The following is a 140,976-nucleotide window of genomic DNA, read 5'->3' as shown; positions in this document are numbered from 1 at the left end:
AAAATCCGATGATGTGTGCGAAAATTTGAAAATATATTATAAAATATTCTTATGGGGTGAGATAAGTACAAAATAGAAAAAAATGTTGCAGCCGTGACATAACCAAAACATTAAAATTTATTCAATAACGTTATTTTGTATGGATACCTTTTCAATTGGAATGCTGCACCAGTTTCTTGAAAAATGAAAACAGTTAAAAAATATTTTTTCGCGGTTATGAGATGCTCAAAACTTGTGAGTAGGTATGAACAAGTAGGTATAAAGGGGGGGTTTATGGGTTTAAAACCCCACACCCCTCATCAGCCTCAGTAAATTTATTAGTTTCAAATTCTTGGATGATTTCATTATTTTGTTCACAAAATGATTTAGAGTTTTTTTTAAATATATCTTCATAACACGTTTTAATTAGACATATAATCTTTTTAAGCCGCTTGAAACTGCTTACCACCCACCGGGGACCTCTGCAATAGTTTAAAGCTGTCAGTGTCTGAAACGCCCAAATGTAGGCAATTTTTATCGCGGTTAAATATCGGCTCCCAAGAAACATATAACCTCTATTATACTAAAATAAAGTAGCTTTCAGCGTCTGTCTGTTTGTGTGCTTATTTCTTCTAAACTACGCAACGCATATTTCTCTACTTTCTATAACTATAAACTATAATATAGAACCTCTACTAAAAGCCCATAAAATGGTAATACGTGTCATTAACCAGCGACCGACAAGATACCCCTCCACTCGACTCCTCATAGAGTATAAGGTCTTAAACATACGACTACTCCACCTAAAATTTTCGCTAATACATTTCCTGTTCAAATATAAAAACAAAACTCTCTTACAACACAACTACACCACCAGAACAATAACCAACGGTCACTGCAAAGTAAATTCACTACATACCACGTCAGCTCAAAGACAATTTTTCTTCCTAGCTCCTAAAATCAGCTCCTAACCTTATCCCTGAAAACCTAAAAACCGTGAGTCAACCCCATTCCTTTAAAAAACAAATTACGAAATCGAAAACGATCCTTACACACGGAATACATTACAACTACAATACCCATTAATTCTACACTCTACCAATTTAATCACCTTTCAGACAAAACATAATATATCCTTATTCCCTAACTTAGCGGTATGGTATGTACATAATTAATTAGTGTGATCTATTTACTAATAATTTCTCAAATTTTTCATCTTCTTATAATTCTCTAACTTCCATCCTCTTCTTGCAACCCAAAATAGCTATACATCATTTTTCTTATTTATATTATAGTAATGTATAGATTCTGTTCAAACTGTAAAATTCACCCGCCATAACACAGGGTCATCCCTAGCATGGAGGGTGAAATATCACAAAAAACCACATGTACCAATAAAAATAAAAATAAAAAATCTTTTATATATTTGGGGAACTGGTTAGAAGGCACGAAATGAAAGATGATGTGAAGATCACAGTGTTTTATTTGAGTCAGGTTGCCGTATGTGAGATGACTTGAGGACTGATGATGAAAACTCCGGATGCAGGCGGTGAAGTGCTGGTCAAGCGCGGGTCAGTGAGTGGACGCCGCTGCTGGTGACCAGACTCGTTGACTGTCAGGAACTGGTGAAGAGCGTGGGTCTTCCGGGTGCTCCAGTGCTGAACAGGGTAGCCGAAAGGTGCGGTGGACCTGGTCGGCGGTTGTACGGGAGATGGTATATACCGGCGAGGATGCCGGGTGAGTGGATGTAGCGCTGGTCAGATGTGCTGGCACCAGGGCGCTACGATCCGGTGTAGCGCTAGCCAGGGACGATGGCCGGGGCCAGGGCGCTGTGTTGATTATCTCGATGAAGTCCATGATTGAAAAGCCGGGTGTTATCGCCCCGCGCACGGCGGAGGGGCGCGGGTTGTCACTCGCGAAGTCTTGCTAATTGTTAAACGACTGATGGCAGACTGACTGTCGAGTTGATATCTAATGGATTTTTTTTTTCCGAGGTGCAAAGTCTCTTGTTAGGAGCTTTTTTTCTCGTTGTCTGAAGTGCGCAGGTACCTGGAGGGAGGGTTTTGTGCCCTATGTGCGGGCTGCCTTTAGGCGACTGAGTGATGTGAGATTGTTTTTTTTATTTTAATTTTAAGGCGGGTTACTATTTTTTTTTGTACAATACTAGTTGTTTTGTATTTTGGTATGTATGATTTATTTATTTATTTTTAAAAATATATTGTTTTAAGCCCGCACATTAGGGGGGGAGTAGAATGGAGATGGGGTATGGGTATTTGGAGAGGGTGTCGCTTGGGTTGGGTTTACCCAGGCTAGAGATGCTGGGGTTGGGGTTTGATGCTAGGTTGCTGAAGAAAGTTTTGGCCAGATCGACTATGTGTTTCCTAAGTGGGGGGATTTTCGTGCCTGAATTTATTATCGAGTTTCTGACAAACCATGGACTTTTGGTGTATCGTCTGAGCGTTGCATTTTGGAATTGTTCCAGACGTTTGGTGTTCCCCGTGGCCCAGATGGGGGAGGTGATGATAGGTCTGATTTTAGCGCGGTAGATGGTGAGTTTATTGTAAAGAGAGGTTTTTGAGTTTGCATGAAGGAGGGGGTAGAGGGCACTAGAGGTTTTCCTGGCCTTGTTAAGCGTTTCTGAAATGTGGGCGGTCCAGGAAAGTTTTTTGTCAAGGGTCACTCCAAGATATTTGGCGGTGTTGTGCCATGGTATGACTTGGCCGTGAAGAGTTACAACCCTCCAAGGGGTGCACCGGTTCTTTCTATGGGAGAAAAAAACCGCTACACTTTTGGAGGGGTTCACATCGATGCGCCACTTGTCATACCAGTCTTGGAGTTTGTTGATGTCTTGTTGGAGTCGGTAAGTTATCATCCTGGGAGAGCCGTATTTCGCCAGAAGGGCCGTGTCGTCGGCATAAATGGCTTTTTTGGAGTGGGGGGTTGAATTTTCTGGAAGGGGAATATCGTGTGTGTAGATATTGAAGAGGGTGGGGGACAGCAGGGATCCTTGGGGGACGCCTGCTGTCATGAAGCGAGTGGTGGAGAGGGCGCTGCCGTACTTCACTTGGAAGGTGCGGCGATGTAGGAAAGATTTTAGGGTCCCGAGTTGCTGGGGATAGGTCCCTGTGTCGTGGAGTTTGAAAAGTAGGCCGTTGAGCCATACTTTGTCGAAAGCTTTGGCTATGTCCAGGAATATGGTGCCAGTTGACCGCTGGGAGTTGAAGCCGCTGAGAATGAGTTCGGTGACTTTTAGGAGTTGATGAAGGGTGGAATGTTCAGCTCTGAAGCCGTGTTGCTCGTCGGGAAGTATAGAGACTTCGTGTATATGCTTGAGGAGCCTGGTGAGGAGGATTTGTTCGAAGATTTTTTCAATGTTGGAGAGGAGGCTGATTGGACGGTGGTTTTCGCACTGGAGCCGGTCTTTGCCGGGTTTGGCTAGAACGATGACGTGGGCGTGCTTCCAGCTTTTGGGGAAGTGGCGCAGTCGAAGGGCGGTGTTGAAGAGGTTTACTAGGGCCAGAATTGTTTTGCGCGGGAGAGCTTTTAGTGCGAAATTTGTGATGCCGTCGGGACCTGGAGCTTTTTTGTTCTTCCGACTATTTATAGTTCGGCGAACTTCTGCGGGTGTGGTGAAATGAATGTTGGTGGAGGGGAGGGTGTTGAAGATTGAGTTTACTTTGCGGTTGACGTTAGTAATGTGTATGGGGTCGGCGCGTTTGAGGCTGGGGCTAAATTGTTTTTCTAGGCTGTCTGCGAACGCCTCAGCTTTGTCCGGGTCATCGAAGACGAGCCCGGATGAGGTTTGGATGGGGTGGTTTGGTGTGGGGGTGGTTTGAAGGGCTTTTGCAAGTTTCCATAAGGAGCCATCTTGTAGGTTGATGCTTTGTAGCTTGTCGTTCCAGGTTGAATTGGAGTGGTCTGTTAGTGCTTTTTTAATTTGGGCTTGAAGGCGGTTGATGACCGTTTTGATTCTGGGGTTTTGATATTTGTGCCATTGGCAACGAAGGGAGTTTTTTGTTTGGATGAGTGATTTTATTGGAGAGGGGAGAGAATCTTGGAGTGGGGGGGGGGCTTTTCATGAGGTGAGATTTTGAAGCTTCGGATATTGCTGAAGAGATGGTTTCGGTGAGTTCGTCAACCGCGAGGTCCAGGTCCGCGGTGTTTTGGATGGATGAATTTATTTGGGTTTTTTCGCCGACTCTGTGCGAAAAGTATGTCCAATCAGTTTTGGTTTTCATTGTAGGTGGTGGCGTGGGGGCGAAGCGTTGGAGGGTTAACAACACGGGGTTGTGGTCAGAGCTGAGGTCGGTGATGGATTCAATACAGTAATTCCAGGATAATTTTTAGAATAGAGCTATGTCGAGTACGTCGGGGGTGTAGCCTAGGTCGGAGAAATGGGTGGGGTCCACGGGGGCAACGGCTATGGTGTCTGGATGGGTATCGAGAAATTTGTGTAAAAAGAGGCCGTTAGGGTTGGTGACTCTACTATTCCAGGCGGGGTGCTTTGCGTTAAAGTCTCCCGCTAGGATAGTAGGTGCGTCACCGCCAAGAAGTAGCTCGAGATCCGACTCCCGTAGCCGCTGCTGGGGGGGTTGTATATCGAGCTAAGTCTCAGCGGGCCGGAGTGTTTCGTGTATATGGTTATGGTGGTGCATTCGAGAGTTGTTAATGTGGGTGTGGGGTTGTGTAAGTGTGCGAGTTTAGTTCTCACGTAGATGGCGGTGCCGCCTCCGCGAGAGTGTGTGCGGGTCATTCCGGTACATCGTGTAGTTTGCGATTTTGCGAGGTGAGTTTCGTTGATTAATAAAATGTCCAATTTGTGAGTGTTGGTGAACAGACGGAGCTCTAGGAGTTTGTTTCCGATACCGTTTGAATTCCAGAATGCAATGCGTAGCGCGGAGGGCAGGGTAGTCGAGCTAGCCATTTTAGTTGGAAAAAAGACCAAAGATTTGGGGGACTGCTGCTAGAAGGATGGTGTTGTAGTCGGACGGTGAGCCCGCCGACATGAACTTTGGGAGGAGATCGAAGAAGAGTGCTCCGATCTGGGAGAAATTTATTTTGGCGATAAAATTGAAAAAACTGAAGGGGGGGGGGGCTGTAGAGAGGGGGCGGTAGAGAGGGGGCGGTATAGAGGGGGGCGGTAGGGGGGCGATAAGGGGGTCGGTGGTAGTGAGGGGGCGGTATGGGGGGCGTTAATGTTGAGGGGGGCGATAAGGGTTGGGGGGGCGCTCGGGTTTGAGGCCCTGGCGTAGAAGATGGTTGGGTCAGATGGGCGGGAGGAGAAGGTGGTTTGGGAGGGTACCTGCGCACGTGAGTTTGTTCGGAGGGCGGATGGTGCTGGTCGCTTTGGGCAGAGAGAGTAGTTGGCGGTGTGGGGTCCGGAGCAGTTGGCGCATTTGCCGGGGCCGTCTTCCCTCTGCTTCAGGCATTCAGTGGTGAAGTGAGGCCCCGCGCATTTGACGCAGCGGGGGGGGAGGTGGCAGCCCTTCGAGGAGTGTCCGAAGAACTGGCATCGGTGGCATTGGGAGGGGGCAGATTTCTGATCGAGGAATTCCACCTTTATGATAAGGTGGAATATGGAGGTAAGTTGGAAGATCTGCCTCCCTGTTTCTCCGTGGGTGAGCTGGACGAGCACCATTGGTACGTCGGTGCGGTCGGGTCCAGCTCGCATTCTTGTTACTGAAATCACCGGGAGGTGTTGGTTTTCCAGCTCCACTCTGATTTCTTCGGTGGTGATTGATGTAGGGATGCCACGGAGAACTGCCTTTGTCGTTTTGTCTTCGGACAACTCGAAAGTGTGGAAGGGGGTCAGCTGCTCATCAAGCATCTTTGTAGCAAGACGGAAACTGGAAGAGTTGGAGGTGGTGAGTGCGATGCCGTGGGGGATGACCTTTGCGTGGGTGATGTTTACCCCCGCCGCCATCAGTTTTGTACGGAGGGCGTTCCAGTTTGTTGCAGATTTGATTATAATTATAATATAAGATCTTTCTAAACATTGCTACAAAATGTACATAACTACCATCGAGAATAATGTTTTTAAATCCAAAAATCATCATAATCATAAAAAAAATAAACAATGAAAACACGGATTACCCACCAATAATGCAAATGAATGGAATCAGTGCAAACAATACACAAGATATTGTAAACCTTTTTTCAGATTTCTTCAAAAACGTATACGATGACGAAACCCCCGATGATAAAATACCCGAATACAAATTTAGTAATACTACACACTTAACAAATTGCCATATCACACAAAAATCTTGCGAACAGAAATTACTTTCCTTAGACACTGAAAAATCTGCTGGCCCAGACAACATTCCACCAATATTCCTTAAAAAATGCTCCAATGCATTATCTAAACCGCTTACAGTACTATTCAACCGCCTCTTGTTCCTTGGATATTTTCCAAGCCGCTGGAAATCGAGCTTCATTACACCTATCCTCAAAAAAGGAGACGACACTGACATAACCAATTATCGCCCCATTTGTATACAGTCAGTACTTTCTAAGCTTTTTGAATCAATGGTCCTTGATGAAATCTATCCCAAATTAATAAAACTAATCGACCAAAAACAACACGGTTTTATCAAAGGTAGATCAACCGCAACTAACGTAACAATATTTCAAAACTTTATATTAGAATCTTTTGCAAAAAATAAACAAGTCGACTGCATATATACAGACTTTTCAAAAGCATTCGACAAAGTATCCCATAAACTACTAACCCGAAAACTATTTGCCCTAGGAGTAAGAGACAACATGCTAAAATGGTTCACTAGCTATTTAACTAATCGTAAACTATTTGTTAAAATAAAATCTTTGCTATCGAAAGCTTTCTGTGCGACCAGTGGCCTACCGCAAGGTAGTCACCTTGGTCCCGTTTTGTTTCTCATTTTCATTAACGATATAACAAATTGCTTCGACGATATCGAGGTATTGCTCTTTGCTGATGACATCAAGCTATACAAAAAAATAACTGATGTAAATCATTGCCAAATACTACAATCAAATATTGATAAGTTTAAAGATTGGTGCGTACAAAATAATCTGTTTTTAAATGTAGACAAATGCAAAACCCTGACTTTCTGCAGAAATAAAAATCCTGTTTTATTTGAATATTCCATTAACAATACAGCTTTAGAAAGAGTCACGGAAATGAGAGATCTCGGAATTATTTTGGATGAAAAACTAAGTTTCGCCAATCATATCCACCAAATTGTAAACAAAGGCATGAAAACACTAGGCTTCGTATTAAGAACAACTAAAAACTTTAACTCCATACAAGCCATTAAACTGTTATACATATTTCTAGTTAGAAGCATAATTGAATACAACTCAGTAGTTTGGTCTCCCTCTTACAAAATTCACATTAATAACATTGAGCGAATACAAAAAAAATTTCTGCGTTTTATAAATTTTAAATTAAATATCCCACTAGAAGACTTACAATATCATTTCTTATTAAACACTCTAAAAATACACACACTGGAAGACAGGCGTAAAATAAACGATTTAACTTTTTTATTCAAGATTCTAAACTCTAAATTCGACTGTTGCGAACTTCTGCAACTCATAAACTTACGAATACCTACAATAACAACACGACAAAATACACTATTCTACTGCAACACACATAAGCGAAATTACATTGCGAACTCCCCAATACAACGGTTTCACACTATGGGAAACCAATACTTAGGTGATGTCGATATATTTAACATTAACTTTGCGAATTTTGTGGATTATGTAAAAGACCTATTTCAATACTATTCCTAAATGGAAGTTATATTTTTGTAAACCAGTCAAATCGCTGTATTTTTTAATTTATGTTCTTGATATTTTTAATTTTGTTTCTCGCATATACTTATGTAATTTTATTTTTATTATTTCTTTCTTTTCTTTCTTATGTTTCAATACTGTCATTAAATTTGTACCACCCACATGTAAAAGCCCTCTGGGCGTTAAATAAATAAATAAATAAATAAAATAAATAAATAATGGGCGGGATTTTCGCCATGCGGTGAGAGTGTGCGGTGGGGGGTGGTGAAGGGGCCAGCGGTAGCGGGTACGTCGGTGATGATGGTTTCAGTTGGGTCGGAGTCCGGGGTGGTCAGGATGGTGAAGCTGTTATGGGTTGGTATCGGTGAAGAGGGGCGGGGGGAGGAGGCGGGGGCCCTCCTTTTCTTCCGGGCAGGGGCACTCCATTCACCGTTCAGCGGGGGGAAATCTTCCGTGGGCTGGGGGGCGTGGATTTGTGCGGTGGTGGTCGGTTGGAGTATGGTGGTGAGGTTTAGCTGGATCTTGGAAGCAAGCTTGGTTTGCGGCGGGGCGGGGGCCTTTACGGGCGACATTATAGGAGACAGGAGCTGAGGAGTGTAGTTTGTAGTCGGGAGCCTGGGTGATGGTGTGGTGGTCGAAAGCGAGGTCGTGGCTGTGGTGGCTGGTGGGAGAGTGGTAATAAAAGCTTGAATGACTGCCAGAGGTGGGTTTTTGGTGAGGAGGTCATACAGTAGCGACTCTAAGTCGAGGTTTTGTGTCAGGTTCATGACTCCGACTGACTCGGCTGGCCTGAATTCCTTCCCGTTGTTGCTTATATCGACTGACTGGTTTTTTTTACACTGAAGTTCGACTGTGGCTCGTTAGTTCCTTCACGCTCGACTCTGACTGTCAGGACTGACTGATGATTCACTGGCGAGTTCCTTCACACTGACTCGACTGTCGAGTTCCTTCACGCTGTCGCTTTTATAAGGTGAAGAAGCTTCTCGAACATTTTGGTTGCTATGTAGACATTGACTAACTAAAATTTAAAAATAAAAGAACATCCAAGAAGCTTGTTTGGAAAAAGCCGAAACTTCTAGAATGCCGTTCGAATCAAGTAGTGACGTACCATTACATATACAGGGTGTATCGGCACGTACCCGACAAACTTTAACCAGCTATTCCTTAGCACATTTGGAGTAAAAAATGTTATGGGCACTTTGCTGTCCGGTAACATTTGTTTTTTCTGACGCCCAATATTAATCCAAATGAACATAGAAAAATTTATTAAAAAAAAAAAAAAAAAATGCCAAAAATTTTCAAATAATTTTCTGAGGTATTATCAAGCATTACATATTTTATATGTGTGGAAACAATAATGCGGATGTGAAAGGGTTAAGAGTAATCACAAACACAAAGTAATTCTACATACAAACACAAAATATTTAGTATTAGATGTGTTAGCAGATGGGTAATTTGACAGTATATTGTAACAATATTTGACCCATAACTAATCATTAATCATTATTCAAAAGAAGAAGCAAAATAGATTAAAAAAAAGACAGATTGTTTTGTATTTTTCTTTTTTTTTCTGTCTCAATTTGTAATATCGTTATTTTATTGATCAATGATATAATCTATTCCTAATACTGTAAAATATGAATGTATAAAAACTGGTTAAAACGAAAATAACTAATAAATAAAGTATAAAAATGATAACAACATGTACAAATTTTGGCGAAACTTAGTAAAAAAAAACTTGCCAGCTCAATTGTCTGGGAAAAAAAGGTTTTTATATTTATATGTATAATTCATAATTTCAACAGACATATTTAGTACAGTAACATCTTTGAAATCGCGCAGTAAGTTGATTCGTTGATTGTTAACATCTTTATTTTTAATAAATTTATATTATTATTTTCCTTAGCGACATCTAACGAAAATATTCCATAGGTATTTCCACGTAACGAACGTAGAATATAGATTGCAGTTTGCGGTACGTGGATCGACGCTGCAATATAGTTTAGGTATTTGACAGTCTTCTGGTATTGTTGGAACATGTCCAAGCCACCTAATTTAATATTTTTTTAACAATTATTATATGTACTTACTTCCTACAACATTATATATACTGTATTATCATTTTACCTAGGTACTTAGTAACAACATTTAAAAATTTAAAGTAAATCAAATCTTAGATAAATAAAAATGTTAAGGCGATGCCATACGTAGTAATGCAAAATCATATGTTTTTGGTTTGAAAATTTGGTCGCCTAGAAATGTTTCAGATGCTTTAATTAAATACTGCGAGTAGAATACATCTTGGCCTTTGAATTAATCGAGAATTGTTTAGATAAGTCTTTTATAAGCCCAGAAAAAAATAATGTATAAGGCCTATAAAAAAATCCTTTAAAGTTCAAAATCTCATACTTATGAACCCATTTTCGCTTATGATTTTATTGTATAATGTGGCAAATTAAGTTATTTATAAAATGATCGAAAAAAAATTAAATATTTATGCCTCAACATGCACAAAATAAAATAAAAGCCTTTTTGGCCATGTTTTTTTCTTGCATAAATCAAAACAAGCGGATGGTGTTAAGCGGGAATTTAAACCTTATCGCCATCTACGTAAGGTTTGTTATTGATAGCGGCTCAATTTAAAAGATTACACGACGTAGTGCATCGCCTTAATGTTCGTTTGTTCAAAATCTTAGGTCTCCGAAAGTGCTTCACCGATTGCTTTGAAATTTTGATTGAAATTTTGATAACAGCGCCATCTGTTGGACGTAAAAGCAACACGCATTATTGTTCCTCTATCTGCACAGACTGAGAAACAGCAAGCATTTTTGTATTTATTAATGTGACAGCTGTTTCGGCGTTCAAATCCAATATCAAACAATTGTAATGCCACACTAAGACGACGCATGATTTTATTTACCCTACCCTAATTTTATTTGCAAGATGTTTGTATTGATTTATTCATATTTTCGGTGAACCTGTTTTAACCAAAAATACTAATAAATCACTTCAAACATCATACAAATAAAAATAGAGTATTAGAAGTAAAAAAAATGTAAACAAGTCGTCTCAATGTGGCATAACCACAATTTGATAATGGCATTGAACGCCAACAGTTGCTGAAATAATAAAGACTAGAATACTACCAGTCCCAGTGAGAGGTCGTATGTGACGTCATCGTTCTAGTATCTTGTGTCTTTTTCGTTCACATACAAGACGTATGAGAAGGAAGAGGGTGAACGTCGATGTCGTCGTAAGAGCTCTCGCTGGTATTTTTTGATTTAGCAGGGGTTCCCGGATTCATCGGATGAGGTGTGTTCAGGATGCGCCTGCCCACCAACTGCGTGGCGTGCCAGATCGGGAGAGGGTGGCTTGAGGAGACCCTTCGACCTCTCCAACTGGTCTCTCGCCCCATCGGCTTGTGCCGCAGCGGGAGGGATATATTCATATCGTCGCTCTAGTTCGTTTTTTTGTTCAACAGACCATTTTTGGCGAAATTGAGTTAAGGCGATGCACTACGTCGTGTGATATTTTAAATTGAGCCGCTATCAATAACAACCCTTACGTAGATAGCGATAAGGTTTAAATTCCCACATAACACTATCCGCCTGTTTTCATTTATGCAAGAAAAAAACATGGCCAAAAAGTGCCTTTTATTTTATTTTTTGGATGTTCAGGCATAAATATTTAATTTTTCCGATCATTTTATAAATAACTTAATTTGCCACATTATACAATAAAATCATAACCGAAAATGGGTTCGTAAGTAGGAGATTTTGAACTTTAAAGCAGTTTTCATAGGCCTATACATTATTTTTTTCTGGGCTTATAAAAAGACTTATATAAAAAATACTCGATTATTTCAAAGGCCAAGATGTATTCTTCTAGCAGTATTTAATTAAACCATCTGAAATATTTCAAGGCGACCAAATTTTCAAACCAAAAACACATGATTTTGCATTACTACGTATGGCATCGCCTTAAGTATGCAGTTGTTCTTCGAAAGCATTTATTTATACGATTCAAGTGAAAAAAAGCCCTTTTTCTCCCGATTTACGTTTTGGTCTGTTGGACATAAACGAACTAAAGCGACGATATGTCTATCACTCTTGGATACACTGAGCACTAGATTCCTACCCAGCCCTCAAACCTTTCACCTTTTCAGAACTTTTTCTCCTTCCTTTCCTTAAAAATGCCCTCCACACACGATTAACGGAAATAATTTTTCTCAGGGCCTCCTGTGTGGAGTTAATTTTTTTTATAATTTAAAAACTTACATACGTACTTTATACCTAGTACCTACCTCTCTCTTGAAATAATTTAATTGTTCCCCTTTTCAGGAAAAAACAGTAGATGTTAGCATAACATAAAAATATTTATGTTTATATAGTTAATAAACCACAAAGCTTACTAGTTTATGTATACTTTTTTATATTTGTGTACACTCAGTTTTAATACTCATGGCTCAACCGTGGTTTACCGTATCCACTGTATTGTGCGTATATCGCTATTACATCCGATATTAATAGGTACCCCAGAGAGAAAAAATGGTAGAGAAAGAGAAGCAGAAATCGCCCACATATGACGGGCTGACGAACGACGCATTGAAGAAAATTCCATGCTTCGTATGGGGGAGTGCAGCCAAGAATTAGTAAAACTGGAAAAAATGTACAAAGCTGGAGCTTGCAGAGGAGGAACTTTGTTTGGTACTGCATAATAAGGAAGTTGAGTGAAAAATATTTTGACTTATAAAAAATATGTTCATGTAGATCAAAAAATATCGATTCTAAATATATAAATATATTTCTATATTATTATTCTTAGAATTAGTTAAACGTTCTTGAAAAAGCATTCAATAGCAATAGACTGTATACGCTCCACGATTGGTCGAAAGAATTCTGACGTCACATGTGTCGTGACTTGTACGTACAACGGATCACCTATGGTGCATCTCTTTCTATTACATGAGAGATGGTCGGTTTAGATGAGAGAGGTTTATAGGCCAAAGGTTTATTTGGGTTTGTCAAATATATGTACGTATTTGTTGTTATTATTATATGAAATGGATTTCTAAAGATACATATTCGTATAGTGCTTTATAATAATATGTTGTTTATTGCATAACTTAGAAGTTTTTATTATTATACATGTCACATAGCATGTGATACACTTCAGGCCGCCGGCCGCCCAGAAAAGTCTCACAGTGAACTGGGCTGTAAACCGTTATTTTGCTTTTGGTCTTTACTTTTCTGCGCGGTGGTCCTGAATTCGCGCGGGGAACGTCAACAAGTAGCGACGGCAATACCGTAGAAGTACCGTACCGGACGGGAAAAGCAAATATTCTAACTTAAAATATTAATTTAACTATGAAATCTTAATCAATTTTCTTTTTTTTTTAATAACATCAATTCTAATAGACGGTTAACATTGGTAAAAAAATTACTGGAATTCCTTGTTGAAGAATTAAAAAATTTTCCATACAAAATGCTTAAGCGACGTGGTTTTCACAGTTCGAAAGACGTCACACCACACCCCGCCTCTTACCGCTCGGATTCCGCTCGTTTTGGCGGGCTTAATAAAATTTAAACTTTGAGAATTAATTTAATTATGAAAACAAACTTTAAAAAAAAAAAAATACCAGTATTGAAGTTTGAATGCGAACATTGATAAAAAAAATAAAAAAAAATGGACTCAACTTCCTTATTTGAAATGCATTGGCATGAAAATTTCGGCCGTAGTCATCACACGACCTGTTATTGATACCACATTGAAGAACAGATTTTCATGATAAGATGCACATTTAAACACTTTAGATAACCCCTTTTAATAATAATAATAATGATTTATTGTCTTTTTTTCTTAGTAACATTTAGAGATAATGATATCCTAACTGGGATCTCCCGTGCTGAGGATGTCATTAACATATTATAATTTAATTATAAGAAATTAATATTACAACAAAGTAACGTATGACTTTAATTATAAACATATATCATGTAGTATAATTTTATATTTTTTTAATAATTTTAAAATAAGTTTATATATATTTATATATTTATTTATTTCTATATAATATTTACAGTGTTCACATAATTATTTATATTTGTACATGATATATTTCAAACTTATAACTATAATATGTTGTGTGTAAGGTAAGTTTGAGAAGGTGAAACTGTATGTGATTAATATTGTATGTTTCGTGAACACCTCACTAGGATAACCTGTGCTGAGGTGTTTACGTGGTTATGTATAGGTGTGACAAGTATTTATGTGTTGTAAGATAGTGTTTTTTGTATAGTTCAGTTTAGTAGATTCGGTTTTAGTCTCTGTTTGATATCAGTATATTTTCTATTTCAGATCTCCCTATATTAAGTACCCAGCTTTTTATTTGAGATTTAAATGTTATAATGTTGAGGTTTTTGAGTGAGAGTGGTATTTTACTGTAGAGTTTAATACTATGATATAAGAAGCTTTTTTGCCCAAAAGTTGTATTAGTAGTTATTTGTTGGATAAGTTTTTGACCATGAGATCTAGTGTTTCTATTGTACGTGTTTGTTGTTATTTAATATCTTCCCAATGTTAAGAACGTTAAAGTAAGAAATCTCGTACTATAAACGAATGATTAATCAGTCGTAAAATAAAAATTTTGTAAGAAAAAATATAAAATTATATTTGTTTTACCTACTTCCCTGATGAAGGCACAGCTGTACGACTAGTTGGCTTAACTCAAATAAAGTGGTACACAAAACTGCATCTCAATGAATAGAGAATTGAATGCAGTCAATTCAGTAGTCGCTATATAAAAGTTGTTAAATGATGCAAGGTCAAAAGATTGCATAATATAGAAAGCGTGAAATTTAGATTCTTGAGGTATGTTTGTAAAACATAATTTACAAGATTAGGAAAGGGACACATATATGTGTAATAAGTGTATAATATTATAATAGATCCGGCTTATATTAACCAAAATGAAGGAAAAAAGCAACTTAGAGGATATAGGATATGTTGTGAATTCTTCAAACCAAATCAAAACCGAAATACCTACATTTCCTTGTCGGTGCGTACTCCAGATAATAAATAAATTATGTAGACACTTTGTTTAATTATTATCACTAAAAACATTTGTTTTAAACAAATGTCACTACACCTTAAATTAATACCTCACATACATTAAATACCTCTGTTTTTTTTTTTTTACATACATTTGTTAACAAGTGGGTTAACATATTAACATGTTGGGTTATGTAATATAATGTATATTTCTTGAGTTAGCTGGAAGAAATAGGATATAACCTATAAGCTATACCCTTTGTACTCTGTATGTTTGTTCAATAAATATTTTTTACCTTACAATAATATATAATACCTTACACACATTAAATACCTCTGTTTTTTTTTATTTACATACATTTGTTAACATGTGGGTTAACATGTTAACATGTTGGGTTATGTAATATAATGTGTATTTCTTGAGTTATCTGGAAGAAATAGGATGTAACCTATAAGCTATACCCTTTGTACTCTGTATTTTTGTGCAATAAATATTCTTTTGAATTTTGAATTTTTAAGTTTTTTTTTTAATTTGACTCACTGTGACGCGTAACGAATTACGGTGTATTACCGTGATCACAGTTCACGGACTTCCCACAAAAGTTGATAATATTTACGTACCTATTTATTTATTGTGGTATCTAGGACTTCCGTTACATACAACGTTAAGTTCGTCAAGAATCAACAGGTATTATTGTTTTTACCTATTGTTTATTTTATGAAACTCCCTTTGCCAATGTCGAACTGTGGTATAGCCACTGAAAACAAAAACAGTAATTGGAAATCTATTTCTATCATAGACACTTACCCATTTAATAGAACATTTGTCTCTGACTCGACCACTATTTGACTTAGAAAGGTGAAATTTACAAATAAATATTTATAACTTAGCAGACTGGACGGGTCAACACAAAAATTATAAATTTAATAATCCGTTTGTGTTTTTAAATTACGTATCTCTGTTAACTGGAATGTGGTAGCCATATATAGCCATCTTCTTTTATAATTTGAAAATCTGGTCCTAAAAATTAAAATATATACATATATTTTCGGTTAAATGTAGGTGAAAATTAATCTTCTATCAACAAATGTCATCACACATAATAATTATCATTATTTTAAACGGAGGTTTTTTTTTTGTAGGTGCAATGGCAGTATTTAAAAAAAATGGTCATGTGGGACTTACCGCGTAAATATGTTAATAAATAAAAGTTAATAAATATATATTAATAAATAAAATAATGTTTTAAAAATTAAATAATAAATGCGGTATAAAAAATAGGCAATACGTATGTAATTATTGATACTGCTATGCATAATATATGTAAAATATGTGCACTACTATATAATATATGTACTATTTTTTGTGCACTACTATATTATGTATATATGTACTATATGTGTATTACTATATAATATATGTTTATTATATGCGTACTACTACGTAAAATATGTACTATTATATGCGTACTACTATACATATAATGTGAACTACTGTACTATTCATATTTTTCACTCTTATGATATTTAATGTTAATTTGGCGAATTTTGTGGATCACATAAAATATGTATTCCAACACTACTCTTAAACCTTCTGTTGTATTTCTGTAAATCTATTTGATAACACTGTATTTTTATTTTTTAAATATTGTCATTTTATTTCTATACTTTCTCCTTAGTTTTAATAATTTTCTGTCATCTTAAAGCTGTATTACCTACATTTAATAGCCCTCTGGGCGTTAAATTAATAAAGAAATTTTGTAATATTGCCTTTTTTCTAACTTTGTTTGCGTAATGTATTTTGTTTCCTCATGTTTTGTATCTAGTTTACACGATGACACTAGTTGCACGAAACCAGTGTTACCAAAATTTCGGGTGGAAGGCTAAACTAATTAGATTTCGATAAACTAATGCACGAACGATGAAACTATACGTATAAATATGTATATATTTTTATATTGAAACCGCACAAGAGTTCCAATGCTCCCAAGTGTCTGGAGCCAGTGGAAATATGGCATCCCCAATTGGGTTATGTTGTCAGGCTGAGAATAGTGGGAAACGAAAGGAGGTGGGGAAAAGGAAGGTGGGCATGTATCTGGTTATTCAGATCTGGTCACCAAACACGGCCAAAACCATTTCAAGCAACTTTTCAATTCTGAATGGTAGTCTTGCACCAGGGCGATACCGAGAGTATCTTCCTCTCTGCCGTAAGTATACTATACAGGGTGTATCGGCACTAACCCGACAAACTTTAACCAGCTATTCCTCAGCACATTTGGAGTACAAAATGTTATGGGCACTTTGCTGTCCGGTAGCATTTTTTTTCAATTAAAAACAAAAAAATTAAAAATTTCCACTCTACATCACTGTCATTGGCTTTGCTTTTCGTGTTCAACAGCTGTTATAAGCAAGTATGTCGAAAAACGTCTTCGCTCTTTCGCACACACTAAATAATAATAGTTAAAAATGAGACGAATGGTGCCGTGCCATTTCGTTGTGATTGTAAAAGTGCGCCAATATAGGTACACACACAGACATAGGAATGAATAGACGAGAAGATAATGGCGAGGGGTAAAATCAACTGTTGAAGAACGAAGGGAGTGAAGCTGACTGTGATTCGTCAATAAATCAATCTGACAGTAAATAGGCATCTCGCATTATAATATCACCATTTACTTCTTAAAAGTAAAATCTGCTTTTGAATGAATAGACATTTTTACATGGGAGCGCAAATTACTCGCCACGTTATGAACAAATTTGCGAAGTCCAAATTCGGCAAAAAAATTCGGTTCTATTTTCAGAGTCGAATATTTCGTTTAAGTATTTAGTTAAGACACTTTTATAAATGTTCATAATTTACTTCCCAGCAACCAACCAGCTTTGTGTTTCGCGTCCAGACGTTTCTCGATGTGATAGTAACAACTGATTCATATTATACGATGTGAATATGCTTAAAATAAAGTAAAATAATGCTTATATATGGAATGTAATACGACAATTGGGTTTATTCTCTTTTTCACATCTATTTTTACAAGTTTTCATAGTACAAGTCAACATTTTGCCGTGTTATTTCGTAAAATGAACCGATGATGCCTCGACCATAGTTCGCACAAGAATGATAACGTCACGTTTTCAAATTTCACTTGAGGCCATACGCGAGCACAGCCGGCTCCAATGGAACCGGTATGGGGAGTGGGGATAATACGCTTTTAATCACTAAAGCATCGATGACACGGGGCTAGTTTACAAGCTACAAGCCAGCGAGTTCGCTAGCAGCTTGTAAACTAGCCCCGTGTCATCGGCTTTTTTACAATCTGCTAGTTGACTATCCGATTGTAAAAAAGCAGCGAGTAAAATAGAAAGACGGGCTAATTTACTCGCCATTCGCTGGCGTGTTGGCTTATAAGCTAGTTAACTAGCCGTGTGTCATCATCGCTGCTAGTAACTAGTTGCGAGTATCTTTGCGTTTTGGCAGTCATCTATCTTTTATTTTCTAGATTCTTATATTCCATGAAGTGGTGATCATTTAAATTTACTGAATTTAAAGTTAATGTTCTTTATACAAATAGAACGGCGTCATTTGCGCCTCACAATTTTTACCTCATATGGGTTTATTCAAATATTACCTGGCTTTTATAGACTTAGAAGCCTTGTATTTTCTCGGTAGGGAAAAAATTTGTTACCAAAAAACCCTACTAAAATTGCATGAATTATCCAGCATCAACATCGCCAGCGACCAACGGCGGCCATATACTACATACGTGTCTGTTTGTGTTGTGTTGGGATCGGGGGGGAAATTCGGCTGCGTTCTTTTGTGGGAATCCTTCCGAATTTGCCTGATGGAGTAAGGGAAACCGCAGAAAACCTTACCCAGGAAGGAGCGGCCGATAGTCAACTTGAAACATATGCGGCCTTCAGTAACATCGGTATAATTATATGATGTCCTGCATTTTGTGGTGTGTGTGTGTGTCTGTTTTTTTGTTAATATATACTTATGAGAAGATAGAGAATATATCACGCGTGTTCCACATCATTTTTCAACTTAAAAAAATAAAAGATAGAACGCAAACAACACGTCACGCAAAATAACACGTGATTCCAACTCGCTAGCTAGTTCGCTACTGAGCGAGTGGAAAGTTTTGTGTGTCATCGACACTCGCTAACTCGCTTACTCGCTAGCTTGTAGACTCGTCGACTTCTTCTTCTTCTTCGATGGCGCTACAGCCCATATCGAGCTTTGGCCTCCTGCAACAGTCGCCTCCAACTCCTCCTGTCCTCAGCGGCTGACTTCCAGTTTGTCACCTGGAGAAACTGTGCTGCATCCCCTCTTACCTCATCTTCCCACCTCAGTCTGGGTCTTCCCACTTTTCTCTTTCCACCTGGGTGACCAGTCAGAATTCTTTTTGGGACGCGTGTATCCGGCATTCTCTGTACATGCCCGGCCCATCTCAGCCTGAGGAGTCTCATGTGTGCAGAGATGCTAGGGGCCTTATATATATCGTACAATTCTATATTGTGCCGGATACGCCACTGTTCGCCCTCTTTCACGGGTCCACATATTCTTCTCAGCACCTTTCTTTCAAAAGTATCCAGCATTTCAGCCATCTTTACCGTCAGTGTCAGCGCCTCACATCCATATGCCAATACAGTTCTTACAATGGTCTTATATATGGTTATTTTAGTTTTTCTGTGGACACTACGTGACTTAAACACTGGCAGCAAAGAGAAGTATGTTTTGTTGGCTGCTGTGATTCTCCTTCTGATTTCTGCTGGATCCTCATTGTTCTCTGTCAGGCTGGAGCCCAGGTAGGTGAATTGATCGACCACTTCATATGAGTAGTTGTCTTTAAATAGTGCCCCAGGTAGGTGAATTGATCGACCACTTCATATGAGTAGTTGTCTTTAAATAGTGCCCCAGGTAGGTGAATTGATCGACCACTTCATATGAGTAGTTGTCTTTAAATAGTGCCCCAGGTAGGTGAATTGATCGACCACTTCATATGAGTAGTTGTCTTTAAATAGTGCCCCAGGTAGGTGAATTGATCGACCACTTCATATGAGTAGTTGTCTTTAAATAGTGCTAGCTCGTCGACTAGCAGCTCGTAAACTAGCTCCGTGTCATCGATGCTTTAGGGCAGGTCTACTAATATTCATATGTCTATGGGTACACACGTGCATTATTCAACGGAATTCGAATAAAATATTGCGAGATGGGTTTTCAAACTTTGACAAAGGATAAAACAGTGGTGACATGTGGTGAAAATATGAATAATATTTTTTTATTAAAAAAAAACGTTACCGGACAGCAAAGTGCACATAAGATTTTTTACTCCAAATATGCTAAGGAATAGCTGGTTAAAGTTTGTCGGGTACGTGCCGATACACCCTGTATATTATTTTGAATGAGTAAATTGTGTTCAAAATACTGTTCAAAATGTGACTGCATGCCCATTTCCTAATAAAATATTAGTCATTCAGAATATATCTGAACACGTGTTCACGTAGGTGTCCATGTCCTAATAAATATCCTCTACGAAAAGCGAAAAAATTATATTTTTTAAGAACACGTGTTCCGACTTCCTCATAACAAATTCATGCTTTACTGAGAGTTTGTTATGAAATCTGTCAATTCATTCATTCGTTAAAGGCCTGCAGTCCCGTTTTTAACAGGAAAACGAATAGTTTGACCAGATTATTAATAAATTAAAAATACATATTTTATATCAGTATTTTTTCCTAGAAACCGTATATGTAAGTAGGTGGGCACTATTATTTAATGAATTTTCCTTGTAATTATAGTGTTTTCATTAACCTTTTTGAGGAAAGGAGACTATTTTTCTACTGACTTAAGACTCTACGTGTAGGTAGGTACTTACTTACATTATTTATTGTATTTTAATTGTGTTTGTTTTTAGTTGATTGGGAGAAATTGCCACCTGTCAATACACGAAAAAGCCCAAATACACATGGATATATTTTTTTAAACTTGTGCGCTTCTTAGAACATGTCTCTTGTGACCTAGATAGGTTATATACAAATCGACTAATCCGAAAAGCAGACAAAACGAGTCGCCGCTCCGAGAACACTACGAGGAAATCGGAGAACACATGGAGAAAAATGATTATAGAAATCCTGTTAAAAACGTGAAAGCAATCCATTTCCTAATAAAATATTCAGAATATATCGGAACACGTGTTCATGCAGATGTCCTTTTCTTAAAAATTGACGAAATGTTACAACATTAGAATTTTTATGAACACTGTTCCGACATCCTAATAACGCATTCGTTTCTTACCGAAAGTTTGTTAGTAAAACCTGTCAATTCAATCGTTGAAGGCCAGCAGTCCCGTTTTTAACAGGAATATTTTACCAAATTTTTAATAAATTAGATATATTTTATACCAAAAAGTTATCACTCTCGCCCAGGCAGTCCAGTAGTGCAGCGCACCACTTCGTCATAATAATAATTGGATGACTTGTATATCGCCATTTTTGTGCAAAATCACCTCAAGGGCGCTGTACAAACTTATAATACATTTTGTACAGTGATCTATGTTATTACTTAACTATTTATGGAGATAATAAACAGTTCAATACTTACCTGGTAGGTCACTTGAGATTAACACAATTGACATTATCTAATTGTTTATTAGCGAAATTTAGATACAGGATTTAGGAGTAATTGGAAAATTGAATATAACTGGACTTTTTCTTAGGAATGTTATATATTTAATTTATGAAGAGTTTCCCTCCAAACAATACTCATAATAACAAGTGCTAAATTAACCTGTATTATATGCTATTTACTTCTTTGTTTTGTTATGTATGTCATATTAATCTCATAATGTATTCATTTTCTTTATATGGCACTCAGTGCGTTTAATACTCCTTTATAAATTAAAATATAAATAATAATAATACGCCTTGTAGTGGTTTTTAACAAGAATAGCGCTTTTTTTCTTTCTTTTTTTCAAAGAATATACATTTGTTTGTCTAAATCTGCAAAACCCTCAAACTGCGAAAATGAATTAACTAGCTCAACAACTCAATCCAAAAAAAATATTTTAATTTTATCGCAAGCTTTGGTGCTGTGAAATATCTATCTAAATTTTTTTAAAACGACAAGAAGTCAAATTATTTTTCTTTCCGTACTTTTCAATGAGAAAAAATATTTCAGAAAAGGATCGAAATATATCAAGAAAATAATAAATTGTTTTGTTTATTCAACTTTTTCTTTCTTTCAACCATATTTTTATGGGATAAATAGAAAATAACATGAAAATGATCATCATAAAACATACTTATTTAGGCTGTACGTGCTGTGCGTTAGTTAGTCCTGCGTGAAACCAGGTTCAATGAACTCAAATTTTTAATTTAAGAGGAAGCTACAAGCCAAAAATGTGCATATTCTTGGTATACCTTATATTGTAGGTAATAGGCATTAAATGGCTTGACAAACGGAGTCTAGAAACGTTCGATTTCAAGCTCAAAACTGGTTTATATTTATCTATTAAATAATTTTATAAGAAAGCAAAAAAGTTAATCAAGTAAAACTGTCACAGATAATCTTAGCCATAATACTGTATTTTTTTAAAGTTGTTTCGTTTATGAGTTCATACATTTCTATTGAAAAAATAGTTTACATTTATATTTTTTATTTGGTAATTTATTTTTTATTTGTATTTTACTCAAGCGAAACGATAGGAAAACCTTCAATTTATCTAAAGGGTTTATCTAAAGGGTATCAATTATCTAAAGGGTATTTGGTATTGATAATGTAAACCAATTCATTATAAAGATTAATCAAAATAGTGATTTGGCATTAAGCTTCGCCTTAAGAGTCATTTTCAAAATTGTAACTAATTATTTGAAGAATTCATACAAGACTTACCTATAATACAATGTAATATTTTTAATGGAAAATTATTTTAATTTGAAAGATTTTCAAAATTGGAACTGATTTGTCGATAATTCACACTATCCAGTGATTTTACACGGGTCTGCGCTAGTTACATTTTATCATTCAATATATCCAAAAGGAGGAAGCCGAGTAGCCGTAATAAAACTAGTTTGTCTATAAATAAACATTATAACAACCCACTTTATGATTCATTTATGTTCAGTAAAAAAATCTAGCCACGGGTTAATTCGGTTTATTTTTAATACTGGAACCTTCCTTCAAACTTCTCTGGTGTTATTAATAATAATAAATATTACAATTACTTATCTGGTAATGGAGGAATTCCCACTCTTAATTAATTGCGCTACAGGTTATAAAAAGCTTGGAGATTCAGGCAGGAATTCTCAGTATTGCTTTCAAAATAGCAATACTGAGATTTTACACAGAATTAATATCGAAATCGCTTACAGATCAACTTTATGATAAAATGTATGTCTTGATTGGCCGGCCAGGGGTGGCAAATGGAAAATGGAAATCTGAACACAGGTAACCTGCATTAAATATAGATGCTAATTGCTTTCTGCCCAAGGGTGCTTGTTTACGATAGTAACTACTGGCACATGATGTATGGAAAAAATCTTTTTTTAATAAAAGTTTGTCTCTGCGGACACATAGATACCAACGTTTAGGTTATTTATGTAGATATTAAGTGTTTTTTTACAAGTTGAAAACTTTAACCAATAGGGAGTGAAATAAAAGTACATAAAAATCAGCAATCTTAGCCTAAAAATCTAATGCAAGGTTTGGGTCTCCCGCACTTGGCCTAAAAATCTAGTGCATGGTTTGGTCCTCCCGCACTTGGCCTAAAAATCTAATGCAAGGTTTGGGTCTCCCGCACTTAGCTTAAAAATCTAATGCAAGGTTTGGTTCTCCCGCACTTGGCCTAAAAATCTAATGCGTGGTTTGAATCCCCCGCACTTGGCCTAAAAAATCTAATGCAAGTTTTGGATCCCCCTCACTTGGCCTAAAAAATCTAATGCTAGGTTTCGGTCGCCCGCACTTGGATTAAAATTGAGTAATTTTAACAATTCAATATTTTTGGAATAGCTATAACTCTGTATATCCATTATATATATAAATGAAACAAGATAACTTGTTTTGAACCACCATCCATTTATTTTTTAATAAACTCCGACCGGTTTCGGAAAAACCGTTCCTTCCTCCGGGAAAAATACATACTATTTTGCCCTAAGAAAAAGCAAAAGAAACGGTTGCTCCGAAACCGGTCGGCATTTATTAAAAACTAAATATATAGTGGTTCAAACACAGTTATCTTGTTTCATTTATTAACAAATTTAGCTTATTTTAATAAATTGAGGAGCGTTTTCGCACAGAGAAATATGTACCCCAAACGATTTTCTCATTCTTATTCTTTATGTAGGTGTCTCCGAAATGGCTATTTAGAATTTTAAAATATCAATATATTTATGTGTTTTAAGTGTAATAGAAAAGGATTATTTTTCACAGCGTGAATGAACTAGTTGAGTGTACACACAATAATGTAAAAGAGTCATTATTATCTTATTTTAATGTTTCTGAATAAGCCACCAGTTATGTAAAAAAAAATATATTTTTGATTCCCTAGCAAAATTTTTGCCTGGGTAATTACTACTTAAGCGTATCAACTTTATATTTATTTCTTCGGTCGATGTAGGTACTTTGATAGATTGAGCAAAAATCAATTTTTATTTTTACTAAAAACAATCATTTTACTGTAGAACTTTTTTTTTTAAAGAAAGACACACATTCCCGGGTTACGAATAACCTGACAATATTTGAAAATCTCCTACTACCACCACTGTAAGCTGAAAATGTTGCTTGTGTTGTGATGGAGGACTTAGCCAGCCGAGGAATTGAACACACTACGCCCGAGTGGGACCCAAGCGCGATGTCAACTCGGATACCGACCGGTCTAATAACTAAAATATATTGGTGTTTTGCTTAGTGAAAACTTTTTTAAGTAAAGGTGGTTCTTCACAAATGAATTGATCTTTCTTATTATTCTTCGTGTCTAACACATAAATTTGACCACGACAGAACGAAAAAAAAAGTTTATGTAGTATTTAATTTGTGAAAACGCTCCTCGATACTAGTCTAGTGTCAGTGGAGCTGGGAACCACAAATCTAATAGAATTTAACAACGGTTTTTTTTAAACAAACTATACTATTTTTTATTTTTGTAATGACAAAAAATATATGAAAAATATATATATTTAAGAAATTTATACTTTGGCCTCCCCTTGCGGGAGACTTAAATATTTTTCAATTGGGCCATGATTTGTGGTAAGTATATGTGAGTCCATAACTCCATAGAGACAACGTTTATCAACTTGAAATTTTGAATTTTCAAAAAAATATATATTTCGATACACCCTACTGGCCAAAGATGGAATATTTATTTGTTCATTTTATTTATTTACAAAAAATATTTATTTATTAATTTTATTTTAGTAATTTCTACATTTAAGTTTACAAACTACTAATTAATTTGTTACATATACATATACTATATTTTTTCTTGCTTGATGTGGCTCCTACACAACATCTTGAACTTTCCAATTGGGGTAGACTTTAGGTTTTCCGGCAGCGCGTTATAGTATTTCATCCCTTTATATAGTATACTATTCTGAGTATTCGCCTTGTCCTTTTTTGGTAGCCTAATTTCATTGCACGTCCTTCTTTTATGTTTGTGTATGTTCTTGTTGTTTACAATTTTAATGTTTGTATCGACTTAAATCGATTTGTGTCAGTGTCAAATCTGATGAACATGTATTTTCACTGTTATTTTGGAATAATGTTTCCTGGAATTTTCCTTTTAAAATCAGATCACGGTTCAGCCGCAGTGAATGAATTCACTTTTATATTGGTACATGGTTCTCAACAAATAATTTTCTCCATCTTAGGTTAAGTTCATAAGTTCATAAAAATAATATTTGTTATTTTTTAAGCTAATCTCTATACAGGGTGTATCGGCACGTACTCTACAAACTTTAACCAGCTATTCCTTAGTATATTTGGAGTAAAAAATCTTATGTGCACTTTGCTGTCCGGTAACGTTTTTTTTTAATAAAAAAATTACTATTCATATTTTCACCACATGTCACCACTGTATTATCCTTTGTCAAAGTTTGAAAACCCATCTGGCAATATTTTATTCGAATTCCGTTGAATAATGTACGTGTGTACCTATATTGGCGCACTTTTACAATAACAACGAAATGGCACGGCACCATTCGTCTCATTTTTAACTACTATTATTTAGTGTGTGCGAAAGAGCGAAGACGCTTTTCGACATACTTTGCTTATAACAGCTGTTGAACACGAAAAGCAATGCCAATGACAGTGATGTAGTGTGGAAATTTTTATTTTTTTTTGTTTTTAATTGAAAAAAAAATGCTACCGGACAGCAAAATGCCCATAACATTTTTTACTCCAAATGTGCTAAGGAATAGCTGGTTAAAGTTTGTCGGGTTAGTGCCGATACACCCTGTATAGTTGAAAAATAAATTATTTGAAATTCCCTTGATAACAAAAAAAAATAGCAAAGTATGCTACAAAAATTATAACTAACACAGCTGGTTGTGTTATTTAAAATGCCACAGGCATGAAAAAAAATCAAGTGTTTCTTTAAATACTACTTAACAGTCAACAGTCGCTTACGCATATTAATAGGTGACCGGATAAATCATTAAAAATGATAATTCATCACATCTTTAAAAAGTTATATAAAGTCATGGAATGTGATGAAACAAAAACTTTATTAACTGGGTTAAGTAGGTTAGGTTAGGTTAGGTTAAAAAAAAAAATTTTCATCGTTTCTAATGACTTTATATCACTTTTTAAAAATGTGTTGAATCGTCACTGTGTTGAGTTATCATGGAACCAAAATAAATAAATATTAGCCCGCTCCCTCTAAAATTTTTATTTGCGTATCTCCTTCCATCTTCCAAACCATCTTTTCAAACATTCTTCTTCTTTTTAAACGCTTATAACGGTTCATTAACAAGAAAGAGGAAGAGGTTCCAATATAGTTATCAAATCGAATATAGTTATGAGAATCGTACTCTTACCTCTGAGGCACCTCTGCAGAACCGTTTTATATTCTTTTCTCCTTATCAGCGCACTCCGACCTGTATTACCGATCCCTGCATTCATACACAATATGCTAATACGCCCATAATCAACATGATCGGCTTGTTGACAAGCGGTCAATTGGCGTTCAGGTTCACTATTCAGTATTAAGCCAAGCGTCGGTCAGTTGGCATCTCAGTCGGTCACTTTCTTTAGTGTAGTGAAACGCGACTAGTGCAGAAACACTGGTACATTACCATAATATAATTTATGAAAGTGGATGATAGTTCACCTAGTGATTAGTGAAATTATTCATTAGCTTACTTATTGAGCAATCAATCTAATTATTAAATAGTTTTAAAGTGGTTCTAATTTGAAAGGTATCTAACTAATAACACGCCAAATTTTCCGCAACTTAATAAATATAATAATATCTAGCACTGGATATAAAATTTTAAATTGAAAATTGCAAAATGTTCATAATTTTAATGTAAAGAAAATATTTTTGATTTGTTCTTGGTGGTGTATAAAACTTACTTATGAAACTGCTACTATTTACAGTGATTAAAGTTATCAATTTTTTTTTAAATTACTCAATTCTTTTTAAACCACCAAGAATATACCAAAAACATTTTGCAAAATTTTTCAAAGCATAGACACACATAACAACAAAATATGTTGACAAATTTGAAACAATTGCAATTCGCATGTTCTTGATAGTTACAATGACAAGTGAATTTCAATAATGATCTTGATTCTTCTTCTTGAGAGGTAGTCAACATTATCTATCTTGTTTTCTAAATCATTAAGAGCAAGCCAAAAACACTTTTTTACATTAACATAAATAAATTTTGGCACTTAATGTGGTTTTACTCTCAGTGTGCTATATTTAGATAGTAATATTATGTATCCAGATCAAGTTTAATGTCATTCTTTCTGCTTGTCCATTCTGCTATGGGTATGTAACTACTATTGAACGTATCTGTGATCTTTGCAGAAATCTTCACATATGTTACATCTTCTAAATGCGTATATTTTCTGAACATTTCTCGTCAATGTATTAGCATTGAAATGTTCCTCTGTTGAGGAAAACTCTTAACCGAATTGCGAAATGAAGGAAATATCTCGCACGTTCGCGAATAAAACACTAACTGTTAATTTGTTGTGTCAACTTATAATAATGGCAGTCAGCGTGTGTAAGTTAGCTAGGGTGTTCCTGTTTTAATATTATTTGACCGAATTTAAAATGGTCCAAACCAAGGATAGCTAGCTTGTCACATTCCTTCCGTGGTCAAGGGGTAAGCTCGGGGGGTCCAATTCCCGGAGTGCGCTAATAAATTTTAATTCTTGTTATGTTCAATTTGTTAATTTAAAATTATTCGTAGTATATTTTTCGCACGTTCCACGCTTCCCCACTTGATCTTACCCATCTCCCACCCCTCCTCACTACCTTCATCTTCACAGCGTACCTACCCCAATTGGGGTTACCGTAGGCTCACTGGCTCCAGACGGTTAGGAACAGTTGACTCTGGACGTGCGTATTCACATTTAAAATTATACATAGTATATTTGCGGCACGTTCTACACTTCATCTTACCAATCTCCTACCCCTCTTCATTACCTTCAGCCTCACAGCATACTCCAATTGGAGATGCCATAGTCTCACAGGCTCCAGACGATTAGGAACAGTTGAGACTGTGCGTTCGTATTCACATTTAAAATTATACATAGTATATTTGCGGCACGTTCTACACTTCATCTTACCAATCTCCTACCTCTCTTCATTACCTTCAGCCTCACAGCATACTCCAATTGGAGATGCCATAGTCTCACAGGCTCCAGACGATTAGGAACAGTTGAGACTGTGCATTCGTATTCACATTTAAAATTATACATAGTATATTTGCGGCACGTTCTACACTTCATCTTACCAATCTCCTACCCCTCTTCATTACCTTCAGCCTCACAGCATACTCCAATTGGAGATGCCATAGTCTCACAGGCTCCAGACGATTAGGAACAGTTGAGACTGTGCGTTCGTATTCACATTTAAAATTATACATAGTATATTTGCGGCACGTTCTACACTTCATCTTACCAATCTCCTACCCCTCTTCATTACCTTCAGCCTCACAGCATACTCCAATTGGAGATGCCATAGTCTCACAGGCTCCAGACGATTAGGAACAGTTGAGACTGTGCGTTCGTATTCACATTTAAAATTATACATAGTATATTTGCGGCACGTTTCACACTTCCTTACTTCATCTTACACATATTCTTCCCCTCCTCACTACCTTCAGCCTCACAGCATACCCCAATTCACTAGCTCCAGACGGTTAGGAACATTTGAGACTGTGCGCGTATTAACATTTAAAAAAGCTTATGCATCAAAATCATATCGGCTGCAAATTGGTGAAAAGTTTTAGAGGAGTTGAGATAAAAGAATGTCGGCTTGTCAACCAAAATTAACAAAATTATGTTTTATTTTCAAAATAAATTAGTGAATCACAAACCGTTCGAAGTGTGTTGTGGGGGCGTGTTTATTCAAATATTTCATCGATGCTTCGAATGCTTTAAAAATAACATATTCCGCTATTTCTTAGCTTAAATTCGTTTGCTCATACGCCTATAGGTACTTGTATCCATGTTTAGGTGCATCTGTATATCTGTCATGTTGTGTTTAAATTCTGTAAAATGTGTTTATGTCAATTTTCACGAATCTTGGCTCCAATTATTACTGACCACGGACATGCAGGCACGCGATAATTGGGTATTTAAATATTGATAAAAAAAACCATCTCAGAGCGTGCCATGAGGAAATGATAATAATATAATTTACTTTAACGATGTGTTCTGCTAATAAATTCTGCTACACGCGGAGTAGAGTTGATGGTGACTTCACTGGATGTCACTTCTTCCACCTAATGACTCTAGTTTTGCAGTATTGGAACAATTTGGCATCGTCCACAAATTCTGCGGTCTTTCGCCATTCGCCCCAGCTTTCAGTCCTTCCCGTTACCCGTCCTGCTCCAATCCTCTCCAAATCTATCCATCACTTCACCGATCTGTCTCTCCATCGCTTTTAGTTTTACGGTGTCTCAATAGAAAAGGGGAATTAATTTCAGAAAAACTGTCAGTCAATAGATATCATTTATCTGTGGTTCCTGTATGTTTTCTTGGTAATATGGAGCATTTTACATGACCACAACATTCATTTCCACTCTTAATCAGAAACACGTTTATTTTCATATTTTTGAAGGTCGACCAGCACTTGTCAACATCAGGTTGGTGTGCTATTTCGAGGTCTTGTAGTGGATTCTAGTCCAATAACACGCCATATCTCCAATATATGTATGAAAATAAAATATTTTTCAAACAGTTTTGTCTCATCAGCTGCGATATGTGTGGTATTTTCACCACATCTGACAACAAACCTTTGGACTTAATACTTTAGCTCATTATCTTACTTAGTAAATACAGTGTTTAAAATAGGTAAGCCATGATTCTACGGATGAACCAGTATTGGCAGGTGAATTGTTGTTTGCAAGCCTTTGATGAATAGGCTATAGCATCTAGCATTCTGCAACTACAGTAAACAATCTTTGAAGATGTTTTGTTGTTGTTTATAAATATTCCTGGATTTGGTGTTATTCACATAATGATTTAGGTATATAGCAGTATTTTATGTCAAAAATCTGTACGTGCCTTCACAATCAAGTTCATTAAAAAAACTTTCATTATAATGCTCACTTAGAAAATATATTTCGTAAAACTATTTTATCCGATTTTCTAATTTGTCTTACATCATATTTTTTTGCACAGCTAGTTAGTAAGTCTAATACTTAAATACATATGTATTCTAGCAAAGAGAAATGCTTGAATACAAAAATATTTTTCCATTGAATAAGATTTCTAACAAATAATGAAAATTTTCACCTGAAAGGTACCTTAAAATGCTTTCGAAAAATCTATTTTTTTTTACTTATATAGAATGACATCCCGCAGTTAGAGTGATATTTTGGAATATATATCAAAATATATTGTTATAACAACCGAGCCCCGAATAGTTTAAGTTCATAAGATAAGGAAAATTTTCTAACCAGAGCCCTAATAAAGCATAGAAAAAAACAACGTGCTCTTTTAAAATTGCAACTCTCACACAATTCCGTTACGTTGGATACCGGTTTTCGTTTAGAAATTTCCATTAAATATTTGAAAAAACCACCAATTTGCAAATTGTACAAAAATATATTTATATTATGAACTCTCAATAAAATTGCTAGCAGAATTTCGAATATTAATTCCCATATTGACCTTTTGAGACACTAACGAAATTTTAATAATTTTCGCATCTATGTATAACTTTCCAAAATTTCTCTCTGTGCGTGACACACACAGCTACTTCCCCACCTTCCTCTTTCCCATCTCCTTCCCCTCCCCGCTACCTTCAGCCTCACAACATACCCAAATTGTGGATGCCATAGTCTCACTGGCTTCATACGGTTGGGAGAAGTTGGGAATCTTGTACAGTTTCACATAAAAAAATTTAAACCTGTATTATACTAAAATAACATGTGGTTATGTTTATCGATGAGTTCTAAGAAAATATGTCCATTAAAAGCATTTTAAATTATTTCCTAGAATCTCCAAGACATCGCTGGTGTAAAAATATCTGTGTTTGTATAAATTACAAATCCACAAGATGTCGAAGATCTGCATGATACTGATGATGGTTCTGCCCTTGGTGGCAGCAGTTGGGAATGGCCCAAGGAAAGCCCAAAGAGCCAGGATAAACAATATGAGGAATCCAGACCCTGATTCCGTGATCTTCCCCGACCACCAGATGAAGTCAATGGAAGCAGAAAATCAGGTAAGACCATTGTACTGATTTGAATTGTGCAAGACAAGCAAGACACGTGCGGGAAATTTCTAAAAATGGTGCTGCAAAATGTTGACTAACTAACTAACCAACTCACTAACCATCAGGCCGTTTCCCCGCAGGGGTAGGCAGAGAGGACGGACCGCCTAACAACTCGGTCTTGGCACACACTCCTTCCCTCATTCACACTCATACATACTCTTCTATTATTCTGACTCTTGACATGGCCCGACTCGAGTATCTGATTAACTTGGTCGCGCCATATCTTCCTCGGGCGTCCCCGACTTCTGCTACCATTCACATTTGCAACATATATTCTCCTTACACTCCTTTCTTCCGTCATTCGCTTTACATGCCCAAACCATCTAAGCGTCCCTTTCTTGATCTTACTCATTACGCTTACATCAGCCTTGCACTTTTTGCCGATCTCCACATTTCTCGCATGATCCATACGTGGTTTTAGCACACATACGACTCATAAAAGTTTTGTAAAACTTGTATAAAGTTGAAGCTAATAATACTATAAGACAGAATTCTTAAAATACGTCATACCTTAATACCTGGAAGGACTATAAAGCTATAAAATTTTAAGGTAAGTACCTTGATACCTACATACTTATGTAGTTATTAAGATAGGTATTGTATATTAAGATAGGTTAAACATTCAGGTTTTGGCATGTAATATTTTAATACTGCTCTTCCATATGTCTAGAGCAGGGGTTCCCAACCTTTTTGTACTCTAGAGCACATTCTAAAATATCGGTAGGGTGGCGGGCACCACCTATTTTTAATCGGCAAACTCGGGGCAGCAATCGCAATCAAAATGACAACAACGCGGTTCCAGGCGGGGAATGCCATTTGCACATCACTCCTTGTACACGATGAAAACCCGAAGTGAGCCGATGATCGCCGAACCCATCTGTCCGGTTCGAGCCCGTGACTCCTGTCAGTTTGGGTGTCGGGGCCATGCTTATTGCTTTCACTGACAGACAGAGCTGGCAGAGTCATGAGCCATGTGTTTTGGCGCCTTCGGCGTTCTTCGGCTCAGTTCGTGGCGTTCGTTCACTTCGGGTTTTCTGCGTGTACAAGGAGTGATGTGCAAATAGAACTCTCCGTTCCAGGCTAGTGTGAAGAGTGCAGTCTGGCTCGCCGCTAGACAGGTTGCGACAAGTACTGTCAGCAAAGGAACCACTCATACATACAATATCGCAAACATACGAACGTATTTAATAAACCTAGGTACTCAAAAAAATTAAAACTCTAACAAATAAATAAAAATTATTCACATTTTTAATTAATGTTTATGAAAAGATTATTTCACTGTCAAATAGTGGCGGGAACATACGAATCGTTCCGCGGGCACGGGGTTGGATCCACTGGTCTAGAGTATTCATCTATCTATATACATATATATAAATAAAAATGTAAATGTTCGTTTGTTCAGAGTCATAAATCCTCGAAATTTCTTCACCGATTGCTTTGAAATTTTGACACAACTTCGCATTCGAATAGGCGTGTGTTTTTATATACCTATTATATAGATGGGTAAAACCATGCTTTTTGAAAAACAGCGCCATCTCTTGGACAAACATGTTCTTTTTTAAAACGTCGCCATCTGATGGACGTAAAAGAAATACGCGGGATTGTTTCTTTATCTGCCTAGGCAGACCTAGCAACAGTAACGCGTGGCGGGGTACAGCTAGTTAATATGATAAGAGTAGGTATTCATAAAAATAATAATATATTCGGCCTTTGTGGTCGAGGGATACGGCTTTCGACTACGAATCAGGAGGACGATGGTTTTAATCCCTCCGTGCGCGAGTAAATTTTCATTAATTTATTTGTTTAAAATAATATACTAGGCATATTATAATATAGAGAGGAGGAAGCGGTTGATCCGCATGCCTTCATAACAAAGGCGAAACAAAACATAAGTGACTTACATACAATCATCGAAGAAAATAAACTTACCAAAGAAACCAAATCAAAAATGATGAAAGAAATAAATAACATCATGGAAATGATATCACACATGGCAATAGAATTAGCTAAATTACAAGAAAAGTGTGATATTCAAGAAAAAAACCAAGCACAAAAATACCCTTTTTCTAATCTGCAGTAAAAAACTTAATATCACAAACGCAAGAAAAACGATTTCCTATAATAATTAAAAGCTTAAAAGAAGAAGACACTGAAAAAATAAAAGAGAAAATACAAAAGATTAAAATATCGCAGTTGGGAATTCGAGTATGCGAAATTAAAAAAACAAAAAAAAACCTTATAATAACATGCCCAGAAAAAGAAGACGCAAAAAAATTAAAAGATAAGATAAATGAAGTCGACAAAACCATAATAGCGGAGGTACTTCTGAAAACGGATCCATGCGTAATATTCAAAGGTCTTGACAAAGACTATACCGAAAAAGAATTCTTAGAAGACATCATTGAACAAAACAACGACATCAAAATGATATGTGAAAAATACCAAGATAAAGAAATATTACAAGTTAAGGCCATCATTACAAACAAAAAAACTAACAGCAAAAACTTAATACTACAAACAAATCCCGAAATGAGACTACATCTTATTAATAATAAAAAAATTCATCTAGGATTCATGAGAATCTATGTAGAAGACTGCAATCCTCTTACCCAATGTTTCCACTGTCAAAGATTTGGACACACAGCACAAAAATGCTACAATAGAATGAATAAACCAACATGCAAGCACTGTTCAGAAGATCATCCCATCTCCGAGTGTAAATCCCTGGAACTGCCACCCAAATGCGCTAACTGCAACTCAGCTAACAAGAAGAAAGAAATAAACTCCTTGAACAGTAAAATGAATGAAGTAGACCACCGAACAAACAGCGAAACATGTAAGTTCCGATCTTACATGCTTAAATTAGCCAAAGAAAGAATTAACTACGACATTGAATAAAAATCTTTTAAATAATTTTGTAAAATACAACCGAAAATGCATTAAATGGATGATTTCTTAAGTAACGAATTAGATTTAAATATTAAAATTCAAGAATATGAATGTATATGTACCGATTCGTGTAACAAAATTATTTCTAAAAACATCAATGATATAATTATTATGCACATAAACATCCGTTCAATTCAAAAAAATTTAGATGAATTAATTCTAAAAATAAATAATTTAATTAAAAAACCGGACTTTATAGTGTTATCCGAAACATTTACGAACGCTGAGTCACCGCCTTATCACTTACCTGAGTACAACTATATTTCTACCAAAGTAGACATCAATAAAAATTCGGGAATAATAATATTTGCAAGCAATAAATTTAGTATTGTTAACATAATAGAACATCCAATACACTTAGTAAACTGCATCGAAGTACATTTCAAACTCGGCAAATCCATATACCATCTAATAGCTATCTATAGAACGCATGGCTCGAGTATTATTACATTTATTAATGACCTCAAATACATATTATTAAAATTAAAAAATAAACTTTGTTTTGTCGTAGGAGATTTTAACGTTAATATTAATGAAAAAATAGAAAATAATAACAAAAATGAATACATCAATTGTATGACTGAACAAAATTTTATATCTTGCATAAATAAAAATACTAGGGAAATAAAAGAACATACTCCATCTTGTTTAGACCACATTTGGACAAATGTAAACATTAAAGATCTTCACAAAATAAAATCAATTGTTTGGAAAACTAACATAACTGATCATCACTCATGCTTACTTCTGTATAATAATAATATTAAACATAAAAAACATAATTTAATAACCAAAAAATCAACAATAGATATGACTATTCTCTCTGAAAAATTAAAAAAGGAAGATTGGAATAATGTTTTAAACAGTGATGATACTGAAATTTGTTCGACTAACTTCGAAAATATTATGTCACAACACATTAAAAATTCGACAACTGAGATAACAACATACATAAAATCAAAATTAAGATGTTTAAAACCTTGGATTACCAAAGGACTTATTATATCTATCAGAAATAAAGAAAAACTTTACAAAATAACTTTAAAAAATCCCCGAGATGAAAAAGCATATATTTTCTATAAAAAATATAAAAATAAATTAACATCTTATATTAAAAAAAGTAAAGAAGAGTATTTTAAAAATAAAATATTATCTTCAGAAAATAACCATAAACAAATGTGGAAAACTGTTAATTTCGCCATAGAAAATACAAAAAAAACAGAAAACATTAAGTACATTGAACACGATAAAAAAATTATAGATGCCAATATACAGCCTAAACAATGTGCAAACATATTTAATTCCTTCTTTGCAAATGTTGGGAAAAATCTTGCGAAAAATATTCATAAGCCTTCAAACCAAGAAAACCATAAAAATAAAAATATACAGAAACGTAATATACTTTCAATGTTTGAAACAACAACAGAATGTGAAATCTCGAAAATAATAGAAAATATGAAAGGAGGTTCGTCCCCCGGTTTTGATTCTATTACGACACACATGTTAAAAACTATGAAACCTCACTTAATAAAACCTATCACTCATTTAATAAACTTAAGTTTAACAAATGGAATTTTTCCAATGAACTACAAAACCACAATAATCTCACCTATTTACAAATCTGGAGATCCACATCAAGCAACGAATTATCGCCCAATATGTCTAATTTCTAATATAGGAAAGATCTTTGAAAAAATAGTAAAAAAACAATTGGTAAATTTTCTAGATAATAATAAAATATTACACAAAAACCAGTTTGGCTTTATAAAATCACTCAGCACACAAGATGCTATTGCTAACGTAACTTCATACATTTACGAATCATTAGATAAAGGTAAAAAATGTGCGGGTATATTTATTGACCTTAGAAAGGCATTCGATAGCATATCCCATGAGATGTTATTAAAAAAATTGAATAATATTGGCATAAAAGGCAACGCAATTAAATGGATCACCGACTACTTAAAAAACCGTCCTCAAGTAGTAAAAATCAATCGTGTTAATAGTGATCAAGAGATTACAAGCTTTGGAATCCCCCAAGGTACAGTGCTTGGACCAATTCTATTTACTATATATGTAAACGATATTTTTTTTCAACCCTTACATGGTCAAATTACGTCATACGCCGATGATACAGTATTAATAATAAGTGATACGAATTGGGAAAATGTAGAATTAAAGGCCACAGAAGACATCAACACGCTCAAGAATTTTTTCGACACTAATTTACTGTCACTTAATAAAGAAAAGACATTTGTAATTCCATTTGCAATCCATACAAATGATACTCCTAAAAATTTTAACATTGTCATACATAATAATACTAAAATTCACAGCCAAAACTATTGCAAATCAAACTGTACAGTACTAAAAACAACAAATAAAATTAAATACCTAGGAGTAATTATTGATAAAAATCTGAAATGGAAGGAACAAATATGTCAAGTAGTAAACAAAATTAGAAAATTAATATATATATTTTTAAGAATTAGAAACTTTCTGTCGATAAAAAATCTATATTTAATTTACTATGCCTTAGTTCAATCCACTTTACAATACGCTATTATTAGTTGGGGATCCGCGTATAAATGTAACCTTCTTCCAATTGAAATTATACAAAGAACAATTATTAAAATTATATTAAAAAAATCCTTTGACTACCCAACAGAACGCCTGTTTGAAGAATTTCAAGTACCTACATTTAAAGACCTTTATATTAAAAACTCATTAATCCAAATTATAAAAGAAAAAGATAAATATCAATTTTTAAATGAAAACAGAACGCGACTTAGACATGTTTTTCTATGCCCAAAACTAAATACGTCTTTTGCACAACATCATTATACTTACCAGGGAAGAACTTTTTTCAATCGTCTACCAGAAGAAATCAGAAGCATTAATGATAAAACCCGAATACTGCTCTCTGTCAAGAGACATTTTAAAAATATTCTGAAAAAAAAACTACTGTCACTTAATTAATCTCACAAATATCCTTAGTTTTCCATAACTTCCTTTCTTTTTTAAATTTAATAAATTAATATATTATCCTTCACTACTATCAAAAAAAATACTACAGCAAACATACATTTATGTAAAAAGAATTATTTAAGTACCAACTAACAACAACATTTTTGTACACTCCCCTTCCATACACAAGCAAATGCTTTCAATGGAAGAGTAGTAAAAAAATACAAGATGTAAAATGAAACATAGCACCATGTAAACATATTATTAAAAATAAAAAATAATTACAAAAAAAAAAAAAAAAAAAAAATATTTGTGGCACGTTCCACAGCGGAAGATGCTCTCAGTGTCGCCCTGGTTAAAGACAAAAAAACTGAATTGAAACGTTGTTTGAAATGGCTTTAGCCGTATTTGTTGACCAGATCTCAATACCCCTTCCTGCTACCAGTGCTACCTTCAGCCTCACAACTTAACCCAATCACCAATTTTGGAAACCTATTATCTAGCATTATTTTAACATGTCCAACCCATCGCAGACTTTGGAACCTACAGCGTCTTAAGATGGTCTCATGCTCTAATAGATTTTCGAATTCATGGTTCATTTTAATTGTGTATGATTCTCTATTCATTTAGAGCAGATCCAAAGTTGTATTAGTGTTTTGCTTTCAAAGACTGCCAATCAATTGCACTATGTTTCTCTTGCATGGAAATTTACCATCATAACATGACCTTGTCAACAGCTACCTCTGGAGCTGGCTCGAAGGTTCAACGAGGATCTGGAGGATCTGGATACCTTCATGGAGAACTTTGTGGAAAACAAGGAACTCTTCCGCTCCGAAAACCGTGAAGACCTCATTTTACCGAGGGGTGAGTTAACCCGTAACCTTGCTATTTTATCTGCTTTCATGAATTTTATCTTTGAAACACTCTACAAACAATATACAAAACAACCGGAAAATATAACATTACAAAAACATTTCAAAGCTTATAAAAAAAAACTTACATATCTAATAAAAAACACAAAGGATGACTACTACAAACAAAAACTTGAATTATCTGGAAATGACAGTAAAAGGATTTGGTCCATCATAAATGAAATTGTCGATAAAAAACATTTAAAAAATAAAACAATCAACAGTGTAAACCATAATGATTCAAAAATCTGCTGTAAAGATAAACCTCTAGAAGCCGCAAATGTATTTAACAATTTTTTTGCTAATGTAGGAAAAAACCTCGCTAAAAAAATCCAACAAGGCCTTACCCCAAATGACCCAAATACTACAGTAAATAATGAGCATAAATTTGAATTATTTCAACCGACAACACCAGAAGAAATTGAACAAATTATTTCAGGTATGAAAGGAGGTTCTGCCCCTGGTTTTGATGGGGTCACAATACAAACACTGAAATGTATAAAATCACAAGTATCAAAACCATTAACTCATATAATCAATACAAGTTTTCAAAGCGGAGTTTTTCCATCCATGTACAAACAATCTGTAATTATACCAATATTTAAAACCGGCAATCCGGAAGAACCAACCAATTACCGCCCTATTTCTTTACTATCAAACATTGCAAAAATATTTGAAAAAATTGCCAAAAAAAGAATAACTCAGTTCATAAAGATTAATAATATAATTCACGAAAACCAGTTTGGATTCATGGAAAACAAAAGCACAAAAGACGCCATTGCTAAATTATCTAGTACCATACAAGACGCTTTAGACAAATCTTTAAAATGTGTTGGTATTTTTGTTGATCTCCAAAAAGCCTTCGACAGCATATCTCATGTCAAACTAATACAAAAATTAAAGATCGTGGGTTTTAATGACACAGCATTAAGTTGGCTAAAAAGTTATCTTCACCAAAGAACACAAGTAGTAAAAATTAATCACGCATCTAGTCTACCACTCACAAGTGATTTTGGGATACCACAAGGTACTGTTTTGGGTCCATTACTTTTCATCATGTACGTAAACGACATTTTTAAACAAAACCTCAGTGGAACAGTTATATCTTACGCAGATGATACAATTATCATAATTAAGGGTAATGACTGGAAAATTGTAAATGAAAATGCAAATAATGACATCCAAATCCTAAAAAACTGGTTCGATACAAACCTACTTACAATTAACGCAAAAAAACAGTTTATATACCATTCACAATAAATAAATTCAAAACTTACCCCAACATTCATATAATAATACACAACAAAAAATGTAACAAAGATGTTTGTAATAAATCATGTACCATACTAAACCAAACAACTGAAGTAAAGTACCTCGGTGTAATTGTAGACCAACATATGAAATGGAACAGACACATATGTGAACTTGTCAAGCGCATTAGAAAATGTATCTATATATTCATTAGATTAAGAAATGTTCTCAAGCTAAACAACCTGAAAAAAGTCTATTACGCACTAGTCCAATCATTACTTCAGTATGGAATCATTGGGTGGGGAGGTGCATATGAAAAAATTTTAAGCTCTGTAAAAGTGGTACAAAAACTAATTATAAAAGTAATTTTGAAAAAAAAACCAACATTCTCTTCAGCATCACTGTTCAAAATTTTCGAAGTACCAACAATTGAAGACCTCTATAAAAAAGATGCAATATTACAAATATATAAAGAAACTGTAATAAAAAAACTTAAATTTAACTCATCCTTAAGGCATAATTTTAACATCCAAATTCCTCTATTTTCAACACAACAAATGCACAATAATTACATTTACAAAGGCATAAGATATTTTAATAGTCTTCCCGAAGAAGTGAAAAAAATACCAGATTTTATTTTATTCAAAAAGAAGGTCAAATTTATCTTTAAAAAAATTAATATCACCTATCAAATGTTATAACTTCAATTCATGTTACGACCAAAATTAACGTCACAATCCTCTTTTAAGTTTATATTTATTGTATCGTATTTATGTTAATTAGTGATATAAACATGAAATAATTGTCAAATAACTCCTACGCCAAGCTCAAGAGCTAGCACTCTTCATTGGAGTAGAAATTCAATAACTTATGTTTTTCACTATTACCTATGATCATCTAATTTTATGTAAAATGTAACAATGTTATAAGTTAAACAATAAAAAATAAAAATAAATAAAATATGTACTTAATGAAAGTTAGGTATTAGATCTTACTCCCCAATGGGTAATCTATTACTTTATAGATAATATTCTTTACGTATTCAGAATGTGGAAATATATATGTATTCTAGTATTCATTATTGCACCGTTTCTTATTATTAAGTTTACGGGTCTCTTCAATAAAAACACTTTGAAATCTAAGTTATATTTTACGGTGAAACAATTACATGACGATTTTAAATATCTGTACTAAAAGGCCCATAGTAGTCGGAAGGACCCATCTTGCTCGCCGGTTAGTAATGGAAGAAGGAAGATTCAAACAAACATATCTGCTGTATTAAAAAAGATGACTTGATAGTTTCAAATAAACACAAAACGATTTTATCTTGTGAGCCTTGAGTAGAACTCTAACTTATAATCAACTGAAAAATGACATGATTTGGTTAAGTTCAAAACCTTAGAGCCGTATTTTTTAAAAATTACGTTATAATCGAGAAGTTTAACGCTTACTTTATACGTTTAAAATACATCACATAAACTAACAATCACTCGATGAACAATATATTCACTTCAAAAAACTGTTATAAATATTTAATGATGATCCAAGGACAGTGCCTTGTGGAATACCGGAATCCGATGTTTGTTGATCGCATAATTAAGTCAATTTTATTCAAAAATTGTGAGTGGTTAGTCAGATAAATTTTACCTTCTGCACAGTTTTTTTCTTTGTTGTTTGTTTTCAGAATACTTTCAATTAGTTTGTAACGTGTGATTGCATTTCTAAGATCCTTAAATATCACCGTGCATTTATTGCAAGACCTACAAATAATACCTACAGGAAAAATACACAGACTAATTTAATCGCTAAAACACGTAACTTATGGAACAATAAAACGTCACTAATTCACTTAATTATATGATAATTTGATTTACTTGGATATGTTAATCTTTGACTATTGTTTTTTTTAATAGATGGACTTTCATCAAGATTTGGAGGTGATCTAACCATAAAAAAATACGGTAAGTACCTCTACATTTTTCAAAATTAGTTTATAACAAACAATTAACTTAGCTTAGAGAAAACAACACTTTTATGAAATATCACAAGAACCATAGAATGAAGAAGAAAACTATTAGTGCCTTCTATACAAATTTGAATGGAAACAAATGTGTCGCTGACTTAGTACGTTTTGGTTGTAGACCATTTAGCACGCGATCTGCCTCTCTTACACTTCCATGAAATTTCATATCCAACATTTGAATTTCGTAATCATGGTGAAATACAGTTTTGTGTGGAATTATGGGTCTCGATTAGGCTTATATTTGGATAACGAAAAGGCACTTTTTTGTTTTTCTTTATTCTATGACAAGAACGAACCTGGATTCAATTCAAATATGATTTAAGATTTTCACGGCCAAAAGTATTTATGTTATTTGTTTTTGGAGTGTTATGCCGTGTTGCGCTAACTCCTTCTTTAGCCAACGTTTCGGACAGCATTGCAGTGTCCATTATCAGGGCAGATGTGTTATTTGAGGTTGTGGTGAAATGTGAGCTTAAGTATGAGGTTATGATATACATAAGCTCACATTTCACCACAACCTCAAATAACACATCTGCCTTGATGATGGACACTGCAATGCTGTCCGAAACGTTGGCTAAAGAAGGAGTTAGCGCAACACGGCATAACACTGGATTCAATTGTTTGTGATTTCATTTTGATTTTTATGCCGTTTCGGGAAACAAATTTGCTTTAAAAAAATATTTTTATTTGAGCTCTTTCATTTAATCTCATTTAAAACATACAATTATGCTAAACTGGTACATGGGGCGGTCATCTTGGAGGCTTCCCCCGCAATCAATTGAATGTAATTAATGACTCTATTCGATAAATAATATAATAAATGTTCGATGTAAAAGAAAAATATCTGAATAAAATCAAAAAGTTCCGTGCAAATTCGTGGAGTGTTGGTGTGATTTTATACATAATTTTGTTATTTCCTCACTCCGGCTCTGTGCTTTGACCAACACGTTTTTTGATGTTCATTGCTTTCATTTTACAGTGATTTACTTTGCTATCTTTTCAAAGGAATAAGGAATGGGAAGGCGAATCTATCTTTTTAAACTATTCAAATTAGTATTTTGAAATGTCGAAAGACGGGATTTCTATATATGGTTTGATTGAAAAATAATGTTTGTTTAGAGCACAGGTTCTCAAACTTATTTCGACCACCGCCCACTTAGAGATTTAAAAAAAAGCTAGTGCTTCCCATATTACATGCGCATCTTAAAAACAGTTATTGTAAATATAATTTTTAAACATGCCTTATTCCTTGGATAGGATAGATATATAGATTGGAAATGTATGTATGTGTATGAATGAATGTGTATATATTGATTAATAGGTATATACGGATGGTAACCGGATAAATCATCACAATGATAATTCATCACATCTTCAAAAAGTTATATAAAGTCATGGAAAGTGATGAAAACTTTATTAACTGGGTTATGTAGGTTAGGTTAGGTTAAGTTAGGTTAGGTTAAAAAAATCCATCGTTTCTAATGACTTTATATCACTTTTTAAAAGTGTGTTGAATTGTCACTGTGTTGAGTTATCATGGAACCATACGGATATATAAATATATGCGTACGTATGTATGTAAGCATATATATATATATATATATGTACCCGCCTCAGAACAGGAATCTTCTAGTGAGGCGGGTTACTTGCTTGTTTGTATATGATAATGTTATTTTAATAAACGCCCGGGTTGCTGGCAATTTAAAAAAAAAATAAGCACCGACAGGAACATGATAAACCTGCGACCGCTTTTTACCTCACGTGAGTAACCGAATTCATACTGAGCAAGTTAGAACAAGTAAGATAATCGTGTCAATTCATGCAGGGTTGTAACAATCGCGTTATTTAACAAGAACTTGATTGCCGCAAACGCGATACGAACTGAGGGTGGAAAGTCCGATACAGTTTTCCATACAAACTTTGAGGAAACAATGACGGGGGTAGAAAATATATAATTCCAGTATAAGTGTTTTACTTAATTTAAAAACTAACCAACACATAGTGGCCAGTAAAATACCCAGTTTTGTTATTAGGAAGCAAAACAAACTGTTATTATATAATTCAGCTAGATTCCGTCGGGATTTTTATAGGTAGAATTTGTCTGCCGTCTCTCCTCTAGATTTCCTTAACTCCCCTAATTTTATTTGAGCCTTCTACTGCCCCCTAAACGCCTCCAACGCCCATAAGGGGGCGTTATCGCGCACTTTGAGAAAGCCTGGTTTAGAATATTCTAGAGATTTATTTTTGGGGTGTTGCACTACTTCCTTCTCTAGCCAACGTTTCGGACAGCATTTCATGTCCATCATCATAGCAGAAGTATAATGCTGTAATGCTGCCTGAAACGTTGGCTAAAGAAGCAAGTGGCGCAACACGGCATAATACCCCAAAAAAATCACTATAATGCATTTGGCCGTGAAAATCTCAAATCATATCCCTTTGTTTAGAGTGGTTCAACCAAAAAGTAGATGATCTGTATCTATACACAGGACCGGTCCTGAGCCAAACGGTGCCTGGCGCGAGTAAAATTTGAACGCACCTTGTCAAAACCAGTAGACTCCTAGGCATTGTAATGGGACTGTGTAATAACACTATTGGTATAATTTATGATCTATAGTTCCCACAAGTACGTTTTTTTATTACCAACTTTGTATAGGTACCCAAGTGTAACCAAGATGCAAATGAGTATTTTTTTCGGTACAGATATTATTAATACGCTTATGACACAGGGGCGGTAAAGCAGTCACAGAAAGGGTCCGTGGTGATTGCCAAGCCCGCTGGCTGCGTGCCCGACCCCACCGTGGTGTCGCTGCAGACCTCGACCACTGACCCCGGCGCGACCCTCTTGCCCTCCTGCACGCGTGTACCCCGCTGCGGGGGTTGCTGCTACCACCACCTGCTCACCTGCCAACCCACGCAGATCAAGATGAAAACTCTGGGGGTATGCATGATCATCATTTTTACCCTCGTCACCATCACCACTGTCACTGTCGTTGTCTTCGTCGTTGTTACCGTCGTTGTCTTTTTTATTGTTATTCATTGAGTTAGTTTATATCACATTTTACGTGTGTAAACTAATACGTACTTGGTTACATTTAATTGTTTCCACAATAAAATTTCAAAAGACTGGCTAACCCAATCAAACCTAACTCGCTGCATTTAACCTCCGACTGCGATTGACAGACACCTTTTTGAGGATTTTTTCATCAATTACATGTTATCTTCTTCCTTCATTTATTTCCAACTACTTTACAAACTGATTGCAGATTACCAAACTCCTGTCCATCTCTGTATGTATTGATTTTATAGATTTTTTCAGGTTTACGAGATTTCCGGCCGGCAATACAAAAAATTCGTGAATGTTACTCTTGAAGAGCACATTCAATGCAAATGCGACTGCGCCAAGAAAGCAACCGTGAGTTTCTAACAGTATATTACATTGGTTATGATTTATGATTAACTTAACTTCATGTTTTCTCCAGTTGTCTCACTCATTTTATTTGGTCATATGTCTCACTTGACATTTTGAAGGTTCCTTTTCTTGGGACAAGGCCCCCTCAAGCGTGAAAACACAAAAGCCATAATTCCACAGGCGAGGCAAGGAAAAGAATCGTATACACGACCATGCGGCAAGAGACGTGATGCCGAAAGTGATTAAATGAAGGTGATGTTTGATAGCAATGTCGGAACTCGGAACTCGAATCAGCCAAACGTGGAGGCGCCGAATCGAGTACGCAGCAAAATGGATCTTGTGATTTGCCAACCCTAATCGAGGGGCGCCCAAAGTCAACTTTGCACCGCTCAAATTCACAAGCCGAATTCGTCACTCCCCCCCGTCAACTTGACGTAAGAATCCGTCGAATGGCCTGTTTTTGAGATTGTTACGATTGTTTCCAGGATTGCCGGGAGAACCAGGTCTACAACACGGCAGGCTGCACGTGCGAATGCCTGAACGCGCGCACCGACGAATTGGACTGCATCATGAACGGGCGTTACTGGAACCCCACCGAATGCCGCTGCGAGTGCGGCTCCGAGCCCAGCGAGTGCTCCACGGGAGCCTACTTTGATCTGGAGTCTTGCCGCTGTAAAAGGAGATGATAATCCTAACTCCTTACTGTATCGTTCCCCTGTTATGGTGTATGGTCCTGCCGCTGATAGATCTGTTATAACCTCACTTTCTGACTTATGATTTGATGTTTATGAAAATGGGGAAGAGATTACAACTGAATTATTATCGGAATGCCTTTAATAGACTGTTTCCTTATTTTGCATTGATAATGTATATATTATGTTATAGGAACTCGCATTGTATATTGAGTACCTATGCTAGATAGTGTAATTATTTTCCTACTCATAACATGTGAGTAATTACCTAGTGCCTTCAGTTCAAGCTATCATATCATGATGAAATACAAATCGCATAAGTCAGGTAGGTACCTATTGCAAATTGCAAACATAACCCTAAAAACGCCTGTTTTAAATGTCAATAATGGACTCTTGCATTTTGTTCATCTGCTCTGTCTCTTGGTACCCACCCAGTTCCATCTTTACCATATGGGCATGCGGGGCTTTCGTATTTTTGCTGTTTTCCTGTATGTTTTTGGCTTTCAAAAAGGGCCCCCAAACTTAGTGCAAGGCCCCCAAAATCGGTGCAGGACCGCCATTATAGATTTGCCACGCCGCCAACTTGCCAATATTGGCCAGGAAATAGCAATTTATATTCCTACCAGATGAATTCTTGATGTGCGTGCTATAAATACTTCTTAGATCAGTTCTAAAATACAATAATTAATAAATTCAATTTGCTACATAAACATACAATTTTCAAATGTGTAGGTGGGTTCTGGTGGGTTCTTATTACCTCTTGGCAATTTCTTTCAGTATTTTTTTTTATTATTATAACAAATATATTTTATTATCTTCAAGTAGCAAAGCGTGGGTCTAGAAAAGGTGGGGAATTAAGGCGCGTGAAAGCAGGAATAAAAAATGCCTATTTAATTTTGCCCTGTAAGAGGTTTTGAGGGTAAGTACTATCCCATATAATAGTAGAGGGTAACACCTTCCAAAAACGCGATGATGCCCTTAGGGGGAGTATTAACGATTTAGAGTGGTGGTTAAGGATTTCAAGGGTTCTCTCATCACTAGAGGGAAGAGGGAACTCATAATCATATGGATATTTGATTTGATATTTTTAAGGGTAAATCTACTGGCAATATTTACCTTCTGCAGAGGCACTTCATTATCTTCTATTATATTTATTATTCTACTGTAAGGTAAAATTGTAACCTATTGCTACTATCTATTTGTGTGTATTATGTAGGGATTACATAGGGTTAAGTTTGTATTTTTGGATCTGTATTATTTGTTTATGTTGTGAAATGAAATATGTTTTGACAATAAAGGTATCAGTCGATAATTTTCGATTAGATGACATAAAATGCGTTTGTTATTATTTAAATCTATAGTTCGTATGGCAGATTTTTTTCTTAAATCTTTGTAAGGACGGTCATAATGTACAAGACAGTGAGGAGACTGAGGACACAGTATATCTCTTTCTCAAGGGGTGAGTATTAAAAAGAGCATTTCTTACAAATTCAGGTCCTTTTTTAATATTATGAGACGTCCTCGCTTACCCACATAGAGCTTAAAACTGAAGATGTTGAGGGATTTTTACGGATTGTACTAATCTCCCCACGTTCCGGAATAGCGAAATTATTATTAATATTGATTTAGAGCACATAGTCCACGAATGTCCACTTCACCTTTCAACTGTAGAACTGATGTAATCTCCATAATGATCATCCCTTGTGTCATAAATAATATCCCATTTTAAATGGAACTCAAGATCTCCTAAATAAATCTTGATGTTCAATATATTTATGAACTTTCACTGAAATTAAAAAAAAAAACTATTAATGAGGTGTTTTTATTGGATTCTTTTTACATTTTGAAGTATCTACCCTCGCACCCCGTGATTCATATTTAAATTATTTGCGTTTTAATAAAATTTTAGTCGGACATATTATTCAAGTAAATACGACAAAATTCCAAATAGTAGGTGCTGCATTTCTATAATAACAAAATAACGTTACTTGTATTAAGAAAACAATAAAATATAAACAAATAATACCCGCATTCTCAAAAAGGGGAAAAGTTCCTACTTCGAAAATAAGCCCATCACAACACTACAGCTGATGCTGTCTAGTGCCACGGTCTGAAAAATTTCGCGCCACTTTTTCTCGGGCAATGACATCTGATCTGACGTTTGAAAAATGCCTATCGGAATTTCTAGCGGCCGGTGGGCCGTGACGTGATATAAACTTTTATTTCAATTAAACCACTATAACTTGAGCCCGCCGTAATTTTAACTAGGTTTATAATTCTGTCGATTGAGTGGTTGTACTCTATACATAGTTTTAAATGCATTTATTTTCCAATTTATACCTGAGTAACGAGGATAACAACTTGGTTCGTGGCGAACATCTGATCCGGGTCAACAACATTCTCCGTGGGTGAGTTTTCATTTTTTGTTTATAGTTATATTGTGGAAAGTATCATTTTATTGTCCTTTAATGCGTGTAGTTTGAAAAAAATGTTCCAAAAATATTTAATTCATCAATTTAAATTATAGGTGTAGTTTAGTGTAAGTAGTTAGATATCTATTTTTGTATTGCTCTTTGTTAGGTCAACTTTATGAATTGCACGAAAATGCATTTTTAATCATTTTTTAGGTTAATTAACTAGCTGACCATCACGCCGTGTCCCTAGAGGGGTAAGCAGAGAGGATAGACCGCCACACAACTTTCTTTCGTCACACGCTCCTTGCTTAATTCACATTCATACATCTCATATTTAAAAGTACCCTGCTGTTATTCTGACTCTTATCATGACCCGGCTCAAGTATTTGATTAACTTGATCGTGCCATGTCTTCCTCAGGCGTCACCGACTTCTACCATTCACTTCTGTCGAATTTATATTCTCCTTACACTCCTTTTTTCATTCATCCGCTCTACATACCCAAACCATATAAATGTCCCTTTCTTAATCTTATACATTACGCTTACATTAGCCTTGCATTCATTGCAAATCTTATTTCATGTGTTTCTCACACAATCATACAGAGTTTTTCCACATGTATGCCTCGGGGATTTCATTCTACAGCATCAGTATACTTTCACCTTTCGTCTGCCTGTTCCATTCACTTCTTTGGACATTGTTTTATTGGTGCCAACCACATTCAGTTCTCCATTAATGGAATTTCCTTCTTTTACTCTTTTTTAAATATCCATCAACCTTTCCATCTCTCCTAAACATATTTTCCTTGTAGGAAATATTATTCCTCCAGGATACTTCCCGAATTCACAAACCCATCCACTTGCCCCAAGCATTCTTCATTCATAGCTGTATTGTACACTGTTTCCAAGGAGACATTAAGACCGTGTTGTTTAGCAAAAATTCAAATGTAACATTGTCATCAAATGGCCATTCAGCGCCATTATGTTTTTTTTTACAAGGTTTTGAAAGGTCCCTGTTAAATGCCGATTCTAGGTGCGTTTCGGCTTTTTATCAAATTGTAATAAGCTGATAAGCTTAACAACGTGGTAGTTTTCCTCTTCTGCTGATCACGATTTGTTCAAAAGCTGAAACGGACTTAGGACGGGTTGTTTCGGAGAATCAACAATTCTTCCAAATTCAAAGTTAATTTTCAACTTCTGAGAAAGATTTTTCAAGTTCTGTTACTGTTTCAGTTCTGTCAAGCAACTAGCTTATAGTGATATAATAATAGAATTTGGATAGGACTTTCACAGAACCCGAATGAATGCTGAAATTTGATGAATTGTTAAAATTCCACGAAACAACCCGTCCTTAGAAACAGCAATTGAAGGGAACCTTTGGGGGTTGGTAAGGCGAGATACGTAAACAAAAGAGGTTGTAGGTATTGCAGTGTTAATTGAATGTCAGTGAAGTTGATGCGATGGACTCGAGGATGATGCTCAACGCATTTGGGGGACATTATCGGTGACAAAATTCCCAGGCCGATGGTCAACACTGTAGTGTCGGAGATAGACAGTGGTGGAGTGGTTGTGGCAATGAAGTTTGTGACTCGACAGCGTGTTGGTGGAGACCAGACTTATTGGTGACTATAGATGTTGTATAGTGACTAAGACCATGAGTCTTCCGGGTGCTACAGTGAGGAAAGAGCCGGCGGTGCGGTGGACCTAGTTGGCTGATGCGGAAGCGGGGCGCAGACGGTAGAAAGGCCAACCTTTGTCAGTTGCAGCTGGATGTTTTACTGAGTATTAACCTTTTGAACGCGTTAATTTGCTCCGTTTTATCTATACCCGTATGCGGTACATATTTTCAAATACCTATGCACGCAATTAAATGTCAAATTATAGCATTCTGGCATGATTTATTGGACTATATAGACAGAACAGATTATTCTCCACAATATGAAAACAAATCCTCGTGTGTCAACACTCTTAGATGTATATAAAAACAAAAACATAAAATTTCACACAAAGACGTACCGTATCTTTTGAATGTGGTCCCGCCATTCACTCGGCGTCATAAATAAACCACTCTCGGCGTGTTTGTACTTAGGGCACTGCGTTGATAGATACAAGTGGGACACCATGTTCACTTATCATTTTTAGTTATGAAAAGTTGTGAATGTCATGCTAGTACTAACGCCATCCGTTGACAAAAATGTAAACTAAAGGACTAAAAGGCGCAAAGAGGCGCACTTGATTATCGATCTTTTTTTATGAAATACAATTTTATTTTTGAGAAATTCTTGTAGATGTCAGCATCGTGATAGTTCTACGAATGTCCAAGTGAGCAAGAAATACATTTATGATGTAAGAGCGCTGGAATATCAGCCGTCAAAGTTTCCGTATCAACTGTTGATACAGCCGCGTGTGAGTATAGACTTTTTGCCGTAACAACAGTTGATACGGCCGCGTGCAAAGAGTTAAAGACTGATTTGGTACCTCAACATAGCCGCTTTATATAAGGTACACTTACATCTGGTAGAGTCTAGAATCTACCTGGCTTTGTAGGTCGGCGCATATTTCAAAGCTATATACGAACAGAAGATCTCATACATTCTATTAACTCAGGGATACGCCACAAACCTTTAAACTGCAAAAAAAACAAATTGGCTCTGAACGGCTATTTGATGACTTTATCACACGTGAATTTCTGCAAAACAACTGTGCCTAAATAAATATCAGTTAAGTGTCGGAAATATGTAGGTACACCTACTAGGAAAAATAATTTATCTAATTATGATGATTCATTAGTTTTTAAAGTATTTCACAATGACATGCATGAATATGTGGTTTCAGCAAGATGGCGATACACCTCACTTTGGGCGGCAAGTTCTAAAGTACCTGGATGAGAAAATCCAAGGATCGGACGTTTTGGACATATCGCAAACTCAGCAGGGTCACCAGATCATGTAAACTGAAAATCTTCAGTACGGTACGGTCCTGAAGTTGATACTTTAGGATTGCGTATTATCGATGCCTTCCACGAATTTAAACTTAAGAAGTTAATAAGATTCGATGAGATAAAGAATCCATCATCAGACAAACCCAACCGTGCTTAGAATGTTACTACTTAATGTGAGTACCTGTTCAAATATAGTATTTTTTTAAATACATCATAGCTTAGACCCGGCTACAATAATTTCTCTACCTAATATATCTAACCCTAAAGTAGCTGGTTTTTAGTTTTTCTTTTTTTCTTTTTTGTTTAGGCGCGATATATAATTTTAATATTTAAAAAATTTTATTCAAAAACTTTCACAGTGTGATCTTGTCATCATATTACTCACGGAAGAGTCAAAAAGGCGCTATTGTGTACTAATACATCGTCGAAATATTTTCCATTATTATCAATCATGTAGCAGTGCGTGGGGTAGTTTCCGGTCATTCGGCGTTAGAGCATTGGAGGTCAAATTGGACTAATCAGAGGTAAAAAAATGGAAACTATTTTTTCACTTCGTGTCTCATTTAAATGGGATAGTCTAAGTTCTCAGCAATTTTCTGTTAAAAATATAATATTATAGATATATTCTTTATTGAATTCTCCAAACAAACACATCCAATTTTGAAAATGAAACTCCAATTTCAAGCCAAATTTTCTACAGTTCATTGGCCACAGTTACAGACAGGCACAACCGAAGATAATATTTATAGTTTAATTTCGCTGTAAAATTCTCTTCTGCATTCGTAAAATAAATTTTAAACATGCTGTATACAAGCAATGTATCTTTGTTAATATTGTGTTCATGACAACTCTGGCTGCAATACCTATGCATTGCTTATTGGGAATGTTCTAGTTTAAAGCAACCACAAATGCTTATGTAAGACGGACTTCCTGCTTGTGGTTTTGACATTGAATTTGCCAGCATTCCTGTTGTTTCCCCGTACATTTCACATTTTTTTCTATTGACAGACAAGTGTGCTTGTCAACATAATGATGTCAGTAACGAAAACACCGAGCTTGTTTTCCGGTGCGCCATGACGTTAGTCGGAAACTAAACAGTATTCCCAAGGTTCTTGATTCTTTGAAAGAATTGACTAATTTATTTATTTTTTGACTGAAAATTTGTTTGTTACTTTCCTGTTCAAGATGGTGGCCTTATTGGATACTATATTTTTACTACGCCAGAGTTTGCATGATCATGGTTCCTACTACGAACTATCTAATCAGAATAATCAGTATTATGGTACCAACAAGCTGGAAGATAGTTTTAAAAAAGAATTTATTGTATATTTCCTTATTTTCCATATAAATAAAAATGTAAAAGTTTGTTTGTTCAAAATCTTGAATCTCGGAAAGTTCTTCACAGATTGCTTTGTAATTTTGACACAACTTTGTATTTGAATGCGCATGTGTTTTTTTATACTTATATTATATAGATGTCACCTGTGACAGGTAAAAATATCATATATTTTTTTAAACACCGCTATCTATTGGACGTAAAAGCAACTCGCGCTAATGTATCTCTATCTGCAGACAGACTGAGCCATGGCAACGCATGGTGGGGTACAGCTAGTTTAAAATTTAAAAAATATTTATGGTTTATAATTGTAGGTAGGTATTTAAGTATTGACTTACAAATCCTTTGATTTCAGGTTATATATATATATAAAATATGTTCCTGTAGAATTAATACACGTGTATATTAATTTTACAGGAACCCATAGACATATGAATATTAGTAGACCTGCCCTAAGTGATTAAAAGCGTATTATCCCCACTCCCCATACCGGTTCCATTGGAGCCGGCTGTGCTTGCGTATGGCCTCAAGTGAAATTTGAAAACGTGACGTCATCATTCTTGTGCGAACTATGGTCGAGGCATCATCGGTTCATTTTACGAAATAACACGGCAAAATGTTGACTTGTACTATGAAAACTTGTAAAAATAGATGTGAAAAAGAGAATAAACACAATTGTCGTATTACATTCCATATATAAGCATTATTTTACTTTATTTTAAGCATATTCACATCGTATAATATGAATCAGTTGTTACTATCACATCGAGAAACGTCTGGACGCGAAACACAAAGCTGGTTGGTTGCTGGGAAGTAAATTATGAACATTTATAAAAGTGTCTTAACTAAATACTTAAACGAAATATTCGACTCTGAAAATAGAACCGAATTTTTTTGCCGAATTTGGACTTCGCAAATTAGTTCATAACGTGGCGAGTAATTTGCGCTCCCATGTAAAAATGTCTATTCATTCAAAAGCAGATTTTACTTTTAAGAAGTAAATGGTGATATTATAATGCGAGATGCCTATTTACTGTCAGATTGATTTATTGACGAATCACAGTCAGCTTCACTCCCTTCGTTCTTCAACAGTTGATTTTACCCCTCGCCATTATCTTCTCGTCTATTAATTCCTATGTCTGTGCAGGAACCTCTTGTTGATAAGGATATATTGATATATGTTTGCAAAGATCCCACAAGCAACCAGGAAATGCAGCTCTCTATCTGAATACACTTCCGGCGGGAGGGGTAATTCTACCTTTTACGCCGCTCCTACTTGAATGGCTAGAAAGGCATTGCTGTCCGATAACTCTATATGAATATAACTAACTATTAATATGCACATGTTAAACCCTTTGTACCCCGTTGTCGCTGCCACGCGACATAGGAAACAAATAATTGTTTAAAAAATAAAAGTTTCCTTTTACAGCTATACACATGATTCTATTCAGTTGTATACAGTACCCACTTACGATTGGTTGTGCTTTTTGCTGTCTTTTTCATACCTAACAATAACTACGCATTCATTTTATTTGAATATTTTTTACTGGGCAATAAATATTCTCGCTCCATCAGAGACCAGGCTCATTGGAAAACTTCATATTTTAAGAAAAGGTCCCAATTTTTCTAATTTTCTAGAAATATTGTAATTTTTCCTAAAATTTTTACATTAGGTAGTTTGGAGTAGCTGGTATATACAGGGTGTATCGGCACGTACTCGACAAACTTTAACCAGCTATTCCTTAGCACATTTGGAGTAAAAAATGTTATGGGCACTTTGCTGTCCGGTAACATTTTTTTTTAATAAAAAATTTATTATTCATATTTTCACGTTGGCGCGCTTTTACAATCACAACGAAATGGCACGGCACCATTCGTCTCATTTTTAACTATTATTATTTAGTGTGTACGAAAGAGCGAGAACACTTTTTGACACACTTGCTAATAACAGCTGTTGAACACGAGATTCAATGCAAATGACAGTGACGGAGTGTGGATTTTTTTTATTTATTTTTTCTTTTTAATGGAAAAAAAATGTTACCGGACAGCAATGCGCCCATAACATTTTTTACTCCAAATGTGCTGAGGAATAACTGGTTAAAGTTTGTCGGGTACTTGCCGATACACCCTGTATATAAAAAATAATTTGGAGTACAAAGGGTTAAACAATGTGATACAAGTCTCCCATTTTTTAATCTTCTTGTATATTGTGTAGAAGAATATAAACCTGTAGAATGGGTACTAAATTCTTGCATTTATGGCACTGCAGATGTGTAAATCCTTCTTTTTTTGTAATGATTTGTGCGAAAGTGAAAACAAATTTTTTTGTAATGTAATGTGTACATTTTTTTCCAAAAAAAAAATTATAAATGTACCAAAAGTATTAATTTCAACTTCAGATTATGGAGTTGTATTACAAAGTAGGCTTTGATTTCAGACAGTATTATATAGTTGGGATGTGGTGACCACTATGTAAAAAAAAAGATCATTCATATTAATATACAGGGTGTCCCGGAGTAAAGTGCACTAACCTGGGGGGATTCATGATAGTACAAAAAAAAACTATTAAGGCGATGCCATACAAAATTGCAAAATCATGTGTTTTTGGTTTGAAAATTTGGTCGCCTAGAAATACTGCGAGTAGAATACATCTTGGCCTTTGAAATAATCGAGTATTTTTTAGATAAGTCTTTTTATAAGCCCAGAAAAAAAAAATGTAAAGGCCTATGAAAACTGCTTTAAAGTACAAAATCTCCTACTTACGAACCCATTTTTGGTTATGATTTTATTGTAAAATGTGGCAAATTAAGTTATTTATAAAATGATCGAAAAAAAATTAAATATTTATGCCTGAACATCCACAAAATAAAATAAAAGGCACTTTTTGGCCATGTTTTTTTCTTGCATAAATCAAAAGAGGCGGATGGTGTTAAGCGGGAATTTAAACCTTATCGCCATCTACGTAAGGGTTGTTATTGATAGCGGCTCAATTTAAAATATCACCTTAATAATTTTTTTTTAAATTCAAATGTTGTAAGGTAGTTTTCAGGTTAAAAAGTTGAATTGTTTGTATGGGATAATAAATATTATAGTGATTTGTTTATGGGGTATTATGTCATGTTGCACTACCTCCTTCTTGATTACACATCTGCCCTGATAATGGACACTGCAATGCTGTCCGAAACGTTGGCTAAAGAAGAAGGTAGAACAGCACGGCATAATACCCCAAAAACAAATCTCTATAATACTTTTGGCTGTGAAAATCTCAAATCATCCGGGGAAAATAAATATTCTTCTTTGGGAAACAAAAGTTATTTATCATTTTTACTTCTACCATCTTGTAGAATCACCTCCCGAAGTTAGAGCACTTTACCCCTGTGGACACCCTGTATGTATTATTTTCAAAGTTAAAGCGGTTTAACGAAAAATTTATTTTCTCAATTGGGCCCCTTTTTTTCGCCCGCTTGAAGTGTGTTAACACGAATATTGAATATCAAATGATACCGTTTGGATAAAAGTTTGGGAGGTGTGAAAATTATATTATGTATAAATAAATAAACTTGTTTATATTTTATAAAATAACAATTTTATTATTTAAAATTTTGTTGATTCTAAATTTGAGACAATTCTTTATTCAAGAAAATAATGTATTTATTCATATGTTTAAAATTATATGTTTTACAATGCAAGTACAATAATAAATTATTGTACGCCGTTATAACAAAAAAAAACTGAACTTAAAATACAATGAATTTTGATTGAATAAAATTAATACTTGTTTACTATGGATTCAACACTCGTAAAATGGTATATTAAATTATTTATTTATATTGTTTGAGCCTCCAAAAAATATTACAGTAGAACCCTGTTAATTTGAAATGTAATAGAATTTACAATAATGTGTTATTTTATATTTATTTTTAGTTTATTATGCTGGTCAGGAGATACAAGCAGAAATGGAGAAAGCTTTGGCGAATTAATAATTCCATTTATCAAGAGAAAATCGAAGGAACTATTGGTGAGTGACAATTTTATAACAACTTCAAATTGTAATATTTAAAAAATTAAGGCAATATTAGTGACTGTCAAACGAAAATTTTAAACAGCAAAATCATAAATAGATTCGGTCGCATCTAGGAATTGAACCCAAGACCTCAACCTTGCCGGTGCTTTGCTCTACTAATAAGCTAATTCGACCCTATCTCCTTCAGTCATGGGTTCTTTTTCAGATTTTCGTTTGAGAGTTGCTATTATTGTTTTCAGTGACAGTTTATCGATAATACTGAGAAAAATGGTTCTGTACTGTTAATAATATCTCCATCAGTCATGATTTCAATGCATCGTCGTGTTATAAATGCGAATACAAGACTTGAGGGCAAATATTTATAGTATGATGCACAAATTTGTGTGCAAAAAAGTGTCAAGTGAAAACTCAAAATTAAACGTTTACATAGGAATAAAAGCAACATAATTAGTATTTAACATTGATGCTAAATCAAATTTAAAGCTAGTACAAAAATCTAAGACTAAATTAATATGGAACGTATCTCTAGTTCACCCAGAGTTCAAAGTCTCATAGGATGGACCCTTTTGGCACTCTTTCTCGCATTTGATTAAAGAAAATAAAAACTATTTTGATGTCTTGTTCTGCGTATAGACACAAGAAAAACGCATGAGCCGATCCACGAATTATGGGAAAGGAATGAAGCAACTGCAAGCTGCCTTTTGCGCCATTTGCGGTGTTTCGCTCCTTTCCCGCAAGTCGTGATTCAGCTCGGCAGTTTGGCTCGCATGTTTATACGCACCCTTAGATAGAAAAGTAAAGAAGTAGTCTGCAATGGATGCGCATTAAAATTGACAAATCTTCGCTAAATCCTAAAATAAACAGGTTTACTAACATCATTAGATAAAAATACAAAAAATTATTTCAGTTTCTTCTGAAGGTTTCATAAATTGATATTGTCATGGCATCCTTATTCCACGGTGTTTCTTTGGATGAGTAAAATATGCCTAGTCATTTCTTGATAATTCTCACCCGTTTTGGGATTGCACCAAACTCATTGCATCAAAATCTGTGCATATTTCTAATTAAAAGGCGCATTGTTTACAGTCAAATTAGTGATTGTAAATAAAGAGGAAATAATTCCAAACAACTCCGTACTGCATCCATATTCATATACGTACATCATTCCATGCATACTCTCCTATTGTTCTGACGTGACATGACCCGACATAAATATTTGATTCACTTGATCGAACCATGTCTTCCTGGGGTCCCCAACTACTCTATTCACTTGTTTCATTTCCATCTGTTCTACTTGTCCAAACCATCTTAGTGTCCCTTTCTTTATATTGTTCACTACGCTACATCGATCATGCATTCTTTTCAGATCTCATAATTCGTAATTAATGTATTCATCACACATATTCCTCAGGGATCTCATTTATTTCAGTCTACTTTTATCCTTCATTATAAAAACACACTTTGTAGGTACACTTCTGAATTGAGCATTGTTTGTAATATCATAAACATGTAGTTAATTGGTTGACAAAACTATTCAAAGAAAATAAGTTGCCAAAATTATAAACTATGCTTCACATTAAATTTAAGACAAACAAACAATTAAATGAAACCGGGGCGTCTTCATTATAAATAAAACTGAATGCAAATATGTACAACATAAAGCAATTTAAATATAAAAGCTATGAAAAAATTCTGGTAATGTGAAACGAACATCAAATGCTGTGCGATTTTTATTAAACTAAAATAATTGAATCGTCGCTGTTCAGGCAAAAGTCACCAACCCAAGCACAAGTTTTGAGATATCTAAATAATCTAATATTAAAGAAATAATAATCTATATTGAATGCTTTTAATCTTGTTCTGTTTTTATGCGGGTAGATAAAAGGTACATTTTGATTTCATAACCTTAAATCCGTATTTTACAGTTTATGTAACATATTTTAGCATTCAATTTTGCAATATCTCAAAAATGTGTGTTGTCTTTTGGTGGCTTTTACCTGATCGGGTGACGAAATAATACTGTAGTAAAAATTATCTTATAAAATTGGCACTTTTGTTCAATGCATTCGAGGACCTCTCGTAAAACTTGTTCAACGACTTCTCATAAAATTTCAAATCGATTAATGACTTGTTCACATAAAACATATTCTGCCTCATCATTCCAAGCCAATTTCGTAATGGAAGACAACTGGAAACTTTTTTGTTGTTTGTTTTTGGGGTGTTATGCCGTGTTGCGCTAACTCCTTCTTTAGCCGACGTTTCGGACAGCGTTGCAGTGTCCATCATGAGGGCAGATCCGGTAGATCCGAAGATGTGTAATGGATCTACCGGATCTGCCCTGATGATGGACACTGCAACGCTGTCCGAAACGTCGGCTAAAGAAGGAGTTAGCGCAACACGGCATAACACCCCAAAAACAAACAACAAAAATGCTTTTGGCCGTGAGAATCTAAAAACTTACCTAACTGGAAACTTATTTTTTATAAAATGAAACAATTGCAATTATTGTTGACAAGCAACAAAATATTGTTTTCATGAGGGCCTCTATATTACAATTTGTCCAAATTTTATTATTTTGCATGATTTATATTTGTACTAAGCTGTCTGCTATTTTTATGATAAATATGTCCGTCATTGTTACACCTCCAGTTTTATATTTCATAAATATACAACAAGACATGGCCATATTCACCATAATATTTTTTAAACTTCGATGGATCTCCCATTTTGCAAAATGCCTTTTTTTAATTCTGATTTGATTTCTAATCGACATCCAAATTGACAGAGTTGCCCTAACATAAAATCTGGGTATCATCTCGTAGACGATGGAGGCAAACCTCGTGACCATATTTTCGGCACCAGTAGGGTTCGAGAGTGCTTTGAATAACCCACGACATCAGTCGTAAGTTGACCGTCAAAGAGCACACATTCTGCGCAGAAAAGTAAGGCAACGGTTCGCAGCGCAGTTTATAGTGGAACTTTACTGCGCAGGATCTGAAAGTTTGTTTTTATGCAAACCGCCTGCTAAAAATGAATGAAGTTAGTAAATTATAACACATTTGTAAAAATGTAACAAAATATTCAATTTTGGAAACAAACCTGAACTTTTGTTTAAGTTTTTTACGCGGCCAGCAATTTGCGTGCCATTGTAAAAAATTTGTAAGCAGATTTTATTTTCGAGGACTAAATTCATAGTGATTATTGAAATGCGAGTTGACTGTATACTGTCAGATTCATTTATTAACAAATCGCGGAAAGAGAGACAGTCACGCCTCCTCCCCTTTCCCTGATTGGCTGGTCGATCAATTTGAATGTCTATAGTTCTGATGCAAATAAAAAAGCAACTGATTTTGTATTGAAACCGTGCTGGGCCTGTTTAAATCTGATTTTACAAAGAAAAAAAAACACCTATTTTAATTATGGAATTTGTTAAAAACCTAAATTGCCTTCAGATTATCTAACCCCATATTTAACTCATTTTGGAAATTGACTTGAGTTTTTGACATTGTAGTATTTATTTCTATACAGCTCATGTTGAACAGCCATTTTTTATGTACATGTAAATCTAGTGGAACTATAAATTTCAGGTTTTCAAATCTGAAACTATCCTATTTTAATAATATAACATTATACATATTGTCAAATTAAAAATAAATGCTGTGTCAACTTTAAAAATACAACACATTTATTATTTCGAGGTATGCATTTGATTATCACATTTAAAACTCACTTTCTAATGTCTAAAAATTATAAAACTATAATATGTTGTTATAAATCTATTCATTTTAATATAAAAACTATGTACGTAATTAAGAGGTTCGAGAAAGTACATTTTTCAATTCTTTTTGTACAATAAATGCACTGACTGAGTAGTTGAGATATTCTTTGATTAATAAAAGAAATATACTTTCTTTTTAAATGTTTTTACATAAAACAACGTAATTTTAACACAAGTGCATATTTCCACCAGTACATCAAATGTACATGTGTTTCAAATTAGTAATAATTTGAAATCACCAACGATTCATAAAAATTTTATAATGATAACTTGAAGTAAAAAAAAAGTAATAACTGTGAGATTTGCGCACTTGCTGCACTACAAAAAGTTAAGGGTTCTGTTCGCTGACGGCGTCAAAGGCGGCCAGCAAATTCCTTCGGCACTTGTTATTATCACTGTAAACTATGGTCCAGATGATGTATTCACCGAAGTAGAGGGGGTCCTCAGTGTACGCCACCTGCAGCTTGCACTGGCGCTCCCATTTGAGGATGTTTGCTCCTCTCTTGTCTCTGCTCTTGGTAAATTCTATGATGCAGCGAGCTTCCACAAAGCTATGTGGCAATTGTGAGAAGAAATCGTCGTTCGATTCTTTGTTGCGTTTCCAACGAGGCTCGGAGCCGCTCGTAGACGGCAAACAATCACCTTGGCCTTCCTCTAAAACAGTGGTAGTTTCATCTGATTTCTCCACATTTCCGTTTGTTTTCAAAACTTGTTTCTTGCAGGTGAGCGTGCTGGCGTTTACCTCCATGGAGACTACTGAAGTAGGACTCGATTGAGAGACTCTGGACTTCTTGGCGCCGCAGCCGGTGTTAGTGGGGCTCTCGGGACTGGAGGAGATGGCGCGGGATCTCTTCACTGAGACGCCGGGGATGGAGCAGCGTTGCAGACGGGCGTTGAGGATGCCGGTCGGAGTTTCGCTGTTCAGTGGAGTGGCCAGAATCTCATGCTTTTCCTCTTCCACAACAGGGTTTCTGTAAAAGTACATTGGTAATTATGTACTTACTATTTTGATACCATTTTTAAGATTCATTTAAGGAAATAAAATGTGAATCTGAGAAACTAGAACTACATATTGTGCATAAATATGAAAATGGTTGGAATACAGTGCCCTCGGGGTGATTTTTCACAAAAATGGCAGTATAAAAGTTATGCCATTATTATGGGGAAAACGGTATACCACTTCTACCCTGTACTTCATCCCCAGGGACTGGGAATATGTGACCTTATCAATTAGTAGAATTGATTATTGAATTTTTCTCTACTGACTATGAACAGTAAACGTAAAATATCCTATTATAGAACTGTTTTGTGAAAAATCACCTCATGGCTGCTTTACTACATAGGGCGCTTTATTATTTACAATATATTGAAAACCTATAAAAAAAAATTAAAAAATTTATTGCAAGTAAATTATTTAACATTATAATGATAACAATATGCAGACTTATATATTTTTTTTCGTTATTATTCTACTACTCCATAAATTGAGCTCCAGGAGCTCGTGTTAATGGGAGGAGTATTTACCTTTAGAGTAAAATAATGTTCTAATGATTTTTTTTAAACAATAATCAAAAACTTATGAAATAAATTCAAACATTGTAATAACATAGGTACACAAATTAGAAAAATTATTTTTATAAAGACAATTAAAATAATATATCTTTTTACAGATTAAGTAAGCGTAAGAAAATTAAGGGTGCAATATATCATTATCCAACTTTAGGGACTTAAGTTTCGGTTACACTAATCTTATTTTTGGACAAAAATATATTGTAGAATCTCACACCTAAATACAAATAGTGGTGCTGAGCAGTGGTTGTTCTAAGCATGGGGATTAATTAGTTTTGAATCTATTGCTTATGCTATCTGACGGGTGAATTTTATGCATAAAATATTCTTTATAAATTTGATATAAGGCGATTCTCTTTTACAATTCTATAATAGATGGTACATTAAATTCCCGAAATATCTCTAAAGTAGGAAAGTTGTATGATTTCCTAAGGATGATTTTTATAATTATTCTTTGAATTGTAATTATGGGCTGTAAGGAAGCCTTAAGACGACATAAGACTTGAAAATAATATCAGTTATGGGCGTTTCTAGTGGGCGCGGCTATAGCCCAAAACATTTCGTTTACACCCCGCGTTGGTCAAAATTTCGCACAGTGTCACATGGTTTGATTTCACACGGACAAGTTTTATAATTATAAATTTAAAATGATAATAATAATTTTCATTATTGTTGGCATTAGTTAATGAATTGCATAATTTGCATGGTGTTTTGAAAATCGTGGTATCTACATACAGTATTATAATCATCTGCAGTATGTAAGGCATCTCAAATAATCATAAATCACAAATCCTTTTTTGGTTACTATTTTTTTTCTTGATAGAATAATCCCGAAGAGTTAAAAAACTCATTGTAGGACGGGAGGAACTTACAATACATAGGTGGGAGTTAAAAGGTACAATTTTATATTGGTATTTTGATATCAAAATTATAAGTTTCACGTACGAAACAGTACAAAAATAGAAAATTATAGAAATTTTATACCAGCTACTTTGTGTAATATCTTATACTGGTGCAGACCCTGCGAATTCTTGAAAAATCTGTTTGCATTTTAAACTAAAGCAATTTTATGTTAAAATCTTATATTAGGTATAGAAAGGTATTTATGGCATGTCTGAAATCTTTACATTCATTTTAAATTTTTCTGTGCCCGAAAATTGGCATGACTGAAAGCCAAATAAATATAATTTAAATGTAAAAAGAAAAAAAGGACATTATTTATAATTATTATATTTGAAATACTTTTTACATGAAAAAAAAGTTCTACTATATTATCATTTTTAGGCGCTCCAATTACAAAAAAACAATCACACATAACAGCAGAATTTTTGAATTTTGAATTGAAAAAAATATTTAACGTAATATTTAACTATTAAAATAAAGAAACTTAAGAATTTTAAAAAAATCTACAAAATAAACTGTTTTCATATTTTTTTTACTATGTCCAAATTTTTTCTGAAACTTAACCACCGTGCACTTTTTAAGTTCAAATTATGACGAAAATATAATCTTTTGTTTTTTATTGGTGAAACACACAAAAAACCTTTACTGACTTGTGGAAGAGGTCACATTATAAAAAACAGAAAATTTCACTAATAACTTTAAAAGTAATCGTTTGATTAAATAAAAAAATACGTAATAGAAATTACTGGACATACCGGCCGGGAGTCAGACGACCTTTCCGGCTTAAGCTCTGGCCGTTACTGAGGAATAACGCTGTAAGTGCCTGGGGACCTGCACACGAATACAGTTACGCGCGCCTCAGCGTGTTGGAGTAACGTACGGCGAGTTTACTTTATCGGGACAGAAGTTTGATGTTTCCGAGTGTTATATTTTAATTAATTCTTATGAATAAATTAATAAAATCACAATTTTTTTCTAGAGAGATTCCTCGGGAAGTTACTAATTCATCGTTTACAAAAATAAAATCTAGTGCTTCCCGCTCATCTTATAGTTGAAAAACGTTTTATAAAATTGGCAAACCGTTTTACATAAGATATTTAATGGTAAGGTCCTATTTTTATTAATCTTATATATAAATAACTTGCATCTCTGGGAATCCCTCGAGAAACATTTAAGATTTTAGTAATACGTACATCACAAATAATTAAAATGTGAGCGTCGGGGCAAATCCCCGTTATCAGGGTATTGTGTCACCTTAAAAGCCCCTCCCCACCCAATAATCCCATACTGCAATATGGACTGAATTAATGCATAATACACAATTTTGATAGTTTTCTTATTTAAAATGTTTCGTATATTATAGAAAACATAGATAAGTTTTCTTATTCTTTCCGCAGTGAGATTGATATGGTCTTTCCATTTAACATTTTTATCTATCAAGATTCCAAGATATTTTATATTAGATTTATGATTCAGTTTCGCGCAGTCCGTATTGCATGTACCGTCATTTACACAATTTTTAGAATGAATTTTTATGTTAATTAGGTTATTTGGCACATCTTTTTGTAGAGTGAAAGGAATACAATATGTTTTTTCTATGTTAAGTGATAATAAATTGCCATCAAACAAATTTTTTATAACCATCATGTCTTGATTGGCTGCATTGGTAATTAATACTCTAATTACTAATTGATTGTGTATCAATTTTAAAGCAACACTTAAAAATAATAATATGTAAATAAGTAACCTTTGTAAGACGATTTGTTCTTTCTCTCCCCTCACAGGAAAAGTGGAGCAGACCTCCACAGAAGTGAAGCGATGACTGGTGCAATGCATGTCATACTTCAGGAACCCGGAGATCTTCTTCTTCATCTTTATGGTACGCCCAAACCACTGGAGGATGGCATCATCGGCCAGGTAGAGACTGAGACTGCTGCGGTCAGAGTCAACCAGTGTGCGGAACCACTCGGCGAAAAGGCAAGCCTGGCGACGGGGGGTCACTCGCAGCACATTATTATTGATGGCATTCATGCGCGCCTCCTTGCTCTCTTTGCTCTCCTCGCACGACTTCTCCGCTGACCTGATGCCTTTTGGCGAGTGCGACGCCATCATCTGCAATGAATAAGCGGCTATGACAATGGGCTCTTAACTTGGACTTAATCGGGGCACGATTAATAGGCACACTTTGTTATCAGTTAGATAGTGATGAGAAACAACTATTTTAGTAACTGGAAATGGAAAAAAGGTATTTTAATACTTATTTCGTTAAAATTAAAAACGATTGTGCACTTGGTGGCCATTATTATTGATGTGAAACTTTTTAAGGATAGTTCTTTTCTTCTCTTATTTAACCGAAACCATAAACCTAAAAATATGATCCCATATCAGATTTAATTAAAAAAAAAACCTATTTTAATATTATTATGTCAAAACAAACATGGTATGAAGAAATGGCGTCAAATTATCCGTTTTTTTTATTTTTAAATAGCTATTAAAATGCATTTAATTGCCATATCCGGTTACCAAAATAGTTGTTTATCGTTGTTATCAGAGATGTGCAAAATGGGTACCCAAAACCATTTGAAATGGAAATGGGTAAAAACTTTTCCATTTGAAAATGCAAAATGGTTTTTAGAAAAGCATTTCAAATGCAAAATGCAAAATGGTTTTTAGAAAAGCATTTCAAATGCAAAATGCAAAATACCTATTTTCAAAATGCATTGAAAATGCAAAATGGTTTCTCAGGTCAAACAATAAAAATAATTATGGAATTTTTGAACAATTTTGTCATTTAATAATGGACATCAATGTAGAAAAAACATATTACATGATGGTAAATCCAAAAACACAACGACCACAGATTATGAAATCACAAAAAAATTGCGCAGGACTAATGTTGCCAACGTAAAAACATAGAAACTGCTATCTAAAATTTAATATTACAGCGTCATGGCCCCATGTTCAGTATTTGAATCAGTATTTTTTGTAATGGTATCACTCAATTGCCAGGGCTCCTACCAGGGAGCAACTTGACAAATGTAAATTATCTCTCATAGTGAGGTTGAGGACCGACTGATATTTGGGGCTTATGAAAAAAAGATGAGTGGAGAGAGTAGGAAGAATGTTGCAAAAAAGCATTTAAAATGCAAAATGGTTTTTAGAAAAGCATTTAAAATGCAAAATGGAAAATACCCATTTTGCATTTCCATTAAATGGATTTATTTCAAATAAAGCACATCTCTGGTTGTTATTTAACTGATACAAAGTGTTTTTAAAATAAAATGTGTCTTTTATCTGTTATAATTGTTGGTGGCACGGCGTGCAAAGGTGTGATGTGAAAATTCAACTTATTTACTCATATGTAATTTAATATAAGGTCAAATTTACATTTATAACCCGTACACCACTCAACAAATCGAGTAAGGTTTCCACACTATGCGGCTCAATTTTGGCATATAAAATTGATTGTGACTTTTTTTTACGTATTTCAACAGATCTGATGTCAATAATATGAAGAATATGCTATATTTAAGGCCAGGTTTCAATACCATTTGGTAACTTTGGTCGATTGCACCTATGTACCAGCCAGGGCCGGCCCTGAGCCAAACGGTGCATGGTGCTATTAAAAACCTCAAGGGCGTTGTATGTATTATCTTCACTCCTTGGTGGTTTTTTGGCAAGTCGGCGCTCGGAGCTGACTGCTTCAATTGCGCGTGCACAAGGCCGGCCCTGGCGACAGCTGCAGTTAAATGGTTAATATCAATGTTAATTTATGCTTGTTGAACTGTGTAAAGTAAATTTTACATAAAGTATTATTTACTCATTAAAACATCTTAAGATGCATTACGATTATGAGGTAATTGTAGTTACATAAAATTGTGCTTTACCATCAATGTTATAAATCATAAGTCTGATCTCCCATTAAATAGACATATTTTGTATTGTGTTTTTTTTAAAGCCGTTTCTCTAAAATAAATAAATTAGTATTTTCTTTTATTGCAAACAATGTGACAGGAATAAATATCTGATAGAATCTTAAGTAATTGTCTATGAACAGGCAGAATGGTATATGTATTCAATTTAATGTATTGTTGTATGTGTTTAAAGTATTTAGACAAACTGTATTTTTTTTTTAAAGCCAATTGTTTGCCCCATTTTTTCAAACAGTTGGCGGTTTAAAAAAAAAGTTTGTTATTAAAAAGGAAAAAAAAACGCATCTATCTATAGTTCAATTTTTATTTGTGAACTTTAAAAATCTGTTTTCATTTTATAAACAAAGATAATTATTAATTTAAACGCTGTGTCCTGTAATATTATTTATAACATGTTTTGGAAAGTAACCACAAAGAGCAATAAAAACAATCTTGATCCTAATTAAGCAGGTGACGTAATGTCATTAAAAACTGGGAAATCTACTTATGGTAGATTACATACATTTTTATCAATATGTAAACACATTATCTGGTAAGACAGTAAAATTTACAAAAACATGATTTTGCATAAAACAAATAAGTTATTACGAAAATAGAAATAGCTGGCAGACGGCGAAAATTTTCGAAAAATCAGCAGACTAAGGACGGGTTGTTTCGGAGAATTTGAACAATTCATCAAATTTCAACGTTCATTTCCGGGTTCTGTGAAAGTCCTATTCAAGTTCTGTTAATATATCATTATAGGCTATTTGCTTGACAGAACTGAAATAAAAACAGAACTTGAAAAAATCTTTCGCATAACTGGAAAATGAACGTAGAAATTAGATGAATTGTTCAAATTCTTCGAAACAACCCGTCCTAAGGATGGGTTTCAGAGAATTTGAAAAATTCATCAAATTTCAAAGTTGATTTTCAAGTTCTGTTATTATTTCAGTTTTGTGAAACAACTGGCCAATAATGACATAAGAACAGAACTTGAAAATCAACTTCGAAATTTGATGAATTTTTTAAATTTTCTGAAACAACCCATCCTAAGAATTAATTCTTCCAAAATGCAAAAGCCAAACGACCATTACTAATTCTACTAGACTAATTTCTACAGCGATATTTGTGTGAAATATTACCTCAGCTTTGGTGTTGCCAGATACAAATATATTATTTCACTAACTAGTAAACAACTGTTGGCGGAAATGGACAGAAATCCAGGGGCATTCGAGTAACTTTAGTTACAGGCAACAATTACATTATAAATAGTTACCAACTGTCGCTGAAACCAAAGTTGCTTGTGTGCAGAGGTCCTAGATAGACAAATATTATTCAGCCAAAAAAAAGGAATCTTCAATGATTGAGCTACGCTATGGTAGTTGGCGTCATACCAACACCCCTAATTACAGACAGTTGAATGCCATTTTTTGTTACTCACCTCAAGGGAAAAGCTAGGAAGTACTTACCATGGTCTTTCTCGTTAGGTTACCTAGTATAATTAAATTCCTGGCCTTGTTATAAGACGTAGTTCGAGCAAAGCTATGATAAACTTATGGAATTCTACTGCATGCTTTATATGCCAAAAAATTATAAACAGCACTTAGCTTTAACTTAATTTCTACTAGAAATAACTATTTATATTGTGGGAGATGGTAAAAGATGCATTTTCTCAAAGTTAAGTTTGAAGGTTAGGAAATACGCATAAATTATTAAAATTACCCAAACTAACACTTAAAAAAAACCTATTTTGTGCATGTTTACTTAACTTACTCCATTAAATATTCATGTTGAAATGAAAGTGTTGTTTTTTAAAGAGCCTTTCATGCAGCCGAATTCGACAAGTTTACCAAAGCTGCTATATCCAATGTGTTTATTTCTATTAGGATACTGCCATAACGTTTTACTAAAATATTTACCGATATTCGTTTGTTTCGGGTGACTTGGTAATTTTACAAATGAAAATCAAATTACTTGTTTTTTGTTTATTTCAAATGTTTGCACTTATAAAACTTCGTGTATTCTAATAAATTACAAACTCACCAATGATAATTGTTTCTTTATTGTAAAATCTGACGAACTTCTGAGGGATGCTTCTTTGTCATGGCAATTGAAATTTTCAGGTCAGCAATCATCTTGCGACTTTCATTTACGTATGTGGTCAATGTCATGTTGGATTGAAGGAGATCTTTGTGTAATTCCATCAATTTTCCACAGTTACTCGATAGCGTTACTAAAACAGAAAATCATTTCAGTAAAATTAACACTGGATATTATAAAAAACCAAAACGTATTAATCCCCATGACTACAAAACAAAAACATACAGATTCCTTGACCAGTGTCAGTTGCCAAATCTTCTCGTGTAACTTTCACTCGCGCGGATGCAAAACTCATTGTGGAATTAACAGAACAGTTATAAGAATTGGTCACTTTTTATTAATAATTAATTAATAAGTATCGATCACTTTCAACTTTTACCGGTCACTCAAAATCAAAATTACAAAAATATACGAATTTGACTTTTGCACAGATTTCATCTAATTCGGCGTCACCGCGTGGCGTCTATTTTTCCAGCAATTTAAGAGTTAAGTAATAGGCAGCGACGAAATTACACCCGGTACCTGATTATAATACTCGTATATTAAAACTTTTCAATATTACTTTTAGCTAAATTTTAGGTCATTAATTTATTTATTTACTATACTGTGTCATTAAGTACCGACTCGTTTCCATTATTTTAATTTTTGATAACTTCAGATGCGTTGAGCATCTCCCGAATATCGTCTATAAATAATAAACTTTTTTAACTCGTATGGAGGATTAATAATTATTTCCCTATTTTAGCCAGCCTAAATAAATATCAAAATCTGAGAGAAGAAATTGCTTTATGTATTTAATTAAATTGACAATATATTACAAAAAATATAATATGAAATTTGTAACATATCATTCCCAATGAGGAAAAAAAACTCATTCCAGGAAGGATGACACTATCAATTGGAGAATTTAAATTTCTTATTATTACAGAGGCATACAAAGTTGAAACAGAAGATACGGAAGTAGCATACAAAAGAAAAAAATGTTAGTTAATACGCAAGAAATTTAAAAGCAAATAGAGAGTATGATACAAATACTGTTAATACTAATATAAGTACAGGCCAAATATATTTTTTGTATAAAAAAACAGTAACATTAATATAAATGCACAGCATTCCCCGATCACACCAAATCATAAAAAAAATAGCGTACTATGAATCTGGGAGTCCTTCCAATAACCTATTTAAGGCGATGCACGACGTAGTAATTCAAAATCATGTGTTTTTGCTTTGAAAAATTAGTGTCCTAGAAATGTTTCAGATTCTTTAATTAAATACTGCGAGTAGAATACATCTTGGCCTTTGAAATAATCGAGTATTTTTTAGATAAGTCTTTTTATAAGCCCAGAAAAAAATAATGCATAAGGCCTATGAAAAGTGTTTAAAGTTCAAAATCTCCTACTTACGACCCATTTACGGTTATGGTTTTATTGTATAATATGGCAAATTAAGTTGTTTATAAAATGATCGAAAAACATTTAAATATTTGTGTCTGAACATCCACAAAATAAAATAAAAGACACTTTTTGGTCATGTTTTTTTCTTGCATAAATCAAAAAAGGTGGATTGTGTTAAGCGGGAATTTAAGCCTTATCACCATCTACGTAAGTTGTGTTATTGATAGCGGCTCGATTCAAACATTACACGACGTAGTGCTTCGCCTTAACAAACTAATTGTTTTTTTGTTTTTCTTATACTTAATTCATCATGGCTATGATTAATTAAGTTTCTTAAATGCTCTAAGTTTATAATTTTTTCATAATATTATGTGTTTTACGTACTTGAAAACACCAAATAATTTTATCTCCACAATAATTCCTATTATTTCTCTTCTCTTCCTTTAATATTTTATCCGAAATAAAAATATGAACTGTTAAATGGTGACGTATACATTCATTGTATTGTCAAAGTAGGTATAATTATTATGGTCGCTGACTATAATTATTATTGTTCGAGATGTCATAATAAAATAAATACTAAACATCCTTGCCTTGTACTTTATCGATAGCTGTCCGGGGAGTGGTAGCCGACAGCACCAATCTTCAACTTGCTCTCGGTTCACAAAAGGCGACTATTGGTCTACAGTTCGTCGACCAATCATTGGAAATCCAGCAGACGAGAAATACCCAATGTAAGTTCATCCTTTGATTTACCGAATTCATTATGTCAATGGCTCAAATGAGCGGGCAAATGAATCCGATTGAATTCGCTGACAAGTTTTTTCCTCGAACCTTAACTCTCCCGAACGCAAGAAGCCATCTTGATATGTGATGCGCATCTGACGTCGAGATGTTTCCATACTTCATTATTTTTATATGTATTATTTGCGATAACTATAATTACGTTTTACGCAAATTACATCAATAATAAACATACATTGTTGGTAAAACTAATTAGTAGCTTTAGGTGGTAATAGATTATGCGTACCTCAGCGCACTTATAATATTCAAGGCTTCAAGGAAAACAATTTAAATAAAACAAAAATAGAATCTTTTTTCCTTTTTTAAATTCGATTTTCTGTCTTTACATACTGCAGTTAGCAAATTTCGGTTTTGATACATTGCCCAGCTGTCATTTTGACATAAGACCAGAAAACATGATGCGTGTCAGCAAGTAACCTTAAATTAAAATTAAAAGTTTAGTAAAATTAATTGCAGTCGAATTTTTGTTATGAAAAGTAGGATTAGATCAACATAACGTTATAACCACTACCCATTGTATTTGTGAAAGGTTTAACTTTTTTTACCTTCCTTAGGCTGCCTTTACACTTGTAAGTTTTTTTCCTGTAAGTTGCTCACGTAAGCGACTTACGACAAATTTACCAATGTAAACGACACCATAAGTCACTTACCGTAATTTATACCAAGTTACAGAAGTTTTTTTTACGTAAGTTTTTGACAGGTCTAATCGCTCATGCGGGAATTTACGGCTCTCTCACAGCTTATCAAAACAGATTGATAAGTTGAGACGCTTACCGTAAGTTTTGACGTCACTGTCGGGATGGTAAAACAGAAATCTGCAACACTGACAGTAAGATGCGGTCTTTCCGCCGTTGCTCCTCGGGACTTGTTTACTTGTCGCCATGAACAGCTTTATGAAATAATACACTGCAATAATATATGGAGACTAACATAACATTATTTATCATTAACACAATGTCATGTTTAAAAAATGCCTGTGTAAATGTGTGATAATGATTCTAGTATTCGACTTCACGAACTGATGGATCAGCTATCAAATTCACAACAAATTAATATCTCCAATGAATGCATACAAAAATGCAATATAAGAATACATAGAAAACATTACCTGACGCCAAAAATCGAATAGTCACCATTAATTTTTCTAACTAACTAACTAACCATCACACCGTTTCCCACAGGGGTAGGCTGAGAGGACGGACCGCCAAACAACTCGGTCTTGGCACACACTTCTTGCCTCATTCACATTCATACATCGTCTAATACATACTCTTCTATTATTCTGACTCTTGACATGGCCCGACTCAAGTATCTGATTCACTTGGTCGTGCCATGTCTTCCTCGGGCGTCCCCGACTTCTGCTACCATTCACATTTGCATTGTATATTCTTCTTAAACTCCTTTCTTCGCTCATTCGCTCTACATGCCCAAACCATCTAAGCGTCCCTTTCTTGATCTTACTCATTACGCTTACATCAGCCTTGTACTCTTTGCGGATCTCCGCATTTCTTACACGATCGTACATGGTGTTACAAACATACGCCTCAGGAATCTCATTAATTTTTCAGCTGGTGAAATAGCATTCCGAAAACGAGTATCATTCTTTTTTAATTAGCGGTCCAATCATTTCCAATATGTATTATAAGTCAGTTGCTATAATTTGGATAAAATTAAAGAATTTTTATTGATCTTCAATTCTTAATTCTGCCGTTAAACGAACGAAAGCCCCATCAGTACTTCTTCTTTGAAGCCAACTCCTAATCCAACACTCTGCGGGCCCTTGCGTTTTTGTTTGACAAAATTGTGCATATTATCGCAGCGGCAATCCGTTGTGTGCGGAAATGGGTATTATATGGGGATCCATGATCTAACGGTAAATAAACAAATCCCTGTTATCAAATATTACTAACTGACAGCTGTCAAAGTCGGCGGCAACGTGTTGTTGTCAGGAAGCCATCTTACCAAAAATAGAATTACTGGTGTAGCGGTCTCTGTGAGAAGTTCGTAAATTAAACTTCCAAACAACTTTCGTGAGCATTATTTACGATAAGTTGGAAGCATATGTAAGCGCTCCTGTGAGTAACTTTTCAAAAATTTACGAAAGTCGTAAATTTTACTTACAAGTGTAAACCCAGCCTTATAATATATTGTAAACTTGTCTAATTCCGCTGCATGCTTTTAAAAAAAAACAATACTTTCAACTTAAATATCTAATGGAGACAACTATTTATGTTGGGGGTTTAAGCAAACATGCACAAAATAGTATATTTGGGTTAGGTTAGGGTTATTTTTTACAACGCTCTTACATGCAGAAGTGAGGGTCTTCTTGGTAACCCCTTCCTACGCCTTGTCAATCATGTTGAGGCAAGTAACGATGTGAAAGTGATCTTTTTTCTAAAACTCTCTGAGAGTGAGACTTGGCCCTTCATCACCTCAAAACAACGCTCAAAGAGTGTTTTAGTGGAGAGTTTCTTAAAGTTAGAAATAACCTGCTGGTCCCTAGGCTGGAGTAACGGAGTGATGTTGCGTCTATCATAGCATCTACTTTCTTAATTTTATCCTTGTTCCCTTAATCCCGGCTCACAAGTAAGTGACATGAAAATGGGACTTGCCCTTTCTGCGTCACTCTTTATCCGAAATGTCGTTCGTTAAGGGAGCATTTTTTCATCATCTGTTCTGCTTGTTAAGAGTGGTTCCAATGTATATACATATATATTTATATTAACTGCACACAGGAGGCCCTGATCGAAATAATTTATCTTTGGGAAATCTGGTATTTTTGAGGAAAGAATGAAGTTAATCTGTGTCTACAAGAGACCTATATTGTATGAGGGATAAAACACAGGCTGACAAATCATCCCACAGCTGAGCCCAAGTGAATGAATGCAAGTCATGGATGCGACCCGTTCTCATGTGACAATTATCAATGAATATGGATGAAGCAAGGAGGGTGTGTGTGGGGCAGTCTGCATAAAACTCGGGGGGTAATGGCGTTATGGTTAGTTAATTACATTACCCAGTATTCTCAAACCCGTGACCACCCATACAATTTGACATTTTAAACAAAAGTGTTAACATTTCGGTGGCTTAGGGATAATATATTGTATCTCCAATTTTGATAAAAATGAGTTAAGTATTGAACAACAATTAATAAAATAGACAAAATATTTCATCTCCTAAACCTACCTTCCGAAAGATATGAACTTTATATTTAAAATATATTATAAATCCTCCAAGCAGTGTTTTTATGAGCACAGATATTATGAATCTATTTTATCTTTATGCTAAACGAAAGTCCATTACAAAATATTGAATTACATCAGATACGGAACTAAAAACTTATTTTTATATCACAAAATGTAATTTTCGAAGGTTTGCAAACTTTCAATTTCAGCTTTCGCAATATTATGATTTATGGAGATACAATATTTTAACTCTAAGCCATCTTTTGCAAATGGTTGCTAACCCCTGAGATGTAGGCAGACCTCACAACTCTGTCATCGTCTCATACATTTCTTATTGAAAATAAAATTCGGTAATTAATATTACAATGAGTGTAAAAGCTTCAATAAGTTAATTCAAATTTTAAATAAACCTATTTTAAATTTCTTTTTAAGCGGTACGATGGAGCACACCAGCATGGGCAGTGACGGGCAGCAGCAGATTGTGCTGTCCCCACAGCAGCTGCAGATGCTGCAGATGAACCAGCCCACACACATGCTACAGGGCTCCAATGGCCAGCAGATTATGGTGCATGCCGTGCCTCAGTCGCAGCCCACCATCCAGGTTAATACCACTTGTCAAAGTTTCTTTTATACGGTACTCTCACAGCGCTACATCCTCTGGTGGAATTTGGTTGGGAACTCTTCAGTCCTTTCTGTCCTGCTCCAATCTTCTTCCACTCAGTCTATCATCTATCCACCTCTTCCTCGATCTTCCTCTGGTTCCACTTGTCTCTTTACTGTGATTGGCACTGAGTTTTTTTTTAATCTAAATAATCTTTTCTTTTTCTACACGCTCTCAGGTTGGAACACAGGCTATCCAGGTAGTTGTACTTATTTCTATTTTTATAGCAATAGTATACAAATTAATTGAAACATATTTATTTATTTATTAATGAACCATGACCAATTGCAACAAATTACATATTACATGAAGTTTGTACAAGGAGAAATGATACAATACAGGATAATTTAAAAAAATTACAACTACAACAAAAATACGGTACAAAAAACAAAGATAATGTCAAGTCAAGACAGGAACAAGGTTTTGATAGACTTCACGACAAAGGACAAATATACGACAAACTCCGTAGCATGGCGGACTGCGCATTTGTTTTTTTAATTGGGAGGTCGCTGCTACTATTCTCCATACACTACGAAACTTTGTGAATATAAATAATATGTTACATAAAAAGTTTTAAAATGAATAATTACTTATGTATTCAAATTGTGTTTGGTTCGTCTAAGCTTTATACAGATAGTAGAAAATTAAAGTTATTATAATTTGCAGATGCAGTCTCCCAACGGACAGACACTCCAGCAAATACAAGTCGTTCCTGTGTCAGCCTTGCAAGGTAATTATTATTATGGCAATGCACCGCGGCGTGGAATTTTCGGAATCAGATGAAATCACACAGTCCTTATGTAGATGATGGCGATTAGGTTTAAGGTACCACTTATACCAGCTGTCTGTTTTGATTTATGCAAAAAAAAACATAACCATAAAGCATATTTTATTTTATTTTGTGAGGTTTAGGCACAAATATCAAAATATTTTCTGATCATTTTCTAAAGAACTTGTAATTCATAAGTAGTAGATTTTGCACTTTGGCAGTTTTTATAGGCGTGATACATTTTTCTTTTCAGGGCTTATGAAAAAAATTCGTGATTATTTCAAAAGCCAAGTTATGTTCTACTTGCGGTATTTAATTAAAGCATATTATATAATATTTCTAAGTGATCAATTTTCAAACCAAAAACACATGATTTTGCATTACTTCATATTGCTTCACGATGACTACATTGTACTATTTTCCATGTTTTAACTTTTTGTTTTGACAGTAGTCCAGTGTATTTCATAAAATTCACCAAGCAATGTCTCCTGGTTCCACAAGTTATAGATGATATAATTTGTTGAATGTTTGTTGTGTTCCAGGCAGCGTGGGCACGGCGGGCAGTCCAACAGTGATGGCGGGCGGGCAACAAGCACAGCTGGTGCAGGGGGCAGATGGACAAACCTACCTCTACCAGCCAGTGCAGATGGACAGCCAGCACCTGACCGGGAATGCCTGTAAGCAAACAATCACTCAGTTCTTGGTCACCCTGAAACTGCGATGTTAGCATTTTAGATTCAGAAACACCTCGCATCGCAGAAAAGAAATAAGTCACCAAAATAATTCGTGTAGTAATGTAATATGTAATTTCTTTGTTGTAGATGTGAATATCAACGGATCCCTGGTGCAGGTGAGCGGGGCACAGACCACACAGCAGCCCATGATCAATGGGGGAAATATTGTTATGGTAATTCACTATTCTAACTTTTAACCACGTCTTTGGAAAGTTATACCAATAGGTTCAAGTTTGACAAGTTTTAAAAAAAAAATTCTCGAAAAAAATTACGATAATGTGGGTATTTTTATTTGAGTTGGTGACAGCCGTCTTACTAGACATTGGCGTTTTCTATGTCGTAATGATATTGTTGCCAGTTGAAACCGTTTAGGAATACGCTCGTATTCCGAATTATTACATTTTTAAAATTAATAATTATGAATGAAAATATAAAAATTTCATATTTATAGTAATTAGAAAATGAGAATGAGAAAAATTAACTTATCTTCCACACATTTTTAATAGTTTTCATAGTTAGTGAAAATACCCCATTCTTCCAGGAGACTGCATTGGGGTGATTTTATAATGATAATCACACTTGGCATATTTTTAAAGTGAAATACAATGATATACTTACCTCAATTCTTAAGATTCTTCTAGGGACCGGAAAAATAACTTATTATTCACTCAAGCGATAGCTACCCAAATTTGGGTAACTGTTAGGTAGGTCATTTTATGAATTAAAGTGATTTTATTACAAACTTCTCGCAATCAGCTAGTATGTTTAGTCGCTAGCTCGATTAAGCTTCTATCGAATACTAAAAGATGTCGCTAATGTTCCTGTCATTGAATATTCTAGATAATGTTTTGTGTACAAATATGGCTATCACTGTAGTACCCAAAGGGCGCTTTGCAAAGCTAGTCTGTTCGACGTATCAGACTTGGCCGGCCCGAGCGTGAAGCGTACTTCAGAATAACTAACAATTATTGTCCCTGTAGCAATTGACATTTGTTTGTTTTGTTACATCACAAACGAAGAAAAATTTTTGACATACTTTTTCTGTATAAGATCATGAAGTGCCTTATTGATTCACCTGCTCTATTAGATAAGATAGCATTTCGTTGCCGTGAAAGCAATACCAGATGGAATACCTTATTTTATACACAACATTTCAAATCGAAATATGCCCAAAACTCTTTAATCGGACATATCTACAAAACTTACAAAACATATCCTAAGAGATATTGATGTTTTTCACTGTACCCTTTAATTTTTCAAAATCGAATTACCTTATACAATGTACTTAACCTGTGGAACGCTGACGGGTCTCTGGAGAACATACGAGCATTGTAATATGATTCTTTTAGATGCGATGCGATGCGATTTTGACCTTAATGCCTCGAAACATGTATGAAAACAAATTAAGCATCATTTGGGCTAATAAAACGTTAGGTTCCACTTATATTTTTCTGTTTTATGTTCCGGCCTTCGACAAGATAAACCAAAATAATTCTTTTTTGTTGTTCGTCTATTCTTTTCATTCATTTATTACTAATAACTTTAAACATCTTTTTTTTCCAATCCTGTAACATAAAAAAGATTGTGAATGGAAATTAACTGATTTATTTTATATTCAACATCTTAAATGTTAAATTAATTCACATATACAACTGTATGTTTCCTAAATAAACTCTAATATATTTTTTTTAAATAACAGATGCTGAGTAATTCTGGGGGCACGACCAGCAACGTAGCAACAGCCGCCTCCACAGTTAACTGCGAGACTACGGATGAGGAGCCGCTACTGTACGTCAACGCGCGCCAGTACCGCCGCATACTGCGCCGGAGACAGGCACGCGCACGCCTCGTGGACCTCGGCAAAATTCCAAAGGAGAGACCTGTGAGTGGTGAAACTATCTGTTCTACTTGTAGACCTTTACCTTTGGATCCCGGCAAGCTCAATGAGATGCATTTACATTATATTGATTACTTTTATATAAAATTTTCTCATAGGTTTTTACATGACATTGGAGTAATTAACCGCTTAAGGACTACGCCTTACTATACTCGGGCGGCTAATGATTACTGAAGGGGTTAAATGAATAAGACTGGTGAATCTACATCACATTATTTAAAATTGATTATATAGTATGCATAAATGCGAAAATGTTTGACCTTTTATTTTCGAGTAAATCATGTCCGAAGTTGCATTTTTTCACTTAAATTAAAAATAATCAGTCACTACGGGGCGCCTATCAGCTAACAAATAATTACAAGCGATAATTAGTCAAGATACAAATTGAAAATATCTCCCGAGTAAAAATAAATGCCGCCAACGGAAATTGAACCCGTACCTTCTGATATCCGGTCAGGTGCTCTGAACCACTGCGCTATGCCGGCTTATTTCCAACCCGCCAAATAATTCAATATGTACTAGTACCTCAATCAACAATTACTGCTTATTATATTTTTTTCACCTGTAAACAACCAACTTTTTACAGGTGAAAAAAATATAAACTTAAATATATACACTTATTACCTTACGATTAATAATATATCATTCTCCTTACAGAAATACCTGCACGAATCCCGCCACCGGCACGCCATGAACCGAGTGCGTGGTGAAGGGGGACGCTTCCACTCTAACCCAGATGACAAATCTAAGTACGTGAACTTACAATACAGTAATGCCTTACGCTGTAAACACACGCCAATATTGCCGGTGTGATTTATTTATTTCCAAACCATCTTTGTAAGATGATGATTAGTATTTCCTCGCTTCTTTTTTATTTTGTTTATTTTTTTTCAAATAATATTTCATCTTTTCAGGGATAGAAAACCGGATAAATCAGAAGAGAAACGCATTGAGGTGAGATTCACTTATTAATACTGCACTCTTAACTCTTTTTAACCTTTTCAAAGTCACAAAACATGTGTACATATTTGTATAAACCACAATTGAGTTCTGATACCGACCCTGATATATGGCAGTGAGGCATGGAAGTGGCCGAGGAAAGATGAAAGTAGACTGAATGCTGTAGAAACTAAATCCCCGAGACCTGTGTACATATATGTACCTACAACCGTATTTTCAATTAGAAGATCTGAAAAAACTCTGTCACACCTACACATGGTGTCCGGAAACTAGTAGTACGAGTAGGAAACTGGTGAATCTGCATCACATTTAAAGTCAATTTTGCACTATAACTTTTTTTGAATTGAACTTTCGTTTTCGAGTAAATTGAGTCTGAAACTGGACATTTTCAGGTCGAAATTGAAAAAAAACAGTCGCTAGGAGGGAGAATGTGAACCCGTAAAGTTTTTTAACAGAGTAACAAAGAAATTAAATGCTCAGAATGGACTTTTTTTTGTCTGTGAAGTAAATTAAATAGATTTCCACTTGTACTATGAGTTACCGGAAACACTGTGTAGATAGGTTTTGAAATGCTGATCAGATGAACAGAGATAGGGGTTTCAATAGAATAAAATACAATGTGCAAGTGGATGGAACAAGAAGTCAGGAAGGCCCTAAGAAGTCTAGGTGTGATCACGAAATAACAAAGGAGTATGCATTTACTGCCTTTGAAAACATGGCATGTTGGTTAATATTAGGTTGATAATAACACTATACATAGTACTATTTGATTACAGGTTGCTGAGCACACACGAAACCTGATTCGCATCCAGCCTCTCCTGCCATAGGAATACCTGACTGTGGTCTACGACCCAGAAAGCGGAAGGGAAGATTGAAGACTTCTGGCTCCCAAGTCCAAATTATCAGCGCCGCAAATCTGTAGCGCGTAAGCAATAGTTACCCAGTGACAAGTGATCCGCCTTTACAGGAGAAACAAACTATTAATTAGTAAATGTAAACCTCACCAGATAAACGTTTTCTCCGGTTCAACTATCTACTTATGTATAAAGAGACACGGTTTTTAAATTGGATTGTCTAAATGGAAAAGTTGAATAAAGTGCGTCATTTTCTTAGTCGTAGGATCCCTTCATATTGAAGGATAACTTAAGGTTTTTTTTTGTTCAATGTTTCTGCCTTTCACCACCATGGGCCATTATTTTAATTTATGGAGAAAGGGAAGGAATTTATATATTAATTTTATTTAGCTCAAGGTTAAATTATGAAATTAATAATAGTGTTGAGGATCAATGTCGGTTTTTTGTTATTATTTTTTGTTTTCTGAGATATTTTGTGCAGTTTTATTTTATTTGGAAAGTAATTATAACTCTTGCGTTTTTGAGAGGATTTGTAAATGCAAGGGTTTTATTAACACATTTCTGGCAGGTATTTTTTGCGCTGGCGCTATGCTGTCTCCCGACGAAAATAAAGGTCCCGCGCGAATTTATTTAATTTGTTGTAAATATATATAACTATATCTTTGAAAATAATTAAAATATTTTAATAAAAATTTCTAAGTATAAACTAAACGAAAAAAGAATATTATTTGTAATGCTGAAATTAACCTTGTATTATGTTTATTACGGTCTGCCTATTGGTATTTGCCCGTACCTGCTTTCTTTAAATACTCCCGACATCTCTCGGTGGCTCGCACATAGGTGTTGTGTGGGGCGGAACAGAGATAGAGATTCGAATCGAGTTTCACGGTCATAAAAACCCTCATTCCAGAGTATTTGCATTACATATTACAATAACAAATAATATACTATCCTTTTTTTGAAATACCGATGTAAACGAAGGGCACGAAGATAAATATAAAAAGAAGACTTGCATTGCGATTCTTAATTATGTACATATAGTTTGGACCTTTACAAAGAGATTGGTATATAATATTCATATAAAAAACATTGAATAATTCGTCTTTTCTGCAATTGAAATGAGGCCGGCGCAAAAGGTAGAACTACACTTCCCGGCGTTAAGCATCAATCGACCGAACAGGTAGAACAAATCGACCGAACCTTTCCTGGCTGAAGTGTGTTAATATCGATAACCAATGTATGTTTGAGTTTTTATTCTTCTGATTTCTATAGAACTGAATTCATATTATTATTATTATTTTTATAATATCTTTTTTTTATATACTAATTTCAGGTTGTCCCTGATGAAAATTCATATCTGTCCACATATCTTATGAATTTTATAAATTTTGATTTCTCCTTTTCATTATAATAGCATTTGTATACTCCCGCCAACGTGGTTTGTGACAAGTGAAATCTGTTTTTTTTTCAAATGTACCTATACATTTAAAAATTTCATGTGTGGCTGGGCTATATGCGGATAATTCTATATTTGCCAAAGAAAATTGGCTATCGCCATTGATTTAATTAATTTTAATAGCATATTGCATAATTAGGATAATTATAAAGAGAAGCAAAGCCAACAGGATTCACTGAATATAAAGTTTAAAAATAATGAACTTAATAAATATGAAGTAAGTGTAGTGGTAACACCTTTCTACATAAATGTCTAGACACTGATAGTACTCCAAGCGGCAGATGCATGGACATCTTATTCACATTAATAAATTTGGCATTTTATATTTACATAATTTATATATTTTTTTAATTTCATATTATTTGGCTGTTGTTTTATAAAATATAAAAAATAAAGCATTTAAAAAAATTATGTGTGTACAGATTTAATGACCAACTTGGCTGCCAGTTTCTAGATATTTTTATAGGATAGTGTTGGTAGAGTGAAGTGTTTATAACAAGTAATACATAATATGCCTAAAATTGTACAACTAACTAAGTGAGTTTATTTTTCTACTATTCTGCACTATGGCAACTCGCTTTTAGCGTTAATATTGTTTTCTTATTTGCACTTTATTGATTTATGTATGAGCAAGCAGATAGCATGTGATAATATTGTAGGGAACGTGTCTCTCAGGTGTCTTGCCTTGGAAAGTGACTTGCCTCACCGAGGACTTGCCTCGGAAGGTGAATTCTTTTACCGGATGCCTTGCCTTGGATGGTGACTTGCCTCGCCTGGTGACTTGCCTCGCCTGGTGACTTGCCTCGCCGGGTGACTTACCTCGAAAGGTGACTTGGCTTCCAAGATGCCTTGTCTCGGAAGGTGACTTACGTCCTCAGATAAATTGCCTCTGTAGGTAGACAAGGGATTTGACGCTTACTGCCAAATCCTCCTAGATGAGACAAACTGCTATATTAAGTGGCAAAGACATTGGCACCGTGCTGTACAATTCTAGAATATGTATAGATTCAGAAACCACATTATAAAACATGCACCTTTATAATATGTTCAGTGGATTTTTTATGACCAGAAGTGCCGTCATAGTGTCATATTTTTGTATATACATAAAATAATGTAATATAATTATTTAACTCATTGATTTTTTCAAATAAATCGCATAAAAAGTTTTTATCTATGTTATCCTACTGTCCACCTCCTTCTCCTCATGTTGACCTCACAATGTCCAACGCTTTTGTCCAACAGGCAAAATTAGTAAGATACATAGCTCATTGTACCTCATAAAAAGGGGATGACTTACAATCTACTTTATTAATACCCTTTCGGAGTCTGCCTCAGTCCACAGTATGCTGAACCCACCCAAAAAGGATGCATACAGAAGTTAAAGTAAAATAAAATAATGTTTATAATTCTTGTGTTTTGTATGGGTTGTCAGCAGTAAAACAATAACAACTTACTGTGAAACCTTAACCTCTCAGGTGCCGACCTTTCCTTAACCGTATGTTCTAAAATGATTTCTCAGAATGTAACTAGCTATTCTGGGGAAACTAATTATGGTAGATTAATTACTATTTTTACAATATATAACACATTATCTGATAACGGTAAAATTTACAATAACAATTTTGCAATAAAACAAACAAGTTATTACAAAAATAGAATCAGATGGTGAAAATTTACTCTCAGCACACCAAGAGTTATGCCTGTGTCAGACCACGCTATACTCTCATGGCTTGGCATATTTCAGTATATAGTTCACCGACTGTTGAAATAGGCCAAGCCGTGAGAGTATAGTGCAAGTGTGTCAGCACCATAAAACATTGTTGATAGAGTAAGACTGACAAGTTGTCAGGAAGGTTGCCTTATTCGTAGGATAAAAAGAGTATTAAATAACTAACAAAATATATCTCGTGTTAGTAAAAAAAATCTACATAAACAGGGTGACGTAAGAAGGCACGACACTGAAAGAGGTCTGTTTCATATTTATTTCTACTGGCGCCCGTACATTGATAAATTTAGAATGGTGTAGCATATTTGAGTTTCCCCCATTCTTGCTAAATACGGGCGATGTGGATTTCATATCGACCCGTGAGGAAGCGGGCTTCAAGTACTACTTTAAGGAATGTGACAAAAAAATTATAAAATAGAGGAGGTAAGTTTCCCTGTGGTAACACTATCATTTTTAAAACATTTTTGACATTGAAAAAAGAAAATGTTCTGTCTGCGGTGCTTCTCAATACTGCTGCAAACAAAATGTTTTCAGGGCAAACGGACAGCTAAATTTATTTTGCTGTTATATCAATATTGCCATGCTAGGCCCCCAGGTAGATTATATAATTATTTTTTAATGAAAAACTAACCTATAAAAGATAACAAATAATTATAAGCAATAATTAGTCGCCCGAAATATCAATACAAATTGAAAATATCTCCCGGGAGATATTTTCAAAAACCTTGTCTTATAAACATTAGTTTATTATTAAAAAATAATAAGATTTGACATGTTAAAAATATTTCACCAACAAATGAAGATATAATATGTCTCGACGCCATCTAGTGAGAAATTTAGCACTAACAAAGTCTTTCCTACAAAAATAAAGTTGGTTGTTTACAGGTGGAAAAAATATAATAAGCAGTAATTGTTGATTGAGGTACTAGTACATTTTGAATTATTTGGCGGGTTGGAAATAAGCCGACATAGTTCAGTGGTTTCAGAGCACCTGACCGGACATCAGAAGGCACGCATTCAATTCCCGTTGGCGGCATTTATTTGTACTCTGGAGATATTTTCAATTTTTATTGATATTTCAGGCAACTAATTATTTAATATTAATCATTTGTTGATTATATTAATCTGAAGGTAAAAATCTGAGATTTGTTCAATAAATAATATTAGCATCTTGGAAATAATTTAATGTTTTTAAAATTATAATTAAAATATTGCCTACTTCTAGTGACGCCATATAGTGTTCGGATAGCCGATAAAGAGCTTTGCTTACAAATACAAAGATGGATACCGATATCGTAAAAACTAATAATATTATCTTGATAACTGTCCCGACACTGCCGCCATCTAGCGACAGAATTTGAAAATGTTTCGGTAGCACAGTTGGAGATAAAGACCCTGAGTTCGAATCTCGTGGCAACCTATTTTGTTTTCTATTTCATATTCTTTGAACATTACTGATGTTCTTACTGTTAATAAACTACTTACCTCACGTGAACTGCCGCTACAATCGATACGTTAAATTCAGAGATGTGCAAAATGGGTACCCAAAACCATTTGAAATGCAAAATGGAAATGGGTCAAAACTTTTCCATTTGAAAATGCAAAATGCAAAATGGTTTTTAGAAAAGCATTTAAAATGCAAAATGCAAAATACCTATTTTCAAAATGCATTGAAAATGCAAAATGGTTTCTCAGGTCAAACAATCAAATTAATTATAGAATTTTTAAACAATTTCGTCATTTAATAATGGACATCAATGTAGAACAAACATAATATTACATGATGGTAAATCCAAAAACACCACGACTACGGATTATGAAACCACAAAAAATTTGCGCGGGACTAATGTTACCAACGTAAAAACATAGAAACTGCCATCTAACATTTAATATTACAGCGTCATGGCCCCATGTTCAGTATTTGAATCAGTATTTTTTATAACAATTATTTTATAAGCAATAATTATTAGCCTGAAACACTCATCCACATTGAAAAATCTCCTGATAAAAGATACATGACGCCAACGGGACTTGAACCCGTGTCCTTTCGATTTCCGGTCGACAGCTCTGACCACTGAGCTATGGCGGCTTATCTCTTGTCCGCGAAATAATTCAATATATACTAGTGTTTCATTTAACAAATACTGCTTGTTACATTTTTTCACCTGAAACAACCAATTTTATTTATTGTTTTGGTGTTTAATTCGTAGAACTCCATTTATTTTTTTAAATAAATTTAAAATAAATCAAATTTAATAATGTTATAATAATTATTAAGTTCTGCAAGTATTTCTGTTATTTTTACAGTTTTTAATGTGACAGCTGTTTCGGCTTTTGAGGCCATTATCAAACTGTCACTATCAAACAGTTTGATAATGGCCTCAAAAGCCGAAACAGCTGTCACATTAAAAACTGTAAAAATAACAGAAATACTCGCAGAACTTAATAATTATTATAACATTATTAAATTGGATTTATTTTAAATTTAAAAAAAAAAAAAAAAAATGAAACAACCAACTTTATTTAGGTTTGGCTTTATTATAGTTGGCGTCATGTATCTTTTATCAGAAGATTTTGCAATGTGGATGAGTGTTTCAGGCTAATAATTATTGCTTATAAAATAATTGTTACCCTTTGTGCTATGCATAAAAAATCTTGTCTTAAACATTAGTTTACTAAAAAAATAATAATTAAGTAGTATTTTTTGTAATGGTATCACTCAATTGCCAGGGCTCCTACCAGGGAGCAACTTGACAAATGTAAATTATCTCTCATAGCGAGGTTGAGGACCGACTGATATTTGGGGCTTATGAAAAAAATATGAGTGGAGATAGTAGGAAGAATGTTGCAAAAAAGCATTTAAAATGGAAAATGCATTGAGAAAAGCATTTAAAATGCAAAATGCAAAATGGTTTTTAGAAAAGCATTTAAAATGCAAAATGGAAAATACCTATTTTGCTTTTTGCATTTCCATTTGAAATGGATTTATTTGAAATAAAGCACATCTCTGGTTAAATTGAATGGTATCTCCGTACCTAAGTCAAATACATGACCTATTGTAGATAAGGGGGCTACAAACGATATGGTTCAAATAAAAAGTTTGGAAAAAACCGGCATGCGCTATAATCACAGTGCAGGGTTGATGGGACAAACAGATTGATTATTAGGCGGAATTACTAGTAGGTACCTACCTACTTACCGCAAAATTGCGTTTCTTTGCCCCTCAAGTGGTAACATTAAGCAAATTGATTTTTTTACGTCCAACAGTCAGTGTTTTCAAAAAAAGTTTTAAGATTTTGAACAAACGAACATTGACATTTTTATTTATATAGATTTTTTATCATACGCAAATTTATATCTTTTAAATTAACTCCACACAAGAGGCCCTGAGGAAAATATTTTCCTTCAGGGCCTATGTCATCTTTGGGGATGTTGTGTGGGGGGTGTTTTTGAGGAGAGGCAGGAATAAACATGGGTTTTGCTGTAGCAGGGAGGAAACACAGAGGCCAACAAATCGTTCGACATTTGAGGGTCTCTTTAAGAAGAGGAAGTTATTTTAAAAGGGAATAAAAAGGTATGAGGGATCCATCCCTCCCGCTGCGAAAGATACTGCCTTTATCGTCCTGGTGGAGTCCAGAATCCAGAATCGAACCACAGTGGTAAGTAGGTACCTACTATAAGCATCGCCTTTGTGAAAGACCACAATAATGAATCGAAATGTTGCTTGAAATGGCTTTAGTCGTATTTGGTGACCATGTCTGAATACCCAGGTAGGTATTTCAGAAACGCCTCCTCTCCCTCCACACTCCCTTCAGTCTCACATCATACCCTTATTGGGAATGTCGTAGTCCCACTGACTCCAGAAGTTATTGTATGTAGTTTTTTCATACTTTTCGACTACCACACTAAGCTCATGCCCTTATTGCAGTAGTCGACATTTGTGTTTGTAATTATCTATAATGTAATTCATTTTAATTGTTAAATATACTGTTTTATTAAGGCGATACACTACGTAGTAATGCAAAATCATGTGTTTTTGATTTGAAAATTTGGTCGCCTAGAAATGTTTCAGATGCTTTAATTAAATACTGCGAGTAGAATACATCTTGGCCTTTGAAATAATCGAGTATTTTTTAGATAAGTCTTTTTATAAGCACAGAAAAAAATAATGTAAAGGCCTATGAAAACTGCTTTAAAGTTTAAAATCTCCTACTTACGAACCCATTTTCGGTTATGATTTTATTATATAATGTGGCAAATTAAGTTATTTATAAAATGATCGGAAAAAAATTAAATATTTATGCCTGAACATCCACAAAATAAAATAAAAGGCACTTTTTGGCCAGGTTTTTTTCTTGCGTATCAAAACAGGCGGATGGTGTTAAGCGGGAATTTGAACCTTATCGCCATCTACGTAAGGGGTGTTAATGATAGTGGCTCGATTTAAAATATTACACGACGTAGTGCATCTCCTTAAATACAATGTATTGGTATAACGAGGAGATCTATAATCTCGGTCAAGCAAACTGCAAATGTATAAACCAACCTTATTTTATATAAACTGTTGTTTTCCCTAAATCAAAATAAATAAATAAGTTTATTTGTTGGAAGATTTTTTTTTTAAATCGGAAATCTTGTGCGGTATTCACATAAAAAAACATTTATATTGGCCTATCTGGGGCGTAGGAGTCAAAGGCGTTATGTTAAAATAAATAGATCACACTTCTAGAGTTTTTTGTTCAGTGGTGATGAGAGTATGGAGTATGCTACCAGAAAGTCTAAATCCGTCCCTGCCAGTGGATTCACAATCTCATAGTTCATAGTCATGGATGCATTCACATTATCAATTTAAAAAGTAGATAGGTACTAATTAGGGGAATTGCTAAATAGCGAAATTCCTATCCTGATTGTCGTTCCGGCGGTTGGCGCAAAGGCAGGATTGGGTTATGTTAGGTTAGGTTGGGTTGGGTTATAAGGAGAATTGCCGCCATTTCCTGAGAGCACTCAACCACCATAAAGCACTCTTCATCACCTGCGACCTGCGCATGCCCGCAAGTTCCGGCCCGCCAGCGCGCAAGGGCGGCGAGTGGTTAACATCCAGAGATGTGCTTTATTTCAAATAAATCCATTTCAAATGGAAATGCAAAATGCAAAATGGGTATTTTCCATTTTGCATTTTAAATGTTTTTCTAAAAACCATTTTGAATTTTGCATTTTAAATGCTTTTCTCAATGCATTTTCCATTTTAAATGCTTTTTTGCAACATACTTCCTACTATCTCCACTCATCTTTTATTCATAAGCCCCAAATATCAGTCGGTCCTCAACCTCGCTATGAGAGATAATTTACATTTTTTGTCAAGTTGCTCCTTGGTAGGAGCCCTGGCAATTGAGTGATAACCATTACAAAAAATACTGAACATGGGGCCATGACGCTGTAATATTAAATGTTAGATAGCAGTTTCTATGTTTTTACGTTGGCAACATAAGTCCCGCGCAAATTTTTTGTGGTTTCATAATCTGTAGTCGTGGTGTTTTTGGATTTACCATCATGTTATATGTTTGTTCTACATTGATGTCCATTATTAAATGACAAAATTGTTTAAAAATTCTATAATTATTTTAATTGTTTGACCTGAGAAACCATTTTGCATTTTCAATGCATTTTGAAAATAGGTATTTTGCATTTTGCATTTTAAATGCTTTTCTAAAAACCATTTTGCATTTTCAAATGGAAAAATTTTGACCCATTTCCATTTTGCATTTCAAATGGTTTTGGGTACCCATTTTGCACATCTCTGTAACATCGTTTGAAAAATGTTACGATCAGCTGTCTTCAATGTAAGTCAAGTACGTCCCTTAATACCCTGTATATATGATGTAACCTATCATTACACTGTTTCGCAAATTGACCATTACACTTCTTTGTATTGCCACACCTTCCTTGATTCATTCTCATTAATGCATCGTCTAATACATCAAACTCATTTTCACAGATTTTGGAAACTGTTTTGTTTTATTTTTCTTCGTTTTCTGCAGTTTTCTGATTCTTTTTGAGGTTCGGCTCTTGTCCGTCCGTCGATATTTTTGAGTACTTCAGAAAGAAATTCAATGCGTCACTGAAAAAAATTTATAAATAACGATGTTATAGGTGTCTAACAACCTTACTAAAAAACGTTTTGTAAATATTATGCGGCGCGTAAGGTCAGTGAAACAGTGATTATCATGGCGTTTGTTTGGTTAAAACGGTCTTAAACGAGGCTCGAGGTCGGCTTTACCATTCTAACGTTGAACGGGTGTGTAAGAATTATTTTCTTTTTTTTCAGTATTAACATTATTCTTTTTTTTTAATATCCTTTGTTAATTTTTTTCTTTGAGTTTCTTACAATATTTTTATTTTTACTTTCATATGTACTATATGGAACGTATATAATTATGTTTTATGTATTATATGGAACTCGTGGGATTGAACTGTTCTTCCCGAGATCTGGAATAAACAGGACAAAAATTTACTCTTCCACAATATTATTATTGTTCACATCGACTTTACTGATTACAGTGATTGATGACTATACATCATTTTGTTTCAAATTAATTTCACTTTTCCGCCACCAGTAGATATGAACATACATAAATGAACATTGAGTGTATTGTTATTATAGTCATATTCATTTACGCGATAACTTTTCGTAGTTATTACTAGAATATTTAAATGGTAAGTAATTAAAAATTCTTTCACGAACCACCCTTGGAAATAACCGTCACACCCACACGGCGTGACAGCCGAATAATAATACAAACCCAGTTCCCATAGCTCACTCACTCCACCGCACTGCACTAAACAGTAAACACCGAGCTAGCAACACCCCTTGTTACAAGGCCAGCCACAAGCAGCGCCCCTAGCGGCAGATTCACAGGCTGCTGTTTCGTTTCAAATTACCTACAAATCTAACCCTAACCTAACCTAACCACCAAAATGTCCATATAATTTTCCATGTAGCACCGAAATGTGAGGGTCTGACTCACAAATTTGTCGTTGATTTTCTTTAACTATTATTTACCTACAACTCTATAACAAGTAAAATAACAGAACCGTCAGTAGTTGTGCTTGTTATAATTTTCGGAGCATACTCTGCAATTTTTTTATATCGAGGGAATTTCATATCATTACTTTTTCCACTCTGCATCTGAACGGAGATTATCTCCAGAAATAACGTATACTTATTTTTTAAGAGCTTGGTCAGGGGAAGTGTGTTATAATGTTGAAAATTGAAACTCTTGAATGTGTTAAATTTATTAAGTATCTTGGAATTATAATTGATAATAACCTGAAATGGAAATACCAAATAGAAAATTTAGCTAAAAGAGTGCGTTCACTGATTCACATATTCATTTCATTGCGGGAAATTTTAAAAACACACCACTTAAGAAATATATATTACGGACTATGTAATTCGATAATAACCTACGGCTGTATTGGATGGGGAGATTCAGGAATAACAATATTAAACCCGCTATTAAAAGCACAGAAATCTATCTTACGAGTTATTATGAAGAAACCTTTCAGATATCCGAGCGACGCTCTCTACAGGGAATTTAATGTACTCGATGTTCGACAGAGTTACATAAAGAAGACAATAATCTATGCTCATAAAAATAAACATAAAATGAAAACAATCGAACACCAACATCAAACCAGAAGCAAAGGCAGAAATGTCCTTTATATTCCAACAAGTACCACAGCGGCTTATCAAAAAATATTTTCATACCTGGGACCAAAATTATATAACAAAATTCCTTCGCAACTAAAACTGTGTGAAATGCCATCCTTTGGCCCAAAAATAACAAAATGGTTACTAGACTTAGGCAGGTTGGAGTCAGAAATACTGTTAAAAAATATTGTATGATAATTATGTGTTACAAGCGCCTGATTTATTTCTTAAGTCTTATAGTCTTATTTCGATGTTAAAAAATATTGTATGATAATTATGTGATACAAGCGCCTGATTTATTTCTTCTGTTTACAAATTTAAATTTTATTTAAATTTTATTTCTTTTATTTTAATTTTATTTCTATTATTTTCATTTTATTTTACGTTAAAAAATAAAATGTTAAAAAATATTGTATGATAATTATGTGATACAAGCGCCTGATTTATTTCTTCTGTTTACAAATTTAAATTTTTATTACAAATTAAAATTTTTATTTTTATTTTATTTTCTTTTATTTTAATTTTATTTCTATTATTTTCATATTATTTTACTGTTTATTTTATTATGTATTAAAATATAGTAATATAAAGGCTACATGTATCCTCGCTTTCACTCTTGTAATCTCTCAAAATAAATTGTATCGGTGATTTCACCATTAAGTATATTCACTGTCAATTTGACTGTCCTAGAACGGGAGACCTTCCTAGTTGGACAGACAAAATCTATGCTGTAATATTTTTGTAACAAACAAATAAATAAATAAAAAATTTAAAAAAATGTCTGTATAAATTCACTGAATGTGGGTACTGCATAAATCTGGTCGCATGGAGCCAAAGATAATAATGGAGCTATGATGGGGTACCTATTATTATGCACGCTTTCTGTTATCTAAATTTGATTTACAGGAATGAAAATTAACTATGTTGTATGTTGTATGCCTTTTTTGCTGTTTTTAGTACGCTCCAGAGTGGTTACTCTCAGCATCACCCTGGTGAAATACCACCATTCCCAGTACTTCTGAATATTCAGGTACCTACCAACGTTCCTTTTTCACATCTCTTTCCCCTCCCACTTCTTTCAGTCTCACAATATATACCAATTGGGGATGCCGTAGTCGGTATTCACGTTTTAAAAATCTAAAAAGGATAAGAAGTAAATTGGGATCGATCAAGATCGGCAGCCATCTTGTCAGCTGTTAGTGTGTGGCCTTTTTCTGCAGGCGGCATTGGTGGTACACTTCCTGCGTCGCTGGCCAACATGCGGGACAGGTGTGACGTGAAGCCAGCACAGCTTCTCATCACTGTTGAATGGATAATACGCTTCCTACTACCTCTACCCTACTGTCTAAAAGTCTAAACTACCCTCACTTTATCAATGGCCACCGAGATCTCGCAAAGAGCGCATTCGATTATTCAGTTTTGCAATAAGCCCGCATACTTCCGTTCTTCTTACTCCCTTTCAATGTAGAATTTTAACAAAGTGATTGTGTAAATTTGCAGGTACCCCAAGTGCCCACATTTTGTTGTTATATTATATTGTAAAATTATGATACCTAGTATCACTTTATTATTGTCCCCAGCTGTTTCTGAAGTGAGCCACAATATCTATCATGACTTGGTGCAATCCTGTCAAGGCTGTATTGGCTAGATTCTGTATTAATAATTTAACCCATCAGAACTCTGGCATATTTTTATTATTATTATTTAATTTAATTTTTAATTTATTAATTTCAACGCCCTGGTGGGCTTTTACATAACAAGTTTTTTACATAACAAGCTTTTGCATAACATAACATACAGAAACATTTTTAAATGGAAAAAGATAGACTATAAAAATAAAAATAAAAGTAAACATAATATGAAAGGTAGGTAGGTGAATAGATGAGTTAAGGTAGAGTTAATTCATTGCAATAAAAGAGAAATAAACTAGTAGGTATGTTAACAATTACAAAATTACATGTGAATTGCTAAATGTGATACATGTCAAAATTTATTTATTTGTTTGTTCTGAAGGTCAGAGTATTTTTTACCAAAAGCCAGTTTTTACCAAAAGGCACTAATTCTCTACGAATTTGGTCTTCACATATATATTTTTTTATAACTGTCTACTTCCTATTGAATACAACAATGTGATAATGATTTTTTTCCATAGTGCACTAATTCCTCGGACATTTTTTCGCAAAACTGTCTAATTCCTTCTTTTTGAAATGTTTGACTAACTACAACATGTCTCTAACGTACCTATTTTTGGGTTTTTAGAAACATGTTCATATTTTTCAGTTTAATTTTTTTTTAAATTTTTGTTTTACTTTCTTATTTATTTACCTTAAGTTATAAAAAAATGTTTTAGTTTTTTACAAACTGACTATTTCCGGAAAATAATCTGTTTTAAGAAAAAAAATTGTTTTCATCATAATTCTTTTTATATGAATGAACCTACCTAATTTTTACGAAAACTATGAACATGTGTAATTTCTTGTTAATTGTATGATTATTTAGGGAGATTTGAAATTCAAAGTTACCCCAATAGAAATTTGTGTTTCATGAACTGATTGTCTGAAGAATTCAGACAAGCAACAAAGTAACTACGTATAATATATCTATTATTTTTAACTGCAAATAATTTTTGTAATTTTCAGAATTGCAAATGATTTGTTCTAGAATTCAGTTTATCCCGTGATTTATGACGGATCTGCGCTAGTAAGCATCATGTAATACGCATAATAATATTATGTCTAACGGTTAATACCAAACAACGCAATTCCAGCTAGGTACAGTACTTACCTACCTACCTACCCCTATTTCATACTCTGTATATATGCAGGTACCTACTTATGTAATAGGTTTCGAATATTATTTTTTTAAGTAAGTACCCGCAGTAAAACCAACCGTTTATTGGTAAATCTTTGTTTGATATACATTTATTCGAATTAGTCCCGCGGAACCACAGATATTTAAATTGATAGACGAGCCTGTAAGAGAAAGGGGAACAAACTTTAAGTGGAAAACCAAAAGGCGGCGTGACTGTCCCACTTTCAGTGATTTGTCAATAAATGAATCTGACAAATCAAAAATACAGGCAACGCACATAGCAATATCAAAATTCAGTCCTCGAAAATACTTACTAATTAATAGTCTTTTTTACAATGGCGCGCAAATTGCTGGCTGCGTAAAAACATTACATATCCCAAGTCGGGTGTACAAAAATTCGGGCTTGTTTCCAAAATTTCATATTTGGTTACACTATTTAGTTAGGTACTTTTATGAATGTGCTATAATTTACCCACCTCACTCAATTTTACTCATAGTGAATTGTAATATTATGATATCATAGTTTAATTAAAGCATTCTCGAACCCCCTTGGTGCCCAAAATTTAGTCACGTGGTTTGCCTCCAGCTAGTCGAAATGTATACGTAATTAATAATAATATTATAATTCACTAAGAGTAGCAATCTCCTGTTTTAACTCAACCATTTTGGAATTTCATTTGCCTGTAAATTTGTTTGTTATGTTCCGTTACCGGTTCAAGATGGTGGCTATTTTAATCTGTCGTGCGCCGCATTACCCCGGTAGGCACGATCATAAAATCTAAAAATTTCTCTAAATATTAGTAGCTCTGCTGAAAAAAATACTTATGATAGACTATTCACATGTACGTTTTTTTTATTTAAAAAAATACACATTATATGGTAAGAGGGTACCATTTACAAAAAACAAGAAAGTTATTACGAAAATAGAATCAGCGTTAAAAAATTAGCGTTTGGCACACGACGGGTTAATTGTTCGGTAAAGTTTATTTATTTTATATTATTTATACAGTATATTGGTTACAGTAATGAAACAATTTACAGATATTAAATATTTCAAGGTACCAACTATATGTTTCCTTGCAATGTCTCATAATATGTGGTATGTATAATCAGTAATTACCGGTTGACTTGTGTAGTGTTTAGGTGTGTGTGTATGTGTAAATGTGTGTGTGTATGTATGTATGCGCATTAAATATTTTAAAATATTATTGACGTGACGCCACTTTTAAATTTGGGCAGTGAATCCGAAAAAATGTCGAAGTTAGAATTTAGACAAATATTATCTTCCAATGTGAAACCCTCGTTTATTAATTAAGTAGGTAGGGATATGTAAGTACCTACTTGCATATCTTGCCATTTAAAGCAACTTTTCAATTGGTCTTCTCGACTTATTATTGGATTGTTGGCGACTTGCGACTCTCACTGATCGTCACTGTGTTGTCAGGGCATCTCATATGTGGGCGATCTCTGCTTTTTTCCTCCGCCAAGTTACCAAGAATCGTACTCAATTACGTTGTTAACCATACTTTAGATAAACGCCACATAGTTTCCCATTCCCACCAAAGAAATCAAAAGACCAACAATTAAACTTCAATCTATCATTGAGCCATCCACTGAATAGACATTACCTAGAAGGGTGATTTAAAAAATACTGACATTGCCAATTTGCGAACGACTCCCAGAGAAGCCAATGAATTTGATTATTTAAAAAAAAAACGATATTTGAAAATTTTGGATAAATAATTCGTTTTCTGTTAAAAACGGGACTGCAGGCCTATAATTAATTAATTGACAGAGTTCCTAACAATGTATCAGTTAAAAATGAAAGTTTTATGAGGACGGCGGAACACATGTTCATAAAAATATAGAATATTGATATTTACATACTGATATTTATTAGAAAAAGAAAGTTTTCTCGATATTTTATTTTATTTTTATTTTATTTGGAAATTAACAGTTATAATTATTACAAGGTATGGTGTATTAAGTGTTAATTATTTAACCAATAATAGGTTTTCACTTAGGTATTTTAATTATTTAGTGAATATATATAATATTTATGTAAGAAATAAAGTCTATAGGGATGGGATGGCGGAAGGGAGGGGTATGGGATGGATCTAGTCTGTGTAATGTGTAGCATGTACGAATGTGTATTAATAAAAAATAATAATGATAATATAATTATTTATTGATTTTAGGTTTGAAATTGTGGGGTGCTGAGTTAAATAAGTCTAATTCACTGTATGAAGTATTAAAATTGTATGAAGCACGGTGAATAAAAGCATTTTGTTTTGAGTTCGTGTTACATTGAGGGATATTAAAGGAATATATCCTGAATGACTAATATTTTGTCAGGAAATTAGCATGCTATCACTTTTTAACAGGATTATTTTTCAACACGCTTCTATTGGTGTATCTCTTCAGTGGAGCCATCAGTCCGTGGTAAAGTCGTGCAGGTTTCGTACATTTGCTCGGGTTTAAGTTGTTAATTAAAATCACATTACCTACCAAAGCCAAGCTGAAACAACTCGAGGTTACAACCTACAACACCTGCGAACTGATCGATTATTAATCGATTGTCACACGTGGGCTATTATATCATTGGCATACGTTGTACCATTGTTTGTTTCCTGGTCGTGGGCAGTGGAACGTGTTCCGAGAGGTTGATAGTTGGTGAAAGAATATTGGGTAGGTACCAGCTAAACAAAACCCTCCGTATGTTATTCGTGAGAACTTGTAAACTAGTCTCCCATATTCATTACCAAATTCCATTTACCTACATTTTCTTTGAATTGAGTCATGTGTCAGATGTCATCGGTTCGAAAACCGTCATGCGCACATAATAATAATGGTACTTTATGTAACTTTTCTTTTTAAAATCATTAATTACCTTATTGAAGAACCTGCATTATTGCAATTTATTTAATTTCATATTTCTAATAGAGCAATAATACAACAATGGTGTCAATACCAACGTCCTTACATCACGAATACGCAGCTATGTAATCGATGTGAAGAAGTAACAAATATTTTTAATAGCACTGAAAAACTTACAATAACGCATTTCACATATTTTTTGACAACACTTACGTTCTTACTAAAACTTTATTATAAAATTTTTATTCAATTGATAAACGACCGCGTATGTGAAAACCTTACTAATGAAAAGATACATAAGATTTGCTTATCCATTCAAAGGGGGTTGTTTATCTGTTGTATAAACTTGAAATAATAATTTCTTATCGAATTTCGGATATAAAAAAATCATCTATTTGATTTTTGTATTTGAAATATACTTTCTTATTTAAAAAGTGCAATATTTGTATTTCAAACAAGAAAAATGAAAAAAACAGTATTGATCAAAACTTTGAAAAAATTCAATCTTTTTATTAAAGAATTTGCAAGAAAATTGTCACCTCACTTTTATCTCGTTCATACAATTAAAAAATATGAAAAAAGATTATTCCCAGAGGATAACCCAAAAATCAGACATTTTATCTCAAATAAACGTTTTTTTTAAATTTATGTTTACATACTTAAGCAGAAGGCATTTACGTTATTAAAATATATTACCTTCTTGCAAGTTTTATTAAATTCAGGCGGTAAAAGTCATATCTCTTTTCCGGTAACATGAAACTATGTTCACGGTGTGACATTATTAGTAAATTAAAAAAGACGAAATTTAGCACAAATAGTATTAAATATATTGAATTATACTAATATAATACTGAATCGGTCATTTCAATAGAAATCATTAACGAATTAAATCACACATTACAAAACACAAATCAGGGCTGTCATTTTCCCGTAAAAAATGCGGATAGCGCATCAAGCACATGCGAGAGTCTGCTAAAGGGCTTTGATGTCAGATATTAAGCAGCCAGTTGAAGATATTTTTAATTAGTAATAATTTGAATTAGAAATTGTACAGTCTTTGTACAATGTGTAACAAAAACACCGTTTGACGGTTGTGAAGTAATTTTTGTATTAGTAAGACTGTTAGGACGGTTTGTTTCGGAGAATATGAACAATTCATCAAATTTCAACGTCCATTTTCGGGTTCTGTGAAAGTCCTATTCAAGTTCTGTTATTATATCATTATAGGCTAGTTGCTTGACAAAACTGAAATAAAAACAGAACTTGAATAAATCTTTCACAGAACTTGTAAATGAACGTTGAAATTTGATGAATTGTTCAAATTCTCCGAAACAACCCGTCCTTAGTGGTTTACATTTTGTTTCCTATATTCTGATTGAAAATTTTAGTTATTTTGAATCATATTAATATGTTTACTTATTGACTTATGAAATTAATAGCTCGGATGTCGTCAGTTTGCTGGCTTCGTGTTAAAAAATCATTGCACTTTTGACCATAGTGTGCAACAAAATAAATGCCAATGATGACATCATGAAATTACGTCATTCAGTCATGTCTATTTTTACATGAACCCGGGAGACTGTTATAAGACAAACCTTATCAATTGAAATAAGAGTAGGTGTGTTTTATGTTGTACCAGTTGGGGGTGACTCATACCCATACCAGTAGTTATTTATAGCTAACGCAGCGAGAGTTGGGTGCAATGAAAAATTTTAGCAGCGGTGTACACATCCACCGATGAGCAAACAGCCCTTAGTCTTGTTTATGCCTACTTATTGTTACTAGCGGAAGAGGGACAGCAAGTGTATATAATGTGTGTTGTAAAAGAATACAGATAGGAGGCTTACAGGGTGTCCTATTCATATCGGATCCAGATCGCGATTGGAATAATCTCAGATTACATTATTTTAAATCTGCATCGTTATTGATTAAATTTATCTGTATTGGTTTTTCCCCTACAATTTGTTTATTTTACTTTTCGTCTCATTTATTGATTGGGCTACGCATACTACAACAAATTTAGGATGCAGACAATGGCTGATGCTGATAATATATTTATTTATTTATTTTATTTATTCATTTTTTGGGAAATCAACAGTTTATATTTTTACAGATTGTACATAAGTGAAATAGCCAAAATAAAACCAATTACGGATTTCCTCCTTGTGACTTTACGTAAGACAGCATTAGAAGAAATAATTAAATTTATGAGAAATGTGAAGTTATAATTATATAAAATAAAAGAATTGTATAAAATAATAGAACAAAATAATACAACAAAAATAAAGGGGGAAAAAAAAAACTAAAAGTTATAAAATAAAGGATTATCGATACATTGGTAACCATAAGAATACAAACAATATTGTGCATATAAATCATATCATAACCATAACCATAAGAAGACAATGTTGTGTATATAAATCATACCATAACAGGATTATAAATATATAAATACTAGAAACATAAACATCAGAAACATCAATTCAAGAAACATCAGTGAAATACTCTTTTAAGGTCATTTTATATTTAGTAAATTCGCAATTGAAGATGTCGATATTGAAAGTTAGTTGATGGAAATATTGTATGTTTTTAGTTTTTCTAGATCATTATAATTATTTATGCAATGGTGATTTGTGTTTTCATTAAGTCTTACATAAATTTTACAATTTTTGATCCAACAGAATTTGAATTTATTAATTTTGGTAAACTCTCTGACCTTTTTGTAGAGTAGGTACTTTGTTTTTATGAGTTAAATGTTCATTTATATAGATCCGTTGTTTTCCATTAAAGTTAATATCCTCTGCTGTTAGGCCCCTTCTTGTCCGGATTGCTGCTATGATTTCGTCTTTCTGATTCCTGCCCTTTAGTTTTACTATAATATTCCGCGGTCTTCCTTCGATCTTCTCCTTGGGGGTGACTCGGGTGGCGTATTCAATGTCGTCGCTTACTATATTTAATTCTGAATAGATCCTTTTGATAATCTCCGTCAGGTTCTCTTGTTTTTTTTCTGGTATCCCAATGATCTGCGTGCGTGTTGTTCGTTAGCATCCAATTGTTTTTGTAATTCTTTAAATTCACTATGTATTACGGCGTTTTGTTCCAGAGTTTTTTCAAGGTTGTTGTTTTTTTTCGTATCAATTTTTTTTTCTAGAGTTAATATTTTATTTTTTAATTCCTCGATTTCTTCTTTATACTCGTTTCTGATGATTTCCAGAAATTGTACCTTAAATTCTTCAAACTTTTTGTCAAGAAGTTGGAGGAGTTGGGTGTCCGTAGTATTTAGTGTTTTTGCAGTTGCTCGTGTAGTCATTTTGGCACGAAATATTAATTAGTATAACTTCACTTCACTATTAAAGCTATTAAAATATAGATATTTAGATTTTAGCTAGAATTTTTTATTTTATTTTGAGATATTTCAAGAGTGAAATAAAAACACGACAGCTGTCATTGAATGTTATTGTTGTATATAATATATGCATATATCTATAGATATATTTTTGTTTTTATTAACCTAATGAATCAACAATAAAAATAAATATAAATATAAAGCTGTGAGGGGGTAGTTATTCAGAGTGGTCTTAACAAAATGGCTCCAAAAAAGTGTATATAATGTGGCTATATATATATAGTAGTAAGTTTGTATGTTCACTGTGTTAATATCCTAACAGTGTTTATTACGCATTTGAATTCAGTCCTGCACAATCAGATAAACTATTTTAATAACCTTCAGTATTTTTGCAGAACTCTGAATTGTTAAATAATCATTAATTGTTTTTATTTTTATTAAAGTCTAAATGAAACAAGCTGTATTTAAGTTAAGTTATGCATATGTTTGAGTACGGTGATGAAGTCGGAGGTTGATAGACCTATAACAGTACTAGACCTATATGTAGCCTCGTCTGGTATGACAAATGTTTTCGAAAAAGATAAACCAAATCCTTCGGAAGGATTAGTTCCCTGTGGCTATTTCCAGTATGTTATAAAAACAAGAGTGGAAGATACTCTCAGTATCGCCCTGGCGAAAACTTTGCTTATAATGGCATTAGCTGTGCTTGGTGACAAAATTTGTGACAACATTCATCTGCACCATCTCCTTCATCTGCCAATTCCTTTTAGCCTCACGACATACCCGAATTGGGGATGTCGTTGTCTCATGGACAGTCGGGAGCAGTTGGGACTCTTGTGTTGTATTCACATTCACCAGAAATCAATCATCTATAATAAGTACCTGATTCACCATTTTGAAAAGAAGCGCCCAGTATAATTCTGGATGTCATACAAATAAATAATATTTACGAATTTTACACTCGTAGGCCAAGACAAGCCAATGAAATAGATTATCTGCTAAATTAAAAATATCAATTTTTTGAAAATGTTTGATCGATGTTACCTAGAAGTAAGGAAAAATTGAGCTTACTTCGGTTCACAACCGACTTCTATCAGTCGGTACTTTACAGTGTTTATCTTTCAGGCAGATGGTCAGCAAAAATACAAAAATAAAACATTAAAAGTGATTTCCCCCCAAAATGCCAAAAAAACTATACGAAATGCATAAAAACAAGATGGCCGACGCGTGACAGCTGATCCCGCCCATTGTTTGACTCTAATTAATTCTATTTTTTAATTGACCGCAGAAATGGGTTTCCAATAATATCAACATCATGATCACGGCCAATTACACAGTAATTTCGCTATAACGTCGGGTTACGATAGAATAGAATCAATACACAATACAGGATACGGCACGGAACGAAAAGTGGTCATTGTTATTATCGCTGGATTGTTTCCGTCGGATCAGAGTGTGACTCGTGACTTCACCTCAAGGGCAGAGGGTTAAATTTTATCTTTTTTCAAACTTTTCAACAAAGACAAACATACTCGGGTTACGGACAACCTGGCTATATTTTAAATGCTCCTACTTCCATCATCATAAGCTGAACAATTTTAGATATTATAATGTACGTATAAGTAACTATGTATAAAAATATTTCAATGTTTCATTTCATTCTTGGCAAGTTTAAATCTAAATTATTTATATTAAAATAAAATACTTTGTATACATCACTATTTAATCAAAATGATAGACATTATTTCGAAACCAATGGTTTTTAAATTATTTATCTAAATAATATGGAACTTCAGTAAAAAATATTATGGCTTAAAAACATCTCGTCATATATATCAACACACGCAGATTCTGAATATATAACTTATTATTATAGAATTACTTAAGATACTTAAACGCCCTGTGATTGGTCGGTGGGATCTGACAGTACTTAAATTCATGAAAATTATGAATCAACATGAAAAAAAAAATTGACTGGAATTCCTTATTGTGTTATTTGTATTATTACTAAGATACTAGCGCAGATTCGTGAAAAATCACGGAATATTTTAATTGTGAAGCTGAAAGTGTTTTTTAAAAATATATTTGCTATCAGAAATTTACCTTTCGAATGAACACCGTTAGTAAACTTGAAAAATAAATACGACATGTGTTAAAAAATTAAACAAAAGAAATAGGTACTCGTTTCAAATATGGAATTACATACATATTAATTAATTAAATTAAAACAATTAATTTTGGTGCCTACTTTATCGCTTGCCTGAATTGTTCCTACAATAATGTAAATTTTGAAAATGACACTTATATTCAAAGCAAAACCAAGTTGTAGAGTTCATTGAACCGGAGTTACAGACAGAGTCAAAATTCATTAATTCATTAATTCATTAATTAAATTAATTGAATTATTCGTATTCCTGTTAAAAACGGGACTGCGGGCCTTTAATGAATAAATCGACAAAGTTCCTAAAAATGTATCAGTTAAAAGCATTCATACAAATATTGATATTGACATTGACATACTGATATTGTCGCATTCCGTCATGATATTTATTAGGAAAAGAACACGTGTTCTCGATATATTCTGAATGACTAATCACTTCTTTAACAAGATAATTTTATTATGTGTAATCTCTTTTCATACTCCAAGCAGGTCGGTTACAAGACAGTACCTACCATATTATTGTAGCAATTCTATATCAACGTCCCAATATCACACTTCTATGCAGCGGATTCAACAGCTAGGAAACAAATACTACGATGTTGTTGATATATTTAATTTCAATATATAAACATACCCTATTGAAGTTTTTTTAATCAAGTAGTGGAATATTTTAATAAAGGTATTTAATTTGACTAACTTTTGAACTAAAATATTTTGGATTTTTTATGTTTTGTTCCTGCAGTTCAGTGATATTTTGACTTTATATTTATTTTTCTGCAATTGTTTTAAATGGTCGTTTCCTGCACTATTTTCGTGTATAATTTCGTAAATATTTTATTATATATAGATATGTATGCAAAAGCCTTAATAGGCGTGAAATAAATAAATAAATAATTTTTCTCCCTGTAGTATGTTTAATAATGTAGGTATTTTTATGTTGTCATACTATTACACCCCTGTTGACAAGTTGAAATAGCCGGCAGCAGTCTAATGCAATAATGAACTAAACACACGTTGCAAGTTGAAATTTAATTTAATAACTGTGTCTATAACACAAAACTCAACTGATTTTCAGTAATAATTGCTAATTACCTACGCACGTCCATAGAGTACACGAACCGTACAGGGGTGGAGTCACGCGTCACGCTCACACTCCACGCTCAAACTAATTTCCGGCTACACCCTGCACCTTTACTTATTTAGTCATAGTCATGCGTTTGTGCATGCTTATTATCATTCGGTAGATTTCTTGATTTAACTAAAAAAGGCGGTTAGGATCCTGGGCTACGAATCCAGAGTTCGCGAGTTCGAATATTTATTTTTTACATTAGATACATTTAAAGCAGACATAACAGTAATAATATAGCACAGTGAGAGCATATATTTAAAATGAGTAGGTACAAGTTTTGTGTTATTACGTTTTGTTAGGTCGAATTTAGTTCCTAGCTAGGCAGATTGCCTGTTCTAAGGAACCAAATGTTTGTGAAATGCCAGATGTAATTTAATTTTTACTCCATTTTTTAAAAATTAAGTACCTATACTAATATTAAGTTTTTACTAAATGTGACATTAATAGGTAGACATGTATAGTTTTAAGTGACATTATATATTAGTTTTTCAGTCTTATATTAAGTTTTTACTAAATGTGGCATTAATAGGTAAACATGTATAGTTTTAAGTGACATTATATAATAGTTTTTCAGTCTTATATTAAGTTTTTACTAAATGTGGCATTAATAGGTAAACATGTATAGTTTTAAGTGACATTATATAATAGTTTTTCAGTCTTATATTGAGTTTTTACTAAATGTGGCATTAATAGGTAAACATGTATAGTTTTAAGTGACATTATATAATAGTTTTTCAGTCTTATATTAAGTTTTTACTAAATGTGGCATTAATAGGTAAACATGTATAGTTTTAAGTGACATTATATAATAGTTTTTCAGTCTTATATTAAGTTTTTACTAAATGTGGCATTAATAGGTAAACATGTATAGTTTTAAGTGACATTATATAATAGTTTTTCAGTCTTATATTAAGTTTTTACTAAATGTGGCATTAATAGGTAAACATGGATAGTTTTAAGTGACATTATATAATAGTTTTTCAGTCTTATATTAAGTTTTTACTAAATGTGGCATTAATAGGTAAACATGTATAGTTTTAAGTGACATTATATAATAGTTTTTCAGTCTTATATTAAGTTTTTACTAAATGTGGCATTAATAGGTAAACATGTATAGTTTTAAGTGACATTATATAATAGTTTTTCAGTCTTATATTAAGTTTTTACTAAATGTGGCATTAATAGGTAAACATGTATAGTTTTAAGTGACATTATATAATAGTTTTTCAGTCTTATATTAAGTTTTTACTAAATGTGGCATTAATAGGTAAACATGTATAGTTTTAAGTGACATTATATAATAGTTTTTCAGTCTTATATTGAGTTTTTACTAAATGTGGCATTAATAGGTAAACATGTATAGTTTTAAGTGACATTATATAATAGTTTTTCAGTCTTATATTAAGTTTTTACTAAATGTGGCATTAATAGGTAAACATGTATAGTTTTAAGTGACATTATATAATAGTTTTTCAGTCTTATATTAAGTTTTTACTAAATGTGGCATTAATAGGTAAACATGTATAGTTTTAAGTGACATTATATAATAGTTTTTCAGTCTTATATTAAGTTTTTACTAAATGTGGCATTAATAGGTAAACATGTATAGTTTTAAGTGACATTATATAATAGTTTTTCAGTCTTATATTAAGTTTTTACTAAATGTGGCATTAATAGGTAAACATGTATAGTTTTAAGTGACATTATATAATAGTTTTTCAGTCTTATATTGAGTTTTTACTAAATGTGGCATTAATAGGTAAACATGTATAGTTTTAAGTGACATTATATAATAGTTTTTCAGTCTTATATTAAGTTTTTACTAAAAGTGACTTTAATAGTTAAACATGTATAGTTTTAAGTGACATTATATGATAGTTTTTCAGACTCCTCCCTACCTAAGCCAATCAACCATTTGGTTATTATTGAACCGATGTAGGACATTTTGCATTTTTTTATATTTAAATCTGGGGGGATTTTATTATAATATAATCTCGGTCCCAGATATGTATATGTCTTTTGATATTTTGCCGTATTGCTCCCTGGGACCACGAGATCTTTTCTGGTGTGACTTCTTGTACTATATTTATGATCATACATATATAATTTAATTTATTTGCATAGAATTTTTTCTAGAATGGTAGATACTCTAAGGGCCGGTTGTTTCAGAGAACTTTAGAAATTAATCAAATTTCAAAGTTTTTTAATTGAATACCACACAAGAGTCCCAACTGCTACCAACCGTCTGAAGCTAGTCATACTATGACATCCCCAATTGGAGTATGTCGTGAGGCTGAAGCTAGTGGGGAGGGAAGGAGATGTGGTAGAGAAAAGTTAGCAAGTACCTGGCTATTCAGATCTGGCTGCCAAACATGGTCAAAGCCATTTCAAGCAACGTTTCAATTCTGAATGATGGTCTAACAGCAGTATGATACAGTAGAGTTCTTTGTGAGCCGAGTCTCGAATTGTGAAAAGGGAAAAGAACGAAGGAACAGCAAATGATGCAAAACGCCGCATGCCGTTGCTTCGTTCCTTTCCCATAAATGTAGGCTCGGCTCGCAAATGTATACGCAGCATAAGGATAGACACATCTTTTCGGCCTTTATGCTCTGTACGTGTGATATCCACATAAAATAAATATTAAAACGTTTTTTGTTTCTGTTTATCACAATTTTTTTAATATTGTTTGGCATCGAGCGAATCGAAATAATACCTTTGCTAAATTACCTACGTTAACCTTGTCTTAATATTTAACAAAATCAACTTGAGTTTATTAGATCTCGAAACAAAACAATGTATAATACTCTTTAAAAATAACAATTTAAATTCTATATAGTACAATTATACCTAATGTCGTCACGTTTCACGAATAAAGAATAATAAGCGAGAGTTTTTGCAGTAAATTATTCGCTATTCTGGTTTCAGGTAGGTACCGGGTATTTACCTGCACGCGAGGTGCCCCGAAAGGGTGGGCAGTGACCAACCCGACATGAAGCAATAGTTTGTAGTTCGCGTATCAATCCTTATCTATAATAAATGTCTTATCTCTTTACTGCAACCGGGACTAAATAAATCTTTGTTGGTGTATTTATGTAGGCTGTTTTTAAAAACTCAAAATCATATGTCCGTGAATAGCCAGGAAATTTCCAGTTGAGGACTTAAGCTGAAAAACTGTGCCTACCAAAGATAATAGAATCTACCGTAAGAAAAACGTACCATTAAAAGATATTAAAAAACGACTCATATCTGATAAAAAAATTCTATGAATTTTTTAAGGAACTTGTACGTTCATTTATTCAGAGAAAAATTACTGACAAAAATATTGTTAATTTATTTAGAATCTCTTCAAATTATTGCAGGCCCTTGAATTAATAAAGTCTCACGATAAACTTTTAAGGAAATATTAATGTATTGTCACGATGTCGGAACACGTGTCCATAAAAATCCTAACATTTTCGCATTTCGTAATACTATATGTATATTATGAAGAGAAACGCAGGTGGATGAACACGTGTTCCCTTATTATTATGAATTTACTAAATGTTTATCAGGAAACGGCATGCAATCCCTTTTTTAACCGGATTACCAATAATTTGAAGAGATTTTTAATAAATTAGCAATACTCATTTTTCTCGTTGTCAAACGACTATTACCAAATAAGTACCTATCCAATACATAATACGTTCTTACCCGAACTTGAACACTAAATACAACCTACCTTTGGTCATAGAGCAATGCACGGCTCTCTCGGGGATGCCATTGCTCTATTGGCTGCGGGCAGTTGGTACTTTTGTGCAGTATTATCAAAAAACAAAGTTTTACATTAAATAATATCAGAAGTAACAATAAAGAAGTTCAGCAGCACATGGTGTTGTATGTAGGTAGGTGATACAGATGGAAACGAATAATTATATTACCTACGTAATACCCTTTGTACCTACGTGTTTTTTTTTAAATTACCAGTAGGTTTACCATAATGTGGGTAACTTAAGCATTGAACATTGGATAAATTCGGTAGGTATGTTTTTATCAGTTGGACAGGAAGAAATATCTCAAAAAATTGATTTCGTTAAAATATTTGTTTCCAAGTAAAACACTCATATATGGTTAGATTAGTTAGAAGAAGTTTAGTTAGAAGCACTCTTTCGTGCTTACCTATCTAACTATACTATCGTAAGAATCTGTGCATTCTGTAGGTCCCAAAGACTGCGGTGGACTGGACATGTTGAAGGAATGACAAATGACAGGATCCCAAAAATTATGACCAAATGGATTCCCCAGTGGTAGGGACTTAAAGGCAGACCGAAGAGAAGGTGAATAGACTCGTGGAAGAGAATGTTAATAGACTCGAGGAAGAGAAGGTGAATAGACTCGTGGAAGAGAAGGTGAATAGACTCGTGGAAGAGAAGGTGAATAGACTCGTGGAAGAGAAGGTAAATAGACTCGTTGAAGAGAAGGTGAATAGAATGGTGGAAGAGAATGTGAATAGACTCGTGGAAGAGAATGTGAATAGACTCGTTGAAGAGAAGGTGAATAGACTCGTGGAAGAGAATGTGAATAGACTCGTTGAAGAGAAGGTGAATAGACTCGTGGAAGAGAAGGTGATTAAACTCGTGAAAGAGAATGTGAATCGACACGTGGAAGAGAGTGTGAATAGACTCATGGAAGAGAAGGTGAATAGACTCGTGGAAGAGAAGGTGAATAGACTCGTGGAAGAGAAGGTGAATAGACTCGTTGAAGAGAAGGTGAATAGAATGGTGGAAAAGAATGTGAATAGACTCGTTGAAGAGAAGGTGAATAGAATGGTGGAAGAGAATGTGAATAGACTCGTGGAAGAGAAGGTGAATAGACTCGTGGAAGAGAATGTGAATAGACTCGTTGAAGAGAAGGTGAATAGACTCGTGGAAGAGAAGGTGATTAAACTCGTGAAAGAGAATGTGAATCGACACGTGGAAGAGAGTGTGAATTGACTCGTGGAAAAAAAGGTGGATAGACTCGTGGAAGAGAGTGTGAATAGACTCGTTGAAGAGAAGGTGAATAGAATGGTGGAAGAGAATTTGAATAGACTCGTGGAAGAGAATGTGAATAGACTCGTGGAAGAGAAGGTGAATAGACTCGTGGAAGAGAAGGTGAATAGACTCGTGGAAGAGAAGGTGAATAGACTCGTTGAAGAGAAGGTGAATAGAATGGTGGAAGATAATGTGAATAGACTCGTGGAAGAGAAGGTGAATAGACTCGTGGAAGAGAATGTGAATAGACTCGTTGAAGAGAAGGTGAATAGAATGGTGGAAGAGAATGTGAATAGACTCGTGGAAGAGAATGTGAATAGACTCGTGGAAGAGAAGGTGAATAGACTCGTGGAAGAGAAGGTGAATAGACTCGTGGAAGAGAAGGTGAATAGACTCGTGGAAGAGAATGTGAATAGACTCGTTGAAGAGAAGGTGAATATAATGGTGGAAGAGAATGCGAATAGACTCGTGGAAGAGAATGTGAATAGACTCGTGGAAGAGTAGGTGAATAGACTCGTGGAAGAGAAGGTGAATAGACTCGTTGAAGAGAAGGTGAATAGAATGGTGGAAGAGAATGTGAATAGACTCGTGGAAGAGAATGTGAATAGACTCGTTGAAGAGAAGGTGAATAGACTCGTGGAAGAGAAGGTGATTAGACTCGTGAAAGAGAATGTGAATCGACACGTGGAAGAGAGTGTGAATTGACTCGTGGAAGAAAAGGTGGATAGACTCGTGGAAGAGAAGGTGAATAGAATGGTGGAAGAGAATGTGAATAGACTCGTGGAAGAGAATGTGAATAGACTCGTTGAAGAGAAGGTGAATAGACTCGTGGAAGAGAAGGTGATTAGACTCGTGAAAGAGAATGTGAATAGACTCGTGGAAGAGAGTGTGAATAGACTCGTGGAAGATAAATGGAGCAGGACGGGAAGGACCGAATGGTGGGGGACCGTAGCAAATGAACAGCAGCACTTTTAACCTCACTTTTTCAACTTCACTCACTTCACCATGAGATATCCATAGCGACGATATTATGAAAAACGTGTAGGCTCTGTAAAGGAGAAACAAATACTAATGTTTAAAGTAATACTGGAAAAACAATCTACATAGATCAGCAACATTATTCAAAATTTTCCAAGTACCAAAAATTGAAGGCACTCGGAGTAAAATGAGTACTGCTGATTTATTAAAATCCTGTTAAGAATGTGACAGCGTACCATTTTCCAATAAACTATCAGTGCTTTCATAATATATCGGAACACGTGTTTACACAGCTGCGCTTATCGTGTTATTATGTAATGATGAAATGCGAAAATATTTGTATTTTTAAGAACACGTTTTCCGATGTCGCCAAAACACATTCGTGTTTTACTGATATTTTATAAGAATTCTATCAATTCATTACAGTGGGAATGCGAATAAAAAGATTTTCAATAAATTAGCAAAATTTTATATCAGTTTTGTGGACTGGTCAGTGGATGAGTTGGCATCGTGTTTGGGTCCCACCCAGGCTAACTCCATCACGATACAAGGAACATTTTCCGCTTACTGTGGTGGTAGTAGGAGATTTTCAAATATTGTCAGGTTATTCGTAACCTGGGAATGTTTGTCTTTTCTTTTTAATATTAACAGTAAAATATTTTTAACCCCTACACCAAACTCAAGATCTAGTTCTCTTCATTGACGTAGAAAAACTACAATATTTAGTTTTGTTATATTTACATTGTTATATCAATTTTGTAATAAAAATAAGACTTTTAAAGAGTTAATCATATTGCTTAAGACGATGCCATACGTAGTAATGCAAAATCATGTGTTTTTGGTTTGAAAATTTGGTCGCCTAGAAATGTTTCAGATGCTTTAATTAAATACTGCGAATAGAATACATCTTGGCCTTTGAAATAATCGAGTATTTTTTAGATAAGTTTTTTTATAAGCCCAGAACAAAATAATGTATAAGGCCTATAAAAACTGCTTTAAAGTTCAAAATCTCCTACTTACGAACCCATTTTCGGTTATGATTTTATTGTATAATGTGGAAAATTAAGTTATTTATAAAATGATCGAAAAAAAAATATTTATGCCTGAACATCAAAAAAAAAGGCACTTTTTGGCCATGTTTTTTTCATGCATAAATCAAAACAGGCGAATGGTGTTAAGCGGGAATTTAAACCTTATCGCCATCTAAGTAAGGGTTATTATTGATAGCGGTTCAATTTAAAATATTACACGACGTAGCGCATCGCCTTAACAAGAGAAAAAGTAATTTTAGAGATAAATAAATGACTAGTTAATATCCCAGCATCCTCGGGTTCTCGTGTATTGAACCGCGTCGCCTAACCGCGAGACCACAGGCGCCCAATATTCAATACATCATTTGTGGAGTAAAACCATTCGCACGTCCTCACACCGCAGTGAACTAATATGAAATATTGACACATTGGCAGCGTCCGGCACCATTGGTGCACCAAGGAGGTATTGAGGCATTGAGGTATTGAGGTATTGAAGTATTGATGGACCGGTGACCGCAAATACAGTCCTCGGGAAGCCACCGCAGACGGAGATGTGATGAAAATGTGTCTTCTGAAAAACTCTTGTTTTAGTTTTAAAAATCCATTATTATACACATCTCTGGATAGAAGTGGCTAAGAATAAAGTATATAATAATAATACTGGACAATTTGTATAGCGCCGCTTTTGTGATATATCACCTCAGGAGCGCTTTACAGTTGATGCAGATATTACAAAAAATATAAATATTACAAAAATAAAGTGAAGTTAAGTAAAGTAAAATGAAGAATAGGAACAGGTGACATGAAGATAGAAGATGGAGACTCTGCAGCAAGAATCTTAGGTGGTGAAGAAACTAGACTAGCTGCTGCAGCGAGAGAGTCCACCGAGTCCACCAACAGTGCCAGCAAGAGGTTCGTCATCCGTCCAGGTATGTGTCTGCAGCTAATAAATCGCTGACACAGTATCCTCATATAGATAACAGACCTTGGCAGCACCGCTGTGACGTTCGACGAAGATAGAAGATGGAAACTCTGCAGCATTATGCATTTGGTCTCCTCATTGCTTCAATCTATATAAATAAAAATAAAAGTATATGTTCGTTTGTTCAAAATCTTAAATTTCTGAAAGTTCTTTACCTATTGCTTTGAAATGTTGACATAACGTTGCATTACATCTAGTCTATAATGAATAAAAATATTTGTTTGTTCAAAATCCGAAAATTCCCATTGCTTTGAAATGTTAACACAACGTTGCATTGGAATACGCGTGCGTTTTTATATACCTATATTGTCTGTCATCTGTGACAGGTAAAAGCGTGTTAAAAATGGGGCCATCTTTGACACATTCAGAGCCAAATTAGTTCAGCCCTTTTTAGTTAATCTAAATAACGAGTAATCATAATTTATGCATAGGTATGCTTAAATATTCACAATATCCTTTTATTGATTATTTTTTTATTAAACATATATAAATTTCAAGAGTTCGTTAAAGTTAGTATATTTTATTCTTTATTATATATTTTTATTTATAATATACTGGATACGTTAATAAATTAATAAATTTTGTTCTTGTTCATGTATTTCGTCTACTTCTTCTTATATATGATTTCTTCTTCTAGTGCGAGTCCTATCAGAGGTTAGCTATCATCATCCTTTAGGCTACAGCCGGAACATTTTTGGTGTGTATGCGTGAGTGCCACCAAAAGATGATATAATGCATTGTCATTGACAACGAGTCAATCTGCCGAGTTCATGTTTATGTTAAATTTATCAGATAGTTATACATTATATAATAATATGTAAGTACCTACCCACTAAATAATACTGACATTACGTATTTGTTTTACTTTGTTTTCCTCGTTTATAGAAGCAATCTCTCGTATTTAGAAAAGGAGTAAGCATCTTAATGATAAGTATAATTTGATTTTAATTAGAAATGTTTTTAATTAGGTTATTAAGATAATTTAAATTTTAAATCAAAATTTGGAAGATAATTCAACCATTAGGTAGGAAAGTAATTTGTTTTTGATGAAGTTACCGCAGTTAAGTTTTTTTTTACATTGGAATTGCACCAGACAGATAAATTTTGTAGCTAAGAAATTTAAGATTCCTGTAAATAACACCGCCCACAATTTTAAGAATTTAAAAAAAAATGTTATTACCGTACTGGACTTGCAACTGTCCTATCCGGAGCAAGAGTTGGGTGTTACTGTGAAGTTCCTTTTTTAGGCTGAAAGAAGTGGAGAGATGAAGAGAAATATTTGAAGTACCCGACTATTCAGATACGGTCATTAAGGCGATGCACTACGTCGTGTAATATTTTAAATTCAGCCGCTATCAATAACAACCCCTACGTAGATGGCGATAAGTTTTAAATTTCCGCTTAACACCATCCGCCTGTTTTGATTTATGCAAGAAAAAAACATGGCCAAAAAGTGCCTTTTATTTTACTTTGTGGATGTTCAGGCATAAATATTTATTTTTTTTCCGATCATTTTATAAATAACTTAATTTGCCAGATTATACAATAAAATTATAACCGAAAATGGGTTTGTAAATAGGAGATTTTGAACTATCAGTTTTCATAGGCCTTATACATTATTTTTTTCTGGGCTTATAAAAAGACTTATCTAAAAAATATTCGATTATTTCAAAGGCCAAGATGTATTCTACTTGCAGTATTTAATTGAAGCATCTGAAACATTTCTAGGCGACCAAATTTTCAAACCAAAAACACATGATTTTGCATTACTGCGTATGGCATCGCCTTAAACGCCTTTGGTTCGGAACTAAAGAATTTACAGCTCTGTAACGGACGTTATCACGATTTTTACATTTTATGGATTGCCAAAACTCAATTCTTAGTCTTGAATTAATGTAAAGATGACTTTTCAATGCACCCTAAGTAATAAAAGAACGTAATTCTGAACACAATAACATTCCTATTTAGAAATTGGCTAAGGCAATTTTGAAAAGTCAATCTTCAATTTAAACAACAACAAAAATATCATGTTTTTTACTATAATACCTATTTTAACTATTAACTATTTTAAAAGGTCTTTTCAAACTTAAAACAAACAAAAAATGGTTTGGTTTAGGATTGAACCCTCCTTCCCAGGGACCGGAGTCGACCGCGCTACCGACCTTGCCAGATGCTGATCGCGTAGGACCGATATTTATTTCTTATCTACTGCATTTCAAAGAAATGAGTTGCCACTTCGAAGATTGGAATTCATTCGTTCACGAAAACAATCGAATTTTAAGCAGTAGATGTATTATTACATCTCATAAACTACGAAGGGGATTTTTTTAGCAAATCAGTTCACTGCACCCCAAGTTCTTGCGTGAACAAGACTCCGGACCTCCGAGATGCTGGCTTCATCATCCGATCTTTCTTTAGGCTATATGTCATCACTTCATCCAACTGGTCAAGTCTCCTCTTGATGACACTCACTTAACTTCTTGTAGGAACCTGCGAGATTTTTTATATAGAAATGACTCGATTCAGACGATGATGATATGATGACCGTTCCCGCCTCACCGCATGACGCACATGTACCGGACCACAAACCCAGGAGGCCTCTTGTATCTTAACTATAAAACAGAAAATCTGTTTGCATTTTTCAGGAAAATTCTTTGTGAACAATTTTTTTCTTTATTCGCTAGCTAACTTTACTGTAAAGCAGGAAATTTTTGTATATGAAGCATGAAAATTTCTTAAACGGTGAGTTCTGCCGTAATATTTTTTTTACAAACGTTCAGTCTGGTATTTATAGATAGAACGCTGTCATTTTCATGTCACCATGTCATTTCAGTCGTGGATCATTGAAATTACCCTTTAACTGTAAAAACAAAAAAGTAAAATATTATTGAACTTTTTAAAAATACATTCAATAATATTATTATTAAATTGACAATAAACAGTTTATTTATAAACAAGTTCTGCTTTGTAATTAATGATAATGGCTTCAGAGGGCGAAACAGCTATCACGCATGGTAATATTACACAGCAGAAATTGTTTATAAAATAAATTAAAATATGTTAATTTAATAATAATATTATTAAAAAAAAATTATTATTATTAAAATATTATGTCCTTTTGGAATACCAATTTACTTATCAATTTAGAAGGTAAGAAAATAGTAATACCGGTCATTTCAATTAAAAGAGGATTTTTTCAAGGAGACTCATTGAGTCCTCTTTGGTTTTGCTTAACATTGAATCCTCTATCTAAAATGTTAGTTAAAAGCAAGTTTGTAATAAAAGTTAAGGGTAATACAAGGGAGAGTAGTACAATTTCACATTTATTATACATGGATGATATAAAATTATTTTCGAATTCTGAACAAAATTTAGAGAAAATGATCGAGGTAGTTAAAAACTTTTCAGATGATATCAAAATGACTTTTGGTTTAGATAAATGTAGAACGATCCATATAGAGAAAGGCAAAATTGTAGATGGGGACGAGAGTATATTTAGAAATTTCCAAATTACTAGTATGAAAAGGGATGAGGTTTATAAGTATTTAGGATACCCACAATCAAATAGATTAGACCATACTAGTATTAAAAATGATATTAGGATTAAATTTCAAACTAGGATCAGGAAAATTTTAAAATGCAATCTATCTGCTAAAAATTTAGTAAAAGCAATAAATACTTGGGCAATACCTCTATTAACGTACTCGTTTGGCATAATTAAATGGTCTAATACAGATTTAGAAAACTTAGAAAGATTAATTAGAACTACGCTAACAAAGTTTAATTGCCATCATCCAAATTCCGCTATAGAACGAGTTAATTTACCTAGAAATTTAGGAGGTAGAGGTATAGTCAAAATAATTTCTTTGAAACATAATCATATAGAAATGCTAAGAACTTTTTTCCATAGAAAAGCTCATAGCTTAGAAATGCAAAAAATAATTTGCAAGGCAGATAGAAATATTACACCTTTAAATTTATACGATGAGAATGCCAACATTTTTATAAATCCCAACCAGGAATTATTAGATTCCTGGTCAAATAAAATTTCACATTCAAAACACTTCAATTATCTCAACCAAACGTATGTTGACAAATTTTCGTCAAACAAATGGTTGAGTATTGGAAAGTAGAAATAGAAGGATTTATGCTTGCCATTCAGGATAGAGTCATTAATACTAAAAATTATAGAAAGCATATAATCAAAGATACAAATCAAATTGATGATTTGTGTAGAAAATGTTTGGCTTTTCCGGAAACTATAGAACATATTATATCGGCATGTTCTATATTAGCACCGTCCGAGTATACATTTATGCACAATCAAGTTTTAAAAATAATTCACCAAAATTTGGTAATTAAACATAACTTGATTGACTGCCGTAATATATATAGTACCATATTATGAATACGAACCAAATTCATTTTTAGAAAACGAATTTTATAAAATATATTATGATAAAACTATACTAACAGACCGAGCGATTAGTCACAATAGACCCGATATAGTTTTACATGACAAAATTAAAAAAATAACTTATATAATTGATGTCGCTATACCAAATTCCTGTAATATTCAAAAATCTGTTATTAGTCGAAAAAATAAGAAAATACACAGATTAAGGAAAAGAAATAAAAAGAATTTGGCATTCTCAGACTATAAAAATATTAAGTACCATTCGTTATTTCGGCTACTGGCATTATACCTAGCTCTCTAATCAAAAATTTAGGCGAATTAGATCTATCAAAAAATTTATATATAAATATGCAAAAGTCGCTCATTTTGAATACATGTAGGATAACGAAAGATTTTTTAAATATATATGTTGAGGGATCAGCAGGATTTATAGACCCTGTTAGAAGTTCTACCGAGCCGAACCCTCTGATATGAAAATATCTGGAGTCGGTGAATTATTTTCCCATTTGATCTCTGGTGAGTTGACGTGTTGTTCTTGTATTGTTTTGTATTTATTTTGCTTATATAATGCACTTGCATAGTGTTGATTGACTAGCTGATCATTTGTGGAAAAGTGAGTGGAAGGGTTTAGTTTTTCCTATGGGGAAGATTTAACCCGAACAACAAAATCGGAAGCAAAAAAAATATAAAAGAATGTACTACAAATTAAACTGAATAACAATAAATAATTATTGTACTTGTTGAGTATGGAAAAAATGTATTGATGTCTCGGGCAAAGTCGGGTAGTAACTATTGGTTACATTTTAATGAGTATAATTGGTAAATATTCTCACTCGTGTTTTGATCAAAATGTTTCACTATAATAAAAATAAAAATCACTATGGCCCGGTATATCAGTCGGGACGTATCCTCGCTGTATATGATAATCCTCGCGCAAATGTAATCGGGCTAACCAATCCTTGATAAGCCGCACAATAGTTCCTTTAGACGCCGGGGCACTAGAAGTAACACATGTCATATTGTTGTCTGCGTAAATAATGCCATACTTCAATGACACCGAAATGTATGTAAATGTATTAATTTTATCAATATAGATAAAGATTATATCATATTTGTTGAACTACAACGAATGTTGATGTTGTTCTCCTGTCCATGGAAGCCATCTTACCTTGAAACACAGTGTAATGTGTTCCTAGAAGTATACTAAGTTCCCTCTTGGAACCCTCTAAACAGACTCCGGCCCCTGTTCCCTCCTGTATTATATAAAGCATTTATTTTATGAAAAAAAAGAAGAGAAAAAATGTAAATTAGTTCCCACAATTGAAAGCAGTATTCACTAGTAAAAAGTTGTCAAATATACTAGCAGTCAACAATGGAGTTCTAATACCAACCCTGTTGAAAAACAGTGAGATATGGAACTGGTTATAGAGGAGGTAGAAAGTAGATAAAATAAAGCAGAAATGAGATCAGCATTCAGTATGTGCAAAAAATCATCCAACTTGAAAGCATCTACGAACTAAAACCAAAAAAAGTAATGGTTTTGATGTGAACATATCGACGGATAGGAAAGCCTACAAGGGAAATATGTGACGTGCGAAAGAAGTCAAGGGTGGTCCAGGGTATCGATTCTCCAATCCAGGCCGCTCGCAATTGTCGTTGAAAGTACATACATTGGTTGACATTCTTATTCTTGAGTCTAGTCGACGGTACATGCTTACATACGCCAAACGTCAAAAGTCATTCCGCTCGAACTACGAGTGGGTCGAACCACTCGTTGTTCGAGTGGAATGATTTCGTCGAGAATCGAGATACTGTAGTCACTATTCTGATTATTCATAGATTAGAGCACTAAATAGTAAATTGGGACTTTAAAATAGTTAATTACCGCCGCTCCGGGAACTATTCATTGGATAATTATTCCCTGATTAATTCATTCCTGATCTGAAATATTCTAATAGACTGAATTTTAGAGAGTGGTGATGGTAAACAACGATTGAACTACACTTATTACCAAGTCTGTCTAACTTTTGAATAGGCGAATTTTCGAAATATTTAATATTACACTTTGGAACATTATACCAGTCGTTTCTCACGCGTAAACACGAATAATGACGAAAATAGTTAAAATATGCATAATTCGTCAAGTGATTGGGAATAAAATTTTATATATTTTTCTGTTTGTATTATTATTATCAGATCCTATCATATTGCTTGATTACGTGTATAAATGTAACCTTCTTCCAATTGAAATTATACAAAGAACAATTATTAAAATTATATTAAAAAAAATCCTTTGACTACCCAACAGAACGCCTGTTTGAAGAATTTCAAGTACCAACATTTAAAGACCTATATATTAAAAACTCATTAATCCAAATTATAAAAGAAAAAGATAAATATCAATTTTTAAATGAAATTACGACTTAGACATGTTTTTCTATGCCCAAAACTAAATACGTCTCTTGCACAACATCATTAAACTTACCAGGGTAGAACTTTTTTCAATCGTCTACCAGAAGAAATCAGAAGCATTAATGATAAAACCCGAATACTGCTCTCTGTCAAGAGACACTTTAAAAATATTCTGAAAAAAAAACTACTGTCACTTAATTAATCTCACAAATATCCTTAGTTTTCCATAACTTCCTTTCTTTTTTTAAATTTATTATATTAATATAATATCCTTCACTACTATCAAAAAAAAACATACATTTGTGTACAATGAATTATTTAAGTACTAACTAACAACAACATTTATGTACACTCCCCTTCCATACACAAGCAAATGCTTTCAATGGAAGAGTAGTAAAAAGACCCAAGATGTAAAATGAATTATGTACCATGTAAACATATTGTTAAAAATAAAAAATAATTACTAAAAAAAAAAAAAATTACCTGATATCTCATCCAGCATCCGGATGGATTAGAAAAATTAATGAATTTAAAAAAATCCGCTCCACACTTCAGTTGCACATCAAAAAAATCGTCTGAAAGGCACATTTCCATGAATGCACGGAGAAAACTTACTGTTATTAAAATATAGCTAATTTATTCAAGATTAATTCAATCTGGTCAAATTATTCATATTCCCGGTAAAAACGGGGCTGTAGGCCTTTAACGAATGAATTAACAGATTTCCTGACAAACTATCAGTGAAATACGAATGCGTTATACTAAAGTCGGGACACGTCTTCTAAAAATTCTAATATTTTCGCATTTCGTCATTATATTTATCAGGATGTACTAATATATTATTAGGAAATTGCCTGCCATCACGTTTTTAACAGGATTTTAAGAAATCAGCTATACTAATTTTTCTCCGTGTGCAGTATTTATTTTGCTTTGGCGAATCTTAAATTGAAGTTAGTACAAGGAAGTGAAATATTAATCATTTATCTGAAACTGGTCATTTTATAACATTTTGTAAACTGTCACCCTGCACAATATTTCACTCGACAACATTAATATCAAGCACCTCAATATCTATACGACGACGCACAAATAACCCAGTTGGGACTCTTCTGACTGATTCTTTGGTAGTGAAGATTGAATTTTGAGGCTCTTATCTAACCCCCTTCGCACTGACAAGCAACATAGAGTGTTCTATTTGAAGAATACATACCCCACTTGGCACCACAACCCTTGGGCGACGAGATACGTTTAAATATTTTGCGAAAACAGAAGGTTTTCCTCGATAACACTAAGCGGGATCCTTATTTATGGGAGCCTTTTCAGATAATAGCAACAACGGACAGCTCTCAACTCCGTTCCGCCATCATAATTGAATAATAATCGATGGAAATTTAAATGTGGTATGTGTAAGGTGGGTTTTTAAACAAGGTGAAATCACCAACAGTCAAGTGTGATTCAACTTTGGCTTCCCTGGCGAACCCCCATCAGTGAGTCATGGCTACTTCATTACATATTTAAATAAATCTTTTAAAGGCTTTATTTGCTAGTGATCAAATACGCATTGATTGTCTAAATACATACCTGACGATTTTAGAGTTCAAGCTAATTCTGTCATCACTTGACGTCCGGTTAAGAATCTGATATGTGGATTGTGGCAGTATATTGTGAGCGGTGAAATTTGCTAGGCGGGTTTGCGTACCGCCGCCCCAGGAACCATTTATTGGATAACCAATACCTCTGCCACAGATCACCTCACGGTGAGCTACGTTTGGTGATTTAGCAGTGGTGCCCGGGTTCATCGGTTGCCTTTAACGTTACGACAATTTAAGGAAACTAATAGAAACGAATTTGAAAACGTTCGTAGCTCTTTTACAACTATACTCCAGCGGTCGGGGAACTTTTTTAACCATTACCCCAAAATATTTTTGCGTAAGTCGATATTACCCCTTTTCCCCATTTTGAAAAGAAGACAATCAATGAATATTTAAATAAACATTATTTATTGAATTAATTTACACGGGAAAAAATTACATGAAAATAGTATGTATGTAACAAACAAAATAAAATTCTCAAATGGGATCAAACAAAAATTCAGATTTTCAGGTTTCCTTTTCAGTTTTTGGATAATAGATTTTGCTTCATGTTTGATACAATTACTTAAAAAATTGGAACTTTTGTTCACAAAGATAGGTTGTTGCAAATGGCAGCAACTTTTTTACCGCCTCCTCATGTGCAATTTTGAAAGTCTTCGTAGCTTTTGACATCCAAAAAGACGATAGATTGGCTTTGCTCTCAAATTGAATACGTGCTTCAGTATTAGATCGAATTTCAAGTATTGTTTCTGCCAAACCCGGAGGTTCTTCTGGTATGTTAGCAATTTCACATTTAAAGGGATCTACAACCCAATTGAAAGTATGTATATCAAAATCTGGAAAATAGTCAGAGAACCGCTCTCTGAGTTTGGTAAGATGTTTTATAACTGTATCCTTGATGTCATCAAAAGTAATATTTTCACAGTCTTCCAAAAACAAAGCTAACTTTGAAAAAGAAGCTATCTTGTTCTGTTCTGCTTTCTGTCTCCAATATTGAAGCTTTAATCCAAACGCTGACAGTATTTCACTGGCTGAAATGATATTAATATTTTTTTCCTTGCAATCCTTTTTTCTCAAATATGTTAGTTAAATATGCAAGATGTGCAACCCACGAGGGGTTTTTAAACTTATCTGCGAGAATATTCTTTTGAACATAAAAATTTCGAGTTCGCTTTTGAGAGCCCATTTTCGATTGAGAACATTTCCGCGAGAGAGCCACCTTACTTCTGTATAATAAAGTAGTTCCGTATATTTAGTTTCACCGTCCTGACATAATTCACGAAATAGCCGCGTCTCTTACTTCTCACGCACACACCTGAATTGATTAAGTTTGTAAAAATACTAACACGTTTATGAAATAATGAAATAGCAAACTAGAAAAATTTCCTTATTTTTTTTTTTTTATTTGGTACATAATTTTTTTACATTTCAAAGTTTTCCAGTAATGTTGGCCTCACTGGGTGGCTTGCCCGTACTGAGGCCTTCATTTTATAATATGAAAATATAATCTAAATACAATCTACAATATAAGATAAAATAATACATTTAATATATAATCTTGTGTGTTTGTGAGTGATGTGTGTTTATATTGGTTTTGTGTGTTACGTGTAGGTTTTATTTTTATTTTATGCTATGATATTTTGGTAATATTGTCTTTTTTGTTGTTTAATCCATTTTGTAATTTTGTGTGTGAATTTATTTTTATTTTCTTCATTTTTAATTTCAATTTTTAGACTGTTGAAAGCTTTTATAGCATGGTATTGGTAGTGTCTTTGTCCAAAGCTTGAATTTACTGTTGGAGTTTTTATGTTTTCTTTGTACGCTTGTCTAACTGGTCTGTTAGTGTTATTTTGTGTATGTTGAAATTTATTTTTTTTGTCAAATATGTAGTTTAGTAGTGTTTTAACGTATAATTGGCGTATATCTATATTTGGTCTGTATCAGTCAGTCTATGTTTTTTTAGTATTACCTTTAAGATCGTTTTCTGTGCGGTTTCTATGTAATTGATAGCCGAGTTTGTTGCTCCTCCCCAAGCAATAATTCCATATTCTATTATTGATTGGCAGAGTGCAAAATATATTGTTTTCAATTGTTTTATTTTATATATGTTTCTTATGTTTAGGAAAATGTGTATTGTTTTGAGGAGTTTATTTGTGATTTGTTTGATGTGAGGTATCCATCTAAGGTTATGGTCAATTACGATTCCTAGATACTTTATTTGTTCTGTTTTTTCTAGAGGAGGGCAATCGCAGATGTTGGTGTTTAAACATTTGTGTATTTTATGGTGTTTGTGTTGTTTTTTGGCTGTCCCGTGCTATTTTTACTGTATGTTGTGAATTTTGTCTTTGATATGTTAAGTGTAAGTATGTTTGAGTCTAGCCATGTTTTCACTTGCGAGATTCCCAAATTCTCTATGTTATATATTTATTTAAAAAAACATTTTTACCCCATTTGGGGTAATTTACCCCGGTTCCCCGACCGCTGCTCTACTCGATTGCGCTTAGCAATCCTATCCAAATTTATTTGTGCGTTCGTTCCGTTTTTTAAAATCTGCAAGCAATCCTTACTTTGGATTAATTTATTAAAGATTATTTTTAAACACATCTATTTCAATATCATTTTTATTTTCAGTGATGAACGAATGCAAATCTTGGAAGCGGAAATTAACCCACTTTCCGACATCCGATCGAGCTGAAACTCGGCAGACAGGCTCCTTATTGTCGATGACAATTCACTTTTGGTTTCAATCACGAACACGCAAGCGGACATATACGCATTTCTCTGAAATCGAATCACATTACAGCAGTTAATATACGAAATAAATGTCGTTCCAAAACAATAGGCACTCAGTCAAAAAAAAAAAAAAAAAATTTGTTTTCAAAGGAATTTAAAAATAATTTTACGAGATGATTTTTCAAAAGTGAAAAAGTCTTTTTATTTGTACTTTTTTATTCGCATTTGTAGATTAAAGAATAACACTAGAAGTGCCTTCCGTACAATTATGTTTTGTTAGTAGAGTAAAGAATAACACTAGAAGTGCCTTCCGTACAAATTTTAATGAAAACAAAAAATGTTTCATTTAGTCCTCTAGTCCAGCGCTCTGTCTCACTTACACTTGCCGACTTCGTAAATCTCCATTTCATTTGAATTTCGTAAAAACAGTTTTGTTTTGGAACATAAAATATTTGGATCCCGAAACACGCACATAAGGCACTTCTGGTGTTATTACTTATCTATGGTGAGCACTTAGCACGTATACATATTTACACTCAATAACAAATATACGGTACATAAAATAAAATTAAAACAATTCTTTTCCTTATAAGCGAGCCGAAGGTCGCGGGTTCATATCCCGGCATGCGCAATTTAATTTAATTTGATTAATTTGTGTTTTTTTCCAATTTACTCAATTAAAATAATATATAGTATATTTGTGGAAGATACTCTCGGGATTGCCTTGGTGTAAGACCATCATTCAAAATTGAAACGTGGCTTGAAATGGCTCTGGCCGTGTTTGGTGACCCGATCTGAATAGTCAGGCCTATTCCCCACTACCTTCAACCTCACTACATACCCCAATTGGGGATGCTATACTTTCACTGGCTCCATACGGTTGGGAGAAGTTGGGACTCTTGTGCGGTTTTAATATAGATCTTAAGAGAAAACATTATGGCAGTACCAATCTGCCTGAATAAAATTTTAAAAAAGATTTCTAATTTAGATACATAGTTTCTTTGGACAAATTGTAAAATTCCTTATTTGATTTTTTGAATGTTACATAGTTAAAATGAATGGTTTATAGTTCAGTAGGTTTGTATTTTGAAATTTTGGTTTTGATTTATTTAATAAAACCAAATTAAAAACATACTTTTTAGACGGTATATGAACGTTAATTTATATCAGAAAGTGTGCTGGAATCAAATTAGCATGAACTTGAATTTGACGTAATCTATATCGAGTGGTAGAAAATCCTTGTCGAAAAACTGACATCTTATTCTGAATGTACCTCTACATATGATATAGATACCTACGCTCCGACATTAAACTTGTTTCAAATGTCATGATGTCTAGTTTACTGACATTTAATCTATGGCAAGTGGATTTCTTCAGCACTTCAGACGCGATTAATTATGCTCGCTGATGACAGATGTGTATAATACGCATAGAATTAACAATAAACCAAAGTAGAGTGAAGTGGGGTAACCGTACTCATTTTTAAAATTAGGATAACATGATTGATTAATAAGGTATCTTAAACAAACACAAAATCTTAATACGGTTCATAAGTCAGAAAGATGTATTACAAAGTTCACATGCACGTCGTCTGCGTACACTTGGCCCGTAGGCGGGGTAAGCATACGCATACCGTGGTGTAAATGTTCGCACTTTGCTTTTAATCTGCTTTTGGGTGTAAAGTTGAAAATAACCTATCCTATTTCTTACTCGAAGAATATTTTATTGTATGAATTTAACATGAGATGAGATACGTATCTGTTAAACATTATTTAACTGCGTACACTTACCCTATCACACAAAAATAAAATTAATTTACAGAACCAGATGAATGACTATCTGTATGAGATATGCCTATTTGCACCTGTTAAACACACCGCTCTAATATAATTGGTTTTACAATAGCACCCATCGCGAACGGAAGTGAATAAAATAAGAAAATAAGTTAATTTTAATTTTCTTCTTAGTGCTCAATGTACACACGACCGGATTTAAAACGACTAAAGCACCACAGAATAATATTATGGCTTTAAAAATGTAAACATATAGTTCAACAAACGCTGATTCTGAATATATAAGTTTTATTATGTATACAAAACACTGGTCGGTACGGCTGAACCTGCAGTTTCATCACAACCAGTCAACTTGAGTAATATGTTTATGGTTAACAACATCGACATCAGGGTTGCCAATTTGTGAAAAATCCCCAAATTGTAGGAATTTCACAGATTTTCGAGAAGGGAAAATGGGGGATTCTGTACATTTATTGACTATCCAACCTTATTGAAAATAACATTTACGATAATTGTGAAAACACTATATATTTCATTTTCGTTCGCAGCAAATTTCCAAAAAAAGTCTGAAAAAAATAAAAAAACCAAAAACGACTAGATAATACAAAAAAAAATGCTAATTTCAATAGAATTTCGTTTCATTTTGGTGGTAAAGGAACTTGTTGGGATTTTGTGGACAATTTGATTCAATATGATAAGATTATTTATGAGATGCTAACATTTTAGCGTTCTTCGATGTTAAAAACGTTTAATCAGAAATGCTTATGAGGAAGAGTACCTGAGAAGACCTTTGACAAAAATACCTAATTTGGATTAGTTGGGGTCAGGTGCTTGTAGTATCCTAATTTTATGTTTAAATATTTCATATTAAATTATTTCTGTATTTTGAATTAGTGAAATAAATAAATATAACATATAATTACGATTAAACTTGAAAATGACGAAAACTTGTAAAACTGTTCAATTTTAACATTATAAATAGTAGGTATGTAGTTCTCACTTAAGCTTACTGCGGGGTCTTAATCTTCATTTACTTTAGAGCGGGGACGCCAAGACTTTTTTTTTCAACTTGTAAGAAAATTTCGTGGAAATTTTTTTTAAATCAAAAGTAAACATTCAATATATTTTTTAAACAAAAATAGTGTTACATAACATATATATTACATCCATATTGGTCGCCTAGAAATGTTTCAGATACTTTAAATAAATACCGCGAGTATAATACATCTTGGCCTTTGAAATAATCGAGTGTTTTTTACATAAGTCTTTTTATAAGCCCAGAAAAAAATAATTTATAACGCCTATGAAAACTGCTTTAAAGTTCAAAATTTCCTACTTACGAACCCATTTTCGGTTATGGTTTTATTATATAATGTGGCAAATTAAGTTATTTTTAAAACGATTTGAAAACATTTAAATATTTATGCCTGGACATCCACAAAATAAAATAAAAGGCACTTTTTGGCCATGTTTTTTTCTTGCCTAAATCAAAACAGCTGGATGATTTTAAGCGGGAATTTAAGCCTTATCGCCATCTACGTAAGGAGTGTTATTGATGGCGGCTTGATCCAAAATATTACACGACGTAGTGCATCGCCTTAAGTTAAAACTGTTATGTTAAAATTATGTAATTGCAGATTAAAGCACATATCCGATGTTTCTCTACCCATGTTGAAAACTTTCTGATTTTAAAGTAGGGAAAACAGGACGAGCTTAGCTACCCCGCCAATGAATCAGGCGCAACCAAGAATTATTGGCAACAGGAAAAATAATTCAACTTTTAGCGCATGTGCCTATTGGGTTGCGTTCACAGAATAAATTGTTGCGGTTCATTTTGAACTGGTAGAGAACGTTTGAAATGTATTTGTGATTAGTTTGAAGACAATCATAGACATATGAATATTAGTAGACCTGCCCTAAGTGATTAAAAGCGTATTATCCCCACTCCCCATACTGGTTCCATTGGAACCGGCTGTGCTCGCGTATGGCCTCAAGTGAAATTTGAAAACGTGACGTCATCATTCTTGTGCGAACTATGGTCGAGGCATCATCGGTTCATTTTACGAAATAACACGGCAAAATGTTGACTTGTACTATGAAAACTTGTAAAAATAGATGTGAAAAAGAGAATAAACCCAATTGTCGTATTACATTCCATATATAAGCATTATTTTACTTTATTTTAAGCATGTTCACATCGTATAATATGAATCAGTTGTTACTATCACATCGAGAAACGTCTGGACGCGAAACACAAAGCTGGTTGGTTGCTGGGAAGTAAATTATGAACATTTATAAAAGTGTCTTAACTAAATACTTAAACGAAATATTCGACTCTGAAAATAGAACCGAATTTTTTTGCCGAATTTGGACTTCGCAAATTTGTTCATAACGTGGCGAGTAATTTGCGCTCCCATGTAAAAATGTCTATTCATTCAAAAGCAGATTTTACTTTTAAGAAGTAAATGGTGATATTATAATGCCAGATGCCTATTTACTGTCAGATTGATTTATTGACGAATCACAGTCAGCCTTACGCCCTTCGTTCTTCAACAGTTGATTTTACCCCTCGCCATTATCTTCTCGTCTATTAATTCCTATGTCTGTGAAGACAATGCTTTTATATATTTTTGGCGCTGTCTTTGGCCGTTAGAAAAAAAAACGTACCTTTTGAGAACGGTAATCGGTGACGTCACGGTCACGGGTCACGTCCATAGATTTGATGCGATTTTTGGAGACCCGAAAAATTATAGGGGTATTTCAGATAGAAGGTCATTAGTCATTATTGATAATAAAAAAATAAAAAGGTAATCATGCGCGAATTTGTCGCAAACATCACTGCATCCATTTGCCCACCGCGTACGGTTACCCCACGTGACTCTAGGTATAATATATATATTATGTATATTATAATGAGACACGATACACGGTACGAGTAATGTGACACTTACCAAGATATCACACGTAGTGTCGAGTGTCTAATTTCTAGGTACCTACTTACTACTCTTTTGTAAGACTTTAAAGCAGTGATGGGAAACCTTATCGCCGTCGGGGAACATTTGGATTGATTGGAACACACCTGACAAGAATCATTTTAATAAAAAAAAAACGAAAATGCGTAACCAAATGCCATGTTTGCATATGAGTCCATTAATAGAAATTTAAAACTGTATTTGTAAAGAGAATGGTTTCCCTTGAGTTGCATCAACAGATGTGTCCGCAAATCGCATTTTATATTGCGTTCAAAACACAAGACTGGTTTAATCTTAACAGTAATTCTGCATTCAAGTCCACATGTTTAAGTAATCATTACACGCGGAACAAGCATATGGTTTTCCTCGGAATTTTGCAGCAGATAGTGTAAAACTAGAATTTTACTTTGAAATGCGTCAGCAGATGAATCCGTAACTAGATTTTAACACACCATTCTGAAAACCAAACACATTTTAACTTAAGATTGAAATTCTCTGTGAGTCCACAGCTTTAATTAAAACTACACCCATCGCATTAAAATGGTTTCCTCCAATGTTTGCAGTACATAAGTCTGCATCTTGGATTTATGATTCCACAACTGAAATTCTGAAACTCAAGAGTTATTCCTTGTGAGAGTTCCCAACTTAAATTACACCCAGAACACAAAAATGGTTTCTTCCAACTTTTACAGCACATAGTCTGCAACTAGAATTTTATAACTGTACCTCAAAGACGAGAATGGTTTCTTTCGAAATGCGTCTACTAAAATACAAGTTTAAAACATTTTTTAATTTAAAAGTGAAACTTTGTGCAAGTTCCCAACTTTAGTCAAAACTACACCCAGAACAGGAAAATAGTTTCCTCAGATATTTCCAGCACATAGTCTGCAACAACAATTTAAAAACAAATTCAAACACGTGAATGGTTTCCTTCTTAAATGCGTTTGCAAATTTTTATTTATTTATTTTTTATTTATTTATCTATATAAAGTTTTTTACAAGTGGTTTTTCGATGCCTGTCTCACTAGGGTAAACCTGTGTCGAGACAGACATAGAGTACATCGATGTATATACATGTAGTTAAGTGAATATCAATAAGGGTAAATACAAAATATAAAAATAATACAAAATAATTTCAATACAATCAAAAGAACGGTTGGGTTAATCCTGTTAAGATTGTGTTCATTACAAATGTGGGAAAATATAAATAGATCATTTTAATTAAGTTTGAATTTGGTCGTGTGTAAATAGTACTTGTTGTCTATGTGCAATTTGGTTTACATATGCTTGCAATAGTGGGACGCCCTGTGATTGCAATCCATTTCTTTATTTCGTGTTTAAATTTTGTCATTGTTTCTAATTGTCTGATCGTAGTTGGTAGTATATTGTATAGTTTGCAAGCTATGTTTTTAAAATGTCTTTGTCCGAATGAGGTTTTAGCAAAAGGAGTTTGAAGAAGTTCTTTGTTTTTGGCTCGGGTATTGTGAATAGTTTGTGTTGGTTTGTATAGTGATTTATTGTTCTGGTGTAAGTTGACCAAGATGGATCTTGCATACAGCTGTTTTATGTCCATAACATTGATAGTATTGCCGATCGTATCAGTGCTGGTAGAAAGAGGAACCTTAAGGATTATTTTAATTGTAAAAAGCATTCACTTTGTGGCTCATCATAATTTATAATAAAAACACATAAATTTGTTTTTGACCACGATAGTTTTATTTTCACTCTACCGGTTTCGGAAGATCCCTTCCTTCGTCAGGAGAATATTTAAAACTGATCTACTACACAAAATATTGACACATAAATACAAAAATGTTAAGTGTTTGAGGGAGATGTGGACAAAGTGGAAGGGGTAATTACGGGAATTCCAGGAAGAACAGAGCGGTTAACTGGAAATATGTCAAGAATAGGACTATAAGACAGATTTATTTGGTTATTTATTATACTGGAGTTATTATTGAGGGATTTTCTGATTTCAAGTGCTTCTAAATTATCTAATTTTTTGCCTTTATTACTACGGTGAAGAATTTTAACCCCTGTATCTTTACTAAAAGTATGATCGGTGGAAATGAGATGGTTGGCAAACTCCGAAAAATTATTGTTATTTAAACATCTAAAATGTTCCGTGATTCTAATATTTATATTTCTAGTTGTCTTACCTATGTAGAACGATGGACAATCGTTGCAACATAGTTGGTAAATGCCTGAGTGGCTAAATTTGTGATCTTTATCTTTAGTATTTTTAAGTAATTTTCCCAAGTTGTTATCAGTATAGAACGCGGGTTTAATGTGGGTAGGCAAATTTTTTGTACTAAGTGAAGAAAAATTGGATATGTATAAGATTTTACGCCATTGAAAGGGATTTATGATTTTATTATTAGTTTTAGGTGTACCAGATAAAAATGTATTCGTCGAAATGAGTTTAAGTTTCTTATTCAGGATTTTATCAATTAAGTGTGTCGAGTAACCATTACTTAGAACAATTTGTTTTATTTTTGACAGTTCAATTTCGAAATTAACAGCTGATAGTGGGATTTTTACTAAGCGGTGTACCATTGAATGATAGGCAGAATGTTTGTGTGATATCGGGTGGTTTGACGTGTTATGTATAGTTATATCCGTGAATGTCGGTTTACGATAGATGTTAAATTCAATTGTATTATTTATTGAAGTTAGTGTTAAATCCATAAAATTAATCGATGCATTACTGCCTACCTCTACAGTGAATTGAATGTTTTTATGAAATGAATTTATAAGAAGAAGGAATTTAGTTAGTTGCCGCTCTGTTCCCGTCCAGATACAAAAAATATCGTCTACATATCGTTTCCAAGTGAGAACATTATTTAAGAGTGATGACTTACAATTAAAAATCTTATTTTCTAAGTTATTCATAAAAATATCTGCCAACAGTGGGCTAGTAGGAGCTCCCATAGGTAGCCCTTGGCTCTGTTGGAAGACGCAGTTGTTATACTGGAAATAATTTTGATTAAGGCACATATTGAATAAACGAGACAGGTCATCAATCATATCGTTTGACCTGTCTCGTTTATTCAATATGTGCCTTAATCAAAATTATTTCCAGTATAACAACTGCGTCTTCCAACAGAGCCAAGGGCTACCTATGGGAGCTCCTACTAGCCCACTGTTGGCAGATATTTTTATGAATAACTTAGAAAATAAGATTTTTAATTGTAAGTCATCACTCTTAAATAATGTTCTCACTTGGAAACGATATGTAGACGATATTTTTTGTATCTGGACGGGAACAGAGCGGCAACTAACTAAATTCCTTCTTCTTATAAATTCATTTCATAAAAACATTCAATTCACTGTAGAGGTAGGCAGTAATGCATCGATTAATTTTATGGATTTAACACTAACTTCAATAAATAATACAATTGAATTTAACATCTATCGTAAACCGACATTCACGGATATAACTATACATAACACGTCAAACCACCCGATATCACACAAACATTCTGCCTATCATTCAATGGTACACCGCTTAGTAAAAATCCCACTATCAGCTGTTAATTTCGAAATTGAACTGTCAAAAATAAAACAAATTGCTCTAAATAATGGTTACTCGACACACTTAATTGATAAAATCCTGAATAAGAAACTTAAACTCATTTCGACGAATACATTTTTATTTGGTACACCTGAAACTAATAATAAAATCATAAATCCCTTTCAATGGCGTAAAATCTTATACATATCCAATTTTTCTTCACTTAGTACAAAAAATTTGCCTACCCACATTAAACCCGCGTTCTATACTGATAACAACTTGGGAAAATTACTTAAAAATACTAAAGATAAAGATCACAAATTTAGCCACTCAGGCATTTACCAACTATGTTGCAACGATTGTCCATCATTCTACATAGGTAAGACAACTAGAAATATAAATATTAGAATCACGGAACATTTAAGATGTTTAAATAACAATAATTTTTCGGAGTTTGCCAATCATCTCATTTCCACCGATCATACTTTTAGTAAAGATACAGGGGTTAAAATTCTTCACCGTAGTAATAAAGGCAAAAAATTAGATAATTTAGAAGCACTTGAAATTAGAAAAGCCCTCAATAATAACTCCATTATAATAAATAACCAAATTAATCTGTCTTATAGTCCTATTCTTGACATATTTCCAGTTAACCGCTCTGTTCTTCCTGGAATTACCGTAATTACCCCTTCCACTTTGTCCACATCTCCCTCAAACACTTAACATTTTTGTATTTATGTGTCAATATTTTGTGTAGTAGATCAGTTTTAAATATTCTCCTGACGAAGGAAGGGATCTTCCGAAACCGGTAGAGTGAAAATAAAACTATCGTGGTCAAAAACAAATTTATGTGTTTTTATTATAGATTATTTTAATGATTAATTTTTGTGCTTTTATAATGGGGTCGAGGGCACTAGAAGAAGCATTACCCCAAGCTAGAATTCCGTATTCTATGTGTGATTGGCATAGTGAGTAATAGACTGATTTTAAAAGTTTAAGGTCAATAAAATTGCGTGTTTGTTTGAAAAAGTATATAGATTTGCGGATTTTATTCGTGGTGTTATGAATATGTTGTTTCCAATTAAGGTTTGTGTCAAAATTTATACCTAAATATTTAATATTGTTTACTTGTTCTAAGCATGGGCAGTAACAATTCCGGTTAAGAGATGAATTTTTGCATTTGTGTATTTTCAAAGTTAGACTTAGGTTTGACTTTGGGATATTTATGAGACTGAATAGTGTGTATTTTGTTTTAGGTATATTAAGAGTTAGTGAATTAGAGTCGAGCCAATGTTTTACCTCTTGAATTCCTTCTTCCGCTTTGGCGTATACGGTAGGCCAGTCTTTTAATTGAAATAGAAGGACTGTGTCATCGGCGAAACTGACAATAGTGGCATCGATATCTAGGTTACACAACTCATTTATATATATTAGGAAGAGCGTTGGACCTATACACTGCCTTGTGGGACACCATAACTAATTGGCAAAAATTGACTCTTTGTTGTTCCGAGTTTAACGCATTGGGATCTGCCAGATAAGAAGCTGGAGATAAGGTCTAGTTCTTTATTTCTAATACCCATATTGAACATTTTGCGTTCCAATTTGATATGTGATATTGTATCAAACGCTTTACAGGGGTCGAGAAATACCGATAGACATTTCGAGCCCTTATCTAGGTGGCCAGAAATATGGTCAGTTACTGTGGCTATGGCATCGTTAGTGCTTTTATGTCTTCTGAAGCCAAATTGACGAGGCGATAGAAGGTTGTTGGCTTCAAGGTATTCCATCAGACTATTATTCACGATCTTTTCAAATACTTTTGAAAGGGAATTGAGCAACGTAATTGGACGGTAATTGCTGATGTCAAGTTTAGAACCTGTTTTAAAAATTGGGATAATAAGACCTTGTTTTAGAATAGTGGGAAAAAGGCCTTGGCGGAAGCTAATACTAAGAAGATGAGTTATTGGTTGAATTATATCAGGGGCAATTTTTTTAAGTACAGTGTTTGGTATTTCATCTATGCCGGCAGATGAAGTGTTTTTGAGAGAGTTTATTGCTACAGAAACATCTTTCTCTGTAACCTTTTTAAGAACAAAACGTGTTGGGACTTCATCATTGGTAGAGGGGTCTCTAGTGTTAGGTGTATTGTTATCTGTTGTGATTTTTTTTGCTAATTCTGACCCTATATTTGCAAAATAATGGTTTACATGATTGACAATTGTGTTAGGGTTCGATGTAACGTGTACAGTGTTATCATTGATGTTGAGAGAGTTTAAGACGTCGGTAGCTTTGGGTGAATTGGTTGCTTCCTTGATGATTCTCCATATTTTTTTAGGGTCATTGTTGCATTCGGAATTTTTTTTACTATAGTATAAATTTTTGGCTTTCCTAATTACTCGTGTGCAAATATTTCTGTATCTTTTGTAGAAATTATGGAGTGTGATATCATATGGATTCGTGGCACATTTTTTATGTAAGGAGTTGCGTTTCCTAATGCAGTTAATGATTGTATGGTTTATCCATGGTTTAAGGGGTTTGATAGTTTTAGGAATGTTTTTGGTGGTGATTTTGGTGTTTTGGTTAAGGGTGTCTTGTAGGTAGTTAGAGAAGTAATTCCAGGCATCCTCTGTGTTTGTTATATTATGTACTATGTCTTAGGATTTGGATTTAATCATTTTGTTGAGATTGTCATAGTCAATTGTTTTCTTAGTTGTTGTAGTTGAAGCTTTATTGTGTACATTGTGTTTGGAACCCATTGTGAAGGAGGTGGCATAGTGATCTGTAATTGATGGCGTATGAATTTCAGAGGTGTATAGATTGGAAGATTTTACCATAATATGGTCGATGCAGGAAGAGGAGTATTGCGTACATCGAGTTGGTGAATTTATAGTGCTTACCATTCCATGAAACATTACTGTATTTAAATAGTCTTGACACTGAGGATGTTCATTGTTTTTTAGAATGTTGATGTTGAGGTCTCCAATTAAAACTAAGTTCTTTATTTTGTTTAGCTCAGTAAGACAGTTATTTAAGTCAAACAAAAATGGAGAGATATTTGGTTTAGAAGGAGAGCGGTAAAGTGCGATGATACATGTCTTGACGTTGTATGTTATTTGGAGACAGTTTGAATTTGTAATGGTAATTTCTTTGACGTTATACGCGTTACGAGTATTGTTTAGTGTGTATACTACTATACCGTCGTTTTGTCTGTAGTGATTTATGGTTTGGTGGTGAGTGTAATCAAGAATAATTTTGGGAGTATAAGAAGGTGTTAGCCAACATTCTGTCAGGATAATTATATCATATTTGATTTTAGTAAGTTCGAGTTGGATGAGAAATTGGTCAAAGTTTTTGTTTATTGATCTAATGTTTTGATGGTATATTGATAGGTTCGAATTGTTAGATGTCATTTTAGTAGTTACAGGATCCATTTTTATAGGGCACTTATATTAACATTTTTGCTCTTAAGGATATAGCAATAAGGAAGTTGAGTCCATTTTTTTTATTTTTTTTATCAATGTTTGCATTCAAACTTAAATACTGGTATTTGTTTTTTTTTTTAAAGTTTGTTTTCATAATTAAATTAATTCTCAAAGTTTAAATTTTATTAAGCCCGCCAAAACGAGCGGAATCCGAGTGGTAAGAGGCGGGGTGTGGTGTGACGTCATTCGAACTGTGAAAACCACGTCGCATAAGCATTTTGTATGGAAAAATTTGTAATTCTTCAACGAGGAATTCCAGTAATTTTTTTACCAATGTTAACCGTCTATTAGAATTGATGTTATTAAAAAAAAAAGAAAATTGATTTAGATTTCATAGTTAAATTAATATTTTAAGTTAGAATATTTGCTTTTCTCGTCCGGTACGGTACTTGTACGGTATTGCCGTCGCTACTTGTTGACGTTCCCCGCGCGAATTCAGGACCACCGCGCAGAAAAGTAAAGACCAATAGTAAAATAACGGTTTACAGCCCAGTTCACTGTGAGACTTTTCTGGGCGGCCGGCGGCCTGAAGTGTATCACATGCTATGTGACATGTATAATAATAAAAACTTCTAAGTTATGCAATAAACAACATATTATTATAAAGCACTATACGAATATGTATCTTTAGAAATCCATTTCATATAATAATAACAACAAATACGTACATATATTTGACAAACCCAAATAAACCTTTGGCCTATACACCTCTCTCATCTAAACCGACCATCTCTCATGTAATAGAAAGAGATGCACCATAGGTGATCCGTTGTACGTACAAGTCACGACACATGTGACGTCAGAATTCTTTCGACCAATCGTGGAGCGTATACAGTCTATTGCTATTGAATGCTTTTTCAAGAACGTTTAACTAATTCTAAGAATAATAATATAGAAATATATTTATATATTTAGAATCGATATTTTTTGATCTACATGAACATATTTTTTATAAGTCAAAATATTTTTTACTCAACTTCCTTATTGCTTCAGCAATAGTTTTGTGTGTTGAAATAATTTTCATAAAGTTAGCGTTATTTGTGTATGCATCTATGATTGTACGAGAATCTTGAATAAAATCAAGAGATATCACTAATCACTCTTATACCATCTAATATAACTTCAATAAATAAGAGAATTAAGAATAATAAAATATCAAAAGCAAAACCAATCAGGGGAATAAGAAGAATAAAAAAATAATAATAATTTGCGACAAATAAGTTAATAAAATGCACAAAAATATCCAATATGGACAGACAGAATGTATGTTTTATGACAAACAAGATAGTCATATAAAATATAAGAATAAATAGAAATGTAGAGATTGGAAACTTTAACCGGAATGCTTAATTATAGTGATTTGAGTAATTATAATAAACATGGAAATTTTAAGAATGAAATGGATTAATATAAATGAAGGTATTGAATATATTAGAAGAGGTAGAGAAAGAATGTAAACAGAATTAAAATCATTTGTATGGTAAAAACATTTAAAACAAGTAGTGTACATAAAATAATTTAAAAAAACATGAACAGACAGATTATAGGTTTTGTAACAAGTAAAATAATGATATAAAATATAAGAATAAATAGAAATGTAGGGATTGGAAATTTAAGAAAAATTGCATTATTATAGTGATTTGAAGAATTATAATAATACATTAAAATTTTAAGCATGAAATGGATTAACATAAATGAAGGTATTGAATGGATTAGAAAAGGTACATGAAGAATGTAATCATAATTAAAGTAATTTGGATAATAACCTTTAGAATCAATGAAGAGTGTAAAAAAATAGGTAAAAAATATGAACAGATAGATTATATTATGAGTTATAACAAGTAAAATAATCATATAAAAATTTAGGAATAAATAAAAATGTGGAATTTGGAAATTTTAAAAGAATTTCATATGTATAGTGAATTGAAGAAATATAATAAAACATTAAAATTTTAAGAATGAAATGGATTAACATAAATGAAGGTATTGCAAGGATTAGAAAGGATACACAAAGAATGTACACATAATTAAAGTAATTTGAATAATAAAAACCTCTCGAACCAATAGTGTAATCAATATAGTTAAAAAAGATGAACAGACAGATAATATATTTTTGAAATAGTTAAATAATCATATAAAATGTAAGAATAAATTGAAATTTAGAAATTAGAAATTTTAACAGAATTGTAAAATTATAAATATTTGAAGAATTAAAATAAGACACTAAAATTTTAAGAATTAAATGGATTAATATAAATGAAGGTATTGAATGGATTAGAAAATTTATACAAAGAATGTAAACATAATTAAAATAATTTGGATAGCAAAAATATTTAGAACAGATAGCGTAAATAAAATATTTAAAAATAATTAAAGAAATGAGGATTTTGATGGAATTACATAATTGCAATAGTATAAGTATTAATAAAATAAAAATTAAGTTAAGTAAATGAATATATATATATACGTTTTGCTACGTTGTGTAGTTGCTATGGTTACTTGCTACGTGCAGCCTACAATACTCACCAGACATTTTAGGTTATAATAATGAATGTGGAATCACAAACTTTATCCAGTACTGGAAGCGCCAATTCTTGAGGGTTAGATACCTACAAGAATGTTTGTGATCCCAGGGTTCTCAGGGGGTTGGGTTCGAAACCAGAAATGTGTCAGGTTACAATGTGTACTTTAGAGTCAAGGAAAGAAGATTTAGAGTAACATTAATGTATATTATTTCGAATACAATATAAGTCTATACACTCTACCGTGTGAGTTATAACGAAACCAATATAATAAAAGTTAGATATAAGCTTACCCCCAAGGTTCCGACCACGCTTTATCTATCTAGCTAATTAAGTAACATCCACTCGAGCTGGAGCAGCACCTCCTCAGGCTGAGCTCCTAGGGACTCCAGCCGGAGCAAGAGGAAGATTCAGTTCCGCCTCCTGGCGACTGTCCGTTGCAGGAACTGTGTAATCTGGCGACTGAGGAAGAGGTATCCGGTGCCCGCGGTCGCATCCGTGTATCCTGGCGAGGATTCCCTTTATGTAAGGAAAAATAGGCCTCCACACGGCCCTGGTGAAAATGCGGTCGGCGTAGTGCCAAACCGCGAGAAAGAATACTATCCTTCTGTTTCCGGGAACCGGGCACAATATTTTACGCCACTGGCTTCTTCATCCCATAAAGGATGGGTCGGATTCAAGCAGATCACACCCGATAACACTTCTGACTCCGTTTGCGATTCATGATGTCTCGTGGTTACAATATTCGAACGAGCCACCGAACTAATTCCACTATGGAACTTCGTATTTTACACCATTTATACGATTTTATTATTCAATCTCCGCGTATAAAATTAGACTTCGCCACTCCGATTAAAGGGAAACCATTCCCAAACAATTTCACTCCGGAAAACTGTGACTGTCGTCTGCCGAGAGCTCAGGCCCACTCCTTGATTTCTCTGCAGGCAAGGAAGTGTTTTGTTTCTTTCTGTTTCCGCCCGGTACAGATTTTAAATTTAAAATTATGATTCGAAATTTTACCAAAACCAATACCAGCGACAATCGCCCAGTTCCCAACTAGGTTAGAGAATCGGCGAGGATAAATGTGATGATGCAGAATAAATTAATGAATAAAATATTAAAACAAAAGGAGTCTAGCCCTGCATCATAACAGTTTGGAGAATATAAGTAAGAGATCAGTGCGATTAGAAATTTTGATAAAATTTGGTATGTAAATTGAATAAGCTGTGCTAATTAAAATCATAAAAATTATTGTAATGAATAAAATTAATACGCTGATTGGAGAAATTACATGATTTGTAACAATTTGACGAAGTGAAATAAAGAGCACAGTTAGAATAATAAGAATTAATACATGAGTTATAAGAGTTATATAATGAAATAATTCTATTGCTTGATTAATTTGAATGAGATTCATCAAAATTGAGAATGTTAAAATCATTAAAAAAGTACTGTACTTGGATGAATAATCGTGCGTTACTAAAAAATGTAAAAAGATTAGGAGCGTTGACTGGAATAAGGAAATAAGGATTAGAAAAGCCATAAAAAATATTAAAATGGTAAAAAAAAATGAAATAGTAGGATTATTAAAATGTATAAAACAATTATCATGATTACAATAAGAATAAGTAATTAAATAGTAAAATTTTTCCATAATAATAAGATTGTGATTAATTTTGTGTGAATAGTTTACACCTTTTTAAGTAAGTTTTTTTAAGTCATCTACGTGTCTAATATATATTATTTTTTCGTTGGTGTTACGCCTTACCATTATTCTACCCTCCTTATACCAGACATAGATATAGTTTTTTTCTTTGGCGCATTTTTGGTTTGCCATAACAGTTCTTTATGGTAATGGGCGAGTTCTTCTCCAATATATATCTTCGCTTGTGAAAGATGATTTAGGGACGCGTAGTTAATGTTTTCTTACCGCAATGAGGTTGTCCCTCAAGCTTTTGTTTCTGAAATGTACGAGCAGTTTAGGGGGGGCATCGGTACGTCTGTCAGGTATTCTTTTTACATCTGTTAAGTCGTTTTTTGTTATCTCCAATCCAGCCGCTGCTGCCACATTTATGACTATTTCTGTCGCCTGTTCTCCATTTAATTGTTTTATTCCGGCTATCTCTAGATAGTTCAATCGGGATTTGAATTCAAGTTCAGACAGTTTGATTTCGAGGTGTTTTACTATTGCATTTTTATCTTGATGTTCCTTTTTGATTATTTCCATTTCAGTTTCAATTTTTTTATTTTGTAAGAAAGTTTGATCTATTTTTTTACAGTAGTTCGTCATATTGGTTACTTATGAATTCAATGCTTTTCTGAGTTTCTGCAGTGATCTTTTCCATTTTAGTGATTATTTCTTTTTTAATGTTTTCCATTTTTTTATCAATGTGAAGGATAATTTTTTCCATATTTTTAGCGTCAAATTCCAGTGCACCTTTTCCTCTTGTAGTTGCCATGCTTGATGTGCTGGGTGATGTTAAATTTGATTAAATTTTTTGTGTTAATTTACTTCAATTTTATACCAGAGATTTTGATTATTTATTTTTGTCGTTAATTTAATAGTTCCAGAGATGTCACTTTAGTTCAGGTTTGTAATTAATACCTTAAAATTATTTAAAATTTAACACTATCAGTTTTAGTTGTCGGCACGAGATGGAGTTATACTTAATTATATTAAATAAATATGGGAAGTAAAATAAAATATAATTTTGGTTTGACTGAGGATCGAACACTGCTTCTCGAGATTTTGTTATTTCAAATGAACTACGCTAACCACTTGGCTATGTACCGGATATCGGGTAAAGAGATTTTTTGCGTGTATAGAGTTCCAATGTGCACTTATTTATGATAAAATAGTGTTTTTTTTTTCAACGGATTTTTTTACTGATTTTTGGTATCAGCACTTACACTAGATAGATTTGGGTTTTAAAATGCTTTTTCTCCGCATGCAGATTACTTTATTAAAGTCTTATTGTTACTATATTGCTTGCTGTGACACTTTTTAACTTTAACTTGTTGTAGGTTATTGTAAAGTATTAGATTCGGTTTTAGCGTGATATTTTTTCCGTATACATATTACTTGATTAATGTCTAATTAACACTATATTCCTGTGATATTATATTCGCTGGTTTCACTTTTATTTTCAAGGTATAGTCGTTGACTTACAGTTGACCGCTCAACTTTTAGGTTAAGTATATTGTACCAGGTTTTTATGCTGTTAAAGTGACTTTATTTGTTTTAGGAATTCACTGATTCACTCCACTGATTCTATCTTTTGTTTAATATGTTGGTTTAAATGTTATTCTTTAGATTTTACAGGATTTTTGTTGTTAAACTGTGGAGGTATTTTATTAATGAATCCACAACGGTAATTTTATCTGTAAGCGAGTCCCCAGTTTAATTAGCAATTCACTCATAAATATTAAATTAAAAGGGGATGTAGAATCGCCCATTTATTTATGTCAAAACTGCTTTCAAGTGACATAGATAAGATAACACAAGTACCTACCTTTCAGCTATGTTATAACTTTCTGTGGTTTTTGTAACAATGTCTTAAAAATTTATCTGAAACACCGTGAAAGAAAACCGTTCTCGGGTTCTGAAACTAATATTTTATACTATGTTTGTGATCAGCAGGCCGCACCAAAATTGCTCGCGTGCCGCACCAAAAAGCCTCGCGGGCCGCAGGTTCCCCACATCTGCTTTAAAGTGATACATTTTTTTAATTCTTCATTTAAACACTTGCTAAGCTGCCAAATCATTTTGTCAGCAGTAATAACTGTAAGGAAACAAGTTATTAATTAAACATTAGGAGTTCAATGCGCTACAGAGAGGATGTATATTTACATTTCTTAAATGAATAATAATTATATTTGGATTTAGCGCTCTTGAGGTGAGTTTTCACAAAAAAGGCGCTTTACAAATTAAACAATTATTATTTCTATTGAATGATTTGTATAGCGCCGTTTTTCGAGAAAAATCATTTCGAGAGCGTTGTACAAATATATAATAAATATTTCTACAGTGCTCTATCTTATTACTATCCACTATATAAACTTATTTATTAATCTAAAATCGAAGAGATAACGATTTATCAGTAATATCCAAAAAAT

The 140,976-nt window shown here is 33.8% G+C and overlaps 3 protein-coding genes and 1 long non-coding RNA gene across 4 annotated transcripts; 3 read left to right on the top strand and 1 right to left on the bottom strand.

The window, feature by feature from the left end:
- Positions 1-31,430: 31,430 nt before the first annotated feature.
- LOC149413614 (uncharacterized) lies at positions 31,431-47,237 on the top strand. Its single transcript, XM_089644762.1, has 6 exons — positions 31,431-31,718; positions 38,423-38,549; positions 41,761-41,808; positions 44,597-44,808; positions 45,187-45,282; positions 45,765-47,237. The coding sequence occupies exons 1-6, from the start codon at positions 31,551-31,553 to the stop codon at positions 45,963-45,965; spliced, it is 852 nt and encodes a 283-aa protein (XP_089500888.1). The 5' UTR covers positions 31,431-31,550; the 3' UTR covers positions 45,966-47,237.
- A 9,210-nt stretch (positions 47,238-56,447) lies between these two features.
- Positions 56,448-64,851, top strand: LOC149413613 (uncharacterized). The gene is made up of 3 exons (XR_016304197.1): positions 56,448-56,678; positions 61,185-61,449; positions 64,719-64,851. It is a non-coding gene; the product is annotated as an uncharacterized LOC149413613 (long non-coding RNA).
- On the bottom strand, positions 59,154-69,403 carry LOC149413612 (uncharacterized). The gene is made up of 4 exons (XM_089644569.1): positions 69,174-69,403; positions 68,892-69,081; positions 64,682-65,046; positions 59,154-61,433 (listed from the first exon to the last, which is right to left on the bottom strand). The coding sequence occupies exons 3-4, from the start codon at positions 65,044-65,046 to the stop codon at positions 60,791-60,793; spliced, it is 1,008 nt and encodes a 335-aa protein (XP_089500695.1). The 5' UTR covers positions 68,892-69,081; positions 69,174-69,403; the 3' UTR covers positions 59,154-60,790.
- A 1,571-nt stretch (positions 69,404-70,974) lies between these two features.
- On the top strand, positions 70,975-82,814 carry Nf-YA (nuclear factor Y-box A). The gene is made up of 9 exons (XM_089644371.1): positions 70,975-71,076; positions 74,764-74,932; positions 75,659-75,722; positions 76,304-76,438; positions 76,583-76,668; positions 78,195-78,377; positions 79,050-79,141; positions 79,307-79,346; positions 80,129-82,814. Exons 2-9 carry the CDS (start codon positions 74,771-74,773, stop codon positions 80,177-80,179), a joined length of 813 nt encoding a protein of 270 aa, XP_089500497.1. The 5' UTR covers positions 70,975-71,076; positions 74,764-74,770; the 3' UTR covers positions 80,180-82,814.
- The last annotated feature ends 58,162 nt before the right edge of the window (positions 82,815-140,976 follow it).

This window comes from Hesperophylax consimilis, chromosome 21 (genome assembly GCF_061612785.1).
Source record: "Hesperophylax consimilis isolate HC1 chromosome 21, BYU_Hcon_1.0, whole genome shotgun sequence".
In the NCBI taxonomy this organism is placed as follows: domain Eukaryota; kingdom Metazoa; phylum Arthropoda; class Insecta; order Trichoptera; family Limnephilidae; genus Hesperophylax; species Hesperophylax consimilis.
This window is presented reverse-complemented; position numbering and strand designations above follow the sequence as displayed.

Bases quoted from the DNA above. Each gene is read 5' to 3' on its own strand.
- LOC149413614 (XM_089644762.1), top strand. From the start codon at position 31,551: ATGTCGAAGATCTGCATGATACTGATGATGGTTCTGCCCTTGGTGGCA. The intron at 31,719-38,422 runs GTAAGACCATTG...CCTTGTCAACAG, and splicing joins CAATGGAAGCAGAAAATCAG to CTACCTCTGGAGCTGGCTCG. The intron at 38,550-41,760 runs GTGAGTTAACCC...TTTTTTTAATAG, and splicing joins AGACCTCATTTTACCGAGGG to ATGGACTTTCATCAAGATTT.
- LOC149413612 (XM_089644569.1), bottom strand. From the start codon at position 65,046: ATGATGGCGTCGCACTCGCCAAAAGGCATCAGGTCAGCGGAGAAGTCG. The intron at 61,434-64,681 runs GTTACTTATTTA...GTACTTTTACAG, and splicing joins GAACAAATCGTCTTACAAAG to AAACCCTGTTGTGGAAGAGG.
- Nf-YA (XM_089644371.1), top strand. From the start codon at position 74,771: ATGGAGCACACCAGCATGGGCAGTGACGGGCAGCAGCAGATTGTGCTG. The intron at 76,669-78,194 runs GTAATTCACTAT...TTTAAATAACAG, and splicing joins ATGGGGGAAATATTGTTATG to ATGCTGAGTAATTCTGGGGG. The intron at 79,347-80,128 runs GTGAGATTCACT...ATTTGATTACAG, and splicing joins CAGAAGAGAAACGCATTGAG to GTTGCTGAGCACACACGAAA.